We start from the raw sequence: 121,896 nt of genomic DNA on the forward strand, positions 1-121,896 counted from the left end.
TCACACTCTTGACCTTCCTCCTCAGTCTCCCATGAGGCTCCAGAGCTCAGAGAATGTCCCAATGCCCTTCTCATTTCCAGTTGGCCACAGCAGCCTCATTCGCTGCTGGAAGCTTTGCCTTTTCTCTTTCAACAGAAGCCCTCTGCTTGTCCTGATCCTCAGCAGCCACCAGGAATAGAAAGTTCCCCAGGGAAAAGTGGATGGCCATCATCCCAGAATGGTTTTCCCATATTTGGAATCTTAGTTCACCTAGTCCTAATTGCTTCCACAGTCATCCGATGCTTTACAAATATAACTTTGTACTTGATCCACCTTTTTGTGGTCGTTGCAGTGGGAGTGTTGGCTGGCTGTGAGGACGACATCCCACCCCGAGGCAGACACAGGTGTCTCTTTCTTTGGAAAGGAGATGTCACCATTTGTTCTCCTGTTTCTGAGTCCTCGGTGGCCCTGCTCAGTGGAGCAGATGCCTTTCCTGGAATCCCCCTTTGCTCCTGGTCTGCTCCTCTAGCATACCAACAGCTTTATGTCCTTGTTTTCTAACCAAATCTGGCACCTCCCCAACCCTGACACCTCCCCGACGCTGCCCTCACACTCTCCTTCCACTGTGGTGTCACAGCTGTCTTTGCCTCATCTCCCACGTATGTCCTTCCCACGCTGGTTTCTGGGAGCTCCCTGGAAGGTCCTCAGCTGGCCTCTTGACAAAATCCAGAGGCTGCTTCTCAGGGTCCCCCACCCCCCACCCCCAGCCCCTTTTATTCTTACAGACTCTCCCCTTGGCTCTCTCCCTTGGCCTTTCCCTCAAGGTGTTCTCGTTGACACGTCTGTTGCCCTTTGCTGGCTGTTCTCTCTCAATGTCATGACCACACAGGACTTCAACTTCCACGCTTATTCCAGTGACCCCGAATTCTCATCTGTAGTCTGTTACCTTTGCCTTGGGCCACAAACCAGATTTCAAGTACTCTTCAAATACCTCCATAGAGTCAGACCATTATTATCTGAAAACCAATATTTAGATCTGGGATTTTATTTTCATAATCTCCATTCATTCTTCAAGATTCAGTCTTTATTGCCCTTCCACCTGGCATCTATCTCTGGCCCCCCAGGCTGCATGGTGCAGGGTGGGGTGCATTCCTCTGTGCTCCCCGCTTGTCTCCATCATAACATTCACTGCCCTGCATTGCATCATCGGCTAACTCTTTCTCTCTTTCTTGCTTCCTTAGAGTGGTAGCTCCCAACCAGGGGCATTTGCAATCCCTCCGCACCCCCAGGGGAATGTGACAATGCCTGAGGACATTTTATGTTGTGACTCTTTGGCCACTGCTACTGGCATCTAGTGAGGAGAAGCCAGGGATGCTGCTAAACATAACACCCAGCCCACACACCAAAGAATCATCCAGCCCCAAACCCAGTCGCTAATGCTAAGGAAATTCGCTGGACTATGAGTCTTTCAGGAAGGATTCACATGTGTTCCTGGTCTGTGAGCTGTAGTGCCCCATTCCATGTGTGCTCTCCACAAACGTCTGTTCAAGTCCTGAAAGGAATGAGCCTCATTGAATACAGGGTCCTGCCTCATTGTGTTTCCTACATTCTGTAATGTTGGGAATCGCCCTACCTGGTTTCAGAAGCTGTAACCCCCCATGGCTAAGGCAGAGTCAGAGACCTTGGGACCATAAGCCATTAAGGAGACAAAGCTTATCTCCCTTGCAGGGGCACCACCTCTGCCCACTTTACTTTACCCTGCTTGGCCATGAGCTTGACCAGTTAGCCAGTGACAGGTAAGATTCCTCAAGGGAGGGACGACCTAAGACAGGCATGGTCATGAAGAGGCCCACAAGGAAGGACTTGGGGGGCTATAAAAAAAGGGGGTGATGGACCCTTGCCCCTTGGCTTTGACATAGCCTGAGTCCTCATTCTGTCTGCAAGAAATCTCCTAATCTCTTGTCTGCCTTACTTCCGCTGCTCCACCTAGGTCTGAAACAGTGCTGGAGGTGGGTGTGGCCCTGTGCTGGAAAGGGCGGGTTCCCCAGGCAATCAGTCCTAAGAAAGAATGCATAAAATTCTGTGAAACCTGCTTTGCTAATATCTTCCATTTAAATGATAAGGGTCCAAGCCTGAAATGAGTTTGTTTCCCAAAGTCTTATAGCCCTTTAGCTAACTGACCCTAACTCAGAATAAACCCTCAGAGTTCTTTGCTTGTTACCTGTTATTTGATCCTTACTGCCTGACAATGATTGATGAGCTTTACCTGTGTTCCTGTGCAAATTGAACCCAATAAAAGCCCATTGAGGAACAGGCTCCTGGCCCTTCTCCTTTGAGAGATCGCCCACCTTTCCTCCCCAAGTAGATAATGTCTTGGTAGACTTATTCTCATCTGTGGTGGCGGGGGGCGGGGGGGGGGCTGCAGGTGGAGCCCCCCCCCACTGTAATATCTTACTTCCTTTTTGCTTACTTGAATCTTACCTGTCCTCTATGATTCAGCTGAAATGCTGGTGGTACTCCCCGAGATTCTGCATGACTCCTCCCGAGTTCCCCTCTCTGTCCCGTGGGCTCCCCCTACAATCTGCAGCCCTTGCTCTTTCTTCCCGAACAGTGTGTTCCGCTGCCTCCATGGTCACCTCCTAAGTAATTCATCAGTCTCCTGCTTCTCAGTCTCTCCCGATCCAGAGGACTTTTTGGGCAGCAGGCTGTATCCCCTAAAATGTTGCAGAAACCAATGGATTATGTCAACTTTCTGTCTGGGGTCATTTGTTTCGGATGATAAAATGCCTCACTGAGAACTCCTGGTGGGCTGGTGATGCCCTGTAATGTTTGTTATGTAAATTCCAGCAACGGGACTTCCAAAACCAACTTGTTCAGCAACAGTATCATTGCGATTAATATGTGTCTTTCCACAATGATGGACAATTTTTATTTCAATGGGTAACTACCAGTATGTTTGCCAAAAACAAACAAAAAAAAAATTGAGCATACCACTAAATAGCTCTACTTGGCTTACAGTGCTAAAGGGTAGCAGAACATGTCACTTCAAAGATATGGCCCTTGGGCCTAAGGGTTATTTTGAGCTGGAGACAGAGCACATTGAAGAAAAGCTCTCTGGCCCTGACGGGTGTGGCTCGGTTGGCTGGGTATCCTCCCGCAAACGGAGAGGGCACCGAGGCAACCCGTCAATGTGTCTCTCCCTCTTTTTCTCCCTCCTTTACCCTCTCTCTAAAATAAATAAATAAATAAATAAAATCGTTTAAAAAAGGGAAAAACTCTCTGTTCTCCTCCTTTTTGCCTAAAAGCAGGACATAAATTTGTAAAAGCGCCCTCCTTCCCCGTGCTACCAGGAAGGACAGACATTAATCCCTGGAGACAACTCTAGGTCTTTATCAGCCCAGAGAAGATTCCTGAGGACTCTTAATAACAAACTGTACTCACTTGCCCTTATCTCCTGTTAGTTCCCCAACGTAGTTACATTCCGAGAATTTTCCGCTCCTAGAAACCCAAAGTCCTTTTCCTATGTCTCAACATTCCTCTAAAAATACATTGTTTTTTTGTTGAGATGCTGTATTCACCCAAGTTCTAACCACCCCTTCCAGGCTCATCACCAGGGGTTCCCATGTGTGAACTCTTTCTCTGGTTTATCTGTCTTTTGTCAGTCTCATTTATGGGGTTCCTGCCAATGAACTTAAGATGGGCACAGGAAAAAAGCGGAGTTTCCTCCCCTGCAGCACACCTCCGAACCCTTACGAATAAGTTCAGAAACACGGCCGTGTACTGAAACACGTCCTACGGGGGGCACGAGGGACACAGCAGTCAACAACAGTTGTTTCCAAAGACAGACCCATTCTTCTCATGGCTGCCAAATCCTTGCTCTTTGACGGTGGACTTGAATTTTTGAAATTGACTAAAATCATTCAGAGTTGAGAATGGAGAGTAAAGGGGATTCGCCCTAGGCCTTCCCTGCAAGCTAAGAATGTGGTTTAAATAAATAATTTAAACCTGTGTTTCTTGAATTGCATATATGCAAGTTCAGAAAGCCATTCGAACATGGCTTTGTATGTTTTAGCATCGCTGGAACAGCCCCCTGGAGACTCACGGGGGCGACTCTGAGAGTATCAAACCCACATCGGTACATAAATTCTGTCGCGGTCTAGTTATGTTTTAGTCACACTCTGATTTGAAAATGTGTTTAAACACCTTGTGAAGAGGCCATGGCTCCCACTCTATAGGAAAGACTAGAATATTCAGAGGATTGGAGGATAAAAAGAACATTCAACCTCTCCCTTGTGAATGACCCGCGAAGTATTTCCATCGCTTTAAATTGCAGTGTCTCTCTCCTGCCTCCGGCGAGGACCCTTCCAGGCATCGTAGATTAGGTTTTCTGTGCTTCTCACACAAGCGTATCATTGGGGAGATAAATTACACTCAGAAGCTGCGTTTTTATTTCGATGCTGCATTGCTGATTGACTTTACACTCAATTTAATAGAGTCATTATTTTACTTCCCAGGGGCTATGACTTGCTCAGTGCCCTAGGCCATGAGCCAGGATCAAGGTCCCCTCTATGGAAGTTATCAAGCTCTTTCATGGAGAAAAGAAAGGTAATAGGTTCTCCTATCCATGCCTTTTAGCCTCACCAGCTGTTTTGAACTCATTGTCATTTGTACTCCACAATTAACGAGTTGTCTTTTCCAAAATAGCAACACCACTTTATACAAATTAGGTGTTAGGAAAGGAATGGGCCTCCATGGTTATGGTTTTAATGTTAGTCTTTTAATTTTATTTTCCTTTTCAAAATACACACACATACAAGCGGTCAACTACAATTAAAACTCCTAATTCTACAGTGTGGGGATTGGATTACAGTGGGCCGTGCAGTTGGACGGCCTCATAATTTACACCACTCATTTTGTGTTTTAATTTATTTAATTTTTCCTTTCTGGGAAAGCTCAGTCTTTGCTCTTAAGACCGTCAACTGATTGGATGAGGCCCACCAACATTATGGAGGGTAATCTGCTTTACTCGAAGTCTAATGATTAAAATGATATTCACATCTACAAAATATCTTTACAGCAACATCCAGGCTGGTATCTGACCACACAACCGAGCACCCTGACCCAGCTAAGTTGACATAAAATGCCAATCAGCACACCATCCTGGAATGATTTGGCTCCAGAGGATAGACCAGCCTGGGTATGAGACCCCTTCTCAGGACACCCAATGACCACTACCTGCCAGGCATCTTTTCTTGTGCTCCTCCATCCCAGCCTAGGGACATAAATTTTGTCACAGTCTCATTATCTGTTATTCATTCCTTGCAGAAATTCTTGCATGAGGCAAGAAAAACCGCCTCTCACTTTATCTTATGTTCTTCCAGATCGGTTGTTCATGGTGTAAAATGTATTTCCGTGGCCCCTTCTGGACTGTGGTTTCTGTGACTCAAACAGCTGTCCTTGTAAACTATGGTTTTCCAGTTTGTTGCAAAGCTTATTTTTAAACTCAGAAGCTGTGAGCTGACGCCCTCGTTCTGCTGTGTCTCCGCAGTAGGAAGGGACCATGGACAGGAAAGGATGCCGTGATGTCTGAGCTGCTGCTAGACCCAACAGAGGTGGGACAGGGCACAAGAAGAGTCCCCGGGGCCGAAGATGCTGACGTTAACCAGTCACCACATGTGCGCTGCGTTTCTATGACATCAGACTGGCGGCCACTGTGCGCCTGGACCAGAGCCTTCTCCATGGCCACCTTGGCCTCTTGTTCATCCCACACCTACTGCAGTTAGATTTCATCAATAGGAAGTTGAAACTAACAGAAAGAAGCTCCCAATTTCCCCTCACACTGGATGACTGTCTGAAACAGGCTAGGGAAAACGGCAGTAAATTTATTTAAATTAGAATGAGAATTTTCTCATCATCACTGGCTGGCACCGTTCTCCCAACCACTGAGACCAAGGGCTTAATGAATTGGCACCTCTTTCTCCATAAAACCCTCTCCTACCGTTCAATTATAAAGCAAAAACCAGGTATTTTTATCACTCACATCAATTATTATAATTATGTTTTGAAAAATGAGACTTCTGAAGCACTGATATAGAATAATGAGCTGATGGTGTCACTTAGAGTTAGTCCTCTGTGGCCCTCGATGACTTTCCAGCTGGTCTCAGAAAAAGCTGGCTGTGAAATAAGGCCTATCTTTTAATTGCTGATTAAGACTACCTAAAAATGAGGCTCTGTTTCTTTGCTCAAAGCTATGAAACTAGCATCTAGGAGGCTCTCAATTTGTTTATTTGTTGAATAAACAAATGCATGTTAATAATTTAGATGCTCATATAAAATGTAAATTAGGCACTGAGTCACAGAGGGGCCCCTATCTGTGTGGCTTGAACTGCTTGACAATGTTGGCCCAGATATTGTCACTTCCATTTGCCTTTCTTGAGGGTCATTTGTCCATGAGTGAATCATCAGAACAGCCAGGGATAGGCAGGGACGAATTCCCTGGAAGCTTCCAGAACTAAAGGGAAGGCTGGAGAATCTGGTTCGGAGAAAGGGCAGGGCCTATGGTAGACTCAGCAGTAGGGCTGGAGCCAGGGGTGCCCCAGTGTGGACATCAGGGTCAGCCCTCTAGCCACTCACTTCTGGACGCCTATTGCCAATACTGACATGTCCTGGGGACAGAGGTCACTTGGACATCTGCCTCTGTGTGGCAGCCACCGTGAGCAATTTTCTCCATCACCCCGGCATCTCTGGGTCACACTCCTGGATGCAGAAGCTGGGGCAGAGGCTTCTTGTTTGGCCAAGTGGAAGCCCCATGCCCACTCAGGAGCAGGTGGGGTGGCACACCCAGCATTGCTGTCCACCAAGATTGGTACAATGTGGGGCTTTCCCCCAAAGAATGTTCAGAATCCCAGTGAGGAACCCCCAATGATGTTTACTGCTGTGTTACAACTGTTTTGAACAAGCGTAATTTTAGGAGAATGAACTCAGCCTAACCCCAAGGAAAGCGATGTTAGGCTTATCTGGAACCATTGAGCATGAGTTGGGTTTATTATTACCATTTTATTACCATCATTATTAACGATATGGAACTGTCCGGGTTTTTAAAATAGTGGGCAATAACCAATTAAATGTCTGCAGGCTGGCCTTCGATGAAATTGTGACACAGGAATTTGGTCTCAGACATCCATCTGCACTTTCCATACTCTCCCGTCTGCCTCTTTTTTGTCCCCACTTTCTTTCCTGTGGTTCCCGACCCCTATCCCAATGCCGTAGGGTCTTGTTCTTTGCTGGTGGTCAACTAATGTTTGTTAAAGTAGCTAAGGCTGAGAAGGACTTAGATGCCAGCTCTCCAGAGCTGTTTGTATATCTGCCGTGAGCTTGAAAAGATCTTCAGGTTTGCAAGTGAATAAACAAATCTTTAATGGTGACACTTACTGACACAGGAATAACTAGCATTTATTAAATAAGCACTTATAATATTGGACATTGAACTAAATGTTTTGAATGCACAATCTCCTAGGCATAAATGTATTTAATCCTTACAACTCTTTCAGATAGTTACTATTATCAGTATATTACCTTGATTTTCAGATTGGAAAACAAAGCCTTAGAGGTAAGGCCTGAACCCAGTTTGGACTGATCCATAGCTCATACTGGGAGCTATAGGTCAAACTTTCTCACCTTAAGCTTAATTCCACATACTACCAGCACTGGTTCTCGACACTGCTGTCCACTCAAGTGATAAAGAAAATCACCTGAGGAGCCTGGAACAGTCTTGGTTTAGTCAGGTCCTCCAGAATCAAATATATGTGTATATATTTGCCTCTGCCTCTGTGTGGCAGCCTCTGTGAGCCATTTTCTCCATTACATCTCCATTTCTTCATATACATATGAATTAGCTCATACAGTTATGGAAGCTGAGAAGTCCCAATATCTGCAGTGGGCAAGCTAGAGACCAGGAGAACCGAGTAGTTCTAGTCAAGTCCAAGTCGGAAGGAAGAGACTGATGTCCAGGCTCCAGCAGTCAGGTGGAGAGAGACGTTTCCTCTTCCTTAGTACTGTCGTTCTTATTCAGGCCTTTACCTGATGGAACAAGACTTACCCAAGACGTACTTAGTCAATGGATTCAAATGTCGATCTTATCCAAAAACATCCTCCCAGACACACCCAGATTAATGTTTGACCAAATATCTGGGCACTGATAGCCCAGTCAATTTGACACATAAAATTAAACATCCCAAGTCCTAATTTTCTAATGTATTTTGAGTGCCTTGAGACCAAGGACTAGTTTTTACTCTTCTTTGATTTTTTTCTTGTTATTTGTTAATATTCTGCACCCAGCTCATTGAGTTGGATGAACCTGCACCAGGCTTAGTTTCAGTATATGGGGACAACCTCAGTGTCTCTAGTGAGGAATCCTGTGCCCAGTAAGCCCAGGGTGTGGAAGCCAGAAGAGTCTGGTTTCAAGTCAGGTTTCCAATCTTGTTTCTGCGATGAAGCCAGTGATTGAATGTCTCCATCTCTCATGGTTTTCTCTGTAGAATGGGAGATAACACTGTTACCATAGGTAGTTAGTTAATTATTAATAAGAAAGGGGGGCAAAGGGAATGAGATATTGAGCTTAATAAACTGGGGAGCGTGAGCCTGTTTGTTTCACTGGGAAGCTACAGTTTCACAGCATTTCATTGCCAAGGAGATGAACACTCCTTAATTTCCCCCTCTGTTACTGGATTGTTGAGGGGCACAGAGGAAGGAGCTCGACCATAGAGGCCTGTCAGTCTAACTAGGGGGTGTGAACCTATCAACAGCCTGTGGAAGCATAGGAAGTTGATTGGTTCTTTGGAAAAGCAGCTGGTCCATCTCAAAACCAAGGAAATATAATCTCAGGGGAACAAAGAACCTCTTTTTTTCTCTCCCTTTCTCTCTCTCTCCTTCTCTCTCTCTCTTTCTCTGCCCCCCACCCTGTAACACATTTGCCCCCAAGATCATGTGACCATATGAGTCTAGCAGCTACTGGGGCCCTGCAGCAGATGGCATGGACTCCAAAGGACCAAGCTTTAATATGAAGCAGAAACTTGGGACACTGGCCTCTGCTTTGGCCTGGTTGAGGAGAAGGTTGAGCTTTTTCCATGGTGCAACAGAGGCAGATGGGGCTTTGGGAACCCAGAGGGTGGCCTCTAGCCCCACCCAAGTAAACCGTCTTGCTATGCTAGAATTTCCCATGCATGGGTCTTCAGAATGCTTTCCTTATGACTCCGTGGAAGAGCCTGATTTCCACTGACGATGACACTACCTACTTCCTAGGGATGCTGTAAAGATTAGAGAGTAGGAAGGGGAATGCCAGGCACATAGTAGGTCATAGTAAGTGAGTAGGAGTAAGTGGATGCTGTTGTAGTTAAGAGAAGAGGAAACCAAAATTGCTTTTCCTGACAATGATCAAAAGTGGCAACTTTTTACTCCCACTTTATGGGAGTCCTGGTTGTGCCCAAAGTAGTATAGGGAAAGGGTCTCCCCAAGTCACTGTCCATCAACTGGCATTTTAAAGGTTTTTCTCACAATTTATTCTGAATGGCTTCATTTAAAAGACACCCAGCATGCCTCTTTTAAAAAGATAAATCACTGAAAAGATGACCTTTGTGTTCTAAAGCAGCTTTTATCTGGTGTGAAAAAAATATTTGAAATGCTAAGAAAGCCTTTTAAGTGGAGACACTCACTGCAGACTGGCATAGCCAGGGTGGGCGACCTTTTAATTGGTGGTGTACCAACCGAAATCAAGTCCAAAGTTAATTTGTTAAACGGTGTTCCTTTCAAGAGTTAGAAGCCATGATGTATTTCTTTATTATAACACATAGGGTTTTACTTTTTTTAGCAGAATATTTGTTCCCTCTTTTAACATCCTCCATTTCCCATCAGCATCCCTGGAGCTTGGACGTGGTAGTTAATTCTCTGTAGGTCAGAGCCTGTGCTGAGCTAACTCAGAGGAGCAGATTAGCCTCTGAGACTGACAAAGACTTTCAAAGAGTCTCCAAAGAAGCCAAAGGATAAATGTTTGGTCTGATGTTGCAGGTCACTAAAAATCATGTTGGAGTTAGGGGGCTGTCAAGTCTTTCTGCTAAGTTTCCTCTGACTGAGTATTTCTGAAAGGCAACAGGAAATTGTGGCTGTCTGTGGAAACACTTGCCCCTGGGTCTCACCAAAATAAACAGAATAGTCATTAGGAGGAGTGGCTCTACAGGTATTTCATTGACCTTGAAATAGACTTTCACTTCCTTAAATTACTGGGTCAAGCCACCCATTTCAACTTGACATTCTGTAATTTGACAAATGGCCTTTCAGTTCTGGATGTCCCAGGGTACCACAGCTCCTCTGCAGCCTTGCTTGTGAGCTTATTTCCAAGTATCTCTTTGGATGGGAATTTTCTATTTCTTTCAATCACCAATATCTGTGCAAATAATCAGCTTTGTTTAGTTTTTTTAGTGTGTGGTTTTTGAAAAATTAATAAGCTGTTTGGCTGTGTGGATGTCTAGAATGTTCTATTTATAGATGAGTTTGTTATCTACTCCCACTTTCTGGGAGCCCTGGTTGTCTCGAATACACCAAGGCCATGTGCACAGACAGTCTGAGGGCTGGCCAACAACCCCATGTCTGTCCAACAGCATGCACCCTAGAAGGTTTGCCATTTGGAGTCACCTCCACGCTGCAGCTACCCTTTTGCTAAGCTCCAGACACACATACCACCTTTTGCAAGACAGGGTCAGCTTTTTTTATTTTTTATTTTATTTTATTTTTTAAATTTTTTATTGTTATTCAGTTACAGTTGTGTGCCTTTTCTCCCCATTCCTCCACCCCACCCCAGCCGAACCCCCCTCCCTCCCCGACCTCCACCCTCCCCCTTGATTTGGTCCATGTGTCCTTTATAGTAGTTCCTGTAATCCCCTCTCCTCACTGTCTCCTCCCCACTCCCCCCTGCCCATTGTTAGATTGTTCTTGACTTCAATGTCTCTGGTTATATTTTGTTTCATTTTTTCTTTTATTTATTATGTTCCAGTTAAAGGTGAGATCATATGGTATTTGTCCCTCACCACCTGGCTTACAATAGCCAAATACTGGAAGCAACCTAAGTGCCCATCAGCAAATGAGTGGATCCAAAAACTATGGTATATTTACACAATGGAACTCTATGCAGCAGAGAGAAAGAAGGAGCTTATACCCTTTGCAACAGCATGGATGGAACTGGAGAGCATTATGTTAAGTGAAATAAGCCAGGGTCAGCTTTTTTTAAGGCTTGTATCTCCCTCCTTTTGGGATGACCTCTCAGGACACACAACTACTCGTGGTGCCCCTGTCCCTTCACGCAGAGCACTCCTGACCCAGGAGGCCATTCCTCAGGGTCCTGCCATCCTTAGAAAACATGCACAGTCAACTGTAAACTGAAGGAAAAGGCTGCAGCCCTACATATTTTTGGCTCAAGCTAGCTAAGGGCCTTGAAATGCTGATTTGTAATACATATATATTTTTTCTTGCCAGAAGCACATAACTGCCTCTTTAAATTATTTCAACTAACTTCCTTCAATGGTCTGTGGATAAACAAAAGTGCCAGTTGAACTGAGTTTGTGGAGTGGTTTCACATAAAAGAGGAGCGTTGCGAGTGGGAGATCTGTACTCAAGAGCATCTAATTAGGAGTACCTAACAACAGCCTCAGCAAACGCCTCCTGGGGAGCCTGCAGGGGGCTCAAGGCATCAGCTTCATATTAAAGATTCATAGCTTTGGTGAGTCATTAAAACTATGTAATAATCATAAAGTCACGTTTAGCTCTTGGGGAAAATGGAAGGCATGGTTTTGGGTTTAAAAGCCATTTGTCTTCTTAAGTGTGTATATGTGTGTGTGTGTGTGTGAGACAGAAAAATGTTTGGTAGGTAACCTGCTTCAGATGCCCACCCCCCTGCCTTGGCCTCCACCTTATACTCTGTGTCTCCCCTACAGACATGTATATGGGATTTCATGCCTATAGGTTATTATTTTGCTACCTGACGTGTTTGGAAAATTAATATCCACTGAGATTTTAAAAAATATTTTAAGCGAACATTTTAACATGCAGCTTCTGAAAAGTGAAAAAATTTCAAGACCCACAAGGATGGATGTCAGACGATAGCATGCGGGCTTCCTGAAGAGCCAATGGAAAGATGACTGTGCTCACAGGTGTCTTCCCTTGCCATCTGGCAGTTTCCCAGGGATGCCATAGCAAATGACCACAAACTGGGTGGCTTACAACTTCAGAAATGTCTTCTCTTGGTTCTGGAGGAGACGTCCGAGGTCAAGGGGTCAGCAGAGCTGTGATACCTCTGAGGACTGTAGGGGAGGATCCTCCCTGCCTCTTCCAGCTTCTGGCGGCCCCAGGCATTCCTTTGCTTGTGGCCACATCACTCTGATCTTTGCCTCTAGGGTCACATGGCCTCCTCTTCTGTCTGTAAAACCTCTCTCTGTCTTTCTCTTATAAGGACATTCATCACTGGATTTAGGGTCCACCTAGATAACTCAGGATATCCTTATCTTGAGGTCCTTAACTTTGGGGGCAAAGACCTTTTTCCCCCCAAATAAAGGAACCATGAAGCTCATGGTCCCAAGTGGTCAGTGAAAGTATAGCAACTACAAGATGGCAGAACACAGGGAATGAGCCCAACCGAGGGCAGAAATGGAGGCTTTGGGACTAAATATGGTGAGGGTGCAAACTCTCCCTTAGTATGTACGACATTCCAGAGTTTTTCTGTTCCTGACTATCACTAAATATGGCTGGTCTAATTGGAAGCCATGCTGGTTTACCATGGTTCTATAATTCTGGCCTTGGGAACCTTCACCTCACTTGTCTTGTAAGGAGGTCCAGCGTGATGCCATAAAAGGCAGGACCTGAGGTCAAGGTATATATTTACTTGTTTTCTTGCTTACCATCTTCCTCATGAGAATAAAAGCTCCATGAGGATGGGGAGCTCATCTGTCATGCTCACTGTTGGGGGTGGGGTACCCAGTTCCCATTCCCAGTGCTCAACACACAGCAGCCACTCAATGAGTGGGTGACAAATGAAGGCATGAGTGGTGACCATCAGGCTTCGTTTGTCTGTGTTTTGTTCCAATCTGAGTCTTTGATTATTTTGACTCTTATTACATGACCTTTCCTGGTGTTTTGTCTCCTATTCACCCCATTAGTGAGGGGGGTGGAGTCTCACCTTAGGGTGATGGGGAAGAGTAGTGGGCAGGTGGAGGTCTCCCCCAAATCACTTCCAGCTCACGATATCCATGGAGCTCATGTGTTAGTTGTTTATTCACATGGGTTCCATCTTCCCTAGTAAGAAACAACCTGGTAACATTAATACAATATCATTATTATTTTCATTTTTTAGGACATTAGATTTTTTGCCAAGGACATTTGCCAAGAAAAGAGACTGTTGTCTTTGGAGTGAGCCTGAGGGAAGTTAAACACCAGCTGAGTCATTTTCTAGCTGCGCGTTGCCTAGGGAAAGTCACTTGACTTCTCTTAGCCTCAGTTCTTCATTTGTTAAATATGAAGAGCAACATCTTTTACACAGACCGAATGCAAGACAATGGCATGTACAAACTCTTAGCATGGAGCCCGGGGCAGACTAGACGCTCCATAATCATGATTAGTGTGATGGTTACTGTGTGCCTAGTTCCTCTGAGATGTCTTAGCACCAAACATCTATGGCTTTTCTTAAGAACATATTAGTTTATTTGCATGCATTTGAGGAGATGAGAAAGTCCAATGGGGGTGGGAGAGCAGGTGTCCTGGCCATATTCCAAATTATAATGGCTTGTTCCTTTGCAAAAGTTTCAGGCACTACTGCATCCTTCATAATTATACATACATTCCTTCATAACTGCTTGAGAATAAGGACTAGTCTCATATCTCTTATTAGCCCACATATTGGCCGTGAAGAACAGGGAAATCCTCCTTCTGTCTCAGGGCCCCTTTTCTTTCTTCTTTCTCCCCACCTTTCCTAGGCAGGCTCCTCCTCAAGGCAGGCAGATCGCATCAGTGAGAGGGAAGATGAAATCAGTGGTTAAGGCCTTACAGCCCACTGGGGAAATCTGTGCCCTTTCTCCAGGGTTTCCAAGTTTAATTTTTCTTACTCAATCTTTTTACATTCTGAACTTGCTGGCAGGCAGTGAATTGCCTTCAAGATTATTACAGCATGAAGCTTCTGTTGGCAGAAATAATTTTTTGGAGCTATAAAAATCTTGGCAGAATTTTGAGAAACACACTGGTGGTCCCAGCCCATTTCAAGTGAACATTCTACTAAATCTCAGGAAACAAACAATTCCGTCCAGCCTGTCTGCTCACTGCCTCTTGATGTTGGAATCCATTGTACAATTCAGAAGTCTGATGATCCTGGGAAACCCACAAGAACTGGAGATCAAGTTCCCAGTGGGACAGCCTAACTCTTCCAGTAAATGGATCCAATCCTGTCTTTTACTGTAAGCTGGAAAGACTGACTTTGAAGATCTAGAAGTTTCTGTCATGGATGCTGCTTGAAGGAGGATGGTTCCCAAATAATCAAGTGCTTTGTTTGTAGAAGAGATGGAGTTTTAATGTCTTGTAGTGCCTCTTGAATATTTAAGCTAATAGGTATTTTCCATTAAGGAAATAAGTACATAGTAACCAAGAATTAATTCCAATGACTGACCGTTGTTATAGGCAGTTAATTTACACTGATTATTGAGTAGAAGAAGCAAACTGCCTCATCCATTAATGGAGTTAAGGAGGCCGTTGTGTTTCTTTCACTTGTACCAGCCAGCAGGCATCCTTCCCCTGCATCTGCTGAGCATCCATATGTTTTCCCAAGGTGTTTTCCAGTTTTATTCCAACCATTAAGTGCTCTGCTTTCCATGTACTGTTACACAGTTAGCAATAAAGTTATCCAATATGAAAAGCTTAGATTAAGTATAAAGAGTAGGATATTTATGACACATTGACTAGGTCCTTCGAGTAAGAACAAGGTCTTGCAGATGGATGGCATGACAAACCTTGTAGGTCACTATTGTGTAGGTCAGAATGACGGTCACTGAGCCCGACTCAGTGTGCATATTTCAGCATGGGTAGGACTGACTGGGAGAGGAAGACAGACTTTGTTTTCCCACAGCTGGACAAGGCAGAAGTAAAAGATTCTTAAGAAAGGAAAGGGTGGTTGATTTATTTTCCAGTCTTCAATCAGGACCATAAGAATCATGACTTGACCTCCCAGCCTTCCCACAAAATCGGTGTGTTAGCTATCATAGTTTTTGCTTAGAGAGCTTGTCTGAAAATAGGGGTTGTTTTCAAGGGAAAGGGGCACTGTTCCTCGAGTGTTCCCTGCTTTCTGTTTTTCTTTTTAACTGGGAGTTACAATCTTACCAAGACAATCTGGACTGAGAAGAGCATCCAGCTTCCTGTGTCTTGGACCTGGTTGTGCCACTAACTAGTTTGGGGACCTGCTGAAAGTTCTCTGCCTGACCCTGAGCCTCATGCCCTCAGATCTGAATGTCTACACGTTGGGCCAGATCATTTTGGGGGGTCTATTTTTTAAAATTTATTTCTCTCTTAGACAATGGTAATCCCCATTTGTTAAAATTCATACCACTACCAAGCTCAAAAAGACTTTAAATAATCTAATAAAAAATTAAAAGAGAAGATCAAAGTTCTAGAATCTTGATGGGGAGCTAGAATAACCTTACCATGGAAATATATTTTATAAAGATTAGGACAGTAATTTTCCCCCAGATACTTTTCCCTACGTAAGATTCAGACATGTGGAGATTGACTTCATCATACTTTGCCCATAAATACATACCTTTGGAATCGGTACACACAAAGTTTGTCCAGAAAGTATCCAGCCATGTGCTATGACAAATAGAGACATTAATTGAAGAAGATACAAGAAACATTGTACATAGGACAATGATGTCTCAGGCCCCTTCAGAGTAGACACGTTGGGACCTCACACAGTTCTCCCAATCACCATCAACTGCCCCATCATATTTTCCTGAATCTCATGGACAGTCTGAAATTTCTTCCCTTTCAAAGGTGATTTTAGTTTTGGGAAAAGCCAGAAGTCGCAGGGTGCCAAATCTGAGCTGTAGAGGGGCTGAGTCACCTGGGTAATATGATGTTTCACCAAAAAAACTCTGCATGAGATGTGATGCTTGAGCAGAGGCATGTTGTGGTGATGAAGCTCCCAATCACTAGTTACCCATAGCTGTGTGGCCTGAATCATCTGAACAGTTTCTGCAGAGGAATGTTGAAGCTTAATGCAAAATTTGATGCAGGCTTGTTGCTCTACTCACTCAGTCATTTTGAATGAGACACCCACGCAGTACACATGCTCACTCAATGGCCTCTACCACCCCCACTGACTAGTACAGTGAAGTCGTCATTGTTCGTGCATGCACAGCTGCCAGGCTACATGGACAGACCTTGTACAAATTTCTCCAAAATGCTTGTGCTCTTTTTACACACAGTACTTCTGACACCAAATGTGTGGGTTTTCCACACCAAGCAATTCTCCAGTTGTCTGAGGAAACCAAGTGTTATCCTACAATTTAATTCAATTCTGACATAAATACCCAGAGTTACAGTCAGATCACACAGGTGAAGGGCTAATTCCCACAAGACTGTCTCCTTCAAGTGCCAGGTACAAGTTCTCTTGTCCCCAGGCTACCCACTCTGGGTACTGGTATTTTCCAACAGCACCAATTACTTGATTCTCTGGACCTGACTGGGTTCTGACACTAACTCCTGGGAGTTAGCCCAGATCCCACATGTTAAGGGCTCAGCCCCACAAGAACCGCCCCCACCACCCACTTCAGACTCCAATTCCAAGTCCAAGCCATCTGTACTTCTGAGTGACAGGGCACCTATAAATTGTGGGTTCCTATGGCCCCATCCTAGGTTCCCAATTTGCTAGAAGATCCCACAGGACTCAGGATATCACTTTATGTTTGCTGGTTAATTATAAAGAATACAAGTCAAAAACAGCCCAGTGGAAGAGATGCACCGGGCCAGGTGTGGGAGGTTTGTGCAGAGCCTCCTCTGGTTTTCCAGTCTCCCAACCCCTCAGTGTGCATGTGTTTGCTTCTCAATCTTGTTGTTCAAGAGCTTTTACAAGGCTCAATCTCTAGCCTCCATCCCCTTTTCTGGAGGTCTAATCACTTAGTCTTTTTGGTGACCAGCCCCATCACAGGCCTAACCTTAAGCCCCCTCATTAGCATGAACTCAGGTGTTCCCAGAAGGGGCTCGTTGTGAATAACAGAAGACACTCCTCTCACTCCCACCCCGGAAATTCCAAGGGTTTAAGGAGCTGTGTGCCAAGAATGGGAACAAAGACCAAATATATCTTTTCTACCATACCCACACTTCTTGGCTACAAAGTTGGGGATTCCCACAAGCCCTCCTCCCTTTCAGATTAGACAGTTTGCTTGAATGACTCATAACTCAGGAAAGTCCTGTACTTATAATTACTGGTTTACTGTAAAAGATACCACTCTGACACAGCCACACAGAAGGGATGCTTAGAGCAAGGGATGGGAGTGGGGTGCATGGAGCTCCCACACCTTCTCTGGACGTGTTATCTTCCCAGCGTCTCGATGTGCTTCTCAACCTGGAGTTCTCCGAACCGCATTGCTGAGAGCGTTTTATGGAGGCTTTATTACGTAGGCACGATTGATTAAATCCTTGCCATCGGTAAATGAACTCAACTTCCATACCCTCTCCCTTCTCTTAAGGTGAAGATGGGGCTGGACGTTCCAACCTTCTGCTCATGTCTTGGTCTTTCTGGTGTCAGGCCTGAAGCTGTGGAGGGGCCCCCAGCCACCAGGCATCTCCTTAGCACACAAAGGATGCTCATCACTTGGGACATTCCAAGGGCTTTAGGAGCTGTGTGCCTGGCACTGGGGACAAAGACCATATATTTATGTTTTATTATATCACGGTCTTCTCCTGACACTTGTGAGAAGACCTTGTCATATTGTATAGATCATGATCAGGGAAATAATCAGCCCCACGTAGGTCCCATTTCACTGATATCTCTTTTCTGTAAGACTGGTGTGGAGTGTGTAACCATGGTTCACTGCTGTATTCTCACTGCCTGCCCATGGCAGGTGATGCACCAGTATCCATCGAATGCACAAGGAAATGAATGAATATGATCGCTTTGTGGGCCACATGCTGTTGGGCACAAAATGTTTAACAGCGACCCCTGATCCGCCTTTACTGGGGAGGGAGAGAGTGATTTCTGATGGTGTGACACAGAACACATCTATTCTCACCTTACATCCTCGAAGTAGGCGACTCTTTCAATCAAAGCGTGTTTAAACGATCACCTCCGCTGTCACTAAGGCCCACGGTGCCTCCAAAGGTATCACAGAGATCACCACGCAGAGAGCTTTGTTCTCACGCAGCATTCCTGTTTCCCACCAACATAGGCAGCCTGGATTTTGTGCAGCAGAGCAAAGCATTTCCTAGGACTCAGTTGACAAACAGGAACATCATTCTTCCACTTAATTAATTAATAGATTGTGTAAAACTATGTCCTTGTGTCAGTGACTGTGTCGTACGTATGCTGGGGATGAAACATGATTAAGACAGGGCTCCTGTTCTCCAGGTGAGGGCTACTCCTTACTCACCTTGGTTTAAAGGGTCAGGGCACGCATGCATGGGCTGTACTTCAGACTGAGAGGTTCATCCTGGGTTCAGTCATCAGTGTCTGTGACTTTCAACCCCATGTCCCCTCTGTGCCATCTGTGATGCGGTAGGTCTGCAAAGAGTGATCAGCAACTGTCCCCAGACATTCTGCGAGTGTTCACATGGTGCTTACTAGGTGGGCCAAGGAAGACTCCTAACTAACTAAAAGCGGTACTTACTCCCATCACCCGCTGATCCTTAACAAGTTTATCAAATAAAACTTCAGAGGGAAAGAAGAGGGGAAGTAGCATGGCCTTGGAAGCTCCCTCAATTCCTGTAAGAACACACAGAACAGGTAGAATACTAAAATTAAAAACCCACGGACACCAGCTTCCTTGAAATTTCGTGGCAAGATGGCCCCACACACTCCAGCACCAGAGTCAGAAATCTATGTTCTCAGATGCCGCCACCCCGCCCCTCCGGCCCCATGTCCTCCTACTGCTTTCCCACCACCTTTCTAGTACTTCCTCTCCCTCCAATTTCCCCCCCTCCCTCCCCCCTCCCTCCCTTCCTTCCTCCTCTCCCTCCTTCCTTCCTTCTTCGTTCTCTGAGGTCAAACGTGGGGAAAGACACTAGCATGTATTGGGCTGCTGCTCTCTGCCCAGCACTAGTATCCACTGGAACCTCCCCAAACCTCTCCAAACATGCGTGAGATTTTCCAAAGTCCCTGTGGCTTTCATGTAATTTTGTTTCTTCCAGTAAAGTCAATTTGCTAAAAGTAGATAACTAAGTGCTATTTTTATATCCTTGTAACACTCCTCATAAATAAATTTATAAATCACATAAATGATATTATTTCTAAATGTGTACCGATTTTGGTTTGGGAAACACAATTTTTAGAGAGGACACAGAGGGACAGATTTAAATTGAATAGCTGGAGAACCAAGCTAAAAAAATTCAGCCTCTGCATAAGACAGAAGCATTTCATGGTGACTTGGAGTTCGATGACATTTGAAATGGTGGCATGTGTGAGCTTTTGCTGTGTTAGTCTCGAGTGGCCCAGGCTGTATGTGATTCTCCACTATTGGGGCTGCTTCTTCTACACTTTGCTGACTCCTCTCTGGCCCTCCCCCTTGCCTGTGGAGTGCACTTCCTGTCCTCTCGTTCCCTGGGGCATGTCTCCTATGCCCACAAGTTTGTCCAAAAATATGCTGCTGAGGCCCAAGTGCAGTGCGCCATTCCTGCCTCATCTCTGGAATTCCAGATCTAAATTTTCAGATGCTTATATTGTATTCTCCTGTATCCTAATTATAAATGTATAGTTCCGCCTCCTCCAACACCGTCCCCCCAAAGCCTACCCACACCCCACATCCTAACCTCTGACTGCTCTGAGGTTTGGAACACCCTTCTGATTCACCACAACAGCTGACACTGGCTGCCTCACCTGCTTTGGGGGATGGGAACCCCCAGAACACCTGGTCAGGTAGAGTCAGGGTCCTGGACGGTTCCCAGTTCTCAACCCTCTTTGGAATGCAGGAGGAGGAAGATGGGGCAGGGGGGAGGGTCTCAAGCCTCTGGCCCACTATGATGTTGCTGTCTCACAGTGCGCACTCATTCCTGGGTACTGAGGCTGGGCTTTCAAGTGTGCGACCTGGGTGGGATCCATTGAACCGCAGTGCTTGACTGGATGAAATGCCCTTCCTGCTGTAGTTCCCTGAACCCTCAAGCCAAGTGCGAGTGTCGACATCTGTGTGGGGCAGGGCTGGGGCCGTGAGAACACAGGCCACTGACCCCAGAGCCTCTGCTGCTGTGTCTTTCATCTCTGTGTCCCCGAGCAAGTTCTTTCTAGGCCTCGGTTTCCTGACCCCCAGACTAGAGACGGTGATACTAACACTTGCCCATACTGCCCACAGAGGTAACCTGTGGGGTCCATGGCAATATCCCCAAAGCACTTAGAAGAGTACCCGCTAGAGTAAGCACTACGGGTAAAAACAAAGAGTCAGTCGGTGATGCTGACTTGTCTTCTTATGATTTGTGTTTCCTCCTAAAAGCATAAGACAGAAAAACATGGTGGTCAAGGGAATTAATTGAGGGTTTTGGAGATGCCATTTGTGTTAGTTTGCTGGCAAAGCCCAATCGTGGTAGCAAAGTGCTGCACACTGAGGGGCTTAAACAACAGAAATGTATGGCCTCACGGTCTGGAGGCCACAAGTCCCAAATGAAGGTGTGAGCCGGGCTGGTTCCTTCTGAGGCTGCGAGGCGGGGTGGGGGGGGGGCTCTGCTCGAGGCCTCTCTCCTCAGCTTGTCTTCTCCCCGTGTCCTCTCCTCCTCCCCATCTATGCGTGCCTACGTCCACATTTCCCTTCTACCGGGACACCAGTCTCGTTGGATTAAGGTCACGCTAATGACCTCGGTTGACCCTGATTACTTCTGTAAAGACCCAATCTCTAAACAAAGTTTATTCTGAGGTCCTCGGAGCCAGGGCTCCAATGTATCATCTTGGGGGGACCCCGCAATTCAACCCATAACATGGGGTCATTGTCTCGGGCTGTCAGGAGTGAGCCCCCGAAGGGCTGTCCTTTCCACCAGCTCTTCCTTCTCCAACACGGACCGCTTGCAGTGGCTTGTGTGCTCCGGCTCCCTTTGGCCTTGAGCCATGTGGGACCTCAGCGAGAGCACCGAGTTTTACAGGAGAGCTGTGCTCTCGGTGTTGAGGTCATGTCAGAGTGGTGTTGCTTTAGTGGGTTTATTTTTTCTCGTCCAGCCAGACTGCTACGTGGGCTTGGCTTTCGGGATGAGGTTTTTGAGATGCTCAGATGTGCACAGCAGGCCAGAATCTGGCCGTGTGAAGGATGCTACAGAGTTGGACATCAATTGTGACTATTAATAATTATCACAGGGTGACTGCTCAGAGTCAATGCCATCGGCAGATTCATTACTCCTCTTAGCATCTGCTCACTAGAAATACAGGCATAAGGTCTTAAATAGAGCAGATATTCAGAATATTCCTTTTTCTCCGTCCTTCCCTCCCCAAAGAACTCACATCACTTGGTCGTTGGCCCTAGTGGGACTCCTTGTTTTTCACAGGCCTCTCGTGATAATGTGGTCGGTCTCTTAATGTACTGGGGAGTCAGGCATAGTTACTTGGGGGTTACTGGAGTCCAGATGCTCAAGGGCGATGCACAGATAGAAGCAGCAAGGAGACAGAAGTAGGGACGCCAGCGTTGTTGACCCTTGGCCCTGTGTTCCAACTTCTAACCATACTCCATGCAAGTTGACCAAATTTGGAAACTTCTGTCACTGAAGTTTCAGCGAATGTACTCTCATGCAGGTCTCTGCAAGGCCTTCAAGGAGTCCTGCTTGATATGCTTTTCATTATCCATTGCTGCCCCGAGGCACATACTGGGCTGTCAAAACCCTGACATTTTGGGGTGGTTCTACTGTTGGCTGAACAATTGCCAGGGATGCTCCGTGGCCAGGATCCAGGTGTGTGGTGAGTCTGGATGCCATTTCTCTATCCAGATGAGACCCACTGCAGCCTTGAGCTTAAGACGACTAAGTGTGGGGGTCACGGGATCCCATTTTCCCTGTTACCTGTGATCTTCGTTGAAGGAAAAATGGACATGTCAGGGAGGTTTGCAACCTCTGATGTATGTGCTTTGTAATGAGTGAAATTAAAAAACAAACAACAGGACAGAACAGACTCATAGATACAGAAAACAGACTGAGGGTTGCCAGGGGGTTGGGGCACAGGTGAAAAAGGTAAAGGTATTGAGATGAACAGACCGGCAGTTACGGAGGAGTCACAAGGATGTAAAGGACAGCACAGAAAATGCAGTTAACGACAATATTGTAGTCACTGCGGATGGTGTCGGGTGGGCACTGGAGATATCAGGGGGCCGCTTTGTAAAGTGCAGGATTGTCTCGCCACTATGCTGTGCACCTGAAACTAACACAAGATCATATTGAATAGAAACTGTAATTGAAGACAAACAAACAGAGAGACAAACAAACAACAAACAATAACCCAGAGCCGTGTACTAGTTTCCTAGGGCAGTGGAAACAAAGAACCACAAACTGGCTGGAGGCTGGAAGTCCGAAATCAAGGTGCCGGGAGGGCGAGGCTCCTGTGAGACTCTGGGGAGAACTTTTCTTGCGTCTTCTCAGCTTCTGGCGCTCTCTGCTGACCTTTGGTGTCCCCTGGTTTGTAGCTGCACCACTCCCGTCTCTGCCTCTGTCATCCTGTGGCATTCTCCCACGTGTCACTGGGTTCAGATTTTACTTTCCTTATAAGGACACCCGTCCTCAGAAGTAGGGCCCACCCTCATCCAGTCTGACCTCATCGTAACTTGATTACCTCTGCAAAGACCCTATTTCCCAGTAAGGTCACATTCACGGGTTGGGGGTGGATTGGAAATTCAACATCTCTTTTTGGAGGACACAATTCAACCCAGGACATGCTTCGCCATTCTCACATGCACTCATTTGCTCTGCTTGGCGTTCAGAAGTTTTAGTACAAGAATGTAAAGTCCTAGAAATATCGACAATTATCTGACCTTGGGATTTTAAGGTTGGGTTTACAGTGGTCCTGTGCCCTTGTTGATAGTGATGATGAAATAAAGCTTGAAATAGGTTTTGTTTTGTAGGGATCACATTAGTTGCCCAGGATACAGCTACCACATTGGTTGAACTCTAGACTGTAGCCATCAGAAGGGTCAACACCAGCTTTCTCCAGGCCAGAACCACGCAGCCCCAAGGCCGTGCTTCATAGCACAGGTGTAAAACATTTCCTGGTGCTTCTGTGTGGGGGGGAGGGTGTATGGGCAGGATCAACTCTTAACCTGAACAGTTAAGCAAGAAGCACTGATGCTTTGTTAACAATGTTCTTTAAATTTTAGCAAGAGAATGTTTCATAAAGAACAAACTAAATAACTTGGGCAGTGACTGACATCTACCACTTTTAGGAAGTGACCGTGGTCCAAGTCACAACCTAGGGAAGCAGACCCTGTCTTCGTGGCTTCTCAACACCGGACATTGGAGGAGTAAAAGTGTTGGGCCCTCATGATTCTGCTCAGCCATCTGGGCAGACATTGGCCTGGCAAGAAGACCAAGAGCATATTCATTTTATCTTTTGATGCATTTGCTTCCTGACCTCGGGCAAAGCAATTTGATTCCCTCTTTTAAAATTTTTCCCTATATTTGGCCCCTTTTAGCTTTAACTACCCCCCCCCTCCCGGTGACCACCATCTGTTAACCACCATCTGTTGTCTGTGTCTGTGAGTTTCAGTTTTATATCCCAAACACCAGTGAACTCATATGTTTCTTCGCTTTTTTTTCTGGCTGACTTATCTCACTGAGCATGATATTCTCAAGGTCCATCCATGTTGTCACCAATGGCAGCATTTCGTTTGTGCTTATGGCCGAGTAGGGTTCCATAGCATTTATGGGCTACGTCTTCTTTATCCAGTCCTCCATTTTGATGCCCTCTACTTTGTGGAGCTCATCAGAAGAAAGCTCATTCCAGAAAATTTCCCCGTTGCTGTTTGCCAACAATAAATAGCAGGACCCTTCGAGGAATTTATTGGGGTCCAGTGTGAACGACATTCTAGGTGCTCACAATGGGCCTTTGAATGTGCTCATCAGTGTCTGCAGGGTTCCAGGGCATTATTGAGTAAATTACAACTTTAGGAATAAAAAATAAAGTATAACTAAAAATAATTATAAAGATCATAATTTTATGTTAACTTTTTAAAAATAGGTAACTGGGACTTTCTGAATACATGGGCTATAATGATTCCCCTATTCAAGCAATTCTTGCACAATCCATGTAACTGAAATGGGAGGTCCTGACGCCTGCCTTGTAGCAAGTGGTTGAGATTATGGGATGCTTCTTTATGTAAATATGTGGTTTTTTTTTCATGTATAGTTAATGTCTTTGTAAGGTAAAAATTGTGTTGACCAAAGTAACCAGTTTTTGGAGGATTTTCTCTCAATAAAAATTAAAGTTGCTGTGAAGGAGGAAAATGGCTTTTGTTTTCACTTTAGAACTTCTCAGGGTCACAGCAGGGGGAGAAAGAAAAGGGATTCACGAATAGTGTGTCTGATGCTCCTATTTTCAAGCCAATGATTTGTTATTTAGTCTTTCATATTTCTTGATAAGAAGCCCCTGTGAAGGCGTTGACTCAGCTTGAACCCTAGGTATATGTCCAAGTTTACAATTCTCATTTTTGGAAATTTGAAGGTTGATGCAGACCCCGGCCAGCAGGGTCCATGTGTTGTGGCTGTGATGGACAAATTCCCACGGACTACAGAAGTCCTGTGGAGAAAAAGGGACAGCGTGGCTGCTCTCTAAGTGACAGAGAGGGCTTCAGTCCCTGCCTGGACAGGGTTTTATTGCTTTTTGGGTATATTACATCAAGGATGTTCCTCATTTACTATGCACAGGTTCACTGTAGGTGATTACCTTTTACAGATAACAAAGGAAAGAATGTTGCTAATTACTTCAAAGAGAAGGATGTTACAGATCATGGGGGAAAGTGGTTGAACTGGTTACACTCCATGCTTGGGAGGTTTAGCACACATTTTAGGAAGTTACTTTAGAGATATATAGTAAACATTTGCTGCCTCAATCCAGGGTGAGGGAGTTTTAGCAAAAGCAAGCTTCAAAGCAGCCTAGGTACAATGCAGGCCTGATTCACCACGCGAGAACCTATCTGTGGAGTGGGTCCTGTGTGCTGCATCTCACTCCCCATTGGCCTTTCTGAGTGGGGGCCAGGCTACCTTCCCCATGCCACATGGAAAGGTTCCCTAAAGAATGTATCCATTTACTCACATGTGCAACTGGGCTTTTTCTAAGTGTCGGCTCATTGGGATGATGACCAGGAAGGGAGCTTACAGTTTGATTTTTTTCCTACATCTGTCCCTCCCAAGCTGCTAGAGCGAACTCCCTTTCCCCAGGTGGCAGCTTCTCGATGGCTTCCTGCTCAGAGCCTGCCTTTCTTTCTCAGCCCTGTTGGGTCTCAGAACCGCCCCAATCTGGGGCTCCACACTCAGGTCCTGGGCAGCATCGCCCTCACGTTCCATTTGTGGCTGGCTAGTCCTCCCTCAGAGCAGGTCACACCTCCACCCCATCCCCCTCCTCGTCCTCTTCCTCCTGCTCCCTCTCATTCTTCCAGGTATGGCGTGGTGATTTGAGATTCTCCCCAACTGCAGTTCTGGTCTCTATAAAAATGGGTCCTTTCCTTTGCACCCCGGGAAAGGATTGGAATGGCTCCAGCCTACAGAGCCAATTGTCACAGAAGTTACACAGAGGAAGCACAGTCCCTGCCCTCAGGCAGCTGAGGGCTGGGGCAGGACTTGAGGAGGCTGGGTGGGGCCCTCAGCCTAGTTGCCACTTCCTCTTGATGCCACCTCCCTTGAGTCAAGCCTTGTTTCTTCACCTGGAAAACAGGGATGATAATGCTTGTGTCCTGGGCTGCTGGGAAGATGGGAGGTAACATATGGCAAGCCCTGGCAAGCAGCGGCTTCTCTATCATTATTAGGGGAGATGAACGGTAATCACAAATTGTCATCTAGCAAAAGGTGAGGAGCGCCGTTAGAGACAAAAAGTGTTTTGGATGTTCAGAGGAGCGAGGGGCTGTTTTCAGCAGGGATGGTCAGGAAAGCCTCTCCTGGAGGAAGTGGAAGTTGCTCTGGGCTGGGAAGAAAGGTGGGGGCTGTGTGGTGGCTGCACCGTGTTGCCTTGGCCAAGCTGGAACTATATGTCCCAGAATTCCCCTCCTGCATGGGTTGAGTTAGGGGCTACAGGGCATTTGCATGACATCTTCACAATGAAGGAGAAGGTCCTTCAGCCCTTGGGAGGTCAACACACAGGGTCCAGGCACAGTCACTGCTATGCACGTTGTCCTCATCTGCTGGCTCCAATGTGCCGGTTTCCGCTGAATGCCCACTCTGCTCCTCCAACTTCTGGGCAGGGGCAGGGGGGCTTAGCTCCATGGAAAGGAATGCCAGCTTCTCCTGCAGGAAACTCCCGCCACCTATCAGTGATGTGGGAGGTGTAGGATGAAAGAGAGTAGTTTAAGACCTAAAGGATGTGTGCCTTCACACCTGGGGAAACACGGGAGGGCCTCAAGGGGCTTACATGCATGGTTGCCTCCCTGTTCTGCTCTTGCAGATCAAATCCTCTGGCTAAACCTCTCTCTTATCACAAGAACCAGGTGCAGGGCCTGCGTACTGCTGGAAGCAGGCTTCCGTTCTCTGCCAGCTGCACAGCTATTCAGGCAAGCCAATGCCATCCTCCAGTGGGAACTGGGGGTCCCCTCACCCTCTGGTTACTATGGAGCCTGCCACCCACAGTCACTCTGTTCCCGAGTGTCACTCTCGCATGGCCCTGCGTGTGGCACCCTCTGCCCTTGGGCTCTGTCTGTGGTTAACAAGCTGCTCTTGGTCTCCTGCGTGCTGTGCCCAGTGCTGCAAGCTTGACCCTCCCCATCACACGATGGTAGGAATGCCTCTCTCCCAAACAAGGTGAAGCAGCGATTGTCAAAGCAGAGCCCACACAGGTCCCAGCCTGTTCTCATGGGTTCCAGCTCCAGCTGTGGGTTCCGCCTGGCCTTGCTCTCTCCCGAATGTACCCATCATTCCTTCCCCACAGCCCCCCTCGTGGACCTGAAGCACCATTTCCACACACAATGGCCACAGCCTGGCAGGGACCATTTAGCCAGCTTCCAGAACTGTGCCGGTCAGTGTGCAGGTCATGTAACTCACTTTGTCCCTGGAGGCTCCTTTCTGCAAGAGGTTCTGGTACCTAAAAGTGGAGACAGATAACGGAAGCTTTAGGACCTTCAGGGGACATTTGGGCCCCAGCAGGGGAGAGGGAAGGATATTTTTAGGGCCAGGGAGACTTGTGTATGTTGGTTAACAGAGAAGAAGAGAGCCAAAGGAAAGGGAGAGGTCAAACCCGTCGTGAGAAATCTCCACACTGGCAAATGGGAACCTATTTTGGCATCCTGGCTACACATTTTAGCAGCTTGGTTATCTTGCACAAGAGACTAAGCCTCTCTGAGCTGCACTTTCTTCATCTGTATAATTTCTGGGGTGACAAGTCTTAGCACAGGCTTGTTCGAAATGTTCTGCTGGTAAATGAAAAAGACTGCAGAATATGGCACTACTTCCATGACCAGGGACACCTGTGTGGCGCTTACAGCGGCCCTGTTCTCTATGATGAGGTATCTTAATTCACTTACTCCTGTGTACTGAATGTCTTTCAATTCACTTACTATTCCCAGCAACACCGTGAGGTCATTCCTGGTGTTATCTCTGCTTTATGAATGAGGCACAGAGAGCTTCGTAACTTACCCAAGAACTCAGAGCTAACGGCTGGTGGGGAGGCTGGGTCCATAACCTGGGCTCCTAACCAGCAGGCCACACTGCCTGAGGCTGAGTGAGTTTTCAGGATAAAAATTGATTATGTGGTTGACTGACTGGCTGATTGCTGGAAAACAAAAGCAGCGGGGGAATCAAACGGCAGGAGCCACGGCCCAGGTGGAGCCTTTGAAGGATGAAGAACAAGGGGGGACAAGACGAAGCTGTGAGGGGGCAGGGCCACTCTCTGAGCACCTGTATCCAGCTGCACCTGAAGCTGATCAGGACTGTTCCCACACTTCTGCTTGAGTCGGCACAATCTCTTTCCTGCTAAAAATAAGAAGGGCCGGGTGTTTGCCCACTTGCCCCTGAAGAATGCTAACTGACCTGCTCGCAGCATTTGACTCCGGTGGGGAGGAAAGGTGCAGGGTAGCAAGCAGTCCCTGTCTAGCTGTCTGCATGCACTTCCTGGGGCTGCCGCAATGAATTATACCAAACAACGGGAATTTATCCTCTCCTGGCCCTGGAGGGGGGGAGCCTACAGTCACCGTGTCCCCCCAAAGGCTCCAGGGGAGAATCTGTTCCTTGCCTCTTCCAGCTGCCGATGATTCCGGTGATCCTTGCTGTTTCTTCACTTGTAGCTGCATCACGGGATCTGTGTCTCCAGCATCACGTGGCTGTTTCCATCACATCTGGGTCTCTTCTCTTCTTATAAGGACATGAGTCATGTTGGAGCAGAGCCCACCCTAATTGAGTATGACTTCATCTTAATTTGATTGCAGCTGCGAAGAGTCTATTTTGAAATAAGGTCACCTTCATAGGTGCCAGGGTTAGGACTTCCACATAGTCTGGGGGTTCATAATCTTCCCCCTGCACCCTCATAGCTTGTTACACGTGACTTGTGTGGCAGGGGACCATCTTGATATTTTCCTCTCATTTCCTCCTACCTTTGCACAAGTGTTCAGGCAGCTTCCTGTCTCCCAGGTCCCATGGGAAAGGATGACAATGTCTAGAACACAGGCAAACATTTGGGACTTCTTGACTTGGAGTCCCAAATGGGCTCCTGAAATCTACTGTGAAGGTAACAGTCTAAAAACCAAGGGATTTTTGGTGTATGAGAGCTGCGGTTTGTTGAGAGACAAAGGATTTGTGAGTTTCGACAAGAAAGCTTGGAGGGAAGAGCACAGAAAGTGTAAAATAAGCCCAAATCCTGGAGAGGACACAGAATATAATACCAAGGCAGCTTTCCAACTTGTTGCAAAAAAAGAAAGATTTGACAAGCAAGAAGTTTTGGAGGCAATGAGGTTAGAACGGAGCTCTGGGAAGTTACCTGAGACAGCCCCCAGACAGTCTGCCTCCTTCCAGAATTAAATCTCTAGAGGCAAAAAATCATGCAGTGAGATGTAAGGAACCCCGGAGCGTAGTCTGGGAACACTGCAAACCTCTGAGGAGGGGGCCAGACCTCATGGCCCTGGGGTAGCCAAGACCTGAGGTTGAGGGAGGCTTTTAGCAGAAGAGGTCCCAAGGCATCCAGTAAGGAGCTGGTCCCCAGGTGGACCAGAGGACCCATAAGGTCGGCACAGTGGAGTACAGAGGCCACGGCAGCAACCACGGACTGGAACGTGGCTGTCAGCATGGAACACCCGCAGACCACGAGGGACAGCTTCCCTGAGACTGAGGCCCGTCCTCACCCCAAGCAGCCTGTCCTCTGTCCTGAACCCTGTGCATGCTCTCCCCAGCCCTTGCTTCGCCCCCACCCCTGGCTTAGACTGCCGCAAAGGCAGGGGCAGGAAAGGGCAGCGGGGAATCCTCCAGCTGGAAGACTACAACGCCTGCCCGAACAGGCTGAGTTCTAAATTGGACAACAACCGATTATTTGAATTGAGTTTTTATTTTCGGTCATCAGTTGAAATGGAGGTGGAGTTCAGTTGTGGAGAAATAGAACTATTACATCTTTCTAGATCTGAATCTTCTGAATACATGTATTAGTTACCTATTGCTGTGTAACAAATTGCTTCACACTTGGCAGCTGAAAATGGTATATTTTGATGATCTCACAGTTTGTCAGCTAGGACTTGGGGTACAATATAGCTGATTCTCTGCTTTGGGGTCTCACCAGGCTGCAGTGAAGGCGTTGACCAGGGCTGAGTCTCATCTGAACACTCTCAAGGAAAAACTCCACTTTCAGGCTGTCTCTGTTTTTCAGCAGAAATTCATTTGCTTGTGCTTGTGAGACCCAGGGCTAAAGGCAGCCCAGAGCTTGTAGGGGCCACCCACTGTTCCCTGACACATGGTCTTCTTCCCCACACAGCACATTCCTTCTCGAAGGCCAGCTCGGGAGTGAAAGAGATGCAGATTGTAACATGATTGTGGGAGTGACACACCGTCACCTTTGCCACATTCTATTTGTGAGAAGCAAGTGACAGATCCTGCCACACTCAAAGGAAGGGGATTATCCACAGGGGCGAATGTCAGGGGGCAGGGATCACCGGGGGTCACGCAAGGGACTCTCTGCTACAATGTGTGACATTTCAGACTTGCTACCCGTGTGCAGTGACTGCACATGTGAAGCTTCCATTTCAGAGTGTGGGGCCAGCTGTTTTCAGGGAAGTCTTTGTCAATTCCATCGAGTTCTGTTAAGAACCTCTCTGTGCAATTTTGCCTATCAGATGGGTAATTCCATCTAACTGGTGGAGGATGGAGAACCTGAGCAAGCAGGACCCCTTAGCGACGGAAAGAAAGGATGACTTCCAAGGATGCTCCATAGTACCACACACCACTGGGTCTAAATGGAGTGGTTTTTTTTTTTTAATATTTACTCAAATGCTGCTCAATGTCAACTGGCTATTGAAAAAAGGTCCAACACTTGAGAAAAAAGGACTTGCTTTTATTACTTTCATGATGTTGAACAAACAAGAAATAAATGAGAACATGAAGCTACATGACATTAATGATTATTTAGAAGTTTTAAAGATGTGTCTTTTAGGGAGGTAGTGGAACAGTTTCTTTCAAAATTTAGGCTGTAAGGACTGTCATTTATACATTTTTGGTAGACATTCTTTAAGCAGTGGCTTTAATTAGCTCCCCACTCATCTCCCTCCTCTTCCCCTTTCCTCTTCTTTAAGATTTGTTCATATAATTAGCTTTGTGAACCAAACTGGATCAAATAAGCAGAAGATATGACTAAAAATTGAAAAAATAAGCTGCACAGAAAGGAAACTGCATATGCACATGCAAGCTACCGGGCTAGGAATTGACTTCAATTTCATGGACATTTACCCATTCGAAGGCCCCACGGTAGTGTTGCCTTCGGCCAGCATATAAACACGTAACAGCCCAGATACTGAACCAGTGCTTGTGTGATGGAAGGGATGCTTGCCGGGACATTCTCCAGTGACAGGTGTTCCTGGGCGCACATGGTGTTAATAAGTGGGTCCAGAGGAATAGCTAATCACAGTGGTCGCCGTTTGTTGAGAACTTAGTGTGCGCCAGGCCCTGTTCTGAGCTTTTAGATTGCTGACTCACTCCGTACTCACAGCGTCCCTCTGAGGAGTTGCTATTATTTCCCCTGCTTCCCAAATATGGAACCTGGGACGAGGGGAGCAACTGGCCCACTGTTAGGAGTGTACTTACTGGCCGTGGAGCCCAGACCCCAGACCAGCATTCTGACTGCAGAGCTCAGGCATTTAACCACTTTGCTTTGAGTTTCCTGCAGGGTTAGTGTGTGTGGGGAAGTCAGTGCGAGAGTCTTTGGAGGGGCTAAAGAAAAGCAAGCGAGTCTCTGTGCCCTGTTCCATTAAGTCTTGCTTCATCGCCTGATGGGAAGACCGGGGCGTGGTGTGTGTCGGGGCGGCAGAGCAGTTTCGGTCTCTATGATGAGATTCTAATGAAGCACATTCTCCCCTGTGTGTTATTTTTGGTCCAAAGACTAGGCCCTATTAGCTTTGTGTGAACTGCCGTTACTTTTTTTGGTCCTCTTTTGAAATATTGTGCTCGGCTCCTGTCAACAATCTCTTGCCACAGGTGGTAGAAACGCACAGCTTTTGGCAGGGAGCTGAGGGATGAATCAGCACGAACCTTCGTGTTGCAAAGGAGCCTTAACAGGAAGCCGAACTCGGATTTCTGGAAACGGTGTTAAAGGTTCCCCATGTATTGCAAGAGTATAAATATCTCATCTTCTGTCTTTGAAAGCCCTCCCTGCTAGCCCAAATATCGGTCATGTTAGGTTAGAAACCTGGAAAGGACCATGTCATCAAAGATAGTGCTAACAGTGGATGCATTTGGCTGGGTACAGCCCCGCTGCAGAATCCAAACAGCTTCCCCTCCTTGGCTTCAAAGCCCCAACTCTTTCGCCTCTTCCCCAGCCTGTCAACCCGGGTGGAAATGTCCTTTGCCGAGTATCTGCTTTGGCAGTGTCCTGTTAGATCTTCCTGTGCGAGAGGCCCTGGGAGAGAAGGTTAAGCCAGGACAAGCCTCCGCCTTGCCGGCCATTGGACACAATAGCAGGGGCTCTCGTGCTGACTCCTGTTGACCTGCGCCTTGGCTCCCGGGCAGCTATGGAGCCAAGACCATTGGAAGCTGTGGAAGAAGACCATTTCCTTGGTGCTGCAGAAGAGGGTGACCAAAATGAGAGGCGATGGGATAAGCCACAAGGATGTCAACTGTGGCCTCAAGGAGAGCAGCTGCGGAGGACAGAGAAGATGGGAGGGAAACAGGTGGCGAGGGAGTGGGGCCCCAGGGTGCCCTTCTTCAAGATGCAGCACCGAGGAGCAAAGGGGAGACCTAGGACAGTGTCTCTAGTCGGGGGAGGGTGGTGGAGAGATTTCTTTTCTCTTGATGGAAAAGACCTGAATACATTTACATACAGATATGAGAGGACATACAAGTGAAGGGGGGAGGTGTGAAGGTCTTTCCAAGGTGGGAGAGGTTGAGATCCAGAGGGCAGATACAGAGGTGAGCTGTGATTGGGTGGGGGACATGTTTTCTACTGCCCTGAGAGGCAGGAACAAGCAAGGGTGCCGCTCAGAGGAGTCTGGGGGTGCATGCAGGAAAAGGAGAACATACCTTCCGAGGTTCCCTGTGTTCTGGGTTGTCTGCCTGCTCCCCGTGTGGAGAAGAGATGGTTGTGGGTTTGCAGAGGGTCCCGAAGGGTTAGCCTGGCCCTTGTAGACCCGAGTTGGCCTCAGAAGTGCTGGCCTCACAGGAGCGTCCATAGCAACCCTGGTTCACAGTGCCGAGAGTGGGAAGGAACAAGTACCTGCCGTCCCATGTATCACGTGGGGCAGTGGGTGGGTCAATGTGAGTGACGGAGGACAAACTACTAGCCTTTCCCCCAAGGCGGGGACAACAACGCACATCACTGTTCTGCTGACTAGCACACAAGGGTTACCAGCACAAAATCAGACATCTGCTAAACGTGGTGTTTGGGTAGTGCCTACCCAAAGAGGAGTTTTTATTTCACAGGACCTGAGGGAAGATCCATCTTGTCAACACCAATGTGTGAGATTTCGTGCAACATGCAGTGAAATCTCCGTGACCTGAAACCTTCCAATAATCAGCTTTTTTTACGTTCCCCTCCCCCCACCCCGATAAAGAGCAAGCACACAGTAATTAACTAAATTTAGGAGTTTATTAAAAAGGTTAAAATCTCTCTTAGACCCTGGGCTCCTGGACATTTAGAGCATCCTTTTTACATTCTACAAAACATCTGAACACTGACATGCACTTCGTGAGCGTCACTTAAAAACATTGACCGGTTTTGGCTGATGCCTGTGCTGGGCATAGAGCTACAGAAAAAAAAAAAAGAATGAAATGTAACCTTTGACCCTCACACACACTTCCGAGGAGCTCAAGTATTTACAGTGAGATTGACATCACATTGGGAGGGACTTAGAGATCTTCTGGGCCAATCAGATGGCCAAGCACGTGATCTCCAGGTGAATTCTTGAAATTGTTGGTGCTGGACCTGAGCCTTTCTGTGCAGTGTCCTTGCAGTCACACCATGTACCTGGCAAACCCCCAATCCTCTTATAATCTGACATCACTAAACAAACACAAATTTTCACATTCGATATAATGAGCACATGAGGCAGGCAAGCGGGCAAATACAACTGGAGAAGAGTCTCTGACAAGGATGGACCTGGAAGGGTTCCAGTTAGCTCCCCAGCCATCTCCCCATCTCAGAGGTTGCACCTTCAAAAGACACTGAAAATTTTGGATCTGGAAACAGGAAGCAGCTTTTTTAAAAAAAATTTTATTGTTATTCAATTACAGTTGTTTTTTCATAGGTTGCTAAAACATTTCTCCACCGAGTGGGAAGAGGAGGTCCCTTCTACTTAGTGAGTCACTAGGCCTTTAGGGGAACCTCAGAGGATGAAGGAGCTGAGACCGTTACTGAATTAACTCTTCGAGAACATACCCACATGCAGCACGGCTGGAAGAGCTGCTTCCCTCTCCTGCAGTGCAGGGTGGACAGGGTAGGTAGCCTGGTGGGGGTCTGGCTCCAGGCCCTGCTGTCCCTAAGGACACTTCTGAGCATCCCCCCCAGCACACACATAAATGTGTGTCCCCATCGTTGTTTTCTGCACGGAAGGGTTATCTCTTTGAGGCAGAACACAGCCCTCTCCGGCGGGCGCAATGCCAGAGATTGTAAACACTGCCTTTTCTTCTTGCGTTTGCTTTGAAGTTTCTGGGATACGGAGAGCTTTCTTTCTTTGCCAAGCATTTCTTGGGAGATGAAATAGGTGCCCCTTGCCATGTGCTCAGAGCTACTTTCTCCAAGTTTTTTCTTTCAGAAAGTGAAAGACTGAGAAGAGGAAAAGACAAAAAACAACATGCCCACTAAATTGCAAAAACTGTGAGTGAGTGGATCACACCCAGACGTGTCAGTTGCAACCAGTCCTGGTACAGAGTGGAGAGCAGGGCTGGCGCTGCCCGTGTCTCGCCAGCTACTGTCAAGAACTGTAGCGAGTCTCAGGTCCTTCCCACAGGTGAATGCCAACAAGTCAGCCCGCCCACGATTCTGTGGGTGCGGGCGGGAGAATCAGGACTCCCGTGTCAGGGACGAAGCATGTTATTACTCATGGCCCAGCAATTGGCATGAACCCCCCTGTGCCCCCAATGTCCGCAGGGAAATGCAGACCCGCCCTGGTGGCACTGTGCACACAGTGGGTTTGTGTCATAGCTGAGAAACCTTGAACTTAGAACACCTCCAATTTCTTCCCAACTCTACCAGTATTTACAGAATGCTTACTATGGGCCAAGTGCTGTTCTAGGAATGGGGGACACAAGTGAACAAAACAAAGAATTCTGTCCTCGTGGGGCTGACATTCTAGTGGCAGAAGACAGAGAATGAAAGTAAGTTAATCATGTAATGAGTTAGAGATGATCAGGGTAGGGACAGAGGGCTACAGAAGACGTGGGAGGGGGCGGGAACACCAGGAGCGGCAGGATGTGGTGTTAACTAGGGTGTCCAGGGGGTGCCTCACTGAGATCCAATTGGAGTGAAGATCCAAGAGGGTGGAGGGGCCTGCCCGAGACCACCCAGACAGACAGGGAAGATGAGGGTTGGAGTGCTCTGTGTCTAGGGCCAGGAAACCCCAAACATTTAAAGAGGGGCTGCTGGCAAACCTGCCAACCTCTGCATCAGAGGGAGACCTGGTGTTTACTTCCCCGGTCAGCAATCACATCTGCCTTTGCCCAGCAGAGAGGCAGATCGCCATGTTGCAGGGCTATCTGCTCTGTTCTGCAAACATCCTTGAAGAGACAGTGCGGGACAGGATCTGCCCACCGTCCTGCTCAGAGGACACACACGCCTGTTAAAGACTACGAAGGATAGTCCCTCAACGGTCATTCCCCACTCCCATGCTTGATGACACTCGAGTGACCCAAGGAACCCTGAAGTCCACCGAGTCTTTGGCCCAAACTCACCAGGATGAGGGGCTCAGCCAGGATTGATCATCTCTCCTAGATCAGGCTCACCTGGCTCGGACATTCCTTAGGCTACTCAAGAGCCTCACACACACACACGCACACACACACACAGAGCGAACAAACCCAGTTTTCCCCAGGCCCGAAGACTCCTTGACTGGACCCCTTGTTAGAGGTTGCAAGCTGGGTTTCTAAGAGCTGCAGAGACCTTTCCTCCACCCCAGTCTCATCCCTCTGGCTCTGTGTTTGATGGCTCAGCTTGGGCCCGTGGGGTGGAGGAGTCACATGGGGCTCAGGAACCCTGGATATTAAATTGTTGACACTTAGTTTCCCCAAGGGACCTGCAGGAAGCTGATGATATCCTCTGGCCATGTTCTTTATGGTATTAAAAGAGGTTCTCAAATAAGGACATATTGTTAAGTCCCCCTACCAGAGGTGTCCAACCTGCTGCCCACAGGCCACATGCCACCCAGGATGGCTATGAGTGCAGCCCAACACAAAATCGTAAATTTACTTAAAACATGATGAGATTTTTTGTGATTACATGTCACAATGTATTTAATATGTGTCCCAAAACAATTCTTCTTCCAGTGTGGCCCAGAGACGCCAACAGGTTGGCCACCACTGCAACCTTTCTGCAGAGATGAACTGTGACTAACCGGCCCTTGGAGTCTCAGTCCCAGTTCAGTCCCTGGAGGCCATCTGCTCTCTTACTATCGCTGGAAATAGGTTCGCAGCATCCATATCTGCTCCAGAAGGCCTCGGTTATGTCCTTACAAATCTCATGAAGCTTTTGGCATACAGGGAATCCAGGTCCCAGGCCAGAGAGGGACCTTAATTGAGTGGTGTCTCCTGCTCACAGGGCAGGGCAAAAGTAGGTCTGCAGGTATTCGTATGGAAAACACGATAATTAGTAAATAATAACAACACAAGAACAAACTCTGTGTCTCACCTACTCACAACTGCAAACCCACTTTCACCCCACCCTGTATTTTAAGGGCAATTTAAGCAGAGGTGTGCTTTCTGTGTCTTAAGAGAGTATCAAGATTGGTAGCAAGAGCCCAAAGATGATGGGATTGGAACTTGTCCAGTCTAGCTGGTGACCACTTGGTATCACCTCACTTCCATCTTTGCCCACCTCCACTTCTCCACCCTCTTTTCTTCATGGGTAGTCACAGCAGACGTGGACACAAGTGGACACATGAACTGATTGGAGGCATTTGGGTTCCTGTAGCTGTATGAGCGTTGAGCTTACTGGCTACGCATGAAGACCTCGCTCATTTCAGAAGGTGGGCATTTTTTGGACCGCCAGCCATGTGGATGCCTCAGAGGAAGCCCCGTCCACTGACCCAATAGCTATCACCTATTGATGCTCGAGTTATTGTGCAGAAAATGAAGAATTTACCTGAGTTTCATCACACTAAGGTGTAGCAATCTGGCTACAGACCTTAGGCTGACACGACGGCCCCTCATAGACACTATAAATCAGACTGGAGACAGTCAGAGGTCCAGAGGACACTTAGTTATTATTACTCGCAAGGATGGCCTCTTCCATATACAGTGCCCTTTACTCCACAGGTCTGGAGCTCTTGGCAGACGGACGTGAGCCCTGGGCCCCTCCCCGGGAGGCAGGGAGGTGGACTTTTTGATACAGTGTTTGCATGTCAAATCCATTTTAATGAGCATTTTCAAGGCAGAATTCTTGAAAGCAATCCATTCCAGAGGCAGATGTGATGTTGAATTTTTTATTTTTGCACAGCTTGAGAGCAAAATTTTTAAAAAGGGGTAAACTTCTAAGTTGGGGGAATATAGAAGTTTTAGATTGAAGAAAGATAGAGCTTTAATTTTTCTCAGAAAGTAGCATTCCATTTCTTTTGCATAAAAAAGCAGTCTTTGAGGGTGCAAATAATCAGCTGTCAACATGGATTAAATTCTGAAACTGTAGCAAGGAAAAAAGAACCCCACATCCGTGGAGTCACCTAGTGTTTGTAGCAGAGGTGGTCCTGACAAGGTCCTGGGTGCCATTATGTGGGCGCTCAGTGTCGCTGCATTTAAGTAGGCACATGGGCCTGCCTGGGAAATAAACAAAACAAGAAAGAGTGGAAAAGAGGGAAGAAAGGAGGAAATTTTAATAGGAAGGGAAGAAGAGGGGGAGTGAGGAAGAAGAGAGAAGAAGCATCCCAATATGTTCCCAGATGGTAGTACCTGGCCCCAGCCCACGCTTGAGAGAGGAAGGTATGTGTGCAGCCCATTACCTGGGTGACTGAGCAGCCATGGACATCTGTTGGGTCACGTTTGTTTTCTGTCCCAAGCCAAACCTCCGATGTGGAGTCCTGGCTATTTCTCCCTTTCAGGGAAGAGAGTCTGGAATGGTTGTTTGGGAGGATTACATCCTCTTTCTAAAGCACACTGTGCAAGGGTCATGGACGAAGAATGCAGTTCATGCTGTTTATGAGGAAGTTCTCTGTTAGGTGAGCCCCGTGGTAAATGATTTAAACTGAGAGGAAGGAAGATTAGTTAGATTTCAGAGGAACATCACTTACTATTGACTGGTTTTCCTCTGGGTACATGGGAGTGAATCAGAGGCAACCCACTATGGTGGTCTACTGCAAATTGACATGCCAGTCGCAGAGCAACAGGTCTTGGGGGGAGGACACATGGACGACGACTCTTGGTCCTCCCTTCCTTTCTCCTGCAAGCTGGGCCTCTAAACCGGGCTAAACCGGGTTGGCAAACTTTTTCTGTAGTGGGCCAGAGGGTGAACATTTCCAGCCTTGCAGGTCACGCCATCTCTGCTGCAATTAGCTACTCAATGTGCCACTGTGGCACGCAACAGACAAAACAGTGTTCCAGTAAGACTTTATTTGTAAACACTGCAGTGAGCTGGATTTGGCTCACAGGCCATAGATTGCCAACCTCTGGTCTAGATAGAAGGACAGCAGGCAAGGAGCATGGCATCTGGGAGGCCTAGAATACCTGGCCAGCCCCTCGTACGACAGACCAGCTGCATCTTCTGCACTTTTCCCAGAAATCCCCAAGGAGTCGGGAGTGTAGGTAGCCTCTCTGGTTTATCAAATTGGGTCCTGGGGTCAGCCCTGGTGTTTGCAAACACCAGCATCCGTGGGAGGGAGGACCCAGCAATCAGGAGACGAGAGAAGTAGACATCGAAATAAAGGCAGACGACCTTTTCTTCTTTATTTCGCTTAGACAAAATGCAAAGAGTGTCTCTTTAAATTAAAAAATAAGCAAAAAAGGAAACCAAATCGATTCCCCCCTCCCCTTCACTGACGGCACTCATCCTAATTAACAACAGAAGCAGGTCGGATTGGGGACCCAGTTTCTAATGGGAAAGAAAGGTGTGCAAATGTGACTAAAGTTTCCCGTTGCCCACGAATCGACGTTCCCTGTAAATTCACAAAGAGCGTCGTTGTTTTTCCTATTTCCTTTCTTGACGCGCGTGACAGAACTTCCAGTCAGAAGGTCTCATTAGTCCCCCATGCACTGTGTAGAAAATCAGTAAAAATGCAATAGCCTGTGAAGATCATAAAACTGGACTTCTTTCCCAAAAAATCAGATGCCCAGGCGGATGGAGCTCACACTCAGACAGAAAAAAAGCAGGAGAGTCTTTGCACTGTCTGTGGTTTCAGTAGTTTCTCTTTTTTTTTTAATATATTTTGGCAATTTTCTTTAATTATAAATATTGGAATTCCGTAAAAAAAAGGTAGCTTTGATTGAATTTTTTAAACCGTATTTACAACCGCCGTCCAGTCACGCTGTTTGTTATACCAGGGTGTACGATTTTGCGTACGGATTGTTTCCTTTCAAATGGCCCCGGGAGTCGAGCAGCGATTCTTGGGAGCTGCTCATTTTAGCTGCCTGTCCCAGCTCTGCCCCTTCTCGCTGAGGTAATGTGGCCACGGCCCCCTGCTGCCACTGCTGTCCCTCTCGGGTGGAGGACGTGGAGGAGGAGGCCTCCATGGGGATGGGCTCGAGGACCGTGGGGCGCTTCAGGGTCCGGCTTTTCTGGGGCTCCAAGCACGCCTGTCCTAAACTCAGGTCCCTGCTGGTGCCTGGACCGCTTCGGTTCAACAAGAAGTCCATTCTAAGGTATGGAGGCAAGTGTATGAGGTCACCTGCAAAGAAACACAGAGCAGTTAGTTGGTTTCCTCATTTGGGGAGCAGGCGCCGAGTGCGCCTTAATGGCGTGAAAGGCCATTAAGGGCTCAGAGATGGACACGTCCCAGCACCTGGGTGAGGTTGTCAAGACCCCTTGTCAGAGCTTGCTGCAAAGGCAGGTGGGACCCTCCTCACCTCTAATGGGCTGACGCGTGAACTGGGCTCTTCAATGGCATACGTCAACCAGACAAAGAGAGGTAACAAGATTCTTCCAGAGCCCACAACAGGAAGAACATCTACATTGAAGGCGCCAGTGCACACCAGGGGCGAAGCGTGCTCGACCGAGTCCCACGTGTGGTGGGAGGTGCTCGGGGAGCACAGGGCTTGAGGAGGGAGGCAGAGGCAACAAGGAAAAAGTAATGAGGTCCTGGACCTGGTCTTGGCAGTTTCACAAAACTGGGTGACCTTGGAGCTACTGGGTTTCTCTGACGGCTTTTGGTGAAAATGTCTCCAGTGACACTTGGGATGTGGCTCCGTGAAATCAAAGGTCCTTTAATTCAATGGGGCTTCATCCAGTGCATTGGATCAAAGGGAAGCCGGTAATTAATGCCTTGCCAATAAGTTGGCATAACACTCTTAGGGAAAGAAATGACATAATTTGGCATTCTTGTGAAAACGGTTTTTGTGACTCGATGTATGGGATTCAGGCTCCAAAGCAACCATGGCATGAGGTCTGTCGTTACAGACGCTAAGGTTGAAGGTCCAAGTATATCTTGTAATATGCATGAGTCTTGTTTCTGAAAAATGAAAGTATTTAATTTAAAGAAAAATGAAGCCTCGTGTCCCGAATGCCTTTTATGATGACAATGAACATCCCGCTCATTCATGAGAGTGGGTGATGTATTGTTCAGTTTCTCTATTGGGGGTTAATTATTTGCAAACAAATATATATCCTGAATGTATTAACAGCCGTCATTAAAAAATAAACTGGAAAATTCCTTTGTAGTGTGAAGAACATTTTACATATGACTCAGCATATTCTAATTTACTAGATTTAAAAATGTATGACTTTTTAGATCTCTAACTTTCTAAAAGTGACTGTATTCCTAGGAGCCTGATAAGCAAATTATATTAATTTTCCCTTTTATTTATTAACAAGACTATGGTTTTGTTAACAAATATTTGACAAATGTGGAATTCATTTACCTCCAGGGTCATTTAAAAATGTAGGTTAAGAATCCCTCATGCTGTTTCTGAGACCAACTAAATCTTGAGCACTTAACATATTTGTCATGTGTGGTCACAGATTTGGGAATGAGTTGCTACCCCAGCAGCTCCCACTCAGTGAACAGGCCTTATTAAATCCCCCAAAACCAATCACATTTTGGCCCCAGCTGGATTGCAGGATGCTCAGGTCCTACAGTACAGGGAACAAACGTGTGTGAAATCAAGACAAAGCCCGTGATAGCTGCCGCTGTCCACAGGGGTCCCCCCGTTAGATTTCCTGAGCAAGAGGTCGGGGCAGCTGGAAAAGGTGGATGGGAACTGGAAGTCTCGGATAATGGCAACGGCTCGGCACCACATCTGTATACAGGGGCTGCCTGTGTCTGCTACGTGGGTCTGCCAGGCCTCTCCGAATATCCACTCTCTCTGAGTGACCCGGGTGTTCAGGGAGAGCTGTATTAAGTTGTATGATGCTCTAATTAGCTCTTTCAACAGTGTGTTTTCTGATTAGCGCCCAAAATAGCCCTTTCAACCGTGTGAATGCTGCAAATGAGCTCTCTTAATCATTCATGCTCTTAGGAGAAAGCAGCAGCGTAGTCGGTGGCGAGCTTTGCTTATAAAAGGCATTTTGCATCCATTAAAATCCCACCCCATGTGCTAGTCCAAGGAGCAGTTGGGAAGCCGGGTTTTCTAATCATCCATCCATCTTGTATGTTCTTCAGATGCCGACAGATAAAGAAATCCCAGCACATCTTACTCCAGAAAGAGAGATGTAAAATGCACAACTCGGACATGGGCACCTGCTTTTCTTAACCTCCCTGCTCTCCCTCTGTCTGTTTCCAAACAGTGGTTCTCACGGTGGTGGTGAAGAGTAGAGTTCTGGACGACACCGCCTGCATGTAATCTGCTGTAAACCGGGGCTGTTTCCTCACTCACAAAATGGGACCAATAGCAGGCTCCACCACTAGGGTTACGGTGAGGACTGAATTAGATGCAGGTGAAAATGTCCTGCCAGCTGTCTTTCCTCCTTGGAAGGGCTGACGACACAGGCTGGAGATCTGCCAGCGAAATGAGCTGGGAACTCTTCTTTATACCTTTGTTTCTGTCTTTAGTGGGTAGATTAGTGTTTACCCAAAAGATATGTCCATGTTTTAACCCTCAGAATCTGTGAATGTGACCTCATTTGGAGAGTCTTTGCAGATGTTAATAAGTTAAGGACCTTGAGATGAGATCATCAGGATTTAAGGTGGCCCTTAAATCTGACCTCATGCATCTTCGTGAGACGATGACATGCATCTTGCGGAGACACAGAGAAGAGGGAGGATGCCGTATGAGAGGGAGGCAGAGGTTGGAGTGATGTGGCCACAAGCCAAGGAATGCCTGGGGCCACCAGGAGCCAAAAGAGGAAAGGAAGGATTCTTCTCTAGAGTTCCAGGATGGGACATGGCTCTGCTGATGCTGATTTGGGGTTTCTGGCCTCCAGAACTGTGAGAGAATAAATTTGTACTGACTTAAGCCACCAAGTCTGTGGTGCTTCGTTACGGCAGCCCCAGGACAGCAACACAGACGTCCTTGGCTGGGGTGGGCTGGGGAATGTCACGTGAAGCCTCTCTGGAAGTTCTACTGTAGAGTGACAGTCCCTGCCTCCATCAACCATGGGAAAGGAGGTTTCTCTTCAATGACCAATAACTGGAGCCCACGTGGTTGTGGCTTACAGGTTCCCCTCCTGTGCTCTGAGCTTGCAGGAGCCCCTCTCTGGGCTAACCCGTCATCCACCCTTCCTTCCCTCCTGAGGCCAAGCTAGAGTCGCTTCTCCTAGTTTCCCTGCTCCCTGGGGAAGCAGATGCTTGTCCAGCTGGTCCCCCAAGATCCCTGAGGGTTAGATTAGAAATGGCTCTCCTGGAGTTTTCCCCAAGAGGGATCAGAAACCTCTTCAAAGGCACATGTCTGACCCGCCCGTGACTCTCAACCCTCTGCACGCTCCACGGGGCACCGCACCCGTAGCTAATTAGCCAGGACCCTTGTGAGCTCTTCTGTGTGTTTGAAAGCAGCAGTGACCTGGGGGTTCAGGATCTCTTCTGCTTTGAATTCCGAAGCCCCCTCTATCTGGTGCACAGGCCCTTCACACGTAAACCTGCCACGGCCGCAAACTCAGGCAGAGCCAAAGCCTGGCCTTAGGGGTGTTTCCAGCGAGATCCCTCATGATGAAGTTCACATCTATTTCCAGCCACGACTTACATTGTCTGTTATTTAATGTCCTCCTCCTTGTTTGTGCTAGCTTTCTTCTCCACATTCTCTCTCTCTGAGTTTAGAGATCGGAGAGACGGAGGCACACACACGTACACAAGCACAGAAGCAGAGGGAAGAAACACAGAGACAGAACAAGGGAGAGATGGAAGCGAGAGACGAAGAGCCACCCAGAAAGAAAAGCAGATGGGGAAGGGGACAAATGACTTGAATCATGGGACGGCGGGGAGAGGAGTGGACGCTCTAAGAACAGATGTAGGTTACAGGTGACAAGAGGGCCCTCTCCCCAGGCCTGACAAGGACAGCCACCTTCCCTGGTGCAGCTGGGTTACGGAAGCATTTCTCCCCTTGGCCTCATTGGCCTGCAGCCACTAGCCTCCCCAAATACAAGCTGCACCCCTCGCCCCATGCCAGTCGGGGGCCAGGTGCTCCTCTGATTCACGCCTGGAGGAATGAGGGGCGGGTTAGCTGTTATTTCAATGTTGTGCTTTGTTATTTGACATAATGGTACATTTCTCATCCTCCCGTCACTGCCCTGTGGGACCTTTGGGACCAGTAATATTTGCAAAAGTTCAGCCTAAATAAGTCAGCATCGGTTTCTCCCTCTGCCCTACCCGCTTTGCGCACTGGTGCCGGAACAGCTCGCCGCCTCTGGCCCTGAGCCCATACAGATCGCCCTGGCGGTGCCACCCCCGTCAGCGGGTACATGATTGAAGCTCGCCGTTCCCTACTAAGGGGTCCTTCGGGCCAGGGCTGGCCCAATTGTGTGATCACTGCTGTATTAAAATCTGCCTCTCTTCAGTTGAAAACTGAGACACTCCCCCTTCCTGTCGGGAGAGCCAAGCTTTCTGGGATTGCTCGGTATCTTCAGACTCACACACAGAGTTTGAATGCGTCTCGGCTTTGGAAGAAGGGCAAAATCAATACCAGAACAGAACAGGAATTAATCTATTCAAAAAATCTGTAACGGGTGTACATCCCATGAATCCGTTCTCAGACAATGGCTCCTGCCACTCACATGCCCACCAGGGGGAAATGTCTAAAGTCTGGATCGATGGTTCTCAGCTGTGGGTGGTTTTGCCCCCAGGGGGCATGAGGCTGTGACTGAAGACATATGGGGTTCTCACAGCTGGAGGGCGGGGCCAGCTGCTGGCTTCCACTGGACAGAGGCCAGGGATGCTGTTCAATACCCTCCTATGCAGGACTGCCCACCACAAAGAATGATGCTGCTGTTGAGAAACTCTCGTTTAGATGGTCAAGTTCATGTTTCCAAGTGGATCCTTACTTCACTTGAAAAACATTGAATTCCATCAGGATAAGGAGTCATACTCCTCAGTCTCATCTAGTCCTCAAAGAGTTGCGGCCTCAGTGCTTAGGTGAAAAAGTGAAGAGTGGGCCCTGTGGATCACCAGCCAGAACAATGGAAAGAGCGTGCATTAGAGAGTTCTGAGCTTTGGGTCAGAATCCTGCCTCACTCTCTACATAGCTCTGCGACCCCTTCTGGTTTCAGTTCTTATCTTTAGTCAATTGAATGGGGAGTGTTAATTTCTAAGTGTACCTTTAAGTCTAAAAGATTCTTTCTTGCGCTCTGGACTATCTCACCTGAGCAAACAGGTTAAGCACATCTGAATGAGGAATTTGAGAACAAGTAGGGAACCAATGAATGCATTTCTGGGAGGCTCAAATTCCCAGACGCATTGCAATAGCCTACTTCCCTCTTTATTAGCAACTATGAAACATGCATAGGCTTTCCCAGCAAATTCATGCAGAATGAAAGTGACTCAGAGTTCCTAGCTAGGGGCTTACACCTCCCCTGGGGCCACCTAAAAAGGAACTTTCATCAATTTCTAACAAGGTTTGACATCTATGCTTGGATGAAGCTTGATATTAATGCAAAAGTAAAAAGCAGAGTATGCTAACCTTGAGTTCTAGCTATTGCAGAGAAAATCACACAGATCAGACTTGCACTCACACTACAGCTTCAAAGAGCTCGTTACAAAGGGACCGTGCAGTCCGCCCAAACCAGAGGCAGGCGAGACCTAACACTTCTTTAGTTTAATATTGATGCGACAGCATGGTAATGAAAACTTGTAAGCCAACCTCTCTCGGTAAATGAATCTGCGCTCCTAAACAGCAACCAGGAAAAGCCCTAAATAAATAATGCGAGAAGGAGATCAGAGGTCCATGGGCACAGATCCTATTCCCATTCTTGGCTTGTACTTACGAGGCTTCGTGCATTTTTAAGAGCGCATCAGTACTACCGTCCTCCTACTCACTGGTGAACTTTAAAAACCAGACTTGCGTGTGAAGTGGGGCTTGGAGTCTGTGGCTGCTCACGGTTTTTCTAAACTAAAAGCAGGATGGGAAAATCTGCCTCAACGTTTAGGCAAGCTTGGGATTCATTAGCAGGGACTGGGGAGCTCCCAAGGAGGAAGGGGCCATGAGGTTCAAAGACAGCTCCTAGATGAGACCCGCAGGGACCCACACACTGGGGACCACTGAGGAGGAACCCTGGCTTGGGCCGTGAGGGAGGCAGACCTGTCTCAACAGCCCTGTGCATCGTGCATCATGCCACAGAGGGGCTGAGTTAGCCTGGCAATGAATATATTCCAGACAGAGGAAACCGATGTTTGTGGAGTTGAGGAGGCCAGAGAGTTGAAGCCCAGAGAGCAGGGGCCACGACTGGTGCAGAAGACGAGGCTGGCCCTGGCTGGTGTGGCTCAGTGTGTTGGGCATCATCTCACGGACTGAAAGGTTCTATTCCCGGCCAGGGCACATGCCTGGGTCATGGGCCAGGTCCCCAGTTGGGGGCTGAGAGAGGCAACCAATCAGTGTATCTCTGGCACATTGATCTTTCCTCCCTTCTCTTTCTCCCTCCCACCCCCTCTCTGAAAATTAAAAAAAAAAAAAAAAGACGAAGCTGGCCTCTCAGAAGCTCAGAGGTCTTCATCCTAAGAGCAGAGGGAGAGACTTGGCTACCTCATGAGAATTTATGGCTTGTGGCTTCCCAGGTTGGGAAGTAGGATGCTTTAAACTTGGTGCCAGCCGTATCTGCATGGGACCGCAGTATAAGACGATGGTCTTTGCTGTCTTCCTCTCACCCCATTATATGTTCCCAAGGCCTTCAGGTTGCTTCCGATGCATCATGACGTCTCACCGGGCCGTGTGCAGTCTCTGTGTGTGTCGGGGGTGTGTGTGGGTGTGTAGGAGGGGTCGTACCTCTTCCATGAGCTGGATGTTGCCTCGCTTCTTCGACCCCCTCGTTTGTCAGTTTGTGTCCTGAAGACTCTCGGTCTGCTGCCTATGACACTACATCCACGCTGTTCTGATCAACTAAGGAGACTATGGGAAGTATTAACACTTTCATGTCTTTGAGAAAAACCGGGTGCAATCTCTTTTCACAGAGAAGATAGCCAATAAGCATGGGATGCACACGTGAGTGTAATTTGTGTTTCTGTCCACGTGAGCACTGTGGCGAGTCTCTGTTTGCCATCTGTGGCGCTAGAAGCTAGAAGCTTCCTGCTGCTCACTCCATACGACACAGGGGACCCTCCTACCTCTCCATCACAGGTCTTTAAGGCACAGACCTCCTCCTCACCTTCCATCCTCTGTGGGCTCCCCAACAAGTTGAGCTGAACCTCAGTAAAACAGCCAAGAAAAACAGTGAGCTGTGTAAGGGGCTCAGAAGTCAGAGAAAAGGCTGTGGGAACAAAGGAACAGAGGCTCGGAACCAGAGGACACAGAGAACAGCAGCTGTAATAACTCAGCACCTGGAGAGGTTAGTGGGCTCGGGCGCTGGTGGCCCGTGCAGGATGGGGAGTCAGTGGCGCAAAAGGCAAGTGGGCTTGGAGTTCCAAGCTTGAGCTCCTTTGGAATAAGTCCTACCATCACTTTGTGACCAAGGACATCAGACCAAAATTAAAGCAGGGGCCTGAAGAAGACAAAATTGCAAATATACATCAGAGAGATTTGTGTTTCTAGCAGGGAATGGAGAAGAGCACATTTGCATATTTAGGTCCATCCAGAGCGGGGAGAGAAGAGCAGTGTACGGAGGTGTTGCTGCTGGCCCTGGGGACTTCTAACTTAAATTCCTGGGGTATTTGAGAGATTGGATGCTTGGCAGCTCGGAGGGAACCCTTGCTCTCAAAGTCATTCTGGCCTCCCAACCTTTATCTCCTTTCTTCCCTCTGGACCACTGCTCCTTGAGGATGTCTGCCTGGTTCTCTCTGCCCAATCCGTCATTTAGATCTCAGCTCACGTCTCATTGTCTCCAGGAGGCCTGCCCTGACCAGCCTCCCCAAAATAACCCATGGCAGGCTTTATCTCCTTCCTCAGATTTTCTTCCCTTCCCAGCCCTTACCACGATCGGTAACTATATCATTGGTTTCTTTGATTAGTGTCTGTCTCCCCCAGGGATGGAAGTTCCTGCAAAGTGGGGTCTTTGGGATCTTGTCTACTGTTGTATCCCCAGCTCCTAAAACAGGTCCAGTTATGGAGTGAGCACTCAACAACCATGCCAGAGGAAGAAAAGGAAGGAAAGGAAGGAAAGGAAGCAGAAAGCCTGGGGGGAAGAGGCAGGGCCATCTCTAGAAGGGTGGAGGGCAGACCAACAGTGTGCATGTGTGTTTGCATGGGCATGGCGCCTGTGAGCACACACATGTGTTGTGCAGACATGCGCACACATGCATACATGCACACACATGCCCATGTAGCATGTGTGGTGTGTGCCTGTGCCTGTGTGTGTACACATGTATAGGCCTCAGAGATACTCGCACTTGGAAGGAGACCCTTTCCACAGCTGTGGGATGACATTCACGATAGACACTTCAAAATTGAATTTCAATGATGGTAAAACATACGGGGAGAATACAAGCCCCATTTGGGAGCCTGGCTGCCAAGGAGAACAGGAAGGAGGGAACCTGCTCATTTGAGAGCAATGGGCGTGGCCTCGGGTCGTGAGCTGGGAGTCTGCAGAGCCCAAGTCCCCCGATGGTGAGGGAGACGCAGGGAGGGTGAGGGGTGGCAGGAGGTGATTCGGCAGGGAAGACGTCTGGAGTCTAATTTTGATTCCAACATGAGAACCATATAAGGGACAGCAGCGTGACCACAGTGAGAACTGAGGACGAGAAGGCCAGCTGGAGTTAGGGGGCCTTACCTGAGCAGAGGCCACTTACCCTCAGGCAAAAGCCTGCCTCTCACTCTGCATGCCTTCTCTTTGGTTAAACATCCTCACCCAGGAGAGGGCGAGGGCTTGGAGGAATGGGCCCTAAAATTAAAAATGCCAACCTGCTTCATCTAACTGGTTATTCAGAGAAACGACCTGGTGGCAGCAGGCCGTGGTCATTTCCGACTGGAAAACATTAACCGCTTTCGTCATGGAGCGGCTGACGGCGTATAGCCCTGGGTGGGGTCCCAGAGTGTACGTGAGAGCTGAGCACCGGGGGCGGTGGGGGGGTGTGATGCTTCCCCTGCTGCTAGCGGGGCTGGACCATATCAGGTTGCATATTTGATGCTTTGACTTGATGTAAGTCACTTTGTGCAATGACATCTCTTGATGGCATAGGGTTAACATCATGAATAAAGAAGCAGTAATCTAAGAAGGTAAGAAACTGGCCCAAGATGCCACCTGAAACCAAGATGCAGCCCTGTAATCAAAGGCCTGGAAGCCACCTTGACCAAGAGGAAAAGAAGCTGTCAAACTTTCCAGCTATGTCTCAGGGGAATAGAGAGTATTGTTTGTTTGCCTTGTTTTCTTTTGTTCTTAAAGACGGAAACACTCTCTTACTGGAGAAAACAGACCGATTACACACACCACATTTCATTTAAAATAGACAAGTCCTGAAAATGCAGCAAATTCAAAATTCAGGTATCCGTACAAATCCGAAGCTAGATTCTGAGGTCTGCCTCAGGTGTGGCTGTCCGTATTTCATGGGGAACGCCCCCTTATCTGAGGAACAGATGTCCTTTGATTGGTTAAGAGCAATCGGAAAATAAATCACTTTGTTCAAAGTTAGACTGGAAGATGACATGCACTTGAATGTCCCCAGTATTTTACTAATAACTCCTGCTAGTTGCAGTATTTTAACCAATTGGCCAGTCTTATCACTGTCACAACCATGATATATTCATCCACTCGATAACATTTATTAAGCATCTACTGTATACCAGACACAGTGTTAGGAGCATATATTCAATTCCACTAAATCATTTACACATATCTCGTGAGTAGTTACCCTGTTGCCTGATATCTGCGAGACACTGGGAGAGAAATATAAGACATGTTTCCTATCTTTCTGGACCCACAATTTGGCCGAGTTCATTTAACTTGATGCTGATTTGTAGAGAGTTTAAAAGCTTGGGATTAAAAAAAAATATCATCAAAAAAGAGAAACTGATGGCAAGAAGAAAGACGTCCAGAGGTTGTGAAGACTGCCCAGAGACGGCCCAGGACGGCGAGGAAACACAGGCACGCGGCTGCAGAACTGCGATTCTGATGCCGCCTCCGGTCAGCAGGAGGATACACTGTAACCTGGGTGTTGTGCCCAGTGTTGAATTTAGCCGTATTATTATAAAGGAGTGACAGAAAGGCTTCCAGAAGGATGAATTTTTTTTTCTAAAAAGCCTCTTAAATGTTAACAGTATAGCCATCTCCAGCGGCCCAGACATAGTTTGTGGACATTAGGCCTCACCTTGATTTAAAAAAGTATTCATATGTAAAGTCACGAAACGATTTTAGTCTAAATAGTATATTAAGGCGATAGCAATGTAACCTACTTAGTTGTGATCCTTCCATGGCTCTGATGGAACGAACAGGACAGTCCTGTGACGCAGGAGCTCATCGATGAAGGGGCTGGCCGTGTATCTCAGACGGAAGCGAAGGAAGGAAGGAGGGAGCCAGCACAGTGAAGGTCCCCAGGTGAGCCAGCAGCACGTCTGGCGCCCACCACTGCAGTCCCTGGGAGTTCTAGCAACGGCATCAACCGGCAGCAACAGAAACAACTGCTAACCCTTGATCTGTGCATGCTCCACCCATCCTACCCAACCCCAAAGGGTGGGCAGGCACTGACGTTGCAACCGCAGAACCAGCTCAAACTGGTCCTGTCCTGTTTCTAACGAGACCTGGAACCAAGTTTGAACCTTGGACACACCACTCAGGAGTGATACTTGTGAACCCGAAACTCCCCCTCTCCCCCACCCCAGAACCAAAGGACCAGACCTGAGCAGAGCCTGACCTGATCAGGAGCCCATCAGAAGCACGGGGCCCACCGTCCAGGAAGATTCTGTGCCAATACCCCTTTAGTCCTGCTCTGAACCCCGGCTCCGGGAGACAGACTGGGACCTCGCTTCTCGTCTCCTTGCCATGCAACCTCATATCAGAGCTTCCTCCTTTCCTCAGAAGCCGGTGCCACAGTATCGGCTTCGAAGTCGGGCAGTGAGTGCTTGCTGGGCAACATTTTTTGTCCATTTTATTCATGTAGCAACTGAAGCCCCCAGCAAGGCTGAGAACATGCCCACAGGCTATTTTTCTCTTCTCCGGTCATCCTCACCCTCAGGCTGGACGGCCACAGAAAGGCACGGCATCTGTCCTACGTTCTTCTGCATTCGCCTTGCGCATAAATGTCAACAACGAAAAAATACTTGAAATAAAAACAGCCATAAATAACAACTCACCCTCTCCCTGAGGAGGTAGCCGGGATGGAAATAAATGAAGCCATCAGCCTTTACTGTCTGCTGGCACGGCTCTCTGATGCTCTTTGGAAGATTAGTTGCTGGATAGACAATTCTTATTTTATGTATTTTTATGCATTTATAAGGCTCATTTCAGCTGGGCCGTAGGCCATAAAACCCAAAGGAATCACAGTAATTTTAAAGTGAAGACAAATGTTTGAAACAGAACCAGGATAGTGGTTCAGGAAATGGGAGAGAGAGAAATAAAACTGAAACTGGATTCAACACGGAGGGATAGGTCAGTCCGTGAAGGAGAGGCTACAGGCACCCGTTTCAGGGTGGGAAGAAGTGATCTTTCAGGGAATATTTACAACTGGCTGCCTTGGTTTGGACTATCTGAAGATGCATTTTATTTGCCCCGTGTGTGTCTGCAAACACCTGAACCGATGCCTGAAACTGCTGAGTGTCCACATAAAACTACCATGTGTGGCTGCTCGGGAGAAACTGGCTCACCTAGGTCCCCATTTCTACTTGGGTCAGCTGGTGGGAGCGTGGTAGCGTCCTGTTGCTCAGACAGCCCCTGAGCTCTTGGCTCTGGAATTGCTCAAGTCCCCTCTTGCCCCTTTTCCTTGCTTCCTGTTCTCTCCCTTTACTTACAAGTCCTGCCAGGCTCCACCCACAAACCCAGACCGCTCTTCCACGCTCAAGGCAGAGACTCAACTACAGTGGAGGTAACACTAGCTGGTTCCTGTCACACCAGGTAGCTCTGTAGTGCCCAGGCCCGAATGCCGGTGCATTGTAAGAACGCTCTCCTTTGAAGCCCTCAGTGCAGCAGCCTTAAAACAGAGCCCCAGGTTTTTGGTGCTCCTTCCATTACATGGTGGGGGTGTGGCAGGGGGAGTGGTCTCCCTCTCTAGACTCTGGGCTCCTTGAACAATAGAATATGGCAGAAGCGATGTGTCACTTTCTAGCCCCAGTCTTAAGAAATTGGCTCTTTCCACTGTCTGACTGTCTGCGCCTTGACTCGCATAACAGAGTCACCGTGACTTGAAGAAGCCCAAGCCACCTTGTGGTGGAGAAACCTGTCCAGGCTGGACGCGGCTAGCCCCAACTCTCCAGCAGAGGGCGCCACTTTGCAGGCGTCACCCCCTCCCAGCCCTACTCGAGCTTCCCGTTCCACTCTGCTGGAACAGAGATGAGGGTTCCCACGAAGCACTGAGCAGATATCAGACTCATTAACAAAATAAGCGATTGTTGTTGGAAGTTAAAAGCTTTGCTGTGGCTCACGGCACAGCAGTCAGTAAACGGAACACCTAGCCCAAACACTAGGAGGGCTCTCCAGGCAGACAAGCGTGAGCGGGAGGAGGCGTCTCCCCCAACAACCACCGCGCGTGCACATCTCCTCTCACCTGGCCGATGAGCCTTTGGAACCGCCATGTTCGCCACTCGTCCTCCATCCTGAGGTTTGGGGGGAGACGCAGTGAACCTGCAGATCCCCGACTCTGAGGGGGTGCTGGAGGTCAGACTGTCCGTGTACTCGTTTGTCCCTGCCGTCAACTGTTCGGATGAAGTGTCCGAGATGAAGCACTCGGTGATGGTGAACTTGGCGTGCCTCAGCTGCTCTTCCATCTTGGCGTGCTCGTAGGCCCTGGCCAGCTCTTCGTAGGTGGAGGAGGCACTTTCAGTAGAGACCATGCTGCTCCGGGCTCGATCTGTGCCGGGAACAAGACGGGGTGGGGGTTGTTATCACTTTACCTTTGCGCAGACGGGCGACCCTCTGCAGTTCCTGACGGTTTCTCCCAGGTCCCTGCAGGACAGCGCAGGAGTCCCAGGTCTTTGAGGACTGCCTTTGTCGCCAGGACACCAGTGTCATGAGCCTCAGCAAAGGGGGCTCAGGGAACTTCGTTTCACTGTAGTCAGATGCCCCAGCCTGGGACATTTCCATAACCAGTAGTGCATTCCCCTTAAAAAAATTCTGCTTTTCATGAAAGCAACTGGGAACGCACATAAATGACCTGCAGTGCCCCGCTCCCTGCGAGGATGGCGAACCCATCTGTGCTGCAGAGCCCCTTTAACCGCGTGAGCGACCAGAGCTCTGAGGGCCGGCTCTGCGGCCTGGGCCTGGCCAGGGAAAGGTGGCATGTGTTAGAGGCGGAGCTGTGACTTGCACGGAAATTGGCCACTAGGCAGAATGGCCCCTGGTCCCTGGACTCATTCTTTGTGCCTGCCACCCTTTATGGGGACAAGAACACCACCAGGTCTGAAGGGGGTGCACCTGGTTGGAGGCATCTCTGCCTTTTAAGCCCACAAGTTTCAAAGTTTGGAAATCGCCTCTGTGGAACTCTGATACTCTTCTAGAAGCAATAACAGCCATAAAAATAAATGTACACGGTGACACTCCTCCCCTGGAGCACTATTTTTGCAGTATATCATGCAGAACAAAAGAAAATGGATCTTAAAATTGGCTACAGCTATTAGGTTTAGATGTAATTTCTTTTCAAAATCTAAGATGGGGGAGGGGGCGGGAAGGCACCCCGGCGCTATTTTTAAGTCCTGTCTTCCCGGAGAAGTGAAACCTTGGCGGTTGACAGCCTTGACTGGGTAACTCACTGTATAATTGACCCCTGCCTTAAGTGTCAAATGGATCACCCTGGAGGGTATTCCACCCTCGTCACAGGACTTCAAGTGCAGCATCTTAACCCTGGACATGGCCGTGGGTCAGCCGCCCTCATTGTGTAACCAGAAATTATTGCAGTCGTGTGGGTGGAAATGTAAAAATTTCTGTTTCTGTCAGTGGGGCGGGAATGAAAAGGAGAACGCAGCGTGAACCCGAGGTTTGGGACACCTGAAAAATGGAGGCCCTTTGTTCTGTGCTGCAGACGCCGTTGGGCCCTGGGTGTCCTCCACACTGGACACTGTTTTGGTGTCTGTCAGATACACAGTCCAAACATTTGAAAGTGACCTGGAACATGAGTAAGCAGGAAGCCCGTGAAGCCCTAGGTGTGGCTGTGCTCGCCTCTGGGGTGGGGGGTGGGGGTGCGGACCCTACCTGTGTCCTGTGAGGGGCTGACGCTGTAACTGTCACTCTCCTTGTCCATAGACCCCGCTGCCCTGGGCGTGGGCAGCCTCCAGTCTGTGGTGAGCGTGTGTGCGGAAATGGTGGGGTGGGGTCTGTTGAGGGTCCACTGGCTGGCGTACCGGTTTCTTGCCGTGGGCCCAGCCTTCGCGTTCCTCCTGGTGGTGGGATCTGGGAAGAGTCAAGAACCATGTCTGCCTTAGTCTCGAGAGGCGCGTGGTTGGCTGTGATGAAGGTGTTGAGTGCGGTGCCCCGACCCAGCCCCATGACCCACCCTGCAGGCCCATGCCTCCAGGAAGCCCTCCCTGACTATCCCTGCCCAGAGCACTCCTCTCCTCTCTCCCACGATCTGAGACATTCATGTCATTCTTAAGCATTTAAATGAGCCCTATAAGGGAAATAGCATTAGAATTGGACTTGGTTGTTATGGATTTGAGCCCTGCTTTTGGATCTGAATACTTTCATGACCTGATGGACATCACTTCAACTTCCTGAGAAACACCGACTTTCGTAATGAGAGGGAGCTCAGCCAAATATACTATAATATAGCTTCCTTTCACAGTTCTGCTACCTTTGGGTGTTGTTACAGGTTGAACTGTGTACACCTAAAAGATTTGTCCACATGTTAATGCCCAGGAGCTCAGAATGCAATCTTATCTGGAAAAAGGGTAACTGTGGGCAGATATAGTTAGTTCAGATGAGGTCAGACTGGAGTGAGGGGGGCCCCTAATCCAACACGACTGGTGTCCTTATAAGAAGGGGTGCAGACACAGGAGGGGAGGAGACCATGGGACGATGGAGGCAGAGACAGGACTGATGTAACTGTAAGGTGAGGAGCATCAACAATTGTCCGCAACCCCCAGAAGCTAGGAAGAGGTGAGGAAGGATGCACCCTTACAGGTTTCAGAGAAAGCATGAGCCTTGCATTTTTGGACTTCAGGTCTCCAGAACGGTGAGGCCATACTTTCTGTTCCAAGCCTCCCAGTCTGTGGCCCGTTGTTGCTGCAGCCCCTAGAAACTCATGTGGGTGGGGTCTCCTGTAGCGTTTTCTTATATGGACTGGCTGCCCTGAGTATGACTTTTGTATTCATTTATTAAACTGCAAGTTCCCAGAGCCGAGGGACGATACCGTTCTGTCCTAACACTCTCAGGCCTTGGCACGTGGCAGCTTAACTCTGCAATGAAATTATCTGAACTTTGACAAAGACTTGGATATTCAACATGGAGACCCACTGGTTAATGAGTATCTCGATTTCACCGCCTACCGTCTTGCAAAGCCACTGCCACATGGCTTTCACTTTCTCTAAATCCAGGACCCAAGGCAACCAGTCTATGGGGAGACCCAGTTCCTCGCTTGACTCTCTGGTGAGCTAAGGCGAAGCTGTTCTAACAGCATGGATTGTCGGGCACTGGAGTGGACCATGCATGGCCTTTCCTGGACTCCTGTGCAAAAGTGGCGAGGCTCAGTTGCTTGCAATGATTTTTCTGGGCTCCAGCCAGAAGGCAGGATAAGATGCGGCATGGGCCTTTTCCACCTTTGAATTCTCTGCTTCTCAAAGAGGAATTTTAGGCAGTTACCTTTCAAAATGGTCTGGCCACTTCTCAACACAGCAGTCTATATTCACTGCCCACCACCAGTGAAGTACTTTGAAGAGAACAGAACGGAGAGGGTCACGCCGCAGCGTGATTACACTGGCTTGTGGATGCGCCCTTCCTCCCCACCCGCCCCTGAGCCTGGCTGTCTCTCCAGGGCAGGGGCTGGGTGTCCTTCTGTGGGGCCATCTGCAGAGCTAGCTCTAACCCCTGGCACGTGGAGGTCCTTGGATGAATACGTATTACCCGCGGTCACTTTACAAATGAAGGAATGGAAGCTCAGAGGGAAGCGATACAGCTACTAAGTGATAAAAACGGAGCCTAGACTCTACCTTTTGGTTCAGGGGTTGCCCATTATTTGACCACACGTCCTCACCCTGCACACCTAAGTGTCCTGATGCGGTGTCCATGTGATACCGGCTTGTTCATAGCTCCGTGTTGGGTCATGGCGGGCAGACACTTGCCAGTGGTGAAATGACTTTCTTTTTAAAGAAAAGAAAGTCATTTCTTTCTTCTTTGCAAGTTTCTAGTTATTGGACTTTAAACCTAATCCATCATTCGACGATGCTGGGGAGAGGCATTAGCATGGCCGCCAAATCAATAGGTTTTAAGATTCCTGGGTCATTAATATGCTCTGTCCTGCCTGGTGCATTTTCTCTGGGGCATTGATTTGAAGGCACATTTCATCCCTTGCGAAATTTCACAGAAGACTTTATTGGAATTTTGTTTTGTTTTGTTTTTTGCCTTGATTAGAATGTGAGTGAGTTATGCTGGAGTGACAAAGTCTCTGGACAACAAGGTGTGAATGATAATTGTGTTTCTCCCCCAAAATGCCAGGAAGGAGGTTCTCAAGGAGATAGAAAAACATTCTCGTCGGGAGGAGGCTAAGTGTCTTCCAGGCACTACCGACTCGATAAATGGAGCTTAAACAAGTGGAACTTGTTATTTAAATGCTAATGAATCTTTTCCAGAAAATTACCCAGTCCCTTACATAAATTTTGAAGGTTCTCATTTTTATTATTCTTGAAGTTTCTTGCAGCTACTGCTGTGGACCAGGGTCCTCCCTGATAGGAATGCTTGTGGGTGAAGGGGTCAGCTTGACAGTCCCATTTCAAGGACACAATTTCTGCAAACCCCCCAAAACCCTCACTTGCACTTCCTCCCATCAAGCCCACCTGCTGATGGTGGGGCAGAGATGTCACTCCCACGGCCCCTTTTCTCACCGAGAGGAAAGTTCCACAGTCAAGAAGCCTACGTGCGCTTCTATACAAAGCCAGAACTCTTTTCAAGTCAATGCGAATCATTTCCCCTTTTTTTTCTATAGCCTTACAGTGTCCTGAAAATGTTGGAAATGTAGGTCATGATATTAATGTCGTTCAACCACAGCCTGCGGTTCTCTTCTGCTCTGGGTACGATCGTCTTAGTATATAGAAAACTGGGGTAGTTGACACATTTTTCTAAGAATCAGGTTTTTGGAGCTGTTTTGTACCTGAACTGAACTCTTCTGCAGGAGAGCTCCTGAGATAGCTGCTAAAATAAAAATTTAACTTGGATTCCACAAGGAAGCTTCCTTTCTGTGTTTCACTAGCTAATCTACTAATCAAACACAGGTTGGAATTTACTGCCCCTCAATGGAAAGTATTTCATTGGCTCCCCAACTTTGTAATATAAATACAACTCAGAGATGAGGCATCACACTTGCTAAAAAGCTAGCAAATTAGAAGGTAAGTTATATAAATAATTCTTGGCCTTTCGATATCGGGTCTGAACCTGAATTCAGCTTTTGTCCATTGAATCACATTATTTTAATTATTCTTAACTTGGGATAAGAGAGGCTTTTATGGATAACAGGGTTATAAAACATGTCATGTGTACTGGGATCGGGGTATTAATCTGTTTTTATTCCCTGCTGTTATTGATGCCTAGGCCTCAGCTTTTCGTGGTCAGTTTCCCAGCTGTGTCAGGGAGAGGATAAAACTGGCAGGACTGACCATTCCTGTCACTTAATGAACTGACGGTCATCACGGGACTGGACACTGGACCCCCCCTCTCTCACTTGAGGTGTTTTTCCACAGTGCTTTGCCTTGTACCATTCTGGGTGACAAAGTCTGTGCTTTTCCCAAGTCTCAACAAGAAGGACTCTATCCACGTTGTGAATGCTTCTTACTTGACAGCTATGGGAATCCACCTGGTCCCTAGACATCCTCTATCGGCCATCATCTCTACTTAAAGGCAGCCCGGTGGGGTGGAGTGTCGGGAGGGGCTTTGGGGTTTGGGAGTCTGTGCTTGATCCAGCTTCACCCCTCGCTGGCTATGAGCTCGGGGGGTGTGCCCACTGCCCTCACATCGCCCGCCTGCAGAACCTTCGTGGGACCTGGTGAGGTGAGCGTGGTAGAGCTCAGCAGGCACAAGGAAGGGCTCAGGAAATCCCAGGGCCTGGCCTATGATTCCTGAGTGACAATCACAAGGCAAGGAGGCAGGGAACATGTCCTGTGTCATGGGAAGGTGGTGGCAGGGCATTTGATAGGCGGATCAGGGTGGCTAGAACCTCAATTTAGAGGGTTTGGTAGAAGAGAACACCCATTAGTAATCACACAGGGAGATGCTGGAGGACAAGGAGCTCGACAGTGGCACTGGTAGGACATTAGCTGTGTCTCGTTCATTTCCCAGTCTAGCCCTGCATACATCTGGGAGCTGGGGAAATGCTCTTTGCGTGAATGAATGGATGATGAATGAATGGATGACTTCCAGGTAAGTGTGACAAAGCAAAACAAAAAATCCCAGGTCAAACCTAGTATTAACCCCTTCACATGTGTGTGCGACCTTGTGCATTCTGTAAGTGAAGAAATGGATTTAAGTTCCGGGCAACGATCTCCTTGGTAAGTCTTTGCAAAGCGTGTGGTGGTGGAGGGGGACTGTGTACATATTAAAAGGGACACTTCTACCTGGGGAAGGAGACACATGCACTCGGCCGATGAGATGTCTCAGAACATGGAGAACAGAGAGGGAGAGAACAGATCTCCCCAGTCCTGTCTGAAATACTAAATGTCTTTCTTTTCATCCCCCTTACTCTGATTTCTGAATGGGATAGTCGGTCAGCATTTCGACGTGTAGACCGAGTGCTGGAGCCTGTGCCTGGAGCAGGGGGTGCTGACACGCACAGAGCCCCCACTTTCCGTGTGCCTGGCCCACGTGGCAGACAGGAAAGGAAGCGGGCTGTGGACACAGCCCCGGCCACGTGTTCCACAGGTTGAAAGAGAGGAACAGCAAATTGTGTGATTTCTCCCATCCTCATAATAAGAATTTGTTGCAACTCTTTGGCAAACTAATAAAATGCTTAGAAACATCACTTCCGAGATGCTATCACAGTTTAGTTCGCAAACAATGTATTTTAGATGCTCTTCATAAAAATAAAGAATTCCCACAATGACAACATAGACCTACCATAACTGGACTAGAATAATATTGTCCTTGGTAATTGGGGAAACAGACTATACATGAATCTCTGCAAATATGCCAGACTGCCCTGAGAAGCACCTGCTCCAGGGGCCAGGGGTGACACAGGTGTCGCACCTGGGCACAGGTGACAGGGTCTGTGGCACAAGAAGCAGCCAGAGAACTGGGCTTCAGAAGGTGCACGGCTTCAGACCCCTGGGGAGATTCTCTAGGGGACAGCCACTCGCTGTCTCTATTTCTCAATAAAAAAGGAATGCCCTTAGTTCCTCCCTCACAGTGCGGGTTGGGAGAGAATATTTAATAAAAAGTGACCCCAGAGATCTTTTACTAATAGAGAATGAATAAGTCTTTTTTTGTTTTGAACTCGAGACTGATGCGTGACCTTGAGTAGAGGTGCCTAATGTTTGTCAACACTATTTAATGAAGTTCATCGCAGACGGAGGAAATGTTGTTCTAAAAGCTGTAGCTTTTCCGTGGGATGTGACCCTCAAGTGAAAGCCGGCACGCTTGGAATGAAATACCACGCGTCGTGCTGGCTGACAGGCCTTCCAAGACCAGGCCCGCCATTTCTCTGGCTCCTCCCTCACCACCTTCCCTGTCACTCACTGCATTTCAGTGCCACTTCTGTCCCCAACATGCCTCGGGAGTGTTCTCTCCTGCTCCTGCTGCCCGGCAGGTCAGCTCCTGGCTGTGGCCCGGGTCGTGATTCCCACCATCTCCTCAGTGGAGAGGCTACTGAGAAGGAGTGGGAAGCCAAAAGACTCCCCCCAGCGTAGCCTCTCCCAGCATCCCCACACCCCTGCTGCTGACTCACCAGTGTCACATCATTCTGCTCTGTATTTTCCTAGAACATATGGGTACATGGAAAATGCACTAGGTCTTTGTTTAGTGTCTAACTTCCTTGCTAGAATGAAAGGAATGTCTTTTTGCATCTTACGATGTTCCCCATCGCTGCGCACTGGACCATAGGTAGAGCAACCCCTTCATAAATATGTTTGAGTCTGAATGGAGGAAGCTCCCCAGCCGTGTTTACAATATGATAGTAACAAAAGACTCAGATTTGCCCCTCCTGTGTCTCCTCCTGCCACTCACGGCTCACGGGTTACAGCTTCTGCTTGCGACTCAGAGTCATGTCTCTGGATGCTCTGAATGCCACAGATCAGCTTGCCCATTATCCTGGGGCTGACCGTGCAGTCACAAGTTTCCCCGCTGTACTGCCTCCTCTCCCATCTTGTCTGCCTACCACTGACCTCTGTGCATGTTGCTGCCAATCAAACACTGAAGGGGAGCTCAAAATGCATGTTCCTTTTACCTGGCAGGTGGAATAGGTGTGCTGTGCACACGGCATGCTTGCGGGACCCTGCACTCCTTACATTAGGGGGGTGTTTCTCTGTGAAGAGGTGTCCAGACCCCCAGCATTGGAATTACCCAGGATGGCTGCTACAATGTAGATTCCTGGGCCCTGCCCTAGACCAGATATGTCAGAACCCCAGGGGGCGGAGCCCTGTGATGGGCACTGTAAACTACGGGTGATTCTGATGCACACAGAAAATTGGGAGCCAACACCTGGTCACGTGCCCCATTTTCTCTCTTTCCTATTTTGCTAATGTCTATTAACATCCATGCTGACTGGGACAGGGAAGGCTGAAGTCAAGGGTCCATCAATCTAAGTCCCCTGGGATGTATAATCTGTCCTGGAGTGAGGAGAGTAAGTGGCTCAGACACCCATCTGTGCCGTCCTGAAGCGGCCAGAGGCAGGGCAGGCAGATGACGGTGGAGAGCTGATAGCTGGAGAGCGTGTCGAGGACCTTGCAGCAAGTTTTCAGAGCAAGGCTCCTGTGTACACGCCCTCTGCTAAGCTAATTCGTGCACCCTTGCCCCACACATGTCTCCAGAACGTACTGACATCATTGGAGAGGAAAGGAGGTGAGCTTAGACAGAAGGGAGAAAGAAAAGGCTTCCATAGTACGTGCTTGAAAACCAGTTTTCCCATGAATTTTGATACAGTTCAAATGATTTTCCTGCACATTACACCGTTGCTTACGAATCAACCAGTTTGCTTCAGGAAGCCCAGGGCATTGCATGAATGCTTTGCAAGTCAGAAATTATAAAGAATAGCTTTTTACATTATAATATTTATTTTCCTAACTGCAGTACTCTAAGAATGTAAATTTCTGCAAAGAGGGTGATTAGAGATTTAAAAGCTAGACATCAAAGCTTCCAAAACAGATAATAATCGGGACATCAATTTCTCAGCCTTTAAAGGGATTTAGGAACAATCTCAATTATGAAGGAACAAGAATATCTAATTAATAAGCTCTAGATACATATTAGGGAATTTAATTTCACTGAGGAATTAATTTCCATGTATTATATATGCAAATATTAATGACTAAACTGAGCACAATCCCCAGGTTCCCGGAGCTCTATTTTTCTCAAACAGTGTGTTCAGGACAAAGGTACAAGGTTTGAGGACAGACAGACTGACAGCCGAAACTAGGTTTCACTGCATACCACGTGTATGACTTCGGGCTGTTCCCCTAACTCCTCTGAGACTCAGTGTGCTCTCTGTAAAACGGGGGCTATGGTATCTACTGTGTAGCCTGTCCCTTGCGGTGTTGTTGCAAAGATAACATATGATGTCTCAGCCCTGGCACTCATATTAATGATCTTTTTCTTTTCTTGTATCATCTAAATATAACAAATTAACTTAATCTGAAATTTCTAGCACTTTCAGAGTAAACCAATGCTTATTGGTTCCAACCGACATAATTTGAATAACAGCTTAGATCAAGCAGTAAAATCTCAAGGTCCCGATTAAAGATGTTCCCATCTCCCCTGGTTTCGTAGGTGTAGGGCCCAACAGCCCCCCCCCACCCCCATTTTCATGTCACAGGGACGGGGCCATTAACGTGTTGTTGGCATCAGCAACACCCTCGGTGGGTGCTGTCGGACCACTCACTCGTTCCCGGCCGAGCATCCGAAACGTCCACTAGGGGCCCGGTGGCCTGCGACACTGACTGGTAGTGGACTGTGTGTGTCACCGTCAGGGACTTCTGTTTAGCCGCCTCTCCAAAGTCGGCATCCGTCAGCAGGACCGTGGAGCGGTCATCTACAGAGCAGCGGGGACACAGAAAGCCAAACGTTCATCTCCCTGTAAGTAACTCCTTGGCCTTTCCTTAACAACAATACAATCACCTCCTCCAAATCTACAAAAACAACGAAAAATTCAAGTGCTGTATTAGAACTGGTCTGGAATTCTAAACTTTAGGGGCTCGCTTTGGGGCGTGGCCAAGAGAAGGAGCATAGGGAAGGGTTGCTCCACCCCCGGGCTTGGTCTTTTCATTAAGGAACCACTGATTTGGGGGTGGGGGGCTTGTGTTGCAGCTGCCTGTTTAGTGGAGTTTGGAGGCGATGTGTTTGTCAAAAGCTCAGCTGGGACATCGCCAGCGATGGCAGCTGCAGCCAGTCTGGGGGCTGCAGTTTGTTGGAAGGACATTCTGTTTGAACAGTAGAGAGACTCCCCTGCAGAGGTCACACTGGGGTGGCCCGCATGCAGAACTCGGCAAATGTTTGGGGGTGGGGTGGGGGGAAGGGAAGAGGAAGGCCAGTCTTCAGAGTTCAGGATTCCTCTGTTTTAACGGTTTTGAGGAATGTTCCCTTTCTACCCACCTCTCCCGAGACCTCATGACTCTAGAACATCCCTCCCTTAACTGACTTCTCAGAAGGACTCGCTAGCCAGGTCTCCCGAGTCCTGTTGGCAGAGCCACATACGGGGTCAAGAGGCGGAGCCTGGGTTCAGGTGAATGGGGAGCATCTCGGCGCTTGGAGGAGCCGTTGGTTGGGCCACGTATCATTACTTGGTTGTCTCAAGATTTTCATTACCTTGTTGTGATATCCTTCACACTTTCTTAGGAGCTTTCTTACTCCGAGGGAAACTTTGGTTAGGATATATAGATTTTCCGCGAATTCAGGCACCGTGGCCTGGGATGACGCTCATCTGAGTGGCCAGTCAGCGGGACCCAGCTACAGCGTGTCTTGACACGGAGTAGTGATGCAGAAGTCACAAACAACACGGGGAGACTTCTATGCCCAAAAAAGGCCCTGAACAGAACGAACCTTCCAAAACCCAATTACTCAGGCTCTGGCAGGAAAGGAAAGCCTCTTGAAGTCAGAATAAAATTTCTTGGCAGACAACGAGAGGGAAGGCTGCCAAGGTGTCTGCTGGCATCTGAGCCTGTGGCACAGCAGAGGCTGGTCCCCAGGCAGAGCAGGGCTGTGCGTGGGGGCGGGCCTGCGGCCTCCACTCACCCCTCGAAAGGGTGGCCTTTCTACAGAGACGGCACCTCACAGTCGGACCTGGCGTCCCAGGCTGACATCCAAGTTCGTTTTTCACTCATAGTACGGATGTGTTGCGGTTTCTCCCATGCAGCCCTGCTAGGAGCAGCCCGGATTATCTGCAGGGCGAGGTTACAAACTTTTAATGGAAAAGTTCAGGGGCCTGTCAGTGAGTGAGGTTAACAATTCGTTCCAGACAGAAATTAATGGCACTTCCCTATTGGATTCCTGTAGTCGGAGCCCAGAGCATCTGAAAGCATCATATGTCCACTTCCCCAGTAATTAGAAAATGCTATTGACCAACTGTCAGCATCACCAGGAGGGAAGTGACTCTCGGTGACAGATGATCCTGCGAGGAACGTGAAGCATATAGAGAAATGACGGGCAGGGGCAGCTCTCTCTCCAGTTTGGGCCGGCAGGGGCTCGCTACTGGGAAGCAAGGCCCCTCCCAGGCTCTGCCCAGCTGCCTGTTTTAACAGCCATAGGTGGAATTATTAACAAACGAAACTTGGTGCCTTATCCTGTTGTGAGCAAACTAATAAAATCGTGTGTATGGCAGGATGAGTAGCGACCCCTCAGACAACGTGAGTAGTATTCACCTAAACTTGGCTGATCAAAAGCCATATTGGACTGGACCAACCTTCTCGAAGTGCTGGTACGCCCAGACCAAACTTGAACCCAGCCAGGGGAGTCCAGACCTCAGAACTGATGGGCCATTAGGTCAAGACGTCTCTGCTGCTGTATTAGAAGATAATGAACCAGGGCAGGGGCAAGGGGCAACGGAGGTATCCTGCCGCCTTGGCCATTCACCACCACCTTCTTGGCTGGAGGGGATCTAGGGCAAGTGCCAGGAGTTGAGTAGTTTCAGCTAAGCCACAGGAAGGGGTTGCCCTGGGAGAGAGTGCCAGAAAACGCTTTCCAGAACAAACACACAGCGAAGTTTGAAAAGAAGCAGCCTCTGCAACCTGCCTTGGAGTCTGTTTCCATGGCTACTGGAAAGCTCAGTGTTACTTCTAAGGCAAGGGGTTCTGGGAAGTAGCCTGTGGATAGGAATGCAGGTGGCTGGCAGGGGCCTCACCCAGCTTCTGCTCCTAATCATCTGTGTGACCACGCAAGCTATGTAACCTCTCTACACGCCAGTTATGGAGTAGTACCTTTTTCCTGTGTTGTTTGGGAAGGTTAAATTAAATAATGCCCATAAAGTGCTTGTAAAAGTCCATGACATTTAGAGAGCCCTCAATGAATAGGAGCTATTCTTCCCACCATTGCTGTGGGCGAATATGAAGTCTCGGGTTCTGGAGCAAACACAAGCATCCAGGCAGGCAGTGTGGGACAGTGGCCTGGGAGTGGGAAGAGGACGGAAGGAGTTGAGACCCCTGGGCTCTGGGCAAACGAGTCTCCAAAGCTTTCCAGGTGTATGTTTTGCAATTGTGGGACAAGGGAACTGGGTGATCCCCCAAAGCATTGAAGAAACCTTCGAGAACGTGTATGAGGTGCTGGGGGTGGGGGTGGAGAAAAGAGGCCCCGTGCAAACACGAGTTTGTTAGGTGTAGAGTTTAAACGTCTCCTTTAATGAAGGCCTTCATGAGGGTGACGAGGAGAGCACAGAGCGGGTTTCCAATGCAGGGCTTTGGAGCGTGGCCCTTCCAGGTTCATTCGGCCACAGGTGTTTGTTCAGGGGAGCGGTACCAGCAGCTCCTCCGGAGTGGAGTGAAAGACCCAGAGTGAATCACAGCTGGGGAACTCCTATCTCGGGCAACCGCTGAGGCGTACACGAGCTCACTTCCCCCAGCATTTGCTGGCACTCGTTATTCTCCTCAGTAACAGTTCTCTGCTGTCTAACTTCTCTGCTCTTGTCACATTCAAGGTGTTCTCACGTCTCATATGCCCCACACCGCACTGTGTGGGCAGAGGGCGGGTGGTGTGGCTGCCGCAGCCACACCACCGGGTCGCGAACGTGCCACCTTACCAATGGTCTCCATCGTGTCTCTCTCTTCGATCAGAAGCTGAGCCCTGGGTATGTCGATGTGCATTCTCAGGGTCTGTTGTTGCTTGCTCAAGGTGTCTGAGGTCCGGGTGTTCTTACTGGGGATAAAATAGGAGGGAGGCATTAACAAATACAGGTCGGTGTTACACTATGCTGATGCGTGCTTGTGCATGTGAATGCCTTGTGGGGACGGAGGGGGAGGAAGCACATGACAGAAGAATTTTTCCTTCATTCAAACTACATTTGTTCCTGTTAAATTTCAGCACTCAATTGTGAGGTTCAGAAATTACAAATTGTCAGTGGAGATTGGCTCTGTATCTATCAATAGAACCTTTAGAATTTCCCACTTCTTGTATAAAAGTTAAGTGCAACAACAACAAAAAAGTGGTTTTTAAACCAACAGCATTTTTATGGGTCAGAGATGAGCTGTTCCACTGAACGGTGAGGGAGGAAGCAGGGGCGTCCTGGATGGGTTTGCTGATGGGTTTGCAGTTATAGCTGCTGTGGTTTGATTTTTGTTCTGGTAACAAATCTTAAACCTTGTTAGCTTCCCTCACATGGGTTCTGTGTTCCTAACCAACATTGCATTTAAGGATAGAAAAAAATGCCACACAATTACTATAAGAATGTCTCAAAATTGGTGTACCAGAAAATTACTCTCCGAGTGAGCTGTCGGCTGAAAGTAAATGAAAAAAAGTAGTAAAATGGCATGTTATAATCAAATTCAGTTACAGCCTGGAGTAAAAAAGAGTCTGCGTGCTACACAAAGATACAAAAAAGTTGACAAAGACTCTCATTAGCAATCTGCATTAGGAGAGTAGGGGCTCAGTCTCTGCAGGACTGTAAGAATCGGGCGGATTTTTAAATAGTGTTCACTGAAACCCCTTTCAGAAGCTGTGGTCATTCAGATGACTCGATTGGTGTGATAGATAATCTATGGCATCCCGCTCAATAATTGTCAAGGTCTGTTCTGAGAAAGACTGCTGGAGCCTAGTCCCCTCCACGATGAGTTAGTGACAGCTAATGGAGAGTAAAGGGGGACTCCATTCTGCATCTCAAGTGCTTTTTGCTCTAACCAAGTTTCACCAGGAGTCCCACATCCTTCCGTGTCCCTGAGAACTCTTGCACCCTGTGGCTGAAGGAATATTCATCTTCTGAAGGTCAAGTTCACTCAAGAGGCCCCTTCAACCTTTGCATGGGGAAGTCTGTGCTAATATCTTGAATACTTTTTAGTGGCCCTTTTTTTTTCATTTGCATGTGAACGAAACAGCCCATGAAAATGACAGCTTCTACAACGTGCAGCATTGCTACCTAGGACTTGATCTTGAACCAGATTTCGTGCTCCACAGATGAGTAACTGGGTTAGGTAGCTAGATTATGCTAATTACGCAGAGTCAGATTCAAACGTTTTGGCCTGGATTTTTCACAAGGTCTGTACATTCTTTTAAGTTATTTACTTAAGTAGGTTCTCACTTTATTTGAGGGTATGTTTTTTAAAACGAGGATTCAAATACTCATATAAAACCAAGGGCATTTTGGTGGCCTGGGGGCTGCAGGTATGACATGCTTAGACAAGCTCTATTTCCCCCCAAACATCCAGGAACTGCTCCCCTGTGAAGATCGGAAGGATCTGTTTAGAAACTTCACTAGGAACTTGAACTTGCCTTTGTACCAAAAATAGAAGCGTGAGCCCTTCCTCCTGCTCATCTCCAATACTTATGAGGCAGTCAGCGGCTGCCCTAAGAACCAGCAACAGACCCAGGCACAGGGTGAACTTCACAGTGAGGGTGAGGGGTCCGTCGTCATCAGACTGACGCAGGAAGCCGGCTAAGTGACTGTGCTGCAGTTGACACAGACTCGGCCTGTGACTACAGCGTGTGAACAAAGACAGTCAAAGCTGGAGGTAAACCCCTCCTCCCAGTGCTGTTGCTTCAAAGCCCTGCAGGCCAGGGGCAAAAACCCCAAACCCAAACCCAAAACCACACCAGTAAACCTGGAGACTCAGGGGGCTAATTGTTCCTTCCTCCCTTTGCATTTGTTGTCCCTTTGCGGAGAACACTCTGCATCCCACCCCCACCCCAGCACCCTCATGGCCGGCTCCCTCCCTCCATCCTTTCAGTGGAGCGGGTTGGCCCTGTGGGGGAACTCAGGCTTCCTCTCTCCACATCCCTCCCCGTTCTCTGCTTATTCTGGTCTCCTTAGCACTCAGCATCCCCTAGCATATATTTAATTGACTTATCTATTACCTGTCTTTCCCATGGGAATATAAGCTCTACAAGGAATGTTTTCACCTGTTCTGTTCTTTGTATCTCCCGAGAACGTAGAACAGTGCATGGCTGAAGTAGGTGCTCGATAAACACTTGTGGAAGGTTATTAATAATCATGTTGTTTCAAGGGTACGATGAGAGCTGAGTGTAGCCCCCAGAAGCTTTGCTTAAGGACCACAACATTTTCACTCTAAATGACTTATTAAGTCCCAACTACATTGCTTCTTTATTTTAATCTTTGCTGCCATATTTTATAATCTATTATTGTATGAAGGCTGGTTCTCCAAAAATTACAACACTTGGTCATTGGAACAGCAGCCAACCTAAAAACACTCTGTTTGAAGAATTCTCATTTGTGACCTAAAATAAGACACTGAATATTTTCACTGTGGAGACAAAAATGCATCTTTTATATAATATAGGATCGTGCTAAATATATTAGTTATTATTGAACCATAACCTGCCACCATCCACCTGCCACCTGGTTGTCTGATTAAAGTCACAGAGAGCCCGTGCTGGTCCACAGGGTCGGCATTACTGGGCTGAGCCAATAAACTACTTGCAGCAGCTACGACTCTTTAGAGTTGCGCTACTTCCTTAAGCTTTGTGGAGGAAAACACTGAGGAATATGTCTGCACATCACCCTCACATGATAGGGAACGATCTGTAAGTGTAAAATAACTGGGGCTGTCAGAATCAGATGTCATTGCAATAGTTGGGCGGGCCTTTTATACAATGTGCATAAAAATGTGAACATCAGAAACACTAAACTAATGTAAACTCTCTATCGGAACCCTTCTCTGCTTACAACTAGCCCTTCCCCGCACCAGTCCGGACAATATCACGTGTCGGTTGGTGACTTATGGTTGGCCACTCTCCCTCTTAGAAGACTGGTGTTTTTCAAAAAATTATTTCTGCCCTTTTCGTATAAAAGGAACCCCCCTTCCTTCTGGGTGTGGTGGGTGAAGTCTCTCTTCTCTTCCTTCTCTGGGGTGACTGGTTGGGGTGAAGTGGATGAGTGTCCCGTGGCACGAACAGGGATGGGAGATGGTGCCATGTTGAGGGACCCCTGGAGGCCTCCAGGTGGTCTATGTCTGTCCCACAGCTGCCTCTGCCTGTCTGGCCCTGGGACAGCGAACCCCGCTGAAATACGCAGAGACTTCTTTGGGCGACACAGTTGGAAGATACATGCGACCTTCCCCAAGATCACAGATGATGAAGCCAAGAGCAACTTCCACCTGTTATTTTTAGGCGAGGGAAGTTGGACACAGAGAAGGAAAAGGACGTACCCAAGATCACCAAAACAGCTGGTGGCAGAACCAGGCCTAGAATGCAGGGATGTGGTTTTGTGTTCTTACTGCACAAGCTTGCTGAATCCTCAACCTCCCAAGAGAGCGGCAGCGAAAAATCAGGGACACAATTCCGTGGCTTTCTCTGTACCAATGCATGCGACTTGCCTAGACTTCTGCAGCCACCTTTGAAATACGGTTGGCCGTAGACTCACCAGGTAGGTGACAGGTGTGTTGTTGCTTGGTCTGTGAACCTGCCTAATTCAGATTGAATGGACTCTGCATGATTCAAAGCGTTGCTTTTCCTTCTGGATCAATCCCATAAAAATCCCCCTATTTGAGGAGCTTGGAAGTTATCTTCCCTTTCAATCACTTTCACCCTTTGCAGGAAAACTACCTCAACTACCTAAATTGGGAGTGATTACTAGTTTCAACGTTCCTAATTTTATGTTAGCCACAGTCAACTGGGAATAATACCGTGATTAATTCTTGCTCACATCAACAGGTGGTCTTTTAACCACAGTAATTGCCCTATTAACGAGGAAGATGCTTTCTAATGTCTTGCTTGGGGCTAAGGAGAAGGGGGAGGGATGCATTCTAGGACAGCAGAGGAGCTAATAAATACCAAATCACCCTAACTAAAAGACCTAAGGTCAAAGTGGACCAGCATGGGCTTTGGACAGAGGCATGGTCTGTGGTTTGGGACTGGGTGGAGGAAGTGGCCAGAGCGCTGCAGGAGCCAGGCTGGGGCACAAATCGGCCAGGTGGACGAGAGCGGGGAGAGGGACAGGGCCCCGCTCGGCTGAGCCAAAGCCCTGTGTGGATTAACGGGGGCACCGGACAAAGGTCCAGGCAGCCATGAGCAGGGAGGCTGTGCCCAGTGTGGCCAGAGTGTTTTCAAACGTCAGAAAGCCAAAATTTTGTGTGAAATCTCTTGATTTCTAAATGTCATCAATAAATTTATATTTCTAGGTTCTACAGTAGAACATTTATTTTATTAAGTAGATAAGTTGTTTAAACCAAATAGCTGTGGCTTGTTTGTTTTGCCGACGATTCGTCAGGTCGGCTCAGCCGCAGTGCACGCGAGTCTGGGTGCTCCCCTGTGACCACAGAAAGGCCCTCACACTCGCTCAGCAAATACGCACAGACTTTCACAAGCATGTGTATTCAAGGCATTACATGTACATTTGCATAATCTTCTCACGCAGGTATGAGCTCATGGGATGTGATTGGATACCTGCTATGAAGGAGATAGTTTACAGGCCTTTAGCATTTCTGAATTCTCCTCTGAGCTCCAGATTCTGGCTACCAGCCATCTGACACTTTCACTGGCTGCTTAAGAAGCATCCCAAATTCAACATGACTCACCCTGACCTTTTCATTCTCATTGACAACCCCGCCTCCCTGACCCTACAAAAAAGTCCATATTCTGTGCCTACCTTCCTAATCTTGGCAAGTGGCACCAATGTTCATCTAACTGCTCATACCAAATATTTCAGAATTATCTTTGATTCCTCCACATCCTCTACCTACAGCTCACATTCTTTTAATACACGGTGTGGCCAATCAAAGATGTCTGTGGGAAATGTAATCCATGGGCCCATGCTAGTCCACCTTGACCTTAGGTCTTTTGGGGCATGGGCTCTTTGTGAATAACCAAAAAGTACTAATTTTATATGCAAAGATGGGGGAGAAAATGAAAGCCAACTGTGGTGGGGTGGGGAGTGGGAAGAGACCCCACATCCCTCCTCTTTCCTAGGTGAGACATCTTAAAATGGCAACAGCAAGTTCACCACCAGGGCCCCTTACATTTTCCTTGTTTGTTTCTTAGACTTTGAGTATCCTTTTCCAGTGTGGTTTAATGATTACCATATAAAAGGTTTAAAATGCAAATATTGGGATGTGTTCTATGGTTGTGAACACTTACTTATTCAACTAGCCGAAGTCACTCATCTGCTCAGCAACGTGTGCAGCAAGTACAGTGCTGGACAGTGCTGACACGAGCCTGATATAGGCCATGACCTCCCAGACAGGACGTGACTCGATATTTGCAGCAGAAGTTGGTGAGTACTCCTGTGGGGGCGGGGAGTGCAGGGGCTGAAGGTGCCATGGGAACTGAGGCCAAGGAGAATCTTCCTTGATCAGCCCATTGCCTTGGAAGAGCACTGGGTACCAGAAATTTCCTTTTGTGCTTTGCTCCTCACAGTTGTCTTGCTCTCTCTCAGGAAGAAGGCTTGATCCCAAAGGTGGCATATTTGGGTGGGAGCAAAACCAAAGCTACTCATTTATAATGTGGCTTTTTTGTTCCCAGTTTAATGGGAAACACTCTGTTGGTTGAGTCCAGTAGGCAAGAACACTACCTATGGCACGCGTGAAAGTGCACCATTTGTTATGTCTTGGCACATAAAATGGACATTATATGTCAAAAAGAATGAGTCATTAGAAAAGCCATGGAGGGAAGTAGTGCCGTGTTCTTTTAAGCATGACACCTGGGATGCTGGCTTTTGCTTACTCACCTCATGAGCATTTCAGCGAGGCTCTTGGCATCTGGGGAGAGAAAGTTAATATTAGTGCATGATAAACGACTATTTAACGTTCACTTAGGCATTTATGATCAATATTCTACAGGGTCAGGTGACAGTAGTCATTTTGAAAAATAAGTGTATACCCATATCACTACTAATTACCAAAAGGTTAGTGGGATTTTAAAAAAATTTCTTCTACATGGGATCTGTCTGTCTATATATCTATATTTTATTCTATGTGTATATTACTATATATATTTTTTAATTACAAAACGAACATAATACTCTAGGGCCATATAAGCTCTCAGACGCCTATTAAAGGTTTTATTACAACTTATTTATTGGCCACTTTTACAAAACCCAACTTTATTTTTGGTAACCAGAAAATTAACATTTTGAAAGTAATTCATTTACATAATGTAAATTGTACTACTTTTATTATCAAAATATGAAAATTATAAAGCTTCTGGCACCACAGATCATTTAAAAAGGCATTCCTATAGAGTGGTGTGTCCCTCGGGTTGAATAAAGAATTGCATAATTGGCATATCACTGTCTGGAAACTGAGATGTTTTTTTCAAACTCAGAAATAAATTTTTTTCTCTGAGGACATTGTTTACCAAGACCTCATGACCACTTCTGACCAAAGTAATCCTGCCTAAAAATGTTGCAGAAAAACAATTATACTTTTTTGATGATATTGCTTTGAAATTTTCATTCTTCTTTTCTTAAAATATAATTTGTTCTTTTTACATATTTTGTCCTGTAAAACAAGAATGTTTTCTTTCTGAAAACACAGAAGCCTTCCTTTTGTTTTTCTCTCATTGCCCTCTGAGGTCTTGATGTTAACCATAGTGTTCAATGAATAGAACTTTCTGGAAAAGCATTTAGCTGACAGTGTAACTGGTTGTATAGGGAAGAAATATGTATATTGGAGCATTTTTATCCATCTTTCATCTTTTGGGGGCTGGCCTCTAAATGCAACCGTTTCCATGTTGGGGAGGAGCGTGCTGCTCCTGAGAGGCGAGGACAGTCACAGGGGCCACCACACGTGGGCGGGCACACCCAGGAACTGGAGCCGTTTTTCAAGTCGGCCATGCCAGTTCCTATTGCAGCCTCGAGCCTGGGCCCCGGGTGTGTGCACAGATGGGCTCAGTCTGGGAAAGGAAGCAGCTCCCTTCCACCCCACCCATATGGCGAAGCAAAGGAAGCAAAACAGCATTGAATTTCCCAGCTCATGCCTTTATATTTATCCGCAAAGACAAAGTAAATATGATGAGTTTCTTCTCTTCCTGAATGATTTAACACTTGCAAAGTAAATATATATGCAAAATGCCAGAAGCGTGGGAATAATTAGCACTATGTAACAACCAAGCAGTGGCTAGTTCAATACTCCAAAAAAAGAGGGAAAAATCCCAAGACGTAAACATCGTACTTCCTTTCCCAATTTGAAGGTAACTCAGACCCACATGTCTTCAAAGGGGACCTGCTTTCCTGCTTTTGCTCATCATTTTTCTTTTCTATTCCTGAGATTTTTTTTTTTATATCAGTGTGCTAAGGAACTGCTGTGTCTGACAGGTAAGAACAGAGCTCTCCTCAAGTACCAACAGGCTCTACCTGGGAGTCTTCCTTGTCTACGGCATCTTCGCTGAGGTTAAGCTGGTCCACAGGTGTAGGTACCCAAAGCCATTTTGGTCTACCCTTCTCTATGCCTATCATCTTGGAGCACATCCCTTCTTTTTAAGTCTTAGCTGCTTCTTCTGATTTCATCTGATAGTGTGAGAATAATTATATTCATGGAAATTCAGTTCTCCCATGAGTTCATCTATGAGAAGCTCTGTTGGAGTTTTAAGCACCAGTTGCCTTCGGGGACCACGTGTGAATGGCTTCTGGAGAGTGGGCACGGGGTGGGCTGGGCACCCCATTGTACTAGGAATCTGCATTGTGCCAGTTGCTTTAGGACTGCCAGCATGTATCAGTCCCTGCCTGGGACTTGTGTCCTTATTCAGCAACCAGAAAACTGGGACCCAGATACATTCAGTCATTAGCTGCAGCTGAGTGGGAGTTCGTAAGCACTGTCTACTGGTTGAAATCCCTTTTTCACCCCTGTCCTTAAGGTCCTTTATACTTAGAGTGGGATATGTGTCATGAGTTCAGGGACACACAGGGGAGCCAATGCCAAGTGCCAGCTGACTGATGGAAATGAGCCCAGGAGAGCAATGCCTCAAGTTGATTGAGTCTGGAAGGATTCAAGATTGTCCCCATCTTCAGGGGAGCATGAAGCTTGGGGAGCACAGACTGGAATGGGAAGGGAGCTCCATGGCCCGGAGTTAGTATGCATTCCAATTGTGCAGCAAGGGGTCAGTCAGTTGGACAGGACAGAGCAATTTCCAGGTGTGGTGGTGAAGTGGGGATGGTGAAGACACTGAGGAGCTCAGGGGGTGTGACTGTTTATTACTGAACATAATCTGGAAGCTTTTCACTGGCCCAAAGGGAAGAGCGGAAGGAGGGCAGAGGTGGAGGTGGGTAGGTGTAGGTGCTCTGGAGGCAGCAATTGGGTGGTGGCTGAGGCCTTTGGCCTCAAGCATACTGGAGTACTTCATACATCCAAGTGAGTTGGGGGCATTAGGTGACGCTGTTCGAGGCAGATTTGGAATCAATTTTGGGAAAGGTGTCAGGGCTCAGGTGAGGGTCAGGGCCTTATTCATGTGCATGCAGGGACAGTGGAAAGAGATGACAGACTCTCAGACACACTTCTGTGTAGGAGTAAGAAGAGAATCTGGGACAAGTTAGACAATTTTTTTTAAAAAATCATGGAATCATAGTCTTACAAGCATTAAAGAATTTTCCAATCATCCTGCTAATAAATATTTGAGCCCCTTCCCCAGTGTCGTAGATAAATGTTAAAATGAGCTGGGCCATCGGAGCCCCCAGCAGGGGCCCGTGTGTTCACTGTGCATACTCGCCCCACCTCTCGCTCCCAGAACTGACCCGCCTATCAAGTTTGTGGGTCTCTCCCACCTCCGCTTGTCTCTATGGGACCATTGCTTCGTTCTGTCTCCTTAGTCCAAATCTCATTTACTAGTCAACCCCTCCCTCCCTGGTCTCCCCAACTTCAGGCTCTCTGCTCTCTAAGTGACATCCACACTGCAGGAAGGGCGATGGATCTGAGACACAGTCTTTACTGTGTCACACCTGTGCTTCAAGAGGGACCTCCCTGCCCAGCAGACTTCTCAGCACTGAGGCCCAGCCCTCTCATGCTGGTCCCAGCTCTCTGTCCAGCTCTGCTGCCTCTCACTTCTGGCCCCCACCCCTCCCTCTGAGCTTCTTACTCTTGCATTCTCTGCAGAGAGCCCCGACACTGTGTTCCTCCGAGGCCATCAACACCTTCTGGAACCACCCACAAGGTACTTGGATATGTCCCTGGAGCTGCCATGTCTGCTTCTTTGCATCTGCTTTTCTAGGTTGAATTCTCTAACTTTCTCAACCACTCCGCAAATGGCGTAATTTCTAGGTAATTCTCTACCTGGGACTCTTGTCTATGAAAGACCTGTGATTTCTTCTTCTCCTTCATTAAATGAGGCTGAGCACAGAAACGGGCAATTTTCTGAAATCCTTCTTATAAGCCAGCGAGAACCCAATGTTCCTTATATGTATTGCAAATGAATTTTCACTATGTTTATAGAAGACTTTACAAATATCCCTATTAATTTTACCTGCTTGGCTCCAGCCTTTCCAAATCTTTTACAGTTTGGATTTTCTCTCACCTGGATTTGTGCCAACTCAAGATCGGCTCAGCCCGCCCTTATTCCAGCCATAGCCTAGTGCCCCTTATCAGTCAGCCCTGTCAAAACGCAAATGGGGTTTGTCCAGGCCTCTGGTGACCACTGTCATTTCCTGGCTGCTCACAAACTATCCTTTGTATGAGCTAACTGATTTATTTCCATCTCTCATTTCTAGAATTTATTATCTTTGAAAATGGGTATGGAGTATAACTATTTTCTAGCACTTTAATTTGATTGTTCAAAGATTATCCACAAAGGCCTAGGGAGTATGTCTAGAAAAATTTCATTCAGAATCAAAATATTAGGATTTTGGGGTCTACAGACTGGAGCCCCATGGCCCCTCCCTTAATCTTTCCTGTGGGGACAGTATCTTTCCCTTCAGTGGATTACCGTGGCAGTGATTGGTGTCCACCGTATCTTGCTTATCATTTGGCGATTATCTTAGTGTTTGTTGTAAACATGCTTTGCCTCCCCTACCAGCAGGGGTTTAGAAATAGTATTTTATGCACCATCCCTTCCCCTCCCCCACTAGTGACTAGAACATAGTAGGATTGGAAAAAAATCAATTTACATAATCAGGGACTGTGATGATTTTTTTAAGCAATCCGAGTTTTCCCTGTCCCTCCCTTCCTCCCTCCCTTTCTTCCTTTTTTTGTGATTCTGGTCCCCATTTTCTGGCCTCACGAGCACTCCTCCTGGTGCATGTAAAACAGAGCAGACGATGCTACCTGCCATCCGTTAATATGAGTACATCATCCGAGGTCTCTTCTTGCCCAACACAGCTAAACAGCCTTTTATGTTACCTGTCATATTTTTATATAAATTTCAGCTCAGCATGAAGTTTAGAGTTTGTGACACCTTTCTCCAAGCCCCTTGTAGCTCCTGCATATCCGCCCTTGGCTCCGTGTTCCCACTGTCTTGAGCTGGGGAATGATGAAGAAATACCACCAGGAGGGTCAGGGATGCTCAGACAAGGAAGGACGGAATTTCAAAAGTACCATTCACTAACACTCCGAATGCATGAAGAGGCCGAGAAAACGATATTGGAAAGGGGGAGTCGGTGATCAGAGGTGATTGGCCATCTGCCTTCGGGAGGGGAGTTTCATTTGGGTGTGGGAGTCATGGAGAGGCAGGGTACTGAGTACAGAATCCTTTTCCAGGAATTCAAGGGGAAAAGAAGTGGGGTGAGAGGCAGTAGGTTGAAGATATGCAAACCAGAAGGAACACTTCTTCTTTTTTTTAATATTGGGGAAGGCTGAGGGGCTAGTAAATATACAAATAAAAAAGAAATAAGACAAATATTTTTGATGGGCAAAAATAAAATGACAAAGTAGCTATTGATACTCTGGTATAGCATCTTTTGATCCTCCAATTCATTGATAAATCTTTCTAAGCTAACTTAATATTGATGGAAGAGACTATTTCTTTCTTGAATACTCCAAAGTCTGAAGAGGTTTCACAGAAAGGAAGCTGGGGTAGGTGACATTGGTCTGGGGCTCTCTGAGTTCTGCCATCACCGATGCATAATTTTGGACAAGTTCCCCTCAGGTTTCATGTTAGCAAATAGGGCAGAATAACGTCAGGTTTATTCACGACCTTCCTGTACAGCTATTACGAGATGAAACGGGAGAGCGCAGGGCACAGTATTAGAAAGAGGAAGAAGCTGCTAGCACTCTGTTGATTAATACATGGCTCAAGTAGTTCTTTGGGAGAGGCACCCCCCATTGAGTCAACAGCATCGCAGCGTGGTCTCCCCCATCCCCGTGTTCTTTACATGGGACCAGGGACCGTCACTCCCACCCTGGCTCTGCACATGGCCTGAAGGTCCTTGCTGACAAGGAGGCCCAGGCCACCCTGCCGCAGGGGAGGGTGCAGCCGTCTCCAGCACTGCACTGTGCCCGTGTCGAGAGTCTGAGTCGCCTCCTATTCTACATGCTCAAATATTTCTTTAAACAAAAAGGACTCTCTCGTTCATAGTCACGTGATAACATTTTCGTTTCTCATGTTCTAGTGGAGTGGAATGGAATCTGCTCCAGGTAGTGCCTCCATCGGACAGTCACTCGTACACACCCAGAAAAACAAAAAGCCAGTTTGGGGGTGGCAGACCTCACCCCGCGCCACAGCATCCGTCAATAGTCCTTACTCGCAAGGCGCCTCACACGCGCGCCCGCTTTCCTGTGGGACTGAGATGGGTCTCATCAGGCAGCTATCGCGTGGGGCTATCAACCTGCATTTAGGCTTCGACAAGATCACAAACAGGACTTCCAGTCATCAGCATGTTCAGATGAAAGCTGATTCAAAAACACTGACCCGAATAAGAAAACCACCACGTATACTTGCAATATGAGAAAACCGTGAAGTACAAACACGGACAAGAGAGACACCCGGCAGGATGGAGCTCTGGGGCTGATGCTGGGCTTCTCCCTCTGATTGAACATGCTCTCGTCCTGACCCCGGTGGCCGCCCTTGACTCTCCGTCACCCCGGGGTCCTTGAGTTCCCACTCTCTAAAACAGGAACCTTTTTACTCAGTCCTGCCATCACAGGTTTGGAGATTTAAAAGGATAATTTTATTAAGAAATTTAAGATAAAGAAAAAAAGAATGGAAGGGAGGGAGGGAGGAAGGAAGGGAGAAAAAAAGGAAAGAAGGAAGGAAGAAAACACAGCATAGAATTAAAGAGTTTCAGAGTACATGGTTCTGACCCCATCCAAACCACACCTGGGACATTTCTCAGCCTGGCGATGAAGTCTCCAGGGTGCACACGCCCAGTTTCTTCACTGAAAAGTAAGTGTACGGTTGTGAGTATGTGAAACGCAGAGTTTATTCTCATATCATTGTTTGCTAATCACCACATTACTTTCCACACTCACAGCTGTAAACCTGTTCTGCCCACCCCGTGTCGGGGATGTCTTGCACGTGTGGGAACTCTGTGGCTCTGTGCCCTGGCCACGCTTACTTGAAGAGCTCAAGTCTGTGTGTCTCTGAGCTCCTAGAGGCACAGTCCTCTCCCTTTAGATTGTTAAAGTTCAGGCCAATTTTTGGTCTTACAGATGAGGAGAGCTTTCATCTCGTTTGCAGAGCAGATAAAGGCCATATTAGAACAAGGAAAGGGATGAAGATGCCTCGTGGCCTACTCCTTAGCCCCGAAACCACATACTCTCTGGGAATGGCCTTCTGGACTGATCAGTTTTACAATATGAACCCATTTCCACATGGATTTAAAATAATAAAGGGAATACGGGCACTTTGCCACAGAAGCATGGTCCCATTTTACATCATCCATTGATTTTTATCTTTAGCTAATTTGAAGCCTTGGAAATAGCTTTTTGGCTTGGCGCATGCTGGCTGGTGCCAGCATAACTTTGCACCCTCTTGGGTAAACTCCTTAAAGGAGGAAGCTTTTAGTGATCCTGGAGTTGATTACTTGACATGGGAATCAACTTTTTATAAGGCTGGGGCTGCTTGGATTCTTGGCTCAGCCAGTGACTCATCCTGTAACCTTGCACTTCAAAGATCTAGAAGTGGGGAAAAATCAGGGCATCATTAAAAGCAAACTGTGGCTTCTGAACTCCTGGATAAGGTTATAGATTGAAAAAAATGTAGCACTTACAGACAATTTAGACTTCAGGAGGCTGCTGTGCTCTAAAATTAGTAAAGCACTCAGGAAGGCAGAATATAGGTTGGCTGAATTGCTTGAGTCCCATTTTCTTTCTCTCTCTCTCTCTCTCTCTTTCTTTCTCCCTGTCTCTCTCTCTCTCTTTCCTTCTTTCCTTCCATCCTTCCTCCCTTTCTTCCTTCTTTCCTATCTTTCTTTCTAAGGACATATTCTTGTATTCACCTAACTAGGTTGCTTGTCTATATGGTAAAACATACCCTGCTTATAAATATTTAGTTGTTGCTGGCAATCAAACAAAGTCAACAATTTGAAGTTGACCCTACGTTATAACTCAAACAGTGCCTATCAGGAACTCCTAAAATATTCTTCTGTAATCCAAATTTTCTTATTTCCATTTTTGATCCTGATCAGTGGTTGCTCAGTCAACATTTGACATATTATTAGAAATGACCTTATTTTAGGCAATAAAAATTTCTGTATGAAGCAATGCTCTCCGTAGACTCTGTAAATATATTTGAACTCATTCTAACCCAGGCCCCGAATCTGTGCCTTGTGTGGGTCAGGTTGTAATTGGACGATTTCACTAATGACCTCTGTTTAATGGAGAGGCACCCACAGCATTAAACTCTGTGCCTGCAATTTCCCTCTGGGTCGTTAATTAACATTTCAGGGGGCCTGCGGGGCTAACGAAGGTCTTTCTGGGGCAAGGCCTGGCCTTTTGTTGACTCCTAGTCACTTACTCTGTCCTCTTATGGGATACTTTCCACAGTTAAAGGGAGATGAACCTGTCCCTGATAAGCCTTTATTCACTGCCACTAGTGTCAGAGTCCCTAGTTCAGGGACAGAGTCTTTGTAACCTTTTCTCTCCAGGACCTAGTCAAACTCTTGTGATAAATTGACATGGCTATGAAGATTTTACCATTGGGTTTTTAAAATGTTGCATTGGGCAGACGGCAGATAAGCCATAAAGGTTTGTTGAACTGAATGTGTTTCCATGCGTCCACATTAACACTTGCCCATAGGAAGCAGGTGGACTTGGGTACCAGCCCTTTGCATTCTTGCTGCCCTCCTCTCAGACCCTTGACGTGGAGCTGTTGTTAAGCTCATATAAAATGTGAGTCTGCAGAGAGATGCCTTTGTCCCAGGCAAGCTATTGCTCTGGACTAGCTGCTCCTCAGCATCCCTCATGAATACCTCCTCTTTGCCACCTCAGTTATTTCCCTCCTCCCGAAACCTCGGTGTAGGCTCCATCTTTTCTCCAGCGCAAAGAAAACAGAAGCGGTTCTGGAGAATGAAAGCCCATGGCCTCTGAGGTGGGGTATTGCTCCCCTCACAAAGCCCCTCTACAGAATGTGGTGCCTGGAAGCAGAGGTGTGGACAAGAGAAATGTCAGTCCCAGCACACTTTCTGGACAGAGCCCTTTCAAAATGATAACTAAATTGCAGGAATTATTAAGAGTCAAAATAAAGGAGGTTGGCCCGCCACCCGTGTAATGTCTCAGCAAGAATCAGGGCAGCGTTAGCTTCTTTCGTTGCTCTTGGTGAGGAAGAGCGAGGCTGGGGTGCTGACGGTACAAGTAGAATAGGAACATGAAGCAGGTGCTGGGAAGGCAGGAGGAAGCAACGCAGGGTCAGGGGAGGAAAGAAAAGGTGGATTTGGCAGAGGGTGGTAGCGTGTGGGGAAGGATTGCTTCAATGTTTAATCCATCTGCTGCCACACCCTTGTGATAAAATAAAAATGACTAATAAGAAAATTTTACTGTTGGTTTAAAAAAAATGTGGGCAATTTATAGTCTTCTAAATGCAACTAGGCTGCCTACATGCCACAAGGACCCCCCCCCCCCTTCTAGGCCTGTCTGTCACTGGTATCTCACTGATAATGTCCCGAACATCCGGGCTATGAGATTCTGTTTTCTGTGAAAGGGGGCTATTAAAACGTCCCTTTGGTATTTCAGTGCTGAACCCTGTAAATGAAACCCAGCACAGCCCACCTTTATACTGAATTTCTCAACATATTGGGCAATATTATTTGTTTGCAGGGTTGTATTATGCAGCTCTTCACTGGCCTCTCCTTTTCTCCCCAGTGAGGAATCACCCCCTGTCTTGTGCTCACATAGAATTTGAAGCCCCGTGTTAGCATCCGTGATATTGTTTTGTTCTTTTCCTGGTAGATGCTAATGTGTCTCCCACCTGCACTAAAGCTAGAGTTCCGTGGCTCTTTCTTTCTGTCTTTGTGCATCAGACATCTGGTGCGGGTTGGGGTGTAGGATTCACTCAAGGAGGGTCTGTCACATTACAAGGTAAGTGGTTAACGTGTTAGAAAGGCAATTTCAGTGGGATTGATGGTGCAGAGGAATTATCTGGCTGCAGGAGATTTAAGCGGAAGGACTGCTCAAGTGTACAGATGGAGTGCAGGGTACTTCAAATATTTTAATTTGTTGGCAAAGTGGAAGCAAATTGATAGTAAAATGTGCTAAGAATCATATAAAGAGGAGAATTTTGGAAAATGGAGACAGGTGGAAATATCACCATGTCCTGCAGCTATAACTGGATTGTGGTCAGTTTAAGTTTTAACAGAGGAGTTGATGCTCTTCATGTATGTCCATGACATTCTGGGGCATCACAGATGTGATTGGGGAGGGGGGTGATCCCAGATTTGTTCCTCAAATGTCACTTCGGAGAACATACAGAACCCTGCATGACGCCACCCCGCACTGCACAGACACGAAAATGTGGAACGGCTCATACATGCATTTTACCAAATGGTGGCTCCATGAATTACCCCGACAGTAAAAAGAAAAGGACTCGGATACACTTTTCCTGCACAGGGTTTGTGTTTGAAAGAACGTGTTGGCCTCACACGGCACAGCAAGGGCACGTAAGGGCTGTTGGCCCGACCTGGACACAGTCTCGTCACCGGAGCTCTGCAGAACTGGGTGTTACCATCGTGGGGTGAGCCAGCAGTGAGGATTCATGCGGCCTAGGCTCCCACACACTGTCCAGGGTTTTTTCATTAGTTAGAGTGAAACTCTTGCCCTGGGCTTCAGCTCACATTCCTGTTCGGGAAAGTGAGTGTTTTCTGCCCCATAATGCTTTACCACAACCATTAGCCCTCAATTTCCACTTCCTGCCAATCAAATAGTTCTCCCTTCCAGAACACATCTGACAGGTCTTCTCCACGGAGGCCTGACTGGGGGCATGACTGGACTGGCTGAAAGTTAAAGAAAGTGGGGTTGAAAAACTCACGAGAAAGTGATTTTCTTTGCCTACAGATATCTGGGATTTAGACTGACTTTTCCCCAAAGGCTCTGTCATCTTACTGAAGGGACATCACAGGAGCAGGTAGCTGGGGGACCTGGCACAGGAAGTAAGAGCTGAGTGACAGCAGGCACGGTGGGCGGGCGGCGGTCCGGCCTTGACTCACCTCTCAGCCGCTTCAGCCTCTGTTCCCGCCTCCTTCTCCGCACCACCAGCAAGAGCACAAACAGCAGCAGGACCCCCACCAAGATACAGGAGATGGTCACCAGCATCTTGAGCCCCTCGTTGGTCGTCAGCCCTTCTTCGCTTTGGACAACTGACTTAATGAGTGGAGGGATTGTACCTGAAAGCAGGGCCATGATGTTAGGTGGCTATTAATGAAGACGGCATGGCGGAGTTTTAGGGATGATGGTTACAACAGTCGCGCCATGGGATCCCAGGTGTCCACAGTGATGGGGAATGAAAGGAAGTCCTCACCTAGGTTCCTGCTAACTTAGCTACTTGCTCTCTCCCTTTCTTCTACACAACTTTGAACTTAGTCTACAGCACATCAGATCGGGATCCGCACCAAGGGCAAAGCGCATTTCTTTGAAAGAGACTTAGTTTCGCAACGTACTCCTGGGTACAGGCACTTGGAAGCTTAAAGTCAGGGCAAAATGCTTTAAAAAGCCACAGGCATTCACTTGGACTTAAATGTCACCAGTAGCACAATTGATAGAGACTGTTTGAGAAATTGCACATCAAAGAAGGAACAATAGTTTTGGCAAGTGGGCAGAAGAGAGTCTGCAAGCAGACTGTTCCAGATACCTGGGCTCAAAGAAGCTTAAAATCCCTTTTGTTTGGTTGTTCATCCGCTTTAATCACAGGAATAAGACTGAATATACTTTAGAAACTCTCATTTCAGGCTATAAGAGCTACAGACAACTTTTCAGAGGGGAACCATCCAGGCACCCAAAGCAAGCTGTTTATGGACCAGACACTGTTAAACAGTGCTATGAAGTTCGGATTATTTAGCATTATAAGGGAACACCTAAGCGAACCGAAGTCTGAGCTACTGTAAGCTGCTTCTATGCAGAGGCTCCATACGATGGTGCAGAGATTCAAACTCAGACCTCACGCTTTATGGGGCATGCCCCTTGGCACCCTTCTTTATGTAAAACTCTCCATCCCACGGTATGTTCCATGTGAAACATGGGCCAGGAAGTCAGTGATTTAAGATGAGAATGCGTAAATAATACGCTTTCCCCCTGAACAAACATGTTTGTTGTCCTGCATTTGCAGCAGGGGTAACACAATCCCACTTCTCTATGTGATCTGCTAAGGCCGAGAAGAGAGTTCTTCCAACTTCGTAGTGTTTTTGATTGGACACCAGTCTGCAAATTCTCAGAGCCCACCTACGGGATGCAGGTGAGGATGCGTCTGCAAAACCAAGGCTTTACAGGGACAAGCAGACACGTGGCTAAGGAAAGGACAGAGGAAAGAGTCAAATACAGAGATGGAAGAACCTGAAATCTGACTGGTGTAGATGTGAGACTAATTGTTAATGTTCGTTTTTCCAAAAATGAAGAAAATCTTTCAGGCAGATGTGTCAGAAGAGATATTAAAGCTCTATATCTACAAAACTGGTTCAAAGAAACCTATAATCACTTGCCAGGAAAATATAAATGCATGCTCTCATTTCTTAGTGTAGTAAAACCATTTCAGAGTTCGGAAAATTAAATGCAGCTCACAGGGCTTTTTCATGATTATCTTCTAAGATCCTAGGTAAAGTGAGAGCATTAAATTTTTTATTTTTAGATGACAAACATTTAAAATCTGTAGAGCCCTTTTTGAGCTCGAGCCACAGTTTCAAACTCTGCATGTGAGCGGGTTCTAGTGAAATGATCAGCTATAAACCCATCACCAGCAGAGCAGCACACTGATTGCTCTGGCTTCTACACAGACTTTAGAGAAACTGTCTGTCAGAGTGTGGTTACCGTAAGTCAATCAATGTTACGTCAATCATCTCAAGTGAGAATCCTACTTGCTGCCAAATGGGTACCTGCTAGCAAAGGACTTTGGGGGAGATGTAAGTACTAAGTAAAGCGGGTGGAAAGTGTCAAAGACCTGTACTTTGTGGGACCAAAGACTGAAGCATGTTGGGGAGGAAGCACTCCGCCTGCATGATGAGGCATCTTGGAATGATGCCGCATGTAACGAAGGGTGGGAAAGCACCAGCCCGGGAGAATGGTTATTGTCCTGGAGCTGGGGAGGTTGTCCCAGGGCCGTGGGGCACGTGCATCGCACAGGGGGCCCATGCTGCTATAACCGATTCCTGGATAGCTTCCACCTGAGGACTGCCCTCCATTCATGGGCCCAGGCCTGACATGCTGGAGACGAGCCTGCCCTCTGGCTGAGGGGGACTCTGCAGAGAAATGGCCACGGATGGGAAATTGGGTGGCTTACACAGTAGGCCAGAGGGGGACAGTCCAGGAGAAGACATCCAAGTGAGGATCCCAGGGCACCGCACCCCATTAATTTACTTTGAATATTTCTGAGGGTCCTTGGGTTCATGAACCTTTTTTCTTAGGACACAGTAAGATCTGTACCCCAAGGAAGTTCTACAGCTTTAATCAAACAAGTTCCCAAGTCCCCATAAGCAGGGGAGGAAACACCCCTTCGCCTGCCTAATGGTAAATACAATACTGGGGTGCTGGCTTAGCTACAGACTTTCTAGGCTAAGCCATCTACCATCTATCACGTGGTCTGGTCCTATCCGTGAAGGTGGGACCGATGGCACTGCAGGGAGCTAGCCAGGAGCCCCAAACATTCTGACAAAGTGCCGCCGGCTCCGCCCTGTGATCGAAGCCCTAATTCCGTCACTGCCAGGCTGCAGGAATCGGTGTCTGCATGCGGGTCCTGGGGACTTTCTAAAGTTCCCTGAAAGCTATGCCTGCCCGTGACAGCCTAGCTTTCAGCCTCATTGGGTTGGGCGCTTGTTCAAATATCAATAAATGGCCCTTGAATAGTAGCAGTGGTAGAAAATAAGGATAAAATCAATCGTTTATTTTTGGTCACTAAATGTCATGAGACCCCCGCACCTGGTTTTCAAAAAGCCCGTGCAAACTTCCCGTGTGTGTTTGTGCATATGTGTGCACCGGCATCCTATGACATGATTCTAGTTCCATCAGTGCCTCTATTTCTGCTCAGAGACTAACATAAGCTCCTTTATCATGAACAACTGGTTTTGCACATGCAGTTTAAGGGCTTAATGAGAGCAAAACAGAAAGCTGTTATGTGGATTGGGATGGGGTGGGGGAGGGGTGGGAGACAACAAAAGCAATGTTAGCTCACAGTCATTGACAAGGTACAGAACCACGTGGTGAAGAATCCTTCAACCCAAAGAGAATCGCTCCTGCACCAGCACTCCCTAAGGACAGCCCCCGTGGGCCCTCGGTCCCTTATTTCTGGATGACAGCCCTGGTCATGTGGGTACAGTGAACTAGGGGGCCCTGGAGGGAGTGGCATTGAAGCCCCGTGGAATCTGTGGGCCGTGGCCGCTCTGTGCCAAGGATGGATGTTAGATGGGACGGAGACAGCGAGCACATGCACAGGTCCTGAGACACAGACAGCGGGGCCACAGAGCCAGCCAGCTTACTGCCGTCGTAGTTGAGCGTGGCGAAGTTGGCCTGCTTCTCCGCACAGCCGGCGCTGTTGCACACCCGCATCTGGAGCTCGTACCACGTGGCTTCCTGCAGGTCGTACAGAATGTAGGACTTGGAGAGAGAGGTCCGCTGCGCCGTGGTCCAGACCGTGGTCCCGAAGGGTCTGTACTCGAGCGTGAAGGAGGTGATGGGGCAGCCGCCGTCGTTCCAGCCGATGAGGTTCAGCCTCACGCGGGTGGTGTTGATGCTGGCAAAGAGGTCTTGCTCCTTTGAGAACTGGGGCTCTGTGGGAGAATGCACAATGGGGATCAGCTCACGGGTACATGAATGAGCCGTCGAAGGCATCGCATGTTCGCCGCGGGCTTCTTTCTCCACCTAGGCAGGGGGCTCAGTCCCAGTCAGAGTCACTAGCGACAGGGTCCTTACGGACCAATGGGCTGTCTCCTACTGTGATGACCTAGGTGTGAGAGGGGAAATTGGGTGGGCAGAGATTATTTTTGTGTATTTTGAACACATATGTGTGCCCTTGAGTGGTCCGGAAGGACCCACTGGGCTTACCTGTTTCCAGGGGTGACCTGACTCAAGAAGACAGCTGGATTTGGGAAATAACAACAGGTCTCCCTCACTATCCGGATGCTTCATACTGGAGCCCAGAGACCTTAGGGATGTACTTCTGCATAAATCAATCCCTCATCATCTGAACCCTTACCATGTGTTACCTGAAACTCAGGTGCTGGGTCCCAATAGCACCTCTGCCTTCTCGGTTCTCGCTCCTCTGCCACCCAGCCCGCTGCACCAGTTGAAATTCAGATGTGAGGGAAACCTACAAGACCCTCTCTTTACCTCCTTACTTATGCTTACCTACAGCTATGACCCTCCCTCTTCCTGGTGTCCCAGGGCTGCCAATTTTACAGCTAAACCCAACTTCCCTTGGGGTTCATCTCTCTGAAGGTCCGCATTTCAGATAAAGGAAACCATGTCACATTAAGGGTGAACAGTCTATCCCAGTCACTTCCACCTGAAGGGTAGGGTCTATGAGGCAACAAGAAAGTTATAGAGGGGTTCTGGGGTGAGAAAGGGAGGTCACTCTAGAAGGTCAGAGGCTAAACGTCACATTTCCTGGCTGCCCAGCCTGGACACTTTATGCTGGTGCAAAAGCCCTCAATTTTCAAGTGACATTCCTCTTTTTGACTTCCAATGAGAAATTGAAAAAAAAAAAGAACCAGGATATTCTGTAAGTACCGACCATCTCTCTCACCTCACTGTAACACAGCCACACCCATCCTGGGAACAACAGAGCTCAAAGACACAAACAAATGTGCGACTCTATGATGCGTTTGCGATTCCATCCCCACCCCCCAGTTTCGATCTGGAAAACCGAGGACAAGAAGAAACAAGAAGAAGGCAAACGTACCTTTCCCTAATGTCTTTGCTTCTATGATTTCACTTATGCGCCCGGGCCCCACTCCATTTTGGGCAGTGAGAGTGAACTTATACCAGGTGCCGCATTTCAGATTTTCCAGGCGATAAGAGCGTTCACTGGGGCTGATTGGAAAACTCCCCCACTGCTCGCTGTTATCCTCCGAGTACTGCAATATGTAGCCTTCAGAGAACAAGAAATAAGCAAAAGAGCATTATTTCCTTTCTATCAGGAGTTGTCTGATGTTTTACTTTTTATGGATAGGAGTCCTCAGAGCTCTCACATCTTCGGAAGAGAATGCCAGCACTTTTCCTGGTTCCGGGACAGTTAAGCCAGGCTGGGGGAAGTGCTGTGATGATGTATTGATTAGTGAGGTATTTAGGCCACTCTGGGCACTACTGTGGTGGCATTGCTGGACAGTGTGGTGGGAACAAAACCCCTGTCTGTCCGTTCCCTCTTAGAAGGTGTCCTGGGCAGACGGGAGTGGACGCTCAGTCTCTAAACGGCTGCCCTTCAGAGCATACATGCTCGGGTCCTTGGGCACCAGCATGGTTTAAAGCTGAGCTATCTTTAAGAGAGCTGAAGCTCTAGAAGTGGGACATATGATCAATGGCGGTGGGAATCTTCTCAATTACCCTCTACTCAGTTCACAACCATGCAGAGAATCGGATGCAAATCCTGTAGCCTTCCCACATGGCAATGGAGGCCTGGCTTCTACCTTGGTGTGAAAAGTCCCTCCAACACTTCATTTCTGGACACGACCTTGCCACCTCTACCTCCACTACTACTAACGACAGCTGTCCATTTTTCAAGCTCTCACTACGTGCTGAGCATTGTCCTCAGCCAGTTACTTACATTATGTCTTGTAACCTATGTGATTCTTTTCTCCAATGCACAGACGAAGACAATGAGACCCAGAGAGGTCAGGTGACCGTCCTAGGGTCCCATGAGATTCCAGTCCCAATGTCAGAATCTAAAGCCCGTGCTCCTCACCCCTGTGCTCACTGAGACATCCCTCCCTGTTACAACCTTCATCCCTGTTACCCCAGACACCTTCCTGGGGACAAATACATCCTGAATGCTCCATGTCTGTCTCCTAACCGTCCATACCCAGGTGACCCAGGACTAGCCTGCCTGTGGCATGATGTCCTTACACCAATAGACTCGCATCTTCTACCTTGCCCATGAACTCCATTTTCAACACTGGCAAAGTGCTTGTCACCTCCACACTACAGTGACCCAAACCGGCAGCATTAAGTTTTGTCCAAACCTCTCGCAATGAGGTCACCCATCTCTGACTCCTGCTTCCATGGTTGTGGTCTCTCCCCTACTCCTCCTCCTCCTCCTCTCCCCTCTGCAGCCTGAGGGCCCCTCCTCCCTCCTGAGCCTTGTTTTCTCCTCTGTGTCCCTGATCTTCACTCTTCATAGCTCCTTTAATACCTGACGGGTGCGTGATGGATCTGTGGGCTCCCTGCTCCCACCTCCTACCCTCACTTCCACACCAGCTCCGTCAGAACGCCCCCTAGGCGCCCTGCCCATCATGGGGATTGTGTTGTGGTCCTAATCTCCTCTGTCTAAACCACTTCTAGGAAGCTGTTCTAACCCTTGGTGATGGGAACCCCCACACTAAGGGCTTTGGCCACCACCATGTTTCAGGGATCTCTAGTTGCCTCTTCTTGGAAACTCTCCACTACTAAGATTGGCTTCATCTCTAGGTCCTTGTGCTCTGACACGCTTCCTGTACTACCTCTCCCACGCTCTGACACCCGTAGAACCAAAGCTTCCTTTCATTTCAGCCTGGAGCACTAGGGCTGCTTGAACTCGTCCCTCGGCGCCCCATTTTTTTCCATGAAAAGGTTCTCTAACCAGCCTAGATCGTCTGGTGGACCATTTTAACAAGGAGCCTGGTTTCACTCAACTTCTGACTTCCTGGAGTACTTATCCTGCTAGTCACCAACTCTGGTCACCTGTGATCCGCCTTTCTTCCCAGCTGTCTGGCATCCCTGAGAAAGTCATTAAACTGTGATGACAGTGACCACTACAATTTGTGCTGTTTGTCTGCAGCTGGGGCCTCCTTCCCACTAGGCAATGACTTTGTTCATCTATTAATGACTCCCTGTGCATTCACAAGACAGCTGTTACAAATCTTGTCCACACTCCTCAAACCCACAAATGCATTCTCACCCCTAATCATCCAAATGTTTTTAAATAATAATCTCACCTCTTCCTTTCCTAGAAAAGAGAAGATCCTCCCCTTCACCCAGTGGAGTGCCAGTAAATATTTAACAACTGACTCTTGGGGAAAAAAAAAGGAGTCTTGAATGGTAGCATTTCTGATTTCTCTGGTGTGTAACTACCCCCAGACTGGCTGTAGACACCGAGTGCAAAACTGGGAAGGGATGTAACAACTTGCTCTCAAGTGCTGGAAGGAGCTGGAAGGCGGGGCTCAAGCACCCACTGGCTTCCCCCTAAAATGTCCCTATATTTCCAGTTACCTTCTCACCCTTCCTCCTTTCTCAAAGAATGAATTTCCTCTGCCTTTGGAAATCTAAGCCTTCTGTCCCTGCCACCCGCTCAAGGACCTCTCTGGCCACTCAGCCCCTCACTCCTGTGCATCTTCAGTCTCTTCATCTGGAGTGACTCTTTTTCCTTGGTCTGCAGCTTGCTCAGAATGATGTTCTCCCTATCACTCGTGCCAGAATTATCATGCTATCTCATTGCTTCAGTATCAACTTTCTTTATTCTTTTATTCTATTCTGTTATGTACTCATTACAAAAGCTCTGATGTTATTAGAGCTTTTGTAATGTATTAGATGTAAATACACTGTTTTCTGTCTAAACTCTAAGTTCTCCACCTTTTAATACTTTATAAGAAGAGTAACTGTGGCTACTAGAATGAATGACTGAGTACACGAATGAATGAATGATATAATGTAGACCCCATGGGGAAGAAATGGTGTGTAGAATATTGGGGGAGAGGTTACTACATTTGTTTTTGCTTTCTTTTTTTTGCATCTGTATACTCCTTCCCTCAGATTGGGGACACAATAATAATTTTGTGAATGGGATTCTTTGGAAGAATGATGCATTTGCACAAATACCTTAAAAACAGATGTTGAGGTGATGGAAGAATTAATTATAGGATGTATTTTTTTTTTTTTGAGGAATAAGCCAACATAAAATTATCGCGTGAAGATGTGTCACTTATCAGCCTGTGGGATACTGACAGATAATTTCTGCGGACACCTATCCCTCATTACCTCGGATAGAGCTGCCTCCATTGTCTCCAGGGAGCCAGGAGAGGGTAATGGAAGAAGATGTGGTTTTGGACACCGTGAGCCGAGGCTGATCTGGTGGCACTGGGTAGGAAACAGTTGTTAGAAAACAAGAATTAGTTTTTCACATCATTAATCTTCCTTAACAGTCATTTACCCAATCACTCTTAACAGCCATTTATTAAATAAGTGTTTCGGGATGCCAAAATATGCAATTCACTCCTGTCAAAATGTCTATTTAGTTGATATCCTGGGCGAAAGAGACAGAACAGAGTGAATCTATTATTTCAGGAAAACTCAACCACATGTCTACTTGGATTTATATCTAACTCACTTCCTCACTGATGCTTTGAATTTCTGAGTTGTTCATCACTGATTAGGATCTTCTTTAAACCTCCTAAGGACACAGGCAAGAGTTTACCTTGAATTTCGATCACGATTCAAGTGGGGAAGGTAAGTGGCACCCACTTAGCTGTTCTGTTCTCAGAATGAGGGAGGAGGAGAATGAGGGAGGAAGAGAGGAGCTTGTAGGGAAAAGAATTGCAAAAGTCTCCACTTTTTGTAGCTACTCCCCCAAGACACAACACCCCCTCACACACACTCACAGAGCTCGGAAAATCAAAGGCGCGCCCCTGAGCAGCAGCTCCCGAATTTCAATGCTCTAACAAGGTTTGAAGAATACATACTTCTAACCACTGAACCTTGACATTATTTTGGATTAGCTCTGAGAACAGAAACACCAGAGAAATTCAGAATCAGGTTATCCAAATTTAGAGGAAGTTCCCCATAAAATGTCCTCTATTTCTCTGAAAGAAGCCTCTTATATTAACCCGAAAACATGAACAATGGACCCATCTGTTTAGAGTCACATTACAGGGTCTGTCTTCTGAAGTGGTTTGGAATTCTCCTGACCTCAATCAACTTCAAATTGCAGATCAGTTTTGCGTTACTTTTTAAATAATATAGTTCTTCTCCTCACCTTACCTTCTGCTGAGGACAGTGTTGATTTTATTTTTACTTGCTGTGATTATTGGTGTGACAACAGTTAAATCCAAAGAAGCATATCCTTTGATTTCTCTACTAATAACACACCAGTGTGCATCTAAACAGGAACCCCATCAGTGGCCACTTGGGATTTTACCCTGGGTTCTAATTCACAGTATTAAGTTTGTTGTGCGCCTTTTGTGTACGTAACTGAGACAACAACATAGTGATTATTGGAGGGGAAGGGGGGGGAGGCAGAAGAGGGTAAAGGCTGGACAAGTGATGATGGAAGGAGACTTGACTTGGGGTGGTGACCCCACAATGCAGGAGACAGATGATGCGTGATAGAATTGTACACCTGAAACCCAGATAATCTTATTAACCCATGTCACCCCAATAAATTCGATAAATATTTAAAAGAGAAAAATTTCATATGCTACATTAAATACATAATTAAATATTGTAGCAATGATAGAGTGTCAACCAGTGTCCTTTTTAAATATTGCATGTAAGAATTTAGTTGGTCGGCAGACATGAAAGACCTCAACTCAGATTTTTGTGTGTGTTTTCTGGGTTACGCTTATACACATGCAGAGTGGATCACACAGTCAATGGAAGCTATTAAGAAGGACTTTTACAGTGATGCTCCCGTGAAGGGAAATGAGACTAGCTTTCTATATGCAAAAATGTAAGCAGTTTTATCTCTCGGATTATGAATGCTTTCTCTTTTCTTTGATTTGCTTAATTATATTTTCCACAATGAACATATATATATATGTTTGCAACATGAAAATAACAATTAGCTTTTTGCAAAGGCTGATTTTTAAATTTGCTCAGCTTTACCCTTTGCCTGTAGCAGGCATACAGAAAGTAGGGTTACAAAGAGTCCCAACAATGTTGTACCTTGTACTTGTAAATTTAAAATGATTTCATCGGATCCCCAGTTGTTATTGGCGATGCAGCTGTAGTAGCCGGAATCCTCTGCCTTCACGGTGCGGATGACGAAGCTCCCATTGCTGAAGACGCTCCTCCGCCCATCAATCGTTACCAGGCTGGGTGTCCCGTTACTGCCTCACAGGAAGAAAAAGGCACAGATTAAAGAAATTACAATCCAAATTAGCTGAGGTTGGGGAAGAACATAAAGACTCTCTTTGCAGCAAACAAAGCATTTGGAAACTTGTATTCTTAAGAAATAAATTGTGATTATATCACGAGACCAATCAGATAGTTGGCATGTTTTCTCTGTAAACAATGCTCTGTTGACGTAAGGTCCCGTCGAGGGCTTGGGTTCTGGCTTCTCACATGTGTCCATGCCTGTCATGTCCACAGTGGGCCTCTTCCTCCACCGGGATGCCCTGTTTCTGGGAATTCCTTTTATGGGGAGAAGTGACATTTTGACCAAGTCATGGGCAGACAACTAAATTTCAGAATCTCTTCTAGAGTCACTTCGAGTTACAGTTGTGAATGATTTTGACATTGAAACGGACTGTGGTATGTGAAGGGGTGATGCTCTGACCCTGGCATGAAGAGAGTTCCATCAGCATCACAACTGAGGCCAAGGCCCCAGTGGCAATTATCCAATCACGTGGGGTCATCCCGACCTCAGAGAGAGTACCACCTGACCTTGGGAGCTGCCTTTGGATTAACTGACTTTAAAAGAGAGGAGAAGGAAGAAGGATGGTCCCTGGACCGAGACCATTCTTTCTATAGTTTATGTATTTTAAGTGCTTTTATCAGAAAATAGGTACTCTTCTGAATCCTTTTTATATCAAATCTCGATGCTTGTTAGTGAACTGTCAGCCCTTTATACCCTAAATTCTTCCTCTGAATAGAGATGAAGCACTTAAAAAAGTTACGCAGACACAAAACATCTCACCCACCTTCTCCCTGCTGTTTTCGATGCTATTATTCTAATAATGACTACTGAGCATGGAAAACCAGGTTTTACATTAGCCAAGTCCTAATGTATTCCATTTCTTACAGCGACTTCTCAGAGCATTGGAGTTAGGATTCATCGGTCCATTATTTTGGAAGGAGAAGAGATGAGTGCTAAGTCTTACATGACCTTGGGCGCCTTCCCCTGGGTCACAGGAAAAATTTACATGAGAAGGCGCAGAAAACGTCCACAGAGAATGTTGGGATGGTTAGACGCTTTTCCTTATAATCATTCTGTTACGAATTTAAAGGCCCTGAATGATTGACGATTTACACAGTACATCAGCTCCTTTTAGTGTTAAAGCCGAGATCCCTCCCTTTCCCATCCCCTGTATCTGAGCAGAGTTGGTAGGCTTCCCAGCTTTCACTAGGGTAAATGATTCCAACATTAGACCACCGGACACAACGCAGTGTCTCTGATGTACTCTCGTAGGGCTGCACTACCGGCATACATTGGGTTACTGGTTACCTGTCTTTCATCCATTTCACTGCAGGAGAAGGGTCCCCAACAGCTTTGCAAGGCAAGGCGATGTCTTTCATCCACGGAGTAGTAACGGTGCCACTGAAGGTCAGGATTCGGGCTGGAGCTGGAGCACCAAATAGACAAAAAGCCAATGAATTCTCAGACTTGTCCACACAGAGGTCAAAATGACTTTGCCCAATACAGAAACGCCCCAAAAAGGGGAGGAGTGCAGCCCTCCCTGTCCACATGCCACCTGTCAATGCCACTCACTTGTATCAGGGCTTGCCGAAGGGATTTCCACTGTAAGATCCTACAAATGGCTGAATGTCCCTCTAGGGGCATTTTCCCCTTCTCTTGACTAAATGCGGGAGTCCAAATTAAATATTTGGGGCTTCATAAGCCCAGCAGCTCCAAGCTGTGTTTTCTATGAGCCCAATTATTTTTCAAAACACTTTATTAAACAATTTATCTCAACACCCCAAACTGCACATTAAAATATACTTTTAATATCAAACAGAAGAGATAGTACAAAACATAAAGTTCCAAAAGACAGGAAGAAGTAAAATGGAAACGACTCCTGTTTATCAATTTTGTGGTTCTTCCCCAATGTTATTACATCAACTGGATCTGCTGCACAAACGTTAAGGAAAATGAACCATTTCAGAGTGGTCTCTCTTGAGGAACAACTGTTGGCTCGGGACAGTGATTCAGATGCTGGAACAGGAGCATCTGCCAGGGCCTCTGGCGCTTGCACTGTTCCGAAGGAGCAGGGGCACCCAGTAGGTAGAGAGGAGAAAACCCAGCTGGGCCTGTGGCAGGCAGCAGGGGCCTCCTTGCAGACTGGTGGGGCCAAGCACGGACAGGTTCCTGTGCCACCTTCTTGAGTGAGATGCAAGCTAACAGAGGCACCAAGCCACCAGTCTGCCAGGGGCAAAGCTATCGGCCCGACCTTGCCCTGCACTGGGACATGGCTTTCAGAGACACTCCCTCCAGATGCTCAGCTTGGCCAGGGGCACAGACATGGAGACTGCAGGTGCAACGTGGCCCCGATCTGATTCCAGGCCCCTAAAGATGGAAGTGGCGTTGGGACCCCTGCACCAGTTTGGGTTTGGGACTTTGGATTGGCCAGTGGGCATAAGAAGCAGAGTCCCCAGGAGAGCCCTGGAATTCTAGGAAAGGTGGGACTCCCGGAGCCAACTCATTATGGAGTACAAGGCTGGTCACGAATGTCTAGCAAACAACTCCAGCTTTTGTTGTTCTGAGTGCTGTGGACAGGAGCAGAGAGATGGGGGAAATGCCAGCGGGCTCAGAGGCTGGGCCAGTTTTGTGCAGCCAAAATGACAGCCAAGTTCAACCATGTGCTTGAAGTAACACTCCCTGATGGAGGGGGAAACTCAAGCTCTTCCCCCTTAGAGCAGGGTCTTCAGAGACAGCTTGTGGATGGCGCCCTCCACCATTGAATGGGATGTTCTGGGGCAGAGCCCACTCTATGTATACATCTCTGGTTCCTCATTATGACAACAAACATATCCTGGTCAGGGAGCATCGGGTTTCTGGAATTGGTGGTTTGACATTTTCCCCTTTCAAATCCTTCACACGGCCCTTTTATGGAATAAGGAATGTTCTCCAAGCAAAGCAGGGATGATTAGGGAAACCCAGTTAGAGCTGGGGGCTTCCAAGCTTTGTAACGGCTGTCTGCCCGCTGTGAGAGGTATACAGCAGTTTACACTGAAAACCAGAAGCTGGGTCCATATGGGGATGTGTCTGTGAGTGAAGTCTCAGTTCCACAAAGTAAGGTTTCCTGTGCGTGATGCATTCCAGTATTTTCTACATTGTTCAACTCTAGTCTAGCCTATTTGACTCTCTTCCATTCTACTCCATTCCACTTCTTCAATATGCTGGCTAGAACCCCTAAAGTGAACTCTGGGACTTACGAATGACTGCCCATCAACATTTTGAGAAATACTGGCTAGAACTTCATGTTCAAACTCAACACACCCAGTTTCTAGAATTCCTGCCCATCTGTGGCAGCTGGAATTTGAAGGGTCCTGCTCTGAAATTCCAAGACTAAGCAGCAGAACATGCCCGACCTGGTTTGCAAACTGGAGCAGGTGAGAGAATCACCTAGAACCTTTGTTAGAAATGCAGATTCCTACTCTGACCCTGTGGTTCAGTGGCTCTCCGGCAGACTCAGGGAGTCTATTTATAACAAGCTACTCAGGGGATTCTGATGGGAACTACAGTCCCTCTTCAACCGGGACCTGCCTTCTGGTTTCCGTGCTGCTCTCGGCCCCTTGGCAGAGGCCCTGGGCTCCTTCCCAGGATGGAACTCCTCCAGGGTTGGGTCCAAGGTTCCCTCTGCCACTCCCTCCACAACAGTACTTGTCCTCTTCTTGAACCTAACTCTGGAGTTCGGAGTCTGCTACCTGTTGACAGATTTGCCCCTGCTGCCCGTTCACCTGGATCTGCCCACAAGGACAGACAACTTGCTCCTGGGCAGTGCAGCCAGCCAGCCTGAGGTATGATGATGGCAATGATTGGGACACTAGGTGCAAGGTGTGTGGCCACTCCTCCTGTACGGCTTCACTAAAGTTCTAAAAAATCAAGTTTATTACACACACACACACACACACACACAAGATTGTGTCCCTCCTCTGGTTAAAACTCTACAATGTCTTCCCATTTCACTGAAGTCCCTAACACAGCCTTGAAAGCCCAGCATGGCCAGGCCCTGGCCTTCCTCCCTGGCCCACCCGAGACCCTCTCCCCCTCCCAGCACACTGGGGTCCCACACTCCAACCTACAACAACATGCTGAACTCCTTCTAGGCTGGAGGCCGTCTAACACTGGGACAGCGTCATCTCCCCTTGCCATGCGTTTATTCATCCTTGTGTGGCCCAGTCCACCTGCCACCTCCAATGGTCTAAGTGATGTCTTCGCATGTGCTTCTTCACATGACTTAAAGCAGTTTGCCATTTATACATATTTTTGTGATACTTTGTTTGCTGATTGTCTTCCCACCAGTTTGGGGCTCCACAAGGTCCTTAGAAGACAGAGTCCTGTGTGCTCAGCAAACCTCGTCCCTTTTTCCTCCAGAGTGTCTGCCTGGTTTCACTCCCCAGCTCCGCTTTGAAAACAGGTGGGGCCTGTGCCTTCATTCCACACAGTGGAACACGGGTAAAAATAATGCGTACATTTCCACAGCTGGCCTGTGAAAACCTTGTTCCAGCCTTGACGCTCTCTCTTTCTCTATCCACTTCACTCCTGGGAAGTGAAGGATCCCAGGACTTCAAATCCTAAGACAAAAGAGGCCTGGATCCCTGAACCACCACATGGAACCTGCCACCCAAGAGTGCCCACCTGTCTGGGAGTATCCGTGTTGGACTGACCGTGTTATTATGTTGAGCCACTAAAATGTTCAGAGTGTTTGCTTCTGCAGTCAGGCACCCCTGTATCCCTAGCATAGTGCCTGACATACAGTAGACACCCAAAATCATTTAGTAAATGACCACATGGCATTTCACCTCCCAGACAATTCATCCTCCTGTGGAAGTGGCCGGTTGTCAGCTGTGACCCCTTTGAGTGGGTCACATCCTAAAACATCAGCCAGGCCATCTCTGGCTGTGTCTGGAGACATAACATTGGCACAAACGGAGTGAAGAGGCAAAGCTAGTGCTAACTCTGCATCTATGTTGCAGTTCGTTTTGAAGCCTCCGGAGCAGGCCTCATGCCCACCGATGATCTGTGTTTTCTAAACGTTAGGGGTGGCTGGCTATCATGACGAAAGGGTACAATCGAAAAGGAAGTTGCACTAATTGATTTTCTTTCCAACTATACGACTATTCTCCAGCTGTATTCAAAATGCGATGCCGCTCTGCCCCTACCCCCTCACCGTTTCATCCTGCCTCTTCCGTAGCTATCGCGGCTGCGAGCACAAGAGCTCGTAGAGGTAACACTGGAATCTTGGACAGTTTATTTTCTCTTTCAGGCACCCCTATGCCTTATTGGTAATAAATTGCCAATGTGGTATATTCCAAAGTCAGGGGGCCTCTCCTGCTGGCTGGGAATTGTGGCGTAAATACTCATGACGAGTGGTAATTTAGGGGGACCCTAAACACGGGATGGCAGCATGACCAGAAGCAGAATAAGAATATTCTGCGCCTATATGTATGTGTTTTGAGAATCAGCCTGACACCTCCGTGCGAAGCTATCCTACTGACTTACAGGAACTTTCTGTTTGGTGGCTCCATCTGGCCACTGTTACTCAAGGTCTTTGCTTATAGCATTCGATCAGTAGGAGAAGAGCAAGTGATTTTCTCATATCCGTAAGGTTCCAAATCCACTAGACCAAAATATGGACTTTTCCCTTTAGGAAGTGTGACGCGTGATTTTGAGGGAAGAAGCACTTCCTTGGGAAGCTGCTGTGCAGCGCCTTCCACCCACGCGAGGGGTGAGTGGAGGCTCCTAGTTCTGCTTTTCCCAAAGACACATGGAGTTGTAAAGCCGCTTAGTGTTGTGTTCACCTCTAGTGGGATTCTTTCCTGATTTTCACGAAAGCCCAGTGCCCACTAGCAGCAACACTATTTCTTGGGCTGAAATGCGATAACATGTGAAATTCCGGTTTGCTTGATTTTTTAGGGCATGGCAAGCCTCATTTCAGGTGGAACAGAGACTTAAACACAGCCACGTCCCAAGGGGAGATGAGGCCCTGACCAAGGTGGCCCACCTTTGGCTAACGGCTCCACCGTGATGATTTCGCTGCTGTTGCCTCTGCCCGCGGAGGTTACGGCCACGACCCAGACGCTGTACTGCCGGTTCCGGCTCAGGTTGGGGATTCTGTAGGAAAACGAGTCAGGAGAGGCTTCAAACTCGCTGATTACCTGTGAGAGGAGACATAAACGTTCCCACATTCAAGGAGGCAAAAGGCACAAAGGGACTTCCTAAAAGAGTGGTCATCACATGTTCTGTGTCATAAGACACAAAGCCCACAACTGGTTCTTTTCTAAAAGGCTGGGTTTGCTGTATACTCTATGGATATACCTGTCTATCACCCCACAGTCTACATTTCGCTATGAAGTGGCTTCGGCAGCCGCAGATGACTAACTGAGCCCTTGTAATTGTGAAAACAGACCACACATGTGTTTTCAGCTGAGATGGAGTAGAAGGGCCAGATTGACCCTCCTACTGGAAACAACCGAAGGACACCAGCTTCAAAGGCGTTGCACACCAGGTAACAAAGGGCAGTGATCTGTGAAATACGGAAACAAAGGCAGCAAGGCCTGAGACTGCAGGGACTGCCTGTTTCTGGGAGAGAGTCTCCAGGCTGAGGCACAGGGGAGGGAGCCCAGAAGGAGCCGGCTTCACCTCTGAGTTGGGGAGACAGGACTGAGAGACAGGGAGGGAGCTGGATCCCTGGACAGTGACCGGAGAGAGGGGAGCTGCACAGGGAGAGGACTCCAGCAATCTGAAGAGGGTCCCACCTGTGCACTCAGGTGAGCAGATCTGTGCATGTGTGTGAGGAGCTATCTGAGGCCAGGAACGAGCCACCTGGAAGGACTGGAGGCCCTGGAACCCGACATTCATTCAGGGCTCCCATCAGCTCGACTGAAAGCCCTGGAGATTCACAGGCACTGGGCAGAGTGCACAAGGGTCTTAGTTCAGCGGCAGAGAATAACCAGCACTAGATTAAACCGCACTGGTCCCGTCTAACAAGTATTAATAGCAAGGTCTATAAAAATTAAATATTCACTAAGTAACTTAACTGCATCCCAAAACCGAAGTCAAAAATATTTACAGGAATAAAAATTTGCAGTACCCAACATGGTAAAATTCACAATGTTTGACACCCATTAATTTTTTCAGATATAAATAACCCAAGTATCCACTGACCGATGAATGGATAAACAAAATGTGTCGTATCCAAGCAATGGGGTATTATTCAACAAAATAAAGGGATGAGGTACTCATCCATGCTTAACTTGGATAAATTCTGAAAACATGTGAAGTGTATCATATCACTTCAAAGTGGAATGTGATGAATAAAAGTCATATGCTATTAAGAAACCACTGAAATTACAAAGTAAATGACAGAAGAGCAAAATAAAGCTCACGAGCTGACAAAAGAAATCAAATGGAATTATTAAAAATATTCAATTAATCCAAAGAAAGCAGAAAAACAGTAAAAAAAAAGCAAATAGGATATAAAAGGCTGAGTTGCCAGGTTATGGATTTAAACCTATACCAATATATCAGTAATTATATTAGGTATAAATGATTTAAAATCCTAATTAAAGGCAGAGATTGTGAAGCTGGATATAAAAGCAATACTCAACTATACGCTGCCTACAAGACATGTTGCTCAGTTATAAAAACGCAAGCAGGTTACAAAGAAAAGGACAGGCGAGCGATCTCCTCCTGATGCTACTTTAAAAAGCTGGAGTGGCTACATTATATTAGACAAAGTGGATCTATGAGTAAAGAGTATTACCAGTGATGAAGAAGGTAATTTCAGAATGATGAAGGGATTAAGTCATCAAGAAGACACAGCGATCCTAAACATTTATGAAATTAATGCTTCTACATACACGGTGTAAAGACTGTTGGACCTGCAGACAGACTGAGGCAGGTCACGTCCTCCATAAAGAAGCCACACGAAACAGGTAGGCTGATGCTAGATTCCTCCGTCAGATGCGGAATGCGTTGGACTGCGTGTGTGTGTTCTCCCGAATGTATATGGTGAAGTCCTGCTCCCTAACTTGCTGGTGTTTGGAGGTGGGGCCCTTGGGAGGTAATTAGATCCATGACCTTGTAAGGGCATAGAGACCAGAGTGCGCTTGCGTTCTCTCTCTCTCTCTCTCTCTCTCTCTCTCTCTCTCTCTCTCTCTATCTCTCTCTCTCTCTCTGTCTCTCTCTCTCTCTCTCTCTCTCAGCCTTGTGAGGATATAACAAAAATCCTGGAAGCAGAAGCAGATCCTCACCAGACACTGGACCTCAAACTTTCCGGCCTCCTGAACTATGAGGAATAAATATCTATTGTGTAAGCCACCCAGTGTGATTTTTAAGAAATCAAATCTGGCTAAGGCAAGAAAACTAAGGCACAGTAAGTGACTCATGGAGGCCACCATGCCAGACAAGGGTGAGCAGAGGCTCCAGCTCCATCCTGGTCCCCAGGCCAGAGCTGCTTCTTCACTCTCCACGCTGACAGGTACAAGTGGCCCTGCATGGGAAGGACTTCTTTTTACCCTTGGGAGCTGTTCGGTGAACCTCTGTAGGTCTGTAGGTTGCGTAACCTTCAACACCAACTCTGCAATTAAACTGGGGACGCGACTGTTAACTAGACCTTTAATTGCCATAAATTCTATGCTTCCTCAACCAAAAATAATTCCAGAGAATTGCCCATTGTCATATGATTAAGGGGAGAAAATAGGGCTCTTGCACAGATTCCTCAGATGTGAGCATAGACTCAAGTGTGCATGAGTGCGTGTGTGTGAATCTGTACTCCACCTGCCTCCAGGCCCCACCCCCTACACACACCAGTCCTGTCTCGTGTTCAGAAAATCACGAGGAAAACTAATCCCTCTGGAAGGTCAGAGGGAATCTGGCTTGTTTCCTGGCTAAATGAGACGATCCCAAGACGGCGTATACTTGTACTCCATGATGCCCCAAGGCTATGTGGCTGCCAAGTTAATTTCAGAAAGGTTAATGATGTGCCAATTATAACAACTGCTCTTACGGAACATTAAGCATCAACAGAGCATTAAAATATATTTACAAAATAAGGATTTCCTGTGAGGAATACATAGCTTTTAGGCAAAACTCAGGAAGTATCCCATTAGGTACCATTCGTCCTTGAGTACCTCCAAGATAAGCATTTTTGTTGATATTTAGTTTTTACCTGCAACCCAAGACATGGCTAACATCTATGAAAAAGTGTTATTTCTTGTGCAACAATATTTGTTTCACCATTTATCTAGAAGATTGACCCAAAGTAAAGGGGAAAAGGTTTACTTATAAAAACATCCCCCAGTGGGAATGAGTTCTTTCTGCATTCGGAGGCAAAGTCACAATCAAGCTGTTCTGAGACTCCTCCTGGTTATTTGGGAGAGTCTGTCACATGGTATTGCCACCTTTGGTGCCACCACGCCCCCTGGAGACCGCCACAATCATGCACCATTTCTTCAGTCTGAGTAGAAGAGCGAGGAGAGAGCTGCCAACTGAACAACTTAAACAACTGAAGTGTAATTAATAATTTGTTTTCTTTGTAACTCATGTAACTAGATATTAAATGTGACTTTTGCTGTTGTCTTGAAGTTTTAGCAATAGCCTTAAAAGGTGAGAATGGTCCCAAAGATGGCAGTGCCTTCTTTCCTAACAAGAAACGTGAGACCCTCTACTTGGGGTTTGCCCATCACCCATCTCTGGGCCCCATAAGAGGCTGAGTCAGGAATAGGATATTCTTACTGAGAGATGTATATATGTCTATAACATGACTTTTCTCTAGTGGCTTTTTAGGGTTTCTTTTTATTGCCCAGGGGTACGAGGGGGGTTGGGCTCCAAGGAAACCACTCAGAGAGCTTGGAGTCTGGAAGGACACAGAGATTGGTGAGTCACACCTGAGAAGGCTAGAGGCTAGTCATGGCCCTGCTCACACCAGGAGAGAAGGTGGTGCTGCGACTGGCTGTCACTCCCAGTTTGGTGCGTGAGGGATGTTTACATGCAGGTCTTGTAGGAGAGTGCGAGACTGGGTGTCTCAGAGAGATGCTAATGGGCCTGAGATGCCTCCAGTATAGGGGTGTACTACCCACTATCTATTTATTTTACACCACATCACTTATCTATAAATGATGCGTAATTCAACAATTGTACAAGTTCAAGAGGTGCCAACAGGTAAGAGAAAAAGTAAAATGGGAAAATTAATCAGAAGCTCACTTGGGGTAGTAAAGCAAATCCGATTAAATCCTTCTTAATGCTCAGCCAAAAATGCCTGTTCTGTGGAAGAGGGCTGATGTATGTTGCTTCCTCATGAAACGTTTCCTTGGTATTTTCATATGAGCCATAATAGCACTGATTATATTTACATTTCATTAATTGTCTGTTTACTGGATAGCAGGTGTTCCCACACATCGATCTAACCGTGTTTAAGCGGATTTGAGTATTTCTACATGCATTTCATCATGAGACCTTCCCTTCCAAATACTGGGAATGTTCAATGAAAAGAGATCAACTTTATTTCCAGGTTTCTTCTGGAAATAAAATTGATCTAGGTGGGTAGGTCCAGGACTCTGAGCACTACACAAGCATGGAGTGGTAGCAGGAAACCAAGCTGAATCTGACTCTCAAAGGTGACAACATAAAGGATCGTGGCATATTGAAAAGCAAACTCCCAATAGTTCTTACAGATTAATGAATCAAATATGGCAGAAGGAGACATTTGTGGAAAGGGAGGAAGACACTTTTCTCAATATTTAAATACCTAAATATTTAATTTTCTTCTAGTAGATTTCGAACTCTCTGGGCGTATCATCTTCAGAGTTGACAGGGATATCAGGCATTCTAGAAGATTTTACTGTGCCCAACATGTGAATTAATCTTGAATGCATGACGACAACTGGGCTACGCATTTGTTGTAAAGGCAGACTTAAGTGTCAGTTCCTGAGCTCTGCAGATACAGAAACAATCAGCGCAACGGAAGCCTCGGTGCCAGGCGTATAACTTGCGTAGCCCTGGCTCCTGTCGGGGATTCCGCCCCACAGCTCATTACGGTTCTGTTCTGCCGGGCGGTGATGTAGGAGACGGGGCATCTGTGGACTGGGGTTGCCGATTAGCTTGTGCCTATCATACAGTCCTGCTAGCCACTTGAGGAAAAGTCGGTTCTTTCTCATCTAAAAAGTATTTAAACATGTTAATTCTATCAGAACCCGCAGTTAACCTAACATTTATCAATTAACCACTCTCAATGGAAACGGTTCTACGTGGCAGCCAAGGTACTTATTTCTTGGTCTATCAGAGATCATGGAGAAAAGAGAGTAGGCTTTTCTCTCCGGCTGGAGTCACATAACAGGAGCAATCCATAATGTCCTCGAGGGAAGGCTTTGGTATTCCTTTGGAGACACACATTTAAAATGTAAAACATTCACATAGTCCATCTGTTGAGCTATCCCCAATACCGTGCCTATAAACGTTCCGTCCACGATTTTCGTGGTCCGGTATAATGCCAACAGTGCTCCATGCACATGTGGAGGCCGTGGCTGCCGAGGGGTGGCCAGAGGCACAGGACACTGGGGCCAGCCATCCAAACTCTCTGCCCTGCACATGTCCGCTTCGGGGGTGGTAAGACCATGTCTGCAAGAGCTCTTCATGCCAGGCGGAGTAATAGTAAGAGCGCATGAATCCATGCTGAGTTCGAACACGTAGAGTTCACTTCCCATGTGTAGATTACAAGGTAAGTCTTATCCCAAGGGAACAAGAAATGGTCACCGCCCAGCAAATGGAGGATTAATTAAAATGAGGCAAAGCAGGATTCTGACACATTTCTGCTAAGATCTAGAAATAAAATCATTTGAATTCTCTTTCTAAAACTATTCTTGCTGTAGTGGAGGATATGATTAATATTGGCAAAATGCCTAGGGAAATAAATGAAAACTGTATGAGTTTGATTAAAAAAATATTTATAGCAAGTTTTTTCCTTAAAAATAAGACTTCTGACACGTTTGCCTCCCTAAAGTTACACCCAGAGTGGAAAACGCAGCTCACGGTATGAAGGGTGCAGTAGCCGAGCCAGGCGGCGTACGTTCGTGTGCCCTGCATTTCTGCATCATTGCTTTAGGTCTGGTGGGTGCAGGCACGGGTTTCTGAGGGACGTGACAGTGTACTCCTCAAAAGAATGTCAATGTCGCTGGAAGGTTCTCCTGCTCCAATGTCACCCCGTGAAAAGCCTGGGAACAGTAGCTTCCAGACCAACTTTCGCTCCAGAATCATTTTGCCTCATGGTTTTCGTACAATCTTTCTCCTTATGGGTCTAAACCAGTCAATAAGATAGAATTAGCCACCACGAGTTCCTTGAAAGGCTCTTTGGTAATTTCTGTAAAACTGGATGTTTCCCCAAAGATTACAGAATTCATTTCCAAATTCTGCGCGCTATTTAGCTCAACAGATGACCCTGTCAAGTCTCGCGAGCCTTCTCTAATCCACTCCGTCCAGTGCCCTGTTTGCCCTGTGTTTACGTGTCTCTCATGAGATCCTCATTTTTATTCCACTTTGGTACATGGTCTTGCGTGTTCTTCGGGCTCTCTGAGCGTGGTGGTTGCCTCCCCCTCCCTCCGTGTTTCCCCAGGGCCCTGGGCCAGAGCCCTGCGGAGTCGGACCCGCTAACTGCTACCTGAGATGAACCGAGGAAACGCCGGTTGTATTGAGAGCAGGGTGCTCAGATCAAATTAGTCAGTGTGTCTGATGGGTATTAAAAAATTCCACTTAAAATTTTAATTAATTTTTTAATCAAAAACTAATTCTATCAAAGAACTATAGTGCTCTAAAAAGGTCTATTCCTACTTACTAACATACAGTTTAAATGAAAAACTCGAATGCCCTGATTTTGTGGATAGAATGCTCATAGCAGTGATTGTTTAAAATACCTCCCCCAAAGCAGAATAAACAAAATGGATAGCTATTTTAATTATTGGGCAATAGCACTTTTCAAAACATATAAAATTTTTCTTTTTGGTGGCAGAAAAATGGCCTGGCTTACCTTAAGAAGAGGTAGTTAGCTGTATCAATTAAGATTTGCCTCTGTTTTTAAAATTCTTATGTATAATACATTTTGATTCAATTTATTTTCATTTTATTTCACTATTTTCATCTCTAAAAGCAGATAATAATATAGCACAAAGACCTTCCTCGAGGGATAGGGTGAGTGTCCAGTGCTTATGGAAAAAATAATATATTAAAAATACTTGTTTTATCCGAGCCAGTCTTGGCGGTTTCCTCTACACTGAGATCTCTGTAGCTGCTATTTTATATGTAAATAAGGCCTTCCAAATGTAACATATTTCACTTTTTGGCCTTCCAAAATAAAATCATGGGTATAATGTATTGCAAGCGGATGAAAGTTGACATCCAGTAAAAGCAGGAGAGAAACCAGTCTCTCCGCATTGCTGTTGAGATTGGGGTGTGGTCCAGTTAGCCAGATGGACATTCCGGGGGGCCTTATCTTTCCCAGTCTCTTTCTAACAAAATCACCTCCATTTCCTTCAGCTTTGCCTCTTCTCTTTTCTGTTCTCATGGCCTCTCCCCTGCCAGTGATCTATCTGTAAAGGTTCTTTATTGATTCGACTTGATTGCTATCACCTGTTCAACATATTCTGCAAAAAGACCTCATTTAGCATCATATAACTTCTCAGGGGGAAAGAAATTAGTGAGACTGTGTATTCTGGGTGATAAAAGGAACATAGCATGATATACAGTATTGGAAAAAATAGCTATTTTCATTAAGTCTTAATTGAAAACTATCTGACGCCAGTTTAGTCCCTTAGATAAATAGTACCGCATGTCTGTGTCAAGCCAAATAAAAAAGGCAAGATGTTTTCAAAGCTGGACTTTTTCCAAGCAGGTTGATGCGAAGGGCATTTTCCTCTGTGGCTCAGGGGAAGCAGGAGTGGCAGTGGGGGAGGGGAGCACATTCAGGGCGATGTACCCCGGCGTCCAGCCTGAGCGAGTGCCATCGTCGCAAAGCCGGGAGACTTATTGGCAATTTATCTGCAAAAGTGGGCGGTCTCTCCTGTGGGACTGGGCTGCCAACGAGATTCTGGGAGCTTGTTTCTTTTCTCTTGTGCTCCATAAAGTACGGAATTGGGCTCAGGATTTTAAAGGCCAAGGTTTCTCTCAACTTGAGAGTACATGTCACCGGCATTTTGATCCATTACAGCACTTGGACAGCTTCACTTGACGGCCAATAAATTTGAATGACCACTTCAACAGAAAAAGAAAATGAAAACACAGATTCCGCAGAAAGATTGAGCAGTTGTTGGCTGGTTCGCTGGGTGTGAGTTAACGCAGGGAAGAAAGGCCATTTCTAGGCGACTACATGATAAAAGATAACACGCCATTCCCCCCACTCCCTGAAAGAATCGAAGTCTAATAGAGCGATGTAAATTACATGAAAAATGTGGAGACCATTTAGAACATTTCCATCAGAATTGGCCGTGAAATACTGAGGTTATTTCCGAGGGAACTTCAGGGATATACTTCCCAAGAGTTTTTATAAAACCAGAATTAGTTTTCATAGGTCAGGGATGATCAGAAGTAGCTTTCTCTCCAGAAAACTAGTCTGGTTTCCCCCCCCCCCCCCCCCCCCCCCCAGCCAGAAGTGGGTAAGCTCAGATTCCGGGCACTAGAGCAAGACCTGCTTGGTCACAAAGGCACCGAGAGCCCAGCACACACCTGCCACGTGGAGGTACCAAACCATGCTGGACGAGCAGGTGATTAATTGCACCTGTGTCAATGGACTATGGGCCACTTTCTTAGGCCAGCTTTTGGCATCTCCATAATTTCTAGCTTGGAAATTGCAGAAAAAAAGCCACCCACCATTATGAGGTCATTTAGACAGAACCATGGAAGAATTAAATCACCAATGTCAGGGATTCAAAAGCACAGGCACTGGACCAAACGCCGTCTGAGACAGAATGCATCCCAAAGATTATCACACACTTTCCTACCTTATTAAGCAGAAATTTCATTATACAATTTAATTGGATGACTCACAGCCGCAACCCATAAAATTTAGTTCAACGCAACGGTTGCTGAACATCATTTCAGCGTGACCCCAGTTTTTTTCGAAGCAGTAGCAGTTGACTGAGTGGGTGTGAAAGGAGAGGAGGAGTAAGAAGAGTATCTCGCCGCTATGCTGACACCCGACACTGATACAGAATAATAGGAAGTGTGAGCTGTCACTTAAAAACAAAGGTATTGCAGAGAGAGAATCCTCATGACCCGATGTCACTGTGAGGGTGCTACTTCCTCTGGTCACAACACCCTTTCATTGGGTGAAATCCTCCCCTCCCACCAGCCAGGGCTGGACACATGTCCCAGGAGACCATCTCTGACCCAGCTGCTTGTGCTCCTGGGCCTCCCTGTGCTGTGCGTACCACTGCTGTGTCCTTTGCCACATCGCGCAGAACGGTGACCATCTCTGGGAACTTCTCCCCTCCCTAAAGCTAGAAACTCAAGAAAGACCCCCTGTCCTTTGCCACTGCAGCCCCGCGGTTGTTTTTAGAGCGGCTCTCCAAACATTCTGGTTTCCTGTCCTGTGGGTACGTGCTAGGGTGGTACTTCCTGCCTGGCTCCCCTGTGGCGGGTGAGATCCTGTGATGATTTCTGGCCAATGTCCACATCAGACCCTCCAGAGATTTCAGTCCCTTTGCCACGAAACCTGCCTGGGTCCTCCCCAGAGTGAAGGACATGGGACAGAGCTATCACCTACTCTCGATGGATATGAGTGAGAAAGAAAAATAACCTTGTTGGTATAAATCACTGAAATTTCAGGCTCGTTTTGTTACACAGTATAACTCAACCTCTCTTGACAGATGCACCCAGAACCTGGCTCAGCCCCTCACCTCGAGCAGTGCTCTGCGCCTGTGTGCTGTGCAAGTGAGGGAATGGCGGGCGGGGTCAGCGACCAGAGTGAGTGGGGAGGGAGGCGAGGCGTCCAAGGTCACTCTAAGGCTTCTGGTCAGAAGGAGAAGGGTATTCATAGATGATTAGCTTAGTAGGGAAACGGGAGAGAAGGGGGGCAGAATGAGTTTGGTTCTGGACCTGGTGGAGGTGGGGGGGTTTCCATGAAGACACGGAGGGCAGGACGTTGAAAACAGAAGACTGACTGGCTCTCCAAGACGGTCAGGGTTAGAGATAAAAAGTTTGAACTCCTTAACTTCAGACGATTGTTGAATTATGAGAACAGGCTCAAGGACTCATGGAGATAGTAAGGAATATGGGAAGAGGATAAAGGAAGAGGGTTAGAAACTGCCTACATTTAAGGGTGGGGTGGCCAGGGAGAGAAAGCAACAAAGAGAAAGAATAAAAGAATAACGGGAGGTAAGAAAGACTGAATTTTAAAATAAATCACTATGTAACAGGACACTATGCTAAAACTTGAAATAGGAAGACCATCACCTCTTCCTAAGAGGTAGCAGGATTTTACAGTGGGGAGGCCCTTGGTGACTTCTGAGAGGGGAACCATGATAGTGCAATGGACACCCTTTATGTAAGTATAGACGCTCGAGTTAGATGAGGTTTGCCTGATTCCATCATCGCACATCTTCTTGACTTGAGACTCCGGAACACTTCTGGTTTCCTGAAGCCCCTCTCTCTTGTCCTCAGCCCCCCACCTCAGCTTTATTAAATGCAGCCTTGGGAGGGCCAGGAAGCAGACGGACATCGGCTCCCTTGGACCAAAAGCTGTGTGGCCCTGGTGAAGGTTACCTTCCTTGATTCCCAGAATTGTTAATCCTAAATTGTGGGCCACATCGCGGAGAGTTCATTGCTGACAGTCTCTGGATGCGGAGGATACTGGCATGTCCTCATGTGCTCACTGAGCAACAGCTTTTGAGCACCTACTATGTGCAGGAACTGGGTAATGTTATCCTCTGAAATGAGAACATCTGATGTGGACTCCAGCTTGTTGATGCCATTATTTCAGGCTTTCTAACTGCATTCTTCACCCGTGAGAAGTTTGTGCCGTCTCATCTCACACCTCTGAGCTCTGTGCAGATCAGCGCAGCACTGTAAAAGAGGCAGTTTCTATACCCTCGTGCTTATTTACGCCGTCACATTTTTCACAACCTGCTTCCATGCACAGAGGAGTGTGAGAGAGAAAATCCAGCTGAGCGACTGTCTACCCAGGACCCAAGAAGCTTAGCTCACGTCTTCAGATTTCTGTCGCTTATCACAGTGCGTGAACCGATCATTCAAACTGTCACACGTTCAAATAATAGCCATGGTCCAAAGCGCATGTGGCTGAGTCCGTGAATCAAATGAAGGCGAGTTTTTTCTGTCTGAATCTCCGCCTGGGGAGGCTGACATCCCATGGCACGTGCCCACCCCTCACGGTGGGCGAGGAGTGTTTGCCTGCTTCCACCTCTGGACGAGCAGCCTTTGCGAGAATGTGCAGTCGCTTGCCTGGCCACACACAAGTTCCGAATTCTAATATCTTTCACTAAGCTGGACTGAGAAAACACCACGAAGCAAATGCGTATGGTTAGACACGGGATGTTACGCGTTAGAGAAAAGAGCCGGTGTCTTTTTACAAAGTCCTTTTACAAGGAAGGGCGATGATGACTCGGGGGCCTTCAGGGAAAACTGACGTCAGCAAGGAGGTTAGCTGAGGACTCTAATAAAGACGAAATGACAGGGTGTGCTGTGTCCTGGGTTACCCTCCCACGTTCTACCTTCAGCTGGGAAGTCATGCCAAAGAAAAAGCATCTCAGAGACAGGAGCAGGAAAAATCCATACGCAGAGCTAGGACTGCCCCCTGGTGGTCATCCTGACACACAGGCAGGCGTGGAAAGGAAAAGCCTCTGGAAATTTGACAGACCCAGCGTCCTGGCTTGAAATCAGAGAGAGTGAATGTGGGACGGGGGGCTCTCTTTAGGGATTTATAATTTGTTATTAATTCCACGGGAAAGAGACAGAACAATAGATGGGATGTTCGCAGGTTCACTTCTGAAGTGGATTAGCAATCTCTGATCTCAACTCTTATAATGGTATTTTTATTTAAACATGGGCCTTGTATGGGAAATCTCTGCACCTCCCACTCATTTTTGCTGTCAGCTCAAACTGCTCAGACCAGTACGGTCTATCAGAAACACAGGCGTTGTGTTCTTAACTGATCTTTCATGTGGATGAATAGAAACATAGCTTTAGAGAGGGAACCAAACTGATTTGGGCCCCCTCACTTCACTGAGGCCGCCCAGAAGGCCACCGGCCGCTGTGACGGTCACTTCCAAAGAGCTGTGGTGACTTTAACGTGGCCAGCAGACAGCACAGAGGTGCCCGCTGGTGGCGGTGAGATGCCAGCGAGGTGAGATGCCCGGTTGTTATCTCCCAGCTTTTCTGGTGGATGGATCGCTCTGGTGTGGTTTGTTGGAAGGGTCTTGTGGAGAAGGTACTGGGTGGTCCGATCCCAGTGTTCTGCACACGCAGAGACCGGAAATCCCTGGGCAAGTAACTTCTCTCTCATTCTCCACGCTGTGTGGTCATGATTTCAGGATAGTAACTCCTTTTTTGTTGTTGTTGTTTTTATTGTATGGCATTCATAGGCTGGTAGTCTGGGGGCTCCTATGTCTACAGCCTCCACCAAGGGGTTCGGCCACCTCGCTCCTCTACGCCTCAGCCAGTCAGGACTCACTTCACATGAGCCAGGCTGAAGTCGTTAGCTGGAGACTGAGACCAGACTGGGCGGACAGCGGCAGAGGGAGATGCCGGTGCTCTCTGTGCCCTGGTAGCCTCTGCCCAGCCTGCTGGGCTCAAAAGAGCACTCGGATGACTTGATGAATGCGTAAAAATAAAGAAGCATTTCACATGCTCGTGGAGTACGGGCATTCTTCACTTAGCAGTGGCACTGTCTCTCTTTGGTGAAGTGGTGACAATAATTTTGTCTCTCTTGGGGCTGACGAGAGGGGTCCTCGGTGAACCGGCTCTCCAGGCGGAGGAAGACAACTGCCCAGCAGTTCGTCTTGGACTCTACGCTGCTTTGCGCCTCTGGGCTTTGACGGTAGGGCCCAGCAGGTGAGAGTTAATGGCATGTTCGAAACCAGATCAGGAATCCCTCAGAAGCTCTGGAACCCACCTCTGACCATATCGAATTTAAATCTACTTCAGCCCTGGCGTGCCACCACTGAGCTGTGAACGGCAGGACACGCAGCTTGGTATTTTCAGCAGACAGCTGGACGTTGGTGAGTGGCCACACGCTCGTCCCCTGTCTCCCCACCATTAGTTTTGGCCACTGTGTACAGGCCACCAGGCCTTGGGGACTCCTACAGACTCTAGACTTGGCAAAACATGTCACTTTAATTAAAGATCGATTAATAAATTAGTTCGGGGATGTTAGTCCCCTTTGAAAAGGAAGTTCTGACACACGCTACACCGTGGATGAATCTCGAACACATTACGTTGCCTGAAGGGAGCCAGTCGTGAAAGGTCGAACACTGTGACCCCACTTACAGGAGGCCCCAGAGGGGTCAGATCCATAGGCAGGAGTAGAAGGGTGGGTGCCAGGCGTTGGGGGAGGGAAGCGGGGAGTCCCTGTTTAATGGAGACAGGGATTCAGTTGAAGAAGAAGGAAAGTTCTAGAGATGGGTGAGGGGGATGGTAGCAGAAACGTGAATGTACTTTATGCCACTGAACTGTACACTTGAAATAGTGAAAATGGTAGATTTTATGTTAAGATATTTACAAGAATACACCCCTAATTAATTCGCATACACCCCACAACTACTTATGGAATAGCTGGGCGTGCCATATTCTGTGCTGAGAGCAGGGAGGTATCCGATTGGATCCGACGTGGTACCTACCTCAGAAAAAGTCATAGAAATTTCCACGAAAACATCATGCATTCTGATGGACCATTTTTGTCTTCTTTTCTCTGAAATGTCCCTTTTGTATCTGGTCTAAGGGACATTTGAACCGTGCAGGCATTCTGCAGCGGTAATAACGCCGGCGACAATAAACACTGCACTTTGAAATGCTCGGCGCTCGGATTTTTAATTCCGTTACAAAGAGCCGTGCGGGCTCTCGTCACTGTAAGTGTCCTAGTCCCTCTAGTACAAGACAGTTTGCCTGTGGGTGGCTGCTTCTTAGTGAGGGATGGGGCAGGGGAGGGAGCTGGGGGGAGCTGAGGGCAGAGGAGGGGCTGGGGAGAGGGGTGAGGGCATGCAGTGCACTTGGCAATGAGCCCAACAGTGCAATGAATAGGTGCTGTCCACTGACTTGCAATGAAGGCCCTGCGAAAGCTCCTGGGTTTCGATTCTGATAAGCAGGCTGGCAGTTTTGTGAGAAGTCGCCAAATAAACAATAATTCTAGACAACTGTATCCCTTATAATGCTTCAGACATGTATTTTCAAAGGAGGTGTAAATGAGGATGTTGCTTCGTGTGTGGAGACAACAGGGGGGAAAAGTAAAACCATCAGGAAGACCCCAGCAGGCGGGCAACAAAGGGCTGGACTGGTCCCCAGAGAGTCCTCATGGGTTGTGGCCAAAGGCGCAGGAAAGGCTCGCGGCTATTTACCAACTTACTGTGGGGTAGGGGTGGGAGCAGAACACAGTGTACTTCCGGATGATGCCGTTCAACTTGAGCGGGGGCAGCCAGGACACGAAGACCATGGAGGCGGAGGCGGCGGCTGCCTTGACGCCTGCGGGAGGACCTGGAACTGGACACAAGAACCGCAAGGTTAGTCATCATGGAAATGGAGCCCCTGCCTGTGCTCAGGTCCCCCCACCACCTGGCATGACCCCCACCCCCACCCCCAGCCATCTAGGCCCCTACTCTCTGCGCTCAGCTCTCCGAGAGTCAGTGTGATGGGCTGAACCACGTCCCCTCAGAATCCCTCTGGTGAGCCTCCAACCCCCAGGACCTCAGCGTGGGCCTCATCAGGAGACCAGGCCTCTACAGGGTCCTCCAGTGGAAACGCGGTCATTAGGGGGCCCTGGCCCCTCGTGGCTGGCGTCCTTATTGGTAAAAGGGAAATGTGGACACAGACATGTGCAGAGAGGAGGTGATGGGAAGTCCCAGGGAGAAGACGACGGAGGAGGGAGGCCTGGAGCCGGCTCTCCCTCCGGCCCCCACGGGGACCCAACCCTGCGCACACCTTGGTTTTGAACTTCTGGCCATCAGAGCCACGAGACAACACATTTCTGTTGTTGGGGCCGCCTGGTCTGCAACACTTTGTTGCAGAGGCCTTAGGGACCAACAGAGATTGTCTCTGAGTCACACAAAGCCCTGTCCTCACTCACGGCCTCCAAGGGCCCATTTTTAGCCAGAATCCTGTGAAATCTGATGGTGGATGACATTCTGTCAGGGACGTATTTTATTAAGGCATTCCCTGTCATTGGATTATGTTCTGGTAATTGCTTTTTTCCTACAAAGGTGTTGGCAAGCTGGGGCAGTTTTCAGGAATTCGTGCTCAGTGTCGAGGGAATTTCTGACTCCAGATCTGACGGGCTGCAGTAAGGAAGGCAGAGGCAGGCAACCCTCTCTTCTCCGTCCCCCACTGGCCTGGCCCTCCCTTCTGCACTGCTGAATGAGAGCTCACAATCCAATTGCCAGGGACACCTCCACTCAGCTTCCCAGGAACCTGCGCCCACCATGCCCCCCACTCACCTCCTTCTCTCCCAAGCCTGGCCTCCTCCCGCCCCCCTCTGCAGGAAGCAACACTGCTGTGTCCTGTTTGCCAAAGCCAGGACCGAGAGCTCTCTGCCCGCCTCCCTCTGTCCCCCTCAGCAGATGGGCAAGGTCCCTGTGCCCCTGAGGCCTCCTTCCGGCTCCTGGTGGTTCCACAGCATCAGGCCCCTTTCGAGGTCCCCAGAAGTGTCATGCTTCTCCCCTGCAGGACACTGTTACACGATGATCTGGGGTTTGGGGTTCTTTCTGTCTGGCCTTGAAGGAGCCAAGTGTTGTGTTGCAGAGAGCCCACATGGCAGGGGTGGAGGTGACCTCTGGGAGGTCAGGAGATGGTCATCTCCACAAAGCCACAGTCAGCTTGGGAGAGGACCTGAGCCTGGATGAGGCCATAGCCTGCCACCACCTTGGTTTCATCCAGTGAGACCCTGCAGGGCAGGGGACCAAGCTAACCCGACCCTGTGCCCCAATTCGCAGAAATGGGTATTGTTTTAAGGAGCTAAGTTCGTGGTAATTTGTTACAGCACACAGAACACGAACCTGCACAGTTAAGACCTCTAACAATGTATCACAACGCCCAACATCAAAGCTGGCGCCCTGAGCAAACATCGTCTTGGTTTGAAGTGCGGCAGGAGTCTGACCGAGTGCCGTGCGGGCACCGCGTCCGGCATCCTGTTCGCCGTGGTCCTTTCTCTGGTCTTGGTGATCGAGTGCAGGCAGGTGTGGGCGTGTGCCTGTGTGTGTTTATGGTGTGTGTTACGGTGCGTGTGGTGTGCCTGTGCCTGTGTGTTTATTATGGTGGGTGTGTGAGTGTGGGTCTATATGTGTGGTATGCTGTGTGTGTTTAGGGTGCACGTGTAGTGTGTGTGTGTGTGTGTATGGTGTTGTATGTGTTTAGGGCGTGTGTGTGTGTGTGTGGTGCATGTCTGCTGTGTCCTGTGTGGTATGTTGTATGTATTTAGGTGTGTGCGGTGTATGTTTGTGGTTTGTTGTGTGCATGTTGGGCATGTGTGTAGTATGTGTGAGTGGTATGCTGTGTGCGTGCCCACATGTGTGTGCAGATGTGATCCACCACGGGATCCACACGAGTCTCCAATGTCACAGCAGTGTCTCTGAGCCATAGGCTGATGCTGTTGGGTGGAGGCACCTGCGTTACAGCCACCACAGCCAAGCAGTGCACCCACGTCCCTGTGACCCCCGTTTCCGCAGGACATGATGTTTGTGGCCTTTGCTCCGACTAGAGCAGTGGTTTCCCAGTGTTCTTTAAAGCAGACGACTCTTTATTAACTCAAGTATCATGGGGAGACTGATACATAACTCTGGTGAAGCAGAGCGAGGAGCCTGGAGCCCCCCCGCCAGGTGTCTTGTTTACCCCTGGGCACTTCTGAGGCCCCCTGGAGCTGATGGGCTTCGCAGGGACCCAGGCGAGCATCACTGTGGTGGAGGGAGCTTTGGAATCCCTGCCGGAGAGGGCCTGCCAGGACACCTGGTGAGCTGGGCTGCCGGCACACCTGCGACGGACCGGAGCCCGACAACACACGGCCATGCGCCCCTCTCTGCGACCCTCAGCAGTACTGATGGATCAATTAGAGGGCTCAGGGACATCCTGACGTCTGTCTGCTTTGCACTCACTCAACTCTGCTTTCGGATGTCCCACCAAAGAGACAGTTAATCACGGGGGAGAGAGCACCGGACACGGGACACCTCCCGCTGGCCTCTTCCCACGACGGCCCTGCAGAGTCACGCACATTAGTGACACACTCAGGAGATCTTTGAACATAAACACAACCCTTCTACTCATACATGTACAATGTTCTGTCTGGCTGAGGAGGGCAGGGCAGGAGCTACCTTCTGCCCGCACAGGGAAAGTGACAGCTGCAAAATTCATAGGTGGCGTTCGGTTTGTGTTTTCCTTCCCCACAGCTTTGCTCGGATTATAGACCCCACAGGTAAAGCGTCCTAAGATTACATGGACGGTTCAGAGTTCAGAATCAGTGGTCTTCTGTTCACAGAGAAAAAGCCAGATCAGCAAACATTCTTTTGTGTTCTTGTAGGTACACACTCTTCACGTCTGGGCAGCCCTGGGAAGGGAATCTGAAAGTCGAGAAATTCTCATAGGCGCTCAGAGTGTGGCCGCGGAGTAGATGCTACCCTGACGGGCCTGAGACGGACGGTGTCTGTGGGCCCGAGGGTCCATCCGGGACCTGGACTGTGTCTATTGACCAAGAATCCCTGCAGAGGCTGAGAAACTGCTTAGGGTTCAGAAAACTTGTTCTCTGACCAGATATTTCCATAGTAACTTATCCCCTGAAGAAGGAAACATTTTGTCTTATTTATGATTCTATTTAGTTTATTAGTTTTATTTATTATTACATTATGGTTTTGTCTGGTTTACTAGCAAGTGATGTATTTTTCCTTTTTAAGATGATCAGTGACCTCACAATTTAAAACGTTTGGCCTCCTGATACTGGGGGGGGGGGTTAGGAACCCTAGTTTAAAAGATGTTTGGGGCATAGAAGATGAAATTGAACGTTTGCTGTTAATGTATTAATATTGCTTTACGTGTGAGAACATCAATAAAGGCTGAAACTTCAACCTGTGCCTAGAGTAGAGCCTCACTGAGAAAGAACGTAATCAGTATTGGAAAGGATTGTTTTACTGGAGTTTTATCCACACTTTCACACAATTTAGTTGAAGTGGACAGTGAATTCCGAACTTCAAGACTGTGAGACTTCGTGGCAGAGTAACACACCGGGTCTGCATTCCCAATTTTACTAAGATGCCTTCTACACTAATTGACCCCCGTCCCTCCTTTCGATCCGACACGGAGGTGCATTCAGTTCCAGAAACTGCCCAGTCGTCTCTTCTATTAGGTTCCGAGTCCACAAGGGTGGCCGGTGCAACTCTTCACCATTTCTAACCCAGTGAACTTGTCGTGTGAATCTGGGAGATAATTTCATTACTGCACTTGTCTTTCGCTCCTTCTGCCTCATCTCTGCTCTGCTTCTTCTTAAAAATGCTGATGATTTATTTACCCCAGGTAAACACGGACATCAGTGCTTCATCACGCCTTGCCCCCCTCACCCTCCCTGGGGTAACTGCGCCCAAGGCAACCCTTCCACAGTCAGTTCTCTCTCCCCACACTGGCAGCACCCCCCCCCCCCCCCCCCCCCGCCGCGAGAGCAGAGAATTGCTGACTGATGCATTAGACTTGGGCCTCAAGGTCGAGCTTTGAGACAGAACTCTATAATTTCTAAAGCTGGAAGATTAATTAAAAATTGATCCCAAACGACCAGTCAATTCCCTTCTCATTGGATTTTTGTACATTCTTCTGAAAAATGCAGGTGTCAGAATTCATGTTGCCGATCAATTTGCTCTTTAAATAATAATTCCAGTGACATTCGTGTTATTGCTTAGCAATGCAAAAGAACGATCCGCCCCAGCTCTGAAGGCGTGGAGCTCAAATAATCAAATATCGAGTGTCAAGAACCATCCCACCACGTGTCAGAGGGGCTGTTTGCACACATCACCTCACTTGTCACGTCTCGATTCTGTCTGATCGCTATGGCAGTTTGGGGCATGAAGACAGAGAAGGTGAGGCAAGGTGCCCGAGGCCCTGTGGGCCGCACCTAGACATGGCTCTTCATGGGCTACTTTTGAAAAATTAGATTAGAGCCATCGTCACTGAGGATGTAGCTTCATCGATCTCTCTCTGATGTGTGGCTTCCTCATGGCATTGCACGTTCACCGGAGATTTCTCTAAATAGTCCAATTCCTTTGAGCAGAATTGGCTGACACCTGCACATTCCTGCGAGGAATTACCTGCACGTTCTAGAAAGAAGAAAGCTCATGGGGCTTCATTTGCAGGCAGGCCCTATGGTACGGGAGGGCTAGAGAGCCTGGGGGAACGAGGAGTGGGGTGGATGGATGGGGCTGGTTGTGGGGGGCGGGGCCTAGTTTGCTGAGGTCAGAGCAGAGTGAGGTGGAACACGGTGGGCTGTGTCAGGGACGTGTGGTCAGGGGACAGAAACACTGATGAGAAGAGTCTACCCAGGTCTCTGAGCATGAGTCGCGGCTTTGCTACCACAGGACGGATATGGGCTGGGGCAACGACATGCGTGATGCTCCATGTAGTGAGCAGGCTGCACAGATATGAGACCTGCCAGCACATGGCAGGTCCTGGGGGATGCGTGACAGGGCTCCCCCTGCCCCCAGCTTCCTGGGGGACAGAGTCCTAGAAAGAAGACAGACACACCACAGAGCCGAATCAGCCCAGAGCTCAGGTATCCTGTCCGACTCCGATCGCTCCGACTCTGGGCTCTGATTTGGAGGGTCCCACCGGGGGACCAATCTGATAGCAGTTGCTCCTCCTTTCACTCTGGTGGAGACTGCTTTTCTCATTACCCCTATACTATTTATTAGAACTTGAACTCTCCTTCAGCCAGCCTTGGATGAGGCCCCTCAGAGGCTCCCTTAAAATAACACAAAAACCTATTTGTCGTGGAGCTTTGGGAAACAGTCAAATAACCAAGTCCCGATGAGGTGAGACGGCAAGAATTAATGGTCTGAAAGGACATGCACTGAGATAAAGTTTTACTAAGTCAGCACGAATTCTTGTAAGAACTTAAAAAAATTAGCATGAAGCTCTCAAATTAAGGGCTTATTCTAAAGTGATTCTAAAGCCGGCACAGAATACCATGACTTGGACTGTTACATAATGTTCAAGCAGAAGGAGAGAAATAATTGGAGCTTACACTTAATGGCTGAAGAGTCACTAAAATTATTCCAGCAGCATACAAGCCAGGTGCAGCAAGCGCCACAGCTCTTGCCGCAAAAAGGTATTTTTGGACAAAAGGTATTTTTGCTTAAAATAATACTTGGCCAAAATAACATTCCAGGGGAAGAGAAAAACAATGGACACATCAAACCAAGACAATGAGGAAGGCGGTGGTCTGGACCGCGCGGGCACATTCTGGGAGGGCAGGAGAAAGGTTTTCATGGAGCAAAGTCGAGAGTTAGGCTAGTGAGTTAAGGCGATCTCTGTGACCCAGCCTTCCCAACGACAGGTCTGGCCCGGGAAGGCTGCCACCTGGCAGGAGCCCCCTCGCTCCCCTGGCACTTCAGACAGGACCCGAGCGTTCCACCCACGCCCACCCCGTTTCTCACCATCCTCTTTGGTCCGGGTAAAGATCTGCTCACTTCGGACGCCGTCTCCGGCGCGGGTGAACGCCAGGACCTGGATACTGTAGTTGGTATATTTCTCCAGCCCATCCAGCTCCAGGGAGGGCTGTGTGGTGGTGACATTTTTAATCTCGCCCAGCTCTGGAAGACAAGAAAACATGACCTGGTTACCGTGGCAGTGGGCACACACCTTCCCCGGTGCTGTCCTTGATGTCCAGCCCCGGGCCACATGCCTCCATGTGTCACACCCTGAAATCACTTAAAGGGACTGTGCATGTCCTTTCCATTTGGAAAAGCTCATTCCTTCCTAACTGCCATGGGACCCTGGCTGGAATATCAGTCTGAAAAAACAGCGATTCACTCCAAGGTATAATCCAGCCCCCCGTCAGCCACTTTGCAAAGTCCTCCGGCCGTAGCTAATCACATGAGTCCCTCGAAGCCTGACCCCAGGAAGCTTAGGACCACATGTCACCCCCTCCATAGACACATTTCCCACTGCTCGTTAAGAAGCTTCTGTGTAGTAACTGTGTGCAGTCACAGACGGTCACTGGACTTGCGGGCCCCTCACCCCGTAACGTATGTAAATGTCTGACCGCTGGGCTGTACTCCTGAAACCGACATGATACAGTATGTCAACCGTCGTGAAAGACGAATTTTAAAATGCTGCTCGTATTCAGTGTGCACGTTTTAATGAGCTGGACACACGCATACACTTGGATACCATCAGGGTAATCAAGATCGTAAACATAGCATCGCCTTCAACACAAGATTCTGCAAGTCAAGTTTTGTTCTTGTTTTTAAAACTTACTCTACATCGACACACACATGCATCTAAGTACCTGAGTTTGCCTCCAATCTCTGAGTTGAGACGAGGTGGCTCAGCAAACTCCCTTCACCACGAGCGAACCCTCTCAGCACCCTTCCTGAGGTGACATGCTGATGTGTCAGAAGTGTGGCGTTGGCTAAAAATGTTCCGTTCTCTGGAGTGGGATCAGCTAATAATATTCAAAGGTGGAACATTATGCTCTCTCCTCTCAGGCATAGTACACGTGGCAATTTGAGAAAACTTACAAAGATGTTTTCATACACCTCCACGGGCGTTCAGGTTTTAAAGTGAGCCACCTACGGAGGAGCCAAAGCAGAGGAGAGAGGCCTGAGGAATGGCTCACCCCTAGGGCAAGTGGCCATTCGTGGGAGCTCTGGGGCTGCCTGCATTCCTATGTGCCCGATTACTATGAGAACGGGGTGGGAGGTGGAGGTCTGGAGGCATTCCTCCCTGGGTGGCTGGCGATAATGAAGGCCGACCTTGCACACGTTTAGAAAGCAATAAGGCTGCCTATTGCTCCTCCTGCTCTTTCTTGCCCTAGTAAGGGTCACTGATGTGCTGTGCATGCTTTCTTAGGTGCCGGCACTGTTCTGGGTACACACTTAACTCATTTAACCACGACAACAATTCCATTCTCTCTGCATTTTACAGGAGAGAAAACAGGGGCAGAGTGAGGATCAATGCCTTGCCCCAGGTCATGGAGCCTAGCACAGTGGCCGAGAGCATGGGCCGTGGAGCCACAGTGCGTGGCCTGATGACACTGTCCACAGTCTCAGCCACTCGGCCACCCTCACTCTGCGGAACTGTCACATAGGCCGGCTAAATAGGCTTTCAGCCATCTGGTTTTCTCCCCCTGATCTTTGTCCTTCTTTTCTCCATCCTTCCAGAGTATTGCACGGAGTTCAGAGATAAACGACCACCTATTTGTACTTATGGTGATTGTGGAATCTACTTCTTAATTTTTGTTTTGGGTCATCACCAAAAGGACCAGAGTTGAAGTGTGCACAGGAGAAGCCTGGAATTTAAAATAACGCATGGGTGGCTGAGGCTGTCGCCCCCATGCCGGAGCCCTTGTGTGCGGCGAGGGCTGTCAGGGGAGTGGAGAGATGGGCCCAGCAGGGATGTTGGGGCACAGACACAGGCTGGGACCTCAACGTGAGACAAAGGCTTGTTAGCACCGTGAACAGACTGTAGACGAGTTCTGGGGGCAGGAGCTTTGCTGGGGGTGGGGAACAGGGCAAGGAAGGCAGCCCCCCCCCAAAAGATACCTCTAGCCCAGTGTCTTCTGGGGAGGCCAGAGGGATGCAGATTTTTAGGGGTCACAACTTGGAAGCCTCCACAGATGCTTGTGAAATGAGGAAACTGTGTGCTCACGTGTGTGCTATTGCACATTCAAGAGGCCA

The 121,896-nt window shown here is 47.7% G+C and overlaps 1 protein-coding gene across 1 annotated transcript; it reads right to left on the reverse strand.

Moving 5' to 3' along the window:
* Nucleotides 1-37,549: 37,549 nt before the first annotated feature.
* On the reverse strand, nucleotides 37,550-119,906 carry DSCAM (DS cell adhesion molecule). Its single transcript, XM_053919125.2, has 16 exons — nucleotides 119,858-119,906; nucleotides 119,653-119,808; nucleotides 113,385-113,518; nucleotides 98,829-98,982; nucleotides 94,109-94,226; nucleotides 92,608-92,771; nucleotides 90,706-90,804; nucleotides 87,440-87,628; nucleotides 86,019-86,309; nucleotides 82,548-82,724; nucleotides 71,715-71,745; nucleotides 65,625-65,740; nucleotides 62,280-62,429; nucleotides 54,242-54,439; nucleotides 52,602-52,904; nucleotides 37,550-40,070 (listed from the first exon to the last, which is right to left on the reverse strand). The coding sequence occupies exons 1-16, from the start codon at nucleotides 119,904-119,906 to the stop codon at nucleotides 39,718-39,720; spliced, it is 2,682 nt and encodes an 893-aa protein (XP_053775100.1). The 3' UTR covers nucleotides 37,550-39,717.
* Nucleotides 119,907-121,896: the final 1,990 nt, after the last annotated feature.

This window comes from Desmodus rotundus, chromosome 2 (assembly GCF_022682495.2).
Source record: "Desmodus rotundus isolate HL8 chromosome 2, HLdesRot8A.1, whole genome shotgun sequence".
NCBI lineage: Eukaryota > Metazoa > Chordata > Mammalia > Chiroptera > Phyllostomidae > Desmodus > Desmodus rotundus.

What these genes read in the sequence shown, in the direction of transcription:
- DSCAM (XM_053919125.2), bottom strand. Translation starts at nt 119,906, where the DNA reads ATGGAGGCATGTGGCCCGGGGCTGGACATCAAGGACAGCACCGGGGAA. An exon ending in TTTAAATTTACAAGTACAAG is followed by an intron (nt 90,805 to 92,607) that starts GTACAACATTGT and finishes TTTCCTACCCAG; the next exon opens with TGCCACCAGATCAGCCTCGG. An exon ending in CACGCTCAACTACGACGGCA is followed by an intron (nt 82,725 to 86,018) that starts GTAAGCTGGCTG and finishes CCCTGCTTTCAG; the next exon opens with GTACAATCCCTCCACTCATT.